This window comes from Callorhinchus milii, unplaced genomic scaffold, assembly GCF_018977255.1.
Source record: "Callorhinchus milii isolate IMCB2004 unplaced genomic scaffold, IMCB_Cmil_1.0 Scaffold5, whole genome shotgun sequence".
Lineage (NCBI taxonomy): Eukaryota > Metazoa > Chordata > Chondrichthyes > Chimaeriformes > Callorhinchidae > Callorhinchus > Callorhinchus milii.
Genome location: NW_024704746.1, coordinates 66212585 through 66356763, shown reverse-complemented (window position 1 = coordinate 66356763; position 144179 = coordinate 66212585).

Sequence of the window (144179 nt, the reverse complement as noted above, 5' to 3'; positions counted from 1 at the left end):
TTAATATATTAATGATATATTTTCCGTTCCCCTTCCAATTCTCAGCCCCAAGGAGACAAGTATTGGCCTCTCATAGTCACTAGTTGGTGTCCCCAAGGTGACCAACAGAATAGGATGAGTATAAAGGACTCTCAGAGAGACTATTGAATGAACCTTTCTATCTTGCCTGTGTGTTGAGTGCTCTCATCACCTTTAGATGGAGTGTCACGGTGTTTGCCTGGCTCAGTCGGTAAGTGGTGGGTTCAATCCCCAAGTCAGATCTTTGAGACTGACGTCCTTCAGACGAGCCTTTAAACCGTCCGCCTGTTCAGGTTAACGTCAAAGATCCTGTGGCGCAATTCGAAAAGAGAAGAGCGTTTCACCCAGCGCCCCGGCCAGCAATCTCCCAGGTAAAATCGATCACTTATGTAACGGCCGTTTGCAGGACGTTGCTGTGTTCGAATTGACCGTGAACCCAACAAAAAGATAAATAAATGCCGTGCCACTGCAAATCCCGTGAAGTGCTTCGAGACATCCTCCCGACGTGACAAGGCGCTGAATCAAATCGATACGATTATAATTAGACACTCGATGCCGGCTTAAACCAGTGATGCACCTGGCAGAGCAGATAGGGTTCTGTGCAGCGTTTCAAAGCTCCCGAGCTGCCCATTGTGAACCGTCCAGGGTTAATGGTGTCAGCCGGTGAAACACGGAAACAAGGTAATGAATGGAGCAGCTGTCCTATTGACTGTCGCTGGTCAGTGGCAGAGGTGGGAGATAGAAGCACAACAGAGCCCCCTCAAAAGAGAAGCCGACTTCATTGAGGTGGCACTTGACCATTCCCTGAACCTGATGTTCAGGACGGATTCCATTACCCCACTGAATGGTATTGCTCGATCCCGGATCGTGGAAAGGTTCACAGCGTCTGAAAACAGGCGGCTTTTAGTCCATGACCTTCCATTGATGTCTCGTTTCTCTCCTCCTTCCTTTCCGCCCACGCACCCCTCACCCCAGCACCACCTACACCGCCCCCGCCCCCCCCCACCCCCGACCCCACCCGCCTCCCCTTTCCCCCTCGCCGAACGCATTACACAATCGCCACCTATAAAGTAACTCGCTTTCAGGAAAGGGAGATGTCTGTCGGAAGGTACATGTCATCGATCGGTTTCACACAGGCCGTTCACTAGACCGCAACACGTTCACGCAAGCAGCCTGCTCCACGCGGGGGGCTGGAGGTGGGGGGGGTCATGTCATGATCGGATACTGATCATAACAATCCTTGCATTTGATAAAGCGCCCTCAAGCTCAACAATAAACATAATAATCATTGCATTTGATATAGCGCCTTAACACGGCGTTGAGACTTCCCAAAGCGCTTCACAGGATAAACTGTAAAGTACAGTGACTGTGTGTTTTGTGGAGAATATAATAGCCTGGAGTGAGATACTTACACCATACGAGGCTAGCGTTGCACGTTAATGAGCACCTCGTAGATTAACAGCTGCAAAGCAGTGAACAGTCTGTGAAGAGCTTAGAAAAGCCAGTGATGACCCTTATTATGTTCTCCTGTTTGGTGAGCATTTGGGGGTTTGTGATACAATTAACGGGGATGGACTTTATACCATAGAGACAAAGCAGTTACAAGAGGATGGCATATTTTTCAGTGTAATAATATTTCCGCAGCATAAGACGTCGGATGGCTACGAGTTGCTATTTAAATGGTCAAGGTTTAATAGCAAAAAAGAGAGTGTTGAGATGCATTCGCGGTCTGCTTTCCCCAGGGTGAAGGGCATATTTATGTTCTGTAGTAGCATTTTCCCACGTTTTTTGCAAGCTTCCCTGTGTTCGTCCAGCTGAGACTAACCCTACGCATTAGGACTTTGGCCTGGCTCGGTCACACTCACCTGTTCTGTTCTGTTCTGTTCCTTTCACAAGGTCACAGATAAAGTAGACCCATCAACCCATTTGATCTCATATTTCTCCAACGTTCATCCCACCATTACAGCATCAAGCTGTTTCCTCAATGAGCCCTTCCTAACCACCCCATTCCAGTCACCAATCACCCTCCGTGTAAAGAAATACCCCCAAATTACCCTCCGCAACCCCGATCTTCTGTGTATGCTCCTGTCCAGGTGCATCAGAGCATATTGTTTTGGGTTTCCCTGTTCGATCTCTAGCTGTGAGATGGCTCTTTTCAAGCCTGAGGAACTTTGGCTTAGCTCCTGCCCCACTCCCAACGTTCACACACACACACACAGAGAGAGAGAGAATTTCTGAAGCCAACCCTAACCCAGCAGATGTGGTGACCCGAGGAATTCTTCCCACAGCCCTGAGGGAACGAGTGCGTCACAGGTAAGGGCACCAGAGAGATGCAACGCGAATCGAATCCCCCCTTCGCCGGCGGACGCCGACTTTTGCGAGCGGCGTTTCGATAAAAAGAATAGTAACTCGATGAGAGTCCAGACACCGGAGCGCTGGTCTATGCATGACTGTGTAGGCGGAAAAGACAACACAAAGGCAGTTTTTTTTAATGGCGAACGGATACGTTTCAACGGCTAAAATGTAAACGAATACACTCGTCCCTTAATGGCTGCTCATTTCTTCACTCCTGGCTTTCTGCCCTGGTTCACTGTGTCTCTCCCCCCACCTCTTCCCTCTCCCCCGCCTCCCTCTCCTCCCCCCCCCCACCTCCTGTTCCTCCCCCGTCGCTGCTTTATTTACAGCAAACAAAGAGATTTGTCCCAGCCAGCGAACAAAGGCAACACGGCAAGTCAAACTAAGTGCCCTTCCAGCAAAAAATATTTTTTTTTCCTCCAGTCAGCTCGTCTGTGGGAGAACATCTGATCTCTCTTTGGCTGCCTGCGAGAAATCTGTGATTCTAATAATAATGATAATCCTTGCATTCGATACAGCGCCTCATCGCGTCTTCGAGACGTCTCGAAGCGCTTCACAGAACACAGTGTGAAGTAAATCGACTGCGTATTTTGCGGGCGAAACGCGGCAGCCAATTGCGCACGGCAGCGTCCCCACAAACAGCCGTGGATTGAGTGACTGAATTCTTATTTTTTTTTAGGGATTCTTATCCCCGGAAAAGCGATCCGCCAATCGACTGACAACTGACTAACGATTCTCTCACGGCTGTTTGTGGGAAATTGGCTGTTTGCACTTGCCGACAAAATACACAGTCACTACACTTTTCAGCTAATGGAGTGCCCCGCCACTGTTAAGCGCCCACGAGATACTGCCCCGTGTGAAGGCCGCTGCATAAATGCAAATTGTTGTTGACGTGCTTTGGGGGGGGGAACGTCCTCCTGACGTGAAAGGCGCTGTATCAAATGCAAGGCTTGTGATAATAATAATAATTATTAATATTACTACTATTATTGCAGGCTGCACGTTATTTTTAGTGTCTCCGAAGAGCAATTGCAGTGTTGTAAATCTTGTTTGCAAAAGCGGTTTCTCAAGCCCCCTTTAATTCCGCGCCAAGCTTTCCCACGGGATCTCTGACTCCGGCACCAAATCATTCCAGTGTTTTTGTTTTTTGTGATGGTGTGGGCCATTGCCTTGGCTTGGCATTTTCCCATCCAGGGCTCAGCACACAATGGGGCTGGGATGCTGTCCAATTTCTGCGTCTACATTACTGTCACCTCATTAGCACGAACAGGCCCCGGTGACAAAGGGAACAGAGGATGGGAAGCCTGTGTCCCAGCAATGCTCTTCGTTGACCACGTTAAGGTCAGAGGCACGAGTGCAGGTTAGCCAAATGCAGGAACTCAGAGGGATTTTAGGAGGAGCTCAAATCAAATCGTGATAATCCTTGCCTTTGATATAGCACCCTATCGTGTCGTTGAGACGTCTCAAACTTGGGCCAAACATGGCAGCGATTTGCGCACAGCAGTGATCCACAAACAGTTGCGGATTGAGTGACCGAATTTTATTCTTCTTCCTTTTTTTTGAAGGGATTATTACCCCCGGAAAAGCGATCCGCCAATCGATTACCAACCAGGTTCCTACTTACTGTTGTAAACAGAGGCGTGCGGAGTGAGGAAATTTGCCCAAGGTTTTGCCCTGCCCGGGAATCAAACCCAGGTCCTCCTTTTGCTTGTGAGGCGAGCGCTTTAACCACTACACGATAGGACTTAACCCAAAATAATCACAATAATATTACGACTAATAATCCTTGCATTTGACACAGCGCCTTTCACGTAGGAAGGATGTCTCAAAGCACGTAGCAGGATACACTATCAAGTGGATGGACTGTGTATTTGGAGGCAAATGTGGCAGCCAATTTGCACACAGCAATGTTCCACGAACAGCCATGTAACAATGATAATAATAATAATAATAATAATCCTTGATCCAAACATTTTATATAGCGCCTTATCATATCCAAAAGCATTTCACAGGATATATTGTAATTAACTGTACATTTGTGGGTGAAACGCGACAGCGAATTGCGCACAGGAATTGAGCGACCAGTTTTATTTGGTGGGATTGTTGGCCAGGACACCAGGAGGGAAACCCGCTCCTCTTTTTTTGGTTCGTGTCAGAGATCTTTAACGACCACCTGAACAGGAACAGAGGGGACCGACATCTCCGACATCTCCAACTCCATCCGAAGGCCGACATCTCCAACAACGCAACACTCCCCCAGAGCTGCTCTGGGGCGTCAGCCCAGATGGGGTTGTTGTAGGGCTTGAATCTACAGTCTTCTGACTCAAAGGCTACCGTACACTTATTATCGTTCATACTCTATGACTAGTGACCTGACGTGAAAGGAGCTGTACCACACGCAAGATTTATAATAAGAATAATTATTAATATTACTATTATCCCCGGCTGCACGTTATTCTTGGTGTCTCCAAAGAGCAATTACAGTGTTATAAATCTAGGCGATTTCCTTATTTTCCACAAAAGTCTTGGTTTCTCAAGCCCCGCTGTTTAGTTACCCCCCAGGCTTTCCCACAGGATCTCTGACTCCGGCACCAAATCATTCCGGTGTATAAATTTATACTTTTTATTGATGCGGATTGTCGATTGCCAACAGGACCGCGAAAAATGTTCCCAAACGGAAGAACCGTTTGCTGGATAGTATTGCCGTTCACCGGAAAATCCAAAATGATACTGATGGTCACGCCTGGACATCGGTGGAGCGCAGAGACTACGTGTGTGTGTACGTGTGTCTGTTTTACGTTGGTTAGTGATAAATGCGGAGTTCTGTAGCTCAGTGGTCAGAGCCCTCGCCTCGCAAGCGAGAGGACCTGGGTTCGATTCCCGGCAGGGAGAGACATTGGACAAGTTTCCTTCCTCCACACGCCTCTCTAAGTAGGAACCCGGTTGTTATTCGATTGGCGGATCGCTGTTCCGGGTGTAATAAATCCTTCAAAAAAATAAATGATAATTCGGTCACTCAATCCACGACCGTTTGTGGGGACGCTGCCGTGCGCAATTAGCTGCCGCGTTTCGCCCACAAAATACACAGTAAATTCACTTTCACTTGACAGTACATCCTGTGAAGCGCTTTGAGACGTCTCGAAGACATGATAAGGCGCTGTATCAAACGCAAGGATCGTTATTATCACGTACAAGCAAAGTGGTAGAATCTCCTTCTAAATGCTCGTGGTACGTTTTGGACATCGCCTTTCGAAGCTCGAAACGAGCGACACTTTCTCAGGAATATATCACAAGTCCTTCTGTCACGCAGCCAGAAACAACAGAGCCGGGAGTCTGCACATCCATTGAGCTGGAAATCAGCCTGATGTTAAAGAGCCATATCTGCATTAAAGATAAATTGGTCATTCACTTCAATGGCTGTTTGTGAGTCTTTACTCTGCGCAAATTGGCTGCCACGGTTGTCTGCCAAACACACATTTACTTCAAATGATGGCAATTTCCTATGAACAGCGCAATGTTCCAGGCACTGTATTAAATGCAAAGATGATTATTTTTATCATTGTTATTGATTGAGGCACTGCCTTTCTGATCAGACGTTAAACCGAGGACCGGTCCGCCTGCTCAGGGGGAGACCTTAAAGATCCCGAGGAATTATTCGAAGAGAGAAGGGAGTTTCTCTCTCGCTCACTCTCTCTCTCTCTCTCTCTCTCTCTCTCTCTCTCTGTCCGCAGAGCGCTTTCTCATCTGCAAAATATGCAGCTGCAAAACTTCGCAGTGAAGTCGCTTTGAGGCGTCCTCCCCATGTGAAAGGCAGTGTATCAAATGTAAGATGATTATTATTATTATTTATAATAATCCTTGCGTTTGCCTAGCAGTAAGAAGGAACCCGGATCGCTTTTCCGGGGGTAATAATTCCTTCCACAAATAAATAAATAAGTCGGCCACTTCAATCCACGACTGTTTGTGGGACTCTGCTGCTTCGCCCGCAAACTGTACAGTCAATTCACTTCACGATATGTCCCATGAAGCGCTTTGAGAGGTCTCAAAGGCGCTTTATCAAATGCAAGGGATAGTTATTATTTATTATTATTATTATGATCATCTCCTCATCGGTCCCTTCAAATGCCCCTTTCCCCCACCCCCATCATCTCTCTTTTTCCCTCTCCCCCACCCCCTCTGTGTCTCATAGCAATGACCCTCAGTTGCTCTCATTTCCTGTAGCCGCTCTAGTTCAACCCTAATGGACCTCTGACTGACTTTCCAAAGTAAACACCATTCAGCCCAATAATTCTTCCAAAAACATTTTGTCGGCGTCAGTCACCTCGGCCTCTGCATCGCCGCTCTGCTGTTGGCCGCAGCTCTCCGCGGTCGCTCCTGAAATGTTTCCACCTCGAAAAAAAAAGAACGGGATTAAATAAGAATAATCCCTGTGTTTGATGCAGAGCCTTTCCACGTCCTCGAGACGTCTCAGAGCGCTTCACAGGATCTGCATTCAAAGCAGATTGGCTGCGTGTTTCGTGGGCGAAACGCGGCAGCCAATTTATTGCGCAAGTAAGTAGGAACCCGGTTGTTGGTTGATTCGCGGATCGCTTTCCGGGGATAATAATCCCTTAAGAAAATCATAATTCGGTCACTCAATCCACAACTGTTTGTAGGGACGCTGCTGTGCGCAATTGGCTGCCGCGTTTCGCCCACAAAATGCACAGCCAATCCACTTTACATCTTAGCGACATGATGAGGCGCTGTATGAAATGCCAGGATTACGATCATTATTATACAAAGGGGATTTTGATGTAACGTCTGGTCCGAAGGACGGTGCGATTTGTAAATCTCGTGTAAAATTCCGTGCGGGTGTCGGGTGACTTGCGGAGGGGAAAAAAAAAAACTTTTAACAAGCGGTTGGAAGCCGAGAGATCAGCTTTCCCCCATTGCGTTCCAGGCGAGAGGTAATGACAGGTAAATGTAACATTTTACCTCGGGGCACACAGGAGGCATCTATTGTCAAAGCAATGGGACGCTTCTGAAGTTGACACTGAACCGATTTCGCAACAGGTCTATTTCAGACGGGGTGGGGTTAGGGGAGCGGGTTCAATGTTACTCAGTCATCGGAACCCGTCAAGAAAGCGCTGAAATAGTGCTGCTGAATTGTGCAAAGTTCGTTCAAGGCCTCTGTCTCAAAATATGAGCGTGTTTTGGGACATCTATTTGATATAGCGCCTTATCACGTTGTCGAGACGTCTCAAAGAGCCTCACGCGGTATACTATCGAGTGGTTTGGACGTGTTTTCTGTGGGCAAGTTATAAGAAATGTGCTGTAAATATATAAACGGAGATGTGTATACGGTGTTTTTTTGTTGGGTCATTGCTGCGCGCAAATTGGTTGCGGCGTTCGCTCACACGTGCACAGTCACTACACCTTACAGTGAAATCCAGTGAAGCACTTCGAGACAGCCTCCTGCCGTAAAAGACACCGTGTCAAATCGAAGGATTATTATTAGTGATAATAATTTGGAAGCTGTGTTTTTTTTTGTCTTCCGGTTTCCAGATGAAGACTGCGGATGGAAGAATTTTCCCCAGTTGGTAAGTTTCCCGAGCGGAAAAAAAACACAAAGATAAAAGTCCCGCAGGCGAAGAGCGGGCGGAATTTGAGGCCTCCTGTCCCCTCGCGGTGACAGGCCCTGTCAGGACAAACTCACGCTGTTCGCTGAATATAGCCCGGAGCCGAAATTTTTTCAGTACCACGTAAAATAACAGTTTTAAAGGAACTTTACTACGGGGCACTCGACCGCTTGTTATTTTTTGCTTTGCTCCTGTAAAGAGGAAATCTTTATTTCCGTCCCCGAGTCTCGGGGTTCGACAGCCCCTTAAAGGCAGGTTTTTTAAATAGTTTCGCGAGTCCTTTTGCATGAGTTTCTTTCAACTTCGCTCTCTATCGGTTTCGTCAGATAATCCTTGCATTCGATATAGAGCCTTATCACGTCTTCGCGATGTCTCTACGCGCTTCACGGGGGGATATATATGTAAAGTGCAGCGGCTCTGTTTTGTTGGGCGAAACGTGGCGCTGCTAGTTTCTGCGCAGCAATGTCCCACCAACAGCCATGGACCAATTTTATCTGGGGCATTGTCGGCCAGGACACCGGGAGGGAGAAAACCCCTTTTCTTTTTGGAACAGCGCCACAGGCTGATCTTTAACGTCCACCTGAACAGGCAGATGGGACCGTGGTTTAACGTCTCATCCAAAGGACGGCACCTCCGACAACGTAACATTTCCCCCCAGCGCTGAGTTGGAGGGTCAGCTTAGACCATGTGATTCCAATTCCCGGCGTGGGGGCTTGAACCCACAACCTTTTGACTCGGAAGCGAGAGAGAGAGAGAGAGAGAGAGAGAGAGAGGGCAAGCGAGCGAGCGAGCGAGAGAGAGCTACCAAACTAAGCCAAGATCAGCCTATGTATTGGCTGTCACTCCAATGGTTCTGCACACTGAGAGGGTAGGGAGAGTACCACTTAATATCTCTCCATCGGAAAGAATAAATCCCCCATCTCCCTGCGGAGAGGAGAAAGGGAGGGAGGGACGGAGGGAGGGAGGGGAGGGAAAGGAGGGAAGGGAGGGAGGGAGTAAGTGGAGATGCCAATAGCCCTTTCCGAAGCCGTCCAAACAAACAGGGCACATTACGGTGTACCTACTTGTAAAAATAGCTGTTTACATAACCTCTGAACCATTTGGAGCATTAATCTGCCTCTTAATTGAAGTCTGTCTGCAGTGTAGGATGTGACAGCACCTCCCAGTCTGACCTGCGCCCACTCCCTCCACCTCTGAACGGCGAGTTGATAAATGCCCCCATTCCTCCAGTTGATAAAGTCCTTAAGTCCCCACTTACTGCCCTCCCTTATTTGGTTCCTTCCTGCTCACGCCTACAGTTCCCGTCTCTGTTTTTATTACGTTCTCCTCTTTGATTTCTTTTCAGGAGGGAATCGCTTGGACTCATTGCTGCTTCACTTTCTTGGCAGCCAATTGGTAGCTCAGCGGTTAGAGCCCTCGCCTCGCCTCGCAAGCGAGAGGACCCGGGTTCGATTCCCGGGCAAGGGACGAAACCTTTTCTTTACTCCACGCGCACACCTCCGTTGTTCCAGCAGCAAATAGGGACCCAGTAGTTAGTCGATTGGCGGATCGCTTTCTGGGGCTAATAAAAACGTGGTCGCTCAGTCCTCGACTGTTCGTGGGGACGTTGGTGCACACAACCGTTGCGTTACAAAAACACACAGGACACGACAGCAACGGAACTGGAAGCGTGCCCGAACCTAGCAGTCGGGTAATAAATTCGATGCAATATTCGTAAAGATAATTTTTTTCCGTCTAATTAAAATGACAGGGGGTGGGGGGGGGGGGGCGGGCATCTCACAAGACGGACAAGCGGAGTAGGAAGACTTACTGCTCCGAAGGTTCATTTTTAATCACTCGCAGGACCTGAAAGGTAATATTCAAGTCATTCAAGCCGCCCCATCCGTGGCAAGGCAGTGTGGGTTTCATTTAATGACAACCCTGTTGCAAAATGAATAATATTTGTTCAGGCATCTTGGCTCCACCGCTTTGAATGGCAACTTGGCTGAGTTCAGAGAGAGACGGAGAAGAAATAGAGAGAGAAAGAGACAGATGGAAGAGGGAAAGAGAGTGGGAGAGAGAGAGGGGGGGGGCGAGTGAGAAATAGGAGGGAGCGAAGAGTGAGAGAGGGGGAAGAGAGAGATAAGGGGAAATGGGAGAGGGAGAGGGGAGAGAGATGGGAAGGAGAGGGGAGAGAAGGAGAGAGAAAGGAGAGGGGGGGGGGAGAGAGGGGAGAGAGAGAGATGGGAGAGAGTGAGAGAAGGGTGGGGTGGAGAGGAGAGAAGGAGAGAGAGAGGCACAGAGAGGAGGGAGACAGAAAGCGGAGGGAGATGGCGGAGAGAGGGGGGAGGGAAAGCGAGGAGAAATAGAGAGAGAAAGGGGCAAGAGAGAGGGGGGGGGGGGGTTAGAGAGGGAGGAGGAGAGAGGGAGAGAGAGAGAGCGAGAAGTCAACGAAAACTCAAATGACTCCCATCTTCCAAACAAAATGCCCGGACACATGAGGACATTTAAAGCACGGGGTGGTCTCAGCATCACAGCCTAAACTCCGGGCCACGAGGGGATGGAAGAGAGCGGGAAGGAAGCAAGAGTAATTGATAGCGTCACCCCCACCCCCGTCCTCCCAAAGACTCATTAGTGCCAGAAGAGAGACAGAGCTGGCAACAAATGATCAAGCCTTGTCCCCAGCTGATGGCTTAAGAAAACAGTGGTCATCCTATTGGGAGCTATTTTAAAAGGAGCCCCGGAATCGAAAGGCAATCGGCCACAAAAGACACAGTCACTCCACTCTACAGTCTATCCTGTGAAGCGCTTCGAGGCGTCTTGAAGACGTGGAAAGGCGCGATATCAAATTGCAAGGATGATTATTATTATTATTATCAGTGGGGTTTTATATTTGCACAGGGTATTAAAGGACTTCTTCTCTCATGTCGCCCCCCGGGTGCTGCAATGAGCTCCAACTGCACGTAAGGGCCCCGGGTTCTGACCTTCAAACAAAGAGACGCGAAGAGTATTTTTCGAAGGCAAAAAAGTTTCAATTCTGGGATTTCTTTTTCCCCTTTCTCCCTCCCCTTCCCCCTCGTCCCCTCTTCCTCCCACGCAAGATCTTTTTCCTTCTCCTCCAGCTCCCGAGGAAAGTCGTCAGCTCCTTCTCCCCTCAAAGCGCGACGGAAGTTTTTCTGGGTTCAGAGCTTCTCGTGACGAACGTGAGCTCACGCAGTCGAGGCTGACGCCCCGGTGCGGTGCGGGGGGGAGAGCGGCGTGGCCGGAGGTGCCGTCCTTCGGATGATCCGTCAAACTATCATGTGCGCCAGTTCAGCTGGACGTTAAAGGCCTCCTGCTTGTCCCTCGTCCCCTCCGCTCCACCACTGGCGGCCGGGCTTCCAGCCACCATGTCCAGAAGCTTTGGAACGCTCTCCCTCAATCCCTCCGCCTTGCTCTCTCTTTCCCCTCTTTGACCGAATACCTTCCCGTTCGACCGTGCTTACGGTCCCCCTCACCCCTTCCTCTCCCCGGCTCGGCATCGGGCTCCGTCACCGTTAAGCACTCCGAGACTGTGTAGGGGTTTCTCTCCCGGGGGCCTGGCCCCTGGCCAACACTCCCCTCCGCAGAAAATCCATCACTGACTTTGTGGCCGTTTGCGGGGACATGGCTGTGGCACAATATGGCCGCTTACAAACACACAGTCACTACACTTTACAGTAAAACCCGTGAAATGCTCTATGACGCTCCTCACGACGCGAAAGGCACTGCATCAAACACGATAGCATCACTATCGTTCATCGCTGTCCATCGCGATTGAATAATGATAATGATCATTGCATTTGATACAGCGCCTTCGAGACGTCTCAAAGCGCTTCACAGGATAGACTGTAAAGTGAAGTAAGTGACTGTGTATTTTGCAGGCGAAACGCGGAAGCCGATTGCGCACAGCAGCGTCCCCGCAAAGACCCGCGGGTTGAGCGACCAAATTATTTATTTACTTAGATACTTTTGGCCAAATCATCTCCCTTTCCCCTCCCTCTTATCCCCTGGAAAGCGATCCACCGAATGACTAACAACCGGGTCGCCCCCCCCCCCCACCCCCCACACTACCGCGAGGCAAACAGAGGCGTCTGCATGGAGCGAGGAAACCGGCCCAACGTTTCGCCCCCCCCCCCCCGCCCCGCGAGGCGAGCGGTTCGACGGGCTCCGGAAATGATCCCGAGTTACCCCGAACAGATATAAGTTCGCGGAATCGGTCAACAATTGAAGAAAAATGCAGACGACAGTCTAACAGGAGGGAGGAAACACAGACAGGATGGGGAGAAATGGAAAGGGTGGGGTGGGGGGGGTGGGGGAATTATCCCGGCAAAGCCGTCAGTTGTAATCGTGCCTTCATTCCGATTAGGAACACAATTTTTTCAAACCTGTTTTTTTTTCTCTCTCTCTCTCTCTCTCTCTCTCTCTCTCTCTCTCTCTCTCTCTCTCTCTGTCGCAGAAACCTCATCTGTTCCAGTGAAGCAGATAATTAGTCTTTGGAATAAAGCGGGTGCCAGAATAATTAATACGTCAAAAACTCAAGTAACTTTTTTTTTTCTAATTATTTATATTTAATCTCCGTCCTAATAACTGTTATAGTCTGCCGAGCATGATTGAGTCTCGGTCGTAGATTAAAGCGCTGCATTATTCCCGGAGTATGGGACCGTGTAGAATATTAACAAACCGTACCCTCGGAAAAAAAAAAGATTGAGGATGGCATTCATTCTTTTTTTTTTCTTGAGAGATAGAAACGCTAAATTGGAATTTCTTTCCTCGCTTGTTTGCTTGGAATGCAAACACGGAGATCGCCCACACGTTTCGGGGAAGGGTTTGGGGGTGGGGGGGGGGGGGGGGGGGAAGGGAATGGAATGGACACTTGTGAGCGGAATACTCTTCAGCTCTTTACTACTACTACTACTAATAATTATAATAATAAATATTAATGATGATCCTCGTGTTCGATAATGTTAATAACGATCATAATAATCCTCGCATTTGATCCGCCGCCTTATCGCGTCTTCGAGATGTCTCGAAGCGCTTCACGGAATAGACTGTAAATCTACAAGTGTAATCGTGTTGTTCTGATGGTTGTTGTGAAGTGAATTGACTGTGTATTTTGGGGGCGAAACGCGGCAGCCGATTGCGCACAGCGGCGTCCCCGCAAACAGCCGTGGGTTGCGACCAATTTATTATTAGTATTATTATTATTATTATTTGGGTTTTCACGTCGTTGGCACGTCTCAAAGCGCTTTCACAGGATATACCGTGAAGTGGAGTGACTGGGTTTGGGGGGTATTTTGAATTGACTGTGTATTTTGGGGGCGAAACGTGGCAGCCAATTTGCGCACAGCCACGTCCCTGCGAACAGCCGCGAAGAGAATGAGCGGCTTTATCCGTTTGGCCAGAACTGAGGTTGAAACTCCCTTCGAGTGTCAGCTCAGATGATACGAGTTCCAAGTCCCGAGTTGGCTCTTGAACCAACGACCCTCTGACTTCTACTCCACATGAGTGTCCTCCCACTCCTTACTCCCTCCCACGCACACCCTCCTATTCCCCTCTCCCTCGTGTGAAAGTCGAGCTCCCTCTGGAATATATCCGGACGGAATTTGTGACACCGTGTACTGTCCTAACTGTTCTCAACCCGAGGTTCAAGGACAGATACAATGCCTGCGATCAGCTTTCGTCCGGCTTTTGTTACAGCCCTTTTGGAAAATAAAATAAAACAAAATAAAATCTATTAAAAAAAACCGTTTGCCCCCTCTTTGAAGTTCGCGTAATTCCTTCATCCTGTTTGCTTTCCTAACCCCCACCAAGAGGCTTCAGGAATTTTTTTCCGTCTCTCACTCTCTCTCTCTCTCTCTTTGAATTAAAATAAAAAAATTGTGACATCAAAAGATGACGTCAGCACTGCGATGTGCACGCAGACGTCGGAAGCTTTTGAGGGTTCGCGCCAGGCAATTATAGCAGTAATATACATATAATAGTCCTTGCATTTGATAGAGCGCGCAGTGGTTAGAGCAAATTGGTAATAAGTAATCGTCCTTGCGTTTGACACTCCGCCTTATCACGTCGTCGAGACGTCTCAAAGTGCTTTGCAGGACTTTTACTAAGCAGAGCAGTGACCCCCCCCCTCCCACAGATTTAGTGAGGAAACCCAGCCGCTGATTTACACACAGCAACGGCCATCCAGCGAGTGACTGATTTTATTTTATTTCGGGGGTTTGTTGGCCAGGAGGTTGGGGTGAAATTAGCTTCTATTTTTCGAATAGGGACGCGGACCGGATCTTTAACGTCCCTCTGAGAAAATGGGGACGCAGACGGGAGTTTGGTTCAAACATCTTGTCGGGGAGGAACTGAAAATCGCTGTGTCTAATGGGGCGGGAGTAAAAGCGCGACCGTTTCTTACATTCGAAAGGGGCGACGTTCAGCTCACCCCTTCGTAATAAAGATTAACGTTTGATTACATTTGACACGGCGCCTTATCGTGGCTTCGAGGCGTCTCAAAGCGCTTCACAGGATCTACTGTAGAGTGAATTGACTGCGTATTTTGTGGGCGAAACACAGCAGCCAATTGCGCACAGCAGCAGCGTCCCCACAAACAGTGGTGGACTGAGTGACCGAATTATTATTTTTATTTATTGATTGATTTATTGGAAGGGATTATTACCCCCCCCCCCCCACCAGAAAACGATCCGCCAATCGACTTAATGACCCGGCTCCCTGGTAAGGAAACTTGCCCGGGAATCGAACCCAGGTCCTCTCGTCTGCGAGGCGAGCCCTCTAAACCTATACCCTACAGGGCTCCGCGTTTTTTTTTTAGCGCAAGATAGAGAGGTGTTTGAAACGTGGGGCGGGGGGGGGTGGGGGAGGGAGGGAGGGAGGGAGGGGAGAATAACGAATTTTTAAAAACAACATTGGTAAAGGATCTCTTCGGATTCTTTCGAAGCCAAAACAAAATTCCGCTGTTTTCGGAGGGCGAAACAAGAGAGGCAAAGAAAAGAACGAAACAGAACGAGAGGAAACAAAAGGTTCGGCGAAGTGCAATTACTTAATAAGTACGTTTAACCCAACGAATGCTCATGAGAATACAAATATCGTTTTGCACCGAATGATTGTTCTGCAACGGGGCGATGGGATGATTCGGTGCATATTTGCTGCCATCTAATGGCTAACCCACACTCCTGCTCGTTTCGGCCCCAAGAAAACCTCCCCTCGGTCGCGTTATCTGATCATCCTCCTTTTGCGCGTTCCACTTCGAAGCAGACAATCGGCCATTGTTGCGTCCTCGCCCGGACCGGCAGTAAACCTGCGCTTGATTTACGACCGACGCTTGCGGCCTGCAGCTCGACCCAAGCAACGAGCCACTCGCAGACATCGCAGACGGCAGTAACCCTCGCATTGGCTGTGGTGCCTTATCGCGTCGTGGGAACGGCTCACAGCTAAAAGCTTCTCAGGATTTACTGTGAAGTGCAGTGACTGTGCATTTTGTACTTTTAATGGGATGCGCTCGCTCTCTCTCTCTCTCTCTCTCTCTCTCTCCCTGGAGGGATGCGTTCTGCTTACCTAATTCCGGAAAGTATTAGGCGCAGGTGAGCAAGAGCCCACGGTTTGCGGGACGTTGCGCACAGCAGCGTCCTACAAACAGCCGGAAAGTGAATGAGCAATTTTATTCGGGGGAGTGTCGGCAAAGACAGAGGGAGAGAGTGTCCGGGTTCTTTGACATCCACCTGCGGCACTGGGCTGGAGTGTCATCTTAGACTGTACGAGTTCCACGTCCCAACAAGCAGCTTACAGTGGTGCTGAAGGTGTATGTGAGGGCTTTTTATCGGAGTCCCGTGGCTCAGTGGTTAGGGCACTCGCCTCGCAAGCGGGCGGGTTCGATTCCCGGGCAGGGAGAAATGTTGGGCAGGTTTCCTTGCTCCACACACACGCACACACACACGCACGCACGCACGCACGCACACGCGCCTCTGTTTATCCAGCAGTTAGTAGGAACCCGGTCGTTAGTCGATTGGCGAATCGCTTTCCGCGGGAAATAACGGCTGAAAGAAAAACGCGTCACTCGATCCACGACTGTTTATGGGACGCAAGCGGCAACCTTAGTCAGGTTTCACCCACAAGACGTACACTTTAAAGTACATTCTGCGAAGTGAATCGTCTCACCGGCGCGATAAGGTGCTCCGTCAGACGAAAGGATTATTATTATTTATTACTTTATGGCTGGCTTGAGCGCGCTGGGTCCTCCGGCACATTGTGGCGGTGAAGGGTTTATCCAGGGGTTTTTTTTTTTTGTTTGTTTGGTTTGGTTTTGTGTTTTAAAAGTGCGCGATCCTAGAAGCAGTCATTTTCCCAGAGAGACTGATCCTGGTACCAAGACAAATTGCTCTTTGAAATCCTGGCAGCCAAAGCTTAAAAGCTTTGCTGGCACGTTCAGGATTAGGATTTCTGCACTGTAGAAAGGGATATCAAAAGTGCCCTGACACGTAGCTTTGACAAAGAGAGAGACGGAGAGAGAGAGAGAGAGAGAGAGAGAGAAAGAGAGAGAGAGAGAGAGAGAAAGAAACGAGAGAGAAAGAAAGAAAGAGAGAGAGAGAGAGCGAGAGGACATGTTGGCTTTGGAGCAATCGATCTGAGCAACTTGTCTGGAGCTTTTTTTGGAGGATTGTCTCATGATGTGAATCATGTCCGTCCTCTCCCCCACCCCACCCCACCCCCTCAATCCCCGCATCTCCGCCTCTGTTCGCCACCCCACCCCCCCCCACCACCCCGCAATCCGTGACGCCTGTGCCCCAGACGTAGCTGGCACACGCCTGAGCAGCCATCACGCTACGCATCAAGGCGTCACGTCACGCCAAGAGCAGCCGATCCGGGTGTTACGGCTTTGTTTGTCACACGAGACAGAGGGGGTGAGATTCCTCCACAATGATAACGTGCATTGGTCAAGCGAGCGGACCCGGGTTCGATCCCCGGGGCAGGGCGAAACCTTAGGCGAGTTTCCTTACTCCACACGCGCACTCACACGCACACTCACACACACACGCACACACACGCACGCGCACACACGTGTGCACACACACACGCACACACGCGCCTCTGTTTAGCCAGCCGTAAGTAGGAACACACGGTTGTTAGTCGATTGGCGGATCGCTCTGCGGAGGGTAATAATTCCTTAAAAAATAATAATTAAAAATAATTTGATCGCACGGCTATCTGTGGGGCGCTGCTGTGTGCAATTGGCTGCCGCGGTATCATGTGTAATGAACATTATTATCATTCGATGCTACCCCGTGACGTCAAAACATCCCGAAGCGCTTCACAGGGAACTGGTGGCAGCGACTGTGCGTTTTGTACGCGGACCCGACAGGCAAATTGCGCACAGCGACGTCCCACAAACAGCCGCGGAGCGAGCGACCCGTTTAACGTCCACCTGAACAGACAGACCTTGGTTTAACATCTGATCGTACTTCGAGCTCAAAGCCCGTAAAATAATAATAATGATAATCCTTGCATTTGAAGCATATGTGTGTGTGTGTGTGGGAGGGGATGTTGATGTAAAGGCGAGGTGGCTAGTGACCGAGCCAGGCTGACTAACAAAAGAAACAAAGCCACTGGATCAAGAAGGACCTGACGGGAATTAAAAATGATATCTAAAAAAAAACCTTGAAATTAGTCACCGTTTTTTTTTATGGCATTTGTACGGAATCGGTTGCAGATGTTGACAGTCCCTCTTTAAAAGCGCGGGCAGGGTGGTCTGTCCTGTGTCTCACGCGGTGACTCAATGGGGAGATGACTTCAATGGCAAAGTCTGACTGCCAAACACGCTCAACTTTTCCCCAGTGATCGCCCTTTGACTTCTTTCAGTCAGGAACCAGGGGGAGGAAGGGAAGAGACATCAATTTTGGCAGAAAAGCAAGCAACACACAAGCAATCCAACCTCCGCAACCTCCGACCCCCACCCCCCACCCACCCCAAAAAAAAATCTCCGACACACATAGCAAAACCCCACCCAACTCCCTCCAGTAAATGTTTGTAGACCGACACTGAAAAGTGCCCGTTTTCTCAGACATTATAATAATAATAATCCTCGCATTTGACACAGCGCCTTATCACGTTGTCGGGACGTCTCAAAGCGCTTTCACGGGATACATTGTCAAGCGAATTGACTGTATTTTTCGTGGGCGAAACGCGGCAGCCGATTGCGCACAGCAGCGTCCCCGCGGATTGAGTGACCCAAATTATTAACTATTATTGTTTTTTTTTAAGGGATTGTTATTCGTGGAAAAGGGATCCCCCAATCGACTAACAACCGGGAAGCGGATGGAGCGTCACATCCAAACCCTGCATTTATTTAATTGGAACAAATTAAACACAGACGCTGGCTATTAATCCGGGTATTGAGGCGTGCAGTCTGTTCAGTGCTAACCCCTTAGGGTTTAACGTGTGATTGCAAGGTCACAGGCATTGTGATTCGAACCTGAAGGCTCGCAGTCCTCTGATCGCCTTCCCCCATCGATTAACTGAGACGAGTTTACTGTGTGTGGACTGTGCAAGAGTCCCTTCCGAGCAAGGTAACCTACTACGGTCGTTCGAACGCTCACGTGTCTATAGCTTTGGAACCCTCTTCCCCCCCCCAATTCCCTCCGCCTTGCCTTCCTCCTTCCACCGTCTCTTCAACCGTGCTTATGGTCACCTCCTCCGCACACCCCACCACCCCCACCCCCGGCTTGGCCTCAGGTTCCACCACCGTGAAGGGCTTCAAGGTGTTTCCCTGTGTGAAGGAAGCTCTACAAACGCACGTCGTCGTTGTAGGACACTCAAAGGAGATCCGTGACTTGGTGGCAGATTTGACTCCAAATCAGACCTTATTAACAATAATATTCCTTACATTTGATACAGTGCCTTTCACGTCAGGCAAATGTCTCAAAGCAATTCACAGGACAGACTGTAGTGTGTAGTGACTGTGTAATTTGTGGATTCAAGTCCCCAACGTCAGGGATTTGAGCTCCCATAGTCTAAGCTGACAGTCCAATGCAGTGCTGGGAGTGGAGAGATCCCACGACACTATTCGAAATCCACCTCAAACAAAATCGATCATTCACGGCTGTTTGTGGGACATCATTGCGCTCCAAAAATACACAGTCGCTACACTCTACAGTTAAACCCTGTGAAGCTCTTTGAGACGTCTCGACGAGGTGATAAGCCGCTGTATCAAATGCGAGGAGTGTTATTATTCTATGACATCTGTGTCCAGTCTTTTCTCTTTGCCTTTGTAACGGCAATAAGGAAACTGTAGTCCTCTTCCTTCTTACCCCCACCATGCCTCCTTCTCCCCCACCAGTACACAGTCACTCCACTTTACGGTACATTCTGCGAAGCCCTTTGAGACGTCTCAACGACTTGATCAGGCGCTATATCAAGTGCAAGGATTATTATTATGGATTTATTGGTTGGGATCGCTTTCCTGGTTCGTAAGGCGAGAGGGGAGAAGGGAGGGGGAAGGGATGGAGATGATGGGAGGGTGGCGGTGTGGGTGGGGGGGGGGGGGGTTGGTGGAATATCTTTAGCCGCGTGCATTTGACCTTGTGGGTCACTTGTCAGATTCAAGATGGAGCTTTGAACACACAGCATTATCCTGCGGTCTCCCTTATCTCGCCATTTTTTGTGCTTCAAATCTTCGGGCATTCCTTTAAATTATTCATTCGCTGCTCTCTGCCGAGTTACACATCTCCATCAGGCCCGGAGTTTTTTTTTTTGAGTGAAGGAGGTTTCCTAGGGAACCTTATCAGAGATCGCAGATTTCGGCTGGGCAAATGCAATAAAGGAGGAAATTGGTTGCATTAGCATGAGAGGAGTCAGTCTGGTGCCGTGTGTATCACCCAGGAGTATATTGGCTGGGTTTATCAGTCGTGTCTGAGCATCACCTGTTATTTATATAAAAAAAATCCATCTATTCCTCAACCCCCCCCCCCCATCCCTCTCCACCAACCTCCCCTCCCGCCCGCACCACCCTTTTCCCCCCACCTCCACCTCCACCCTCGTCTCTTTTGTCGCGGCTCGCTCAAAGTGGAGCAACTGAAAGTGATGATCCCCTCCACCCCCACCCCACCCACCCACCGCCGCCCCCCAAAAAAACCCCAGGAAGATTCGAAAAAAAATGAATAAGGATCGGGGTCACTCGATCCGCGACCGTCTGCGGGGACGCTGCTGTGCGCGATCGGCTGCCGCGTTTCGCCCACGAAACGCGCAGTCGATTCACTTTACGGTGTGTCCCGTGAAGCACTTTGAGGCGCAAGGATTATTATTATTATTATTATAATAATTCAGCCTCAACCCCTCCTCCACCCCACGCTCGCTGTGTGACAATTGCCCCCTATGAACCCTTCATTTTCTCTCTCTCTCGTTTGCTGCACCCTCACCTCTCTCCCCCCCCCCCCACCCCACCACCCCCCACATTATACATTATAATCCTAACATGAATCCTTGCACCCTCCACGTCAAAATATTTTGCAAGTGACTGTTGGGAAGTGTAGTGACTGTCAAGCCCACAAAACGAACGATTAATTTTATCTGTTTTATTTTATCCGTTATTTTATCTTCTCATCTTTCGTTCGAACGGTGTCCCGGGATCTTTACGCTGCTGCCAATTTTGAACCTATAGCGTTTGAACGAGCGTCAGCCTGGCTCGGGTGGGTAGCGCGCTCGCCTGGGAAGTCCGAAGGTTGTGGGTTCAAGCCCCACGTCAGGGACTTTGAACTCATTATATAGTCTTCAGGCGACCACTACAATGCACTCCTTCCTGCAGTGGTTGGAGATACTGTCCATCAGTGAGACGTTAAAGCAAAGACCTATCTACCTGTTCAGATAGACGTTAAAAATCCTGGGGCTTTGTTTAAAAAGAGAATGGAGTTTCTCTCTCTCTCTCTCTCTCTCTCTCTTTCACGCTCTCTCTCTCTCTCTCTCTCCCGGTGTCCTGGCCAGCAATGCCCCTGAGTGCTTCCTTGAAAGGAAATGTCTGATAAGCAGCACATGGGAAACTGCGAGGAGGTTTAATCAAATGGTGATATCAAGCGGGGGGTCCCGGGATGCTATGGCTCAGTAAAGGGGACCTCGACGAGCTGGGAGGCAAGTGGCGGGCGGGGGAAGGAGAGGGGGGAGATTGGGGATTGAGCGACGCCCGTGTGTGGGAAGCGCAAAGTGTTTCCTTGATCATCCGCCTTCAGTCGCATTTGCCGTCGACAAGCCTCCCACGCACGAGCTTCGAATATCCATCTCCCGTCCCTCTCCTCTCCCCGAACCGGCTCGCGGGCGGCCCCTTTTGGGGGTGATTGGGGGACGCCCGAACGTTGTGACTCAGGTTGTCGCGAGGTTCCCATTGTGTTCGAACCACTGCCCTGACTGTCTCTCTCTCTCTCTCATCTCTCTCACATCTTTCTTTCTCTCTCTCTCTCTCTCTCTCTCTCTGTGTATGTGTGCGCGAGCGCACGTGTGTGTGTGCCTGCGCGTGTGTATGTATGTGTGTGTGTGTGCGCGTGCGTGCGTGCGAGTGTGTGCTTGTAGTGCAATGCTGGCGTTCCGTTGTGCAAACCGACGGGCGTGAGCCGTGTGCGAGCTCGTTGCGTGTCGTGTGGCCCACGCGCAAAACTACGTGCAGGCCATGTGTAAAGGCGCGCGCACGTTCCTGATCATGTGCCGCAGCCTTAAGGGACCGAGTTGAGCAGTTAAGGAACGAGTTTAGCTCACCCACAGTCTTTAGCCTGTGAGACAACAACAACAACAACAAGAAGATTCCATTTATGGAGCGCCTTTCACGTCGGGAGGACGTCCCGAGCGCTGAACCATTTTGTCTTAAAACTTAGCCGAACGCGGCAGTCATTTCACGCACAGCAAAGTTCCCGGTGGTTGAGGCAGAATCCATATTAACTTTAAAAAAAGGAACTGGATAGATATCTAAACAGGAGTAAACTACAGGGGTGTTGCGGGGGGAGTGGGGGGGGGGGGGGGTTGGGGGGACCGGCGGGTAAATGGGACTGAAAGGATTGCTCTTGATGGAGACACGATGGGCCGAAGGCCTTCTCCTGCGCTGTAAGTTTCTACGGTTCTAAGTCCTTGGCCTGGGACTTGAACCCACAACCATCTGCGTGAGAGGCAAGAGTGTTGCCGAGTGACTCATGCCAAGTTAGTAATAATAACAATAATAATCCTTGCGTTTGAAATGGCTCCTTATCACTCCGTCGAGACGTCTCAAAGCGCTTCACAAAAAGGAAAACATCGAGTTCGAGACCCTGTTCCCTTTGAAATCTCTGAAGGTCTTGGGACAAATCGCCTGTGAAATCAGCTTTCCGCGAGTAATCTCTATTATTTTAAATAATAATTTAGGACATCAATGTTTTCACCCACGATACTGATACGGGTTTCCTCGCTCACTGGTTTGGATTCTCTGCTCCGGAGAAATAAGTTCCACCGAGACTTGGGCTCTCAGCGACGTCATGTTCCGTGCTACGAGAAGACGCTTTCAGAGAGCTCGGACTGTGGGCTTTTCTGCCCCGTGCAAGAGAGTAGGTGTGGGAAGCACAGTCGATGGTTGGCTTTCGACTGATTGCCTTCCAGGGAGAGCAAGATCGAACTTGCGATAGACGGCAGCTCGGATACGTCCGTGGTGCTTTCGTCTGTGAGTCAGAAGGTTGTGGGTTCACGGCGCAGGTTGGGCCATGAGTTCACCTGGTCCTGGGTTGACTATGCTCTTTAGGGCAGTGCTGTTTGACACGAGCGCCTTATCGCGTCTTCGAGACGGCTCAGAGCGCTTCGCGGAATATACCGTCAAGCGCGTTGACTGCATATTTCTTGGGCCGGACGCGGCTGCCAATTGCGCACAGCGGTCGTGGGTCGAAGTGACCGATATTTTTTTTTCTTTGAAGGAATTATAAGTCGTCACTGCTGTTGCTGTTGTTGTTGTTGCAGTCACTGAAGTTCACTAAAAACTCAGCAAATATTTTTAAACGCTTTATCCTGATAAGGAGCCATATTGAACCCAAGGATTATTATTTTCCCCCCCACCGCCCCCACCACCCCCCCCCCCCACCCCACCCCCCAAAATACGATGGGTTATTCACTTCAAGGCTGTTAGTCGGAGTTTGCTGTGCGCAAATTAGCCTCTGCATTGGACTACACAAGCCTGGAAATACACAGTCAGTGAGTCAGTCAGTCAGCTTGACAGCAGTTCCCTGAGAGGCACTTTGGAGCCGTTGTGACGTGATATGAAACGCGAGGGCTATAATTATCATTATTGTTATTATTAGTATTATTAGAAAAGAGTAGGCCGTCTGCTATGACTAAGGCCGTGGGTTGAAAGTGACGTGACATTCCTTCGGTGTGGCCGAAACGGTTCCAATAACAATCGGGCCAACGGGAAGCAGTTAGAAAGAGTCGTCCCTTCCAACTTGGAGACGTTTCAGGCTGACAGAACCATCCTTCAACTCCCGACTGCTCCGCTCCGAAACGAATAGCTCCCCAGTGGCCCCCGGGGTTCGAATTTCCCCCTGAGACGACACTTTCTGACTCGACCACCCGCACGCTTGGATCGTGTGCCAAAGCTTCCCCGCAGTGAACTCCCACCTCTGCTCGACGCCTTTTTTTGTGGGAACGTTAGAGGTTTGGATAAACAGTGGGAATGGGAAACGGAACGGGGGTTGCTGCTAACAGGAGCTGGGAGTCGGTGGGCGGAGGGAGGGGAGGGGGGGTTGGGGGAGCGGAGGGTTGGGAGGGGCGTAACGAGGAGAGAAAGGCATGTCAATTTATAACCCAAGAGGGACTTTTATATCCAAACTCGGCCCATCATTCATTCACGAGTAGGGGAAGCAAAACATAGATTAACCTGGATTTCGCCCACAAAACACGCAGTCAATTCACTTCGCAGTATATCCTGAGAAGCGTTTTGAGAGGTCTCGACGACGTGATAAAGCCCTGTATCGAACGCGAGGATTATTATTACTATCATTATTATGAAATCGCTGACAATCTAATAATTCTTGCGTTTCAGGCAGTGCCTTGTCACGTCGTCGAGATGCCTCCAAGAGCTCCGCAGCAAAATAGTTATTCCCGGATAATCATCTGCAGGTATTCTTGTGGTAAAACCGAGCAACATGGCACAGAGCGAGAGAGGGAGGGAGAGAGAGAGAGAGAGAGAGAGAGAGGGGGTGGAACCCAGTGAGAGAAGACTCCCCTATTTATTGGTACCATAAGTGACTGGCAATTGGGCTCCGAGTGTTTGGTACTACCTGAAAAGGGCTCCAGCATCTCTACAGAACCAGTGGAGTCCTGTAGCTCAGTGGTTAGGGCCATCGCCTCGCAAGCGAGAGGCCCGGGTTCGATTCCCGGGCCGGGCGAAATGTTGGGCAAGTTTCCTTACTCCACGCACACACACACACACACTCGCGTGTCTCTGTTTATCCAGCAGTAAGTAGGAACCCGGTTGTTAATCGATTGGATAATCGCTTGTCCGGGGGGAATAATTCCTTCCAACAAAAAATAATAATAGTAATAAATCGGTCACTCAATCCACAACCGTTTCGCCCGCAAACTATACGGTCAATTCACTTTACAACATATTCTGTGATGCGCTTTGAGACGTCTCGAAGACGTGATCAGGCTCTCTACCAAATGCGAGGATTATTATTATTATTATTATTATTATTCCTCTCTCCCCCCCACCCTCCCACCCCCCCCCCCCCACAACACGCACACCCCTCCTTGGTTGACGCCGAGTTTTTTTTGGGGGGTGGGGTTGGAAAAAACGTAAAGCAAAAGCGAACGAGGAGCCGAGAGAGAAAAAAAGAGAAAGCGTGACAACAATAAAGGTGGTTTAATGTTCCCGCTTCCAAAGTTCTACCTGTCCCTAGACATGCGTGGGGTGTCTGTGACGTGTGAGCGAGAAAGACTGTGCAAACAGTGCAATCAAGGTCTGAGATCGGAGCCTCGGAGACGCCAGATTACTGATAGGCGGGAGAGCTATGCTTTAATTTCCAGCCACCGCACCTTTCTAACCGACTAGAATTGGCTCTTAAAATATGCCTTCATCTTTTCGATCAGCTCCTGTCTGTCTGATGATGATATCACCCGCCTCTGTCTCCCTCTCTTTGACTGGGAGTTTAGCCGTTGTGTGTGTGTGTGTGCGTGCGTGCGTGCGGGTTTTTTTTTTGTCTCTTGCCTCGCGGTTGGAACGCCGAGAGGAGAGAAATGGGGGAATGGGGGGGGGAAGCGGGAGGCAATCAATCGAAGGCCCGGTCGAAGAGGGAGGTCTTAAGGTAGGACTTAAAGATAGATAACGAGAGAGGGGGAAGGCAGAGGGATTGAGGCGAGGAGTTCATGAGGTTAGGGCCGTACTGGCCAGGGATGGTGAAACACCATCTTGATTGGAAGAGTCTCCTTCCCCCCCCCAACCAGCCCTACCCCCCCCAACTACTCCTGTGGCATCGCCTAGCGCTCTACATAATGGGGTCTTCCCAACCGGTTGTCCTCCCCATTACACCATCAATTCTTTTCCACCATCGCCATCAGCCGTGCTTCCCGTTCGCCCATTCCAGTCGTTCATAATAATAGTAATAATACTAATAATCCTTGCATTTGATGCAGCGCCTCATCACGTCGTTGACACGTCTCGAAGGGCTTCACAAAATATATTGGTATACATATATATAATCAACTGAATTGTGTATTTTGTGGGCGAAACTTGCATCATCCTCTGTGTAAAGAAATACTTTCCTTGAGTCTGGCCTGAAATTGCCCTTTGCAGTCTTGAACCCGTGCCCTCTTGGTCCCTGCCTCCTTGGTGTTTCTGCGAGGATCACTCCGGATTTAGTCTCTCAATAGTCCCACACGCCTGTTTACCCAGCGGTAAGCAGGGACCCGGTTGCCAGTCGATTGGCGGATGGCTTTTCCGAGGGTAATATTTCCTTCAGAAAACAATAATAATAAGAATAATTTGGTCACTCGACCCACGACCGTTTGTGGGACTCTGCTGGCATATTATTATTATATTATTATTATATTATTATTATTATGATTATTATCAAGGGCAGGAGCAGGGACGGTTGTGACAACTGGTGTTCCTGAGCACATACAATCTAAGTGGATGTGTGAGAGTCTTTACACTATCTCTTCCATAGCATCCTCCTACGAGAGAGGAATACTTTGTCACCCTGAAGGCTCCTTTTATGTATCAGCTGCACAGCAATTCTTTTTTCGCCGCGGAGTCCGTATATCTCGGAGCAGGTTGATGATAAATTGTCTTATTGCCTCCATTCTTTGCTCCCGACACATCATTATTTTATTCTGTTTTGATTTATTCCTTCCTCCCCTTTATCTCCAACGCCATCTCTCTCTCTCTCTCTCTCTCTCTCCGCGGCGCACAGTGGAAAGAGAGGGAGAGATCCTTTGAGATATTAATTGGGGGGGGGAGGTGGGGAAGGGGGGAATAGGTTTTCGCCCCCAATTGGCTCGTTGGCTTGTGTCATCGTCTCATTTAATTTCATTTAATTGTTGTTTCGTTTTTTTCCACTGCACTCGTAACCTCTGGAACTCACTGCCTCAATCCCTCCGCCTCGCCTCCGCCTTGTCTATCTTTAAATCCCACCTGAAGACCTACCCCTTTGACATTCCGATGATCACCCCTCCTCTCCCCTTTCCCCTTTTCTCTCGGGGTCCAACTCCAACCCCAGCTCCGAGATGCTATCCTGCTCTCTAAATCCAAGCTGTTGTTGTACGTATGTTTTATGTACAATAGATTTACAACACACACAACATATTTCACAGAGCCTTCGCCTCACCGCCCCCCAACCCCAACCCCACCTCTCCTCCGTGGCTTCTTTCAGGGTCCGTCTCAAGACCCTCCTCTTCGATCGCACCTTCGGTCAGTCCCTTACCCCTACCCACCCTGTCCTCCACCCCTCCTGATCCCAATCCCCAGCTCGGGTCCAAATCCTTGACTGTCCAGCTCTTTGAGACGTCCTCCCGACGTGAAAGGCGCTAGACAAGTGTAATTTGTTCTTGTTGTTTCCTTCTCTTACTCCCTGCGTGTAGTACTTCGTATTTATCTGTATTTAGCTTCATTTGCCAATCACCAATTGATCTGAAGCCTTTGCCAGGAGTGCGTAAGACTGATGATCTGCCACTAGATTTCTCTGTCTAGCACACCTGCCAAACCGCTCAGACCCACTCAACCACAGGGGGAAAAATCAGTTAGAATCTTTGCAGCAACTTTAATGGAAGGAAATACAGATGTGACGGAGAGACTGTTTTATTTGACTCTGGGTCTAACCTTCACACCGGCAGGAAGACCACAGAGGACGTTGTGTAGTGGGTGTATATATCCGGCGTAAGAAAACCTCAGTCACTACACAGTCGAGCACAGTCCCGGAGAAGCGCTTTCGGATGACCTCCCAGTGCGAGAGACGCTGTACCAAATGGTGTCAGCCCGACTCAGTTGCTAGCAGTCCGCGCTTTGAGCCAGAAAGTTGCGGGTTCAAGCCCCCATACCTTAGGCAAGTTTTCTTACTCCACACGCCTGCGTTTACCTGGCAGTAAGTGGGAACCCGGTTGTTTTTTTTCCGGGTGGAATAATCCCTTTTAAAAAAAAACCCCAGCAATTTGGTCACTCAATTCACAACTGTTTGTGGGACATTGCTGTGCGCAATTGGCTGTCGCGTTTTGCCCACAAAATACACACTTGGCAGCGAATCCTGTGAAGCGCTTTGAGATGTCTAATAGGCGCTGTATCAGATGCAAGGCTTATTATTATTATTGTTGTTATTATTATATTATTATTATTATTATTCACCTGAACAGGTTACGGACAAACAGCACATTGGATTTAACGTCTCAACCGAAGGACGTGACCTCCAGCAGTGCAACGCTCTCCGCTTGCCAATCAGACTAGACTATGAGCTCAAAAAGTCCCATCGCGGCGGGAGGAGGGGTGGGGGGGGGGTGGGGCTTGAACCCACAACCTTCTGACTGAGGGGCACGTACTCATCGGAACCAGTGGAGCAAGCGACAGACATCACCCAGGTCACCGGCACTGGCTGCTAATTGACATGGTTGACATTGACATTATTCCCCGTTCCTCCCGTTCAATTGAATAGAAAGCGATTGCGGGCACTCAATCTGAGGCACGGTTTGTTTATTTATTTGCGGTTTGAGTTAAAAGGATCCTGGAGTGGCGTGGCCGTGTAATGGAAAAGTTGGACGTCGCTGTGCAAGATTAGGCGATCGTAAATGTCAGTGCTTGTCCCCCTCTCTTGCCAACTTCCAGGACTGTTTGCTGGCAGGGTGCAACTATTTGGTTCTCAACACCATCAAGCTCCGTTCGAGCTTGGAAATGTCGTTGCGGTTATCGGGGGGGGAAAGGAGGGAGGAGGTGGAGGGAGGTAGGGAGGGAGGGGGTGAAGGGTCGTCATCAAGGCCCCCCCCCCCTCCACCCCCCGTTCCCAACACAACGGACGGGTCGTAACAAGGATCGTGCGTTAACACGCTGAGAAATGGTTCGGGTTCAAATAATAATAATAATCCTAAACGTTTGATACGGGACCTTTCACGTCAGGAGAACGTGTCAAAGCGCTCTACAAAGGATTTAGTGTAAAGTGGGGTGTGTCGTGGGGGGGGGGGCGGGCGGGGGGGATGTGAGAGCGTGGTGGGGGGGTGAACGCAGCAGCTAATTGCGCGCTCAAATATCATCAACGACATCAAAGTGTGTTTATTAAGTGCCTTTCACGTTGGGAGGACATCCCAAGGCATTGGATAGCGAGGGGTTTACAGCCAAGCTGGGGGTTGGAGTCAACAAGGGGGGGGAGGGCAAGAGGGGTGGTACTGGAAGAAAGATCCCACAAACGGCTACGAAACGAGTGAACAGTCTTATCTGGGGGGATGGTCGGCCAGGACACCGGGTGAGAGAAACTCTCTTCACCTTTCAAATAGCTTCACGGGATCATTATCGTCCACTTGAGTGGCAGACGGGACCTCGGTTTAACATCTCATCTGAAGGATGGCACCTCCGACAAAGCGAAGAACTCTACGCGTTCAGAGTCCTGATAATACTAATCCTTGCATTGCGTCTTCGAGACGTCAGAAAAGCGCTTCACAGAATATCCTGAACAGTGGACTAACTGTAAATCTTGTGGGCGAAACGCGGCAGCCAATTGCGCACAGCGGCGTCCCCCACAAACAGCCGTGGATTGAAGTGACCGAGTTATTATTGTTATTTTTTTTTGAAGGAATCATTAAAGCCATCCGCCAATCGACTAACAACCGGGGTTCCTACTTACTGGGTAAACAGAGGCACGTGTGTGTGTGTGTGTGTGTGTGTGTGTGGCGTAAGGAAACTTGTCCAACGTTTCGCCCCCCCCTGCCGGGGACCCGAACCCGGGTCTCTCGCTTAGCGAGGCGAGCGCTCTACAGAAGACACCGTAAAGTGAATCGACCGTATCTTTTGCGGGCGAAAGGCGGCGGACAATTTCACCCGGCTCATGCGGGGGCTTCACCCCACGCCCTTCGGACCCTCCTCGGCGCAACCCACTGATCCAGGCCGACACGCAAAAGAGTCGAGTGGTGAAGCCGATGGAAACAATACGAGTGTATCTCTCGATATGAGTGGAATCAGCAGGCCAGAACATGCAACAAATACACACTGACAAGTTTATCAGCCAGTAGGTAATTCCCTGCCAGGAATAGTCACTTTGCTGTCAAATATTGCCGAGTGCCTTTGGTGTCAGCCATCAGATACAGCTTTATTGCTCTCTCTTTCTCTCTCTCTCTCTCTCTCTCTCTCTCGCGCGCTCTCTCTCTGTCTCTCACTCTCTCCGCCCGAGGTCAGACTGTCTTAGCCTCTCCACCTCAAAGCTCCCAGACAAAGACAGCAGTAAAACAATCCCTTTTAGTGTAAAAATTCCCGCGCCATTGCACGACCGTCAGCCCTTCCCGATAAGAGAAAACTGGACGCTGTCAATCTTCACCGACGCGCCCTCTGCTCGCCTCCGCCCCCCTCGATTTCGCCCATCTGAATCCGCCGCTGTTCGTGGGGACGCTGCTGCGCGCAATCGGCCGCCCCGTTTCGCCCGCAAAATGACGCCTCGAAGACGTGATGAGGCGTGCTGTCAAACGCAAGGATTGTTATTATTTCTTTTTTTGCCCATCTATCTTTCTGGGGCGGGCGGAGGGGGTTGGGGTGGGGTGGGGTAGGGTGGGGCGGGAGAAGGAGGTAAGTGGGGTCACCTGCGAGATAGGTCGGCAGGACTCCAGGGCACTGCTGATGACAGGCTTCAGAGGAACAGACTTGGGAGCAGAGATTCTTCCCGTGCACTTTACTGTTATGCAAGGATTATTATTATTATTATTATTATAACCCCGTTAAGTCCGGAAGGGTAGGGTGGACAAGCAGCAGGAAGCTTACCAGATAATGCTCTGTCTGAATGGCAAGCGGTGTGCTTTTAGTTGGTTAGGCTCCCAACAGTTACCCCGACGCACACTCTGGGATCCCCAGGACTTGGCTCTTGCACCCAAATACTCTCTGAAATAAGGTGCATTCTGTTCCCTAAAGAAGGAAAATTCCTGCGTGTGGGCGACGGACACTTGCGGGACAAACGCACGTGTTATTATTATTATTATTATTAATTATTATCGTTATTCTGTTTCTATGGCGTTTCAGGGAATCCAGAATTCGGTCGATGCTTGAGAACGGAGTTAGGTTCTTCAGACCTCTTTTAAGAAATGATGGCAGGTCACTTCAAAGTCAAGACTAAATTTAACAGGCTACCAAATCCTCGAATCTCTGAAGTGCTGCTGGTGGGGCACGTGGGGTGGGGGGGGCGGGCGGTTGGGTGACATGGGTGGCATTTGGGCAATCCCTTTGCCACTCGTGCTTCCGGCAAACTGAGAAATGCATCGCAACAGGTGCTGCCTTTAATCATAAAACACAATAATAATAATCCTTGCATTTGATACAGCGCCTTATCGCGTCTCGACACGTCTCAAAGCGCTTCACAGGATATACCGCGAAGCGGAGTGACCGCGTAGTTTGCGGGTGAAACGCGGCAGCCGGTAGCGCGCAGCCACGATTTTCCCAAACCAAGATTCCCACCTTCCCCAAGGTTTCCAAGGTCTGCCACCCGCATCCTCACCGGCCCGAAGCTCCCCACTCCCATCGCCCCGGTCCTCGCCAAGCCCCGCTGGCTCCTTGAAAGCCCGGGCGCTGGCGGCGGAGCTGAGGGAACGAGGGACAAGCGGGAGGCCGGAGCCAGCCGAGGAGAGGCAGAGGGTAGTGAGGTCAGGAGAGAGGAGGTCAGAAAGGGAGGGAGATGCCAAGGAGTGAAGGGATTTGTAGACGAGTGGAAGGATCTTGAAAAGGACCCGTTCTGTGACAGGGAGCCAGTGGAGGCTGGTGAGGACTGGGGTGATGGGGGGTATGGGGTTTAGTGTGTGACAGGGAGCCAGTGGTGACTGGTGAGGACTGGGGTGATGGGGGGTATGGGGTTTAGTGTGTGACAGGGAGCCAGAGGTGACTGGTGAGGACTGGGGTGATGGGGGTATGGGGTTTAGTGTGTGACAGGGAGCCAGTGGTGACTGGTGAGGACTGGGGTGATGGGGGTATGGGGTTTAGTGTGTGAGAGAGAGCCAGCGGAGCCTGGCGAGTACTCGGGGTGATGGGGGGACAGAGTTTAGTGCGGGTGAGTATACTGGCAGCGGAGTTCCGTACCAGTCGTAGTTGGTGGGGAGCGAAGCTGGGGAGACCGGCGAGGCGGGCGTTGGGGTAGCGAGAAGAGGCCAAGGAACGTAACACGCGTGTTAAGCGGCCTATCTTGATCGATATCACACTTCGAATCATTTATAGTCCGCTATCTACCCCGGGCCTCGTAATATATCTTAATCACAACGGGAGCCATTGTTTGGGTTTGTCGGCAGACAATGGGTTCAAAGGCAGGCAAACGAAAGATTAAAAGAAAAACGCCGGTTCACACTGACCTCGATCTTTGCGGGACGCCAACAGAAAGATCAAGTCTAACCCTTATGTTAATGGAGCCTTTTTTTTTTGTTCTGTTTTAAGTTGGAGAGAGAGCGAGAGGGAGAGAGAGAGAGAGAGAGAGAGAGAGAGAGAGAGAGAAATACGTACATAAACCACTCACAAAGTGCCGTAAATCCAATATTTGAGTCGTCGAGGAGTTTTATGGCCGTGTGACCAGAGATACGGGCTGGACAAGAGGAATTCCATTCTTTTTCGGTGCTTTTCTGTGACCCGATCTGTCATCTCGACTGAGGAACTCAGGCTGAGGCCACTTAGGTGCCACGTGGCGCTCGGAAACCAAGGCTACCTCAAATCCCGCTGAGAGCCGTAGAGAAATCCAAGGGCGCAGAAGGAGGTCGTTGGACCCGTCGTGTCCTTCAAGAGCGATCCTTTCAGTCCCTTTCAGTCACAAGGATTATTATTGTAATTATTAAGGATATACATGTCTAAGTTACGTTCCCCCATTCACCCGTGATCCAAACAGTCCTGCCCCGCTCTCCCCCCCTCTCCCCCCCTCCATTTATTCAAGGCACGTCTCAAAATGTACCTCTTTTCCCTCCGCAACAGCCCTGTAGGTCCCAACCCCTCGCTCAGCTGCCCAGATAGCACTGTAAAACACTTTGAAATGTCCTGCCGACGTCAAAGGTGCTGTGTCAAACGTATATTCTGTTGTACTGTATTAAGGAACCCAATATGCTGCATTAATAATTATCCTTCCACTTAATAATAATAATGATGATAGTAATAATAATAATAATAACCCTCACAGTTAATATAATGCCTTGTCATACCACCGAGACACCTCGAAGCGTTTCGGGGAGGTTTACCGAAATGCGTAGCGACTGTGTGCTGCGCAGCAACACTGTGTGTACCCTCGGTATAACCCGTTAACGTTTTATCTGCTGAGCCTCGCTCGTCGAAAAGACCAGCAAGAGCTCAGGTCGTGTCTAGAATAAAGCTGAGCGTGCGTATTCACTTTAACAAGTTGCCCATTAAATTGCATCGCTTGCATAATTAATTGCACAGCGCTCTCGCTTGTCGCCGAGTTAGAAGGGTGTGGATTCAAGCCCGATAGTAATAATAGGAATAATAATCCCTGCATCTGCTACAGCACCTTATCACGTCTTCGAGACCTCTCAAAGCGCTTCACGGGATACGCTGTAAAGTGAATTGACTGTGCATTTTGTGGGCGAAACGCGGCAGCCAATTGCGCACAGCGGCGTCCGCAAAAACGGTTGGAATGACCACTGTTGTTTTCTTTTTACATATAGAAGTGGAGGGAATGGGCCGCCATTCCCCTCCACCTCTCCTCTCGATAAAATCAGTCGTTCGTTTCACAGCTGTTGGCTGGGCAGCGCCGTGTGCAAATTTACACTGAGTCCTGTGGCTCGGAGGTTAGAGCCCTCGCCTCGCAAGCGAGAGATCGGGGTTCGATTCCCGGGCGGCGCGAAATGTTGGATGAGTTTCCTTACTCCCCACACACCACACACACACATGCCTCTGGTTACCTTGGAACCCGGTTGCTAGTCGTTTGGTGGATGGCTTTTCCGGCGATGATAATCCCTAAAAAAAATAATAAATCGGTCACTTCAATCCACGACTGTTTGTGGGGACGCTGCTGTGCGCTGCCGTGTTTCGCCCACAAATATATACAGGCAATTCATTTTGCAGTGTGTTCTGAGAAGGGCTTCGAGACGTCTCAAAGATGTGATAAGATGTGAGACATCACGAGGAGGTGAATGGGGGAAAGTAACTCAGACGTTTATAACCTCGATAATCACAATAATAATTCTTGCGAAATGGGACTGAAAAGATTGCTCTCGAGGGCCACGATGTGGGGGGGAGGGGTCGAACGGTATCAAGCGCGAGGATTATTATTTTATTTTCATTTGCAAGTCAGAACAGCGGACTGCGTGAAGTGCTTTGAGACATCCTCCTGGTTCGAAAGGCGCGAGCAACATGAAACGCGCACACGAGGGTTTATTGCCGTCGCGCTTTCGTTCGAGGGAGCGAGGGCGCGCACGTGAACTTTTAAAAACGTTCCTTATTGCCAGGAGACAGTTTGCGGGCCCACGGTTAAACCGCTGCCCTTTTCACACAAAGGTGCGGAGTGGGGAGGGAGGAGGGGCGGGGGAGCAATGTGGGGGAGGTGGTGGGGGGGAGAAGAGAGGTGGTGGGTGGTGGCGGCGGGTGGGGTGGGGGGGGGTGGGGGGGGGGTTCTTGTGCGGAGAGAGAGCTTTGTAATGCATTTCATTTTCAAAAGGCAATCTCAGATGTGAAACACATATATAACCGGGGTCTCTTATCAAGCTCTAACATCTGGTGCAGAAGCAGATGATGAAATAGGCGAGCGCCGAGATGAAGACAGGTTTTCTTAATGCATGGGGCTATTGTGCAAACAAACAATTGTCTGATAGGGTCTGCGCTTGTCACTGTTATTCAGCGTGATGATATATCATTCTGCATTAGCTGCCTGAGCGCTGAATTTCATCTGCAGAGTGAACCATGACAACACGCTTTCTTCCGTTGCATTGTTCGAGGCGAGCATTTTACATTAAAGGGGACGGCGCAGATCTGGCTGGCAGATAGCCGTGCAAAGATTCTCTGTATCCCCGGAACAAAGCGGGGGTGGTGGTGGTGGGGGGGGGCGGGGGGGGGGGGAATCGCCAGCTTCTTTCATAAAAGGATATTGTAAAAAGCTCACTGTATAATAAACTCCCCCCCTTCCCCCCCCCCCACCCCTTACCACCACCCCCCACCACCGCCACCTCCCGCCGCCGCTGCCCGCTAATTGTCACAACGCTAATGAGAATATTTCATTTAAAGGGATTTTTTTTTTTTTTGCTCAGCGCGAGCATTCGAGTGTCTCGCTTAGCGATTTAAAGGGTCTGTTCTCGCCCGCTTTTACACTGCCCCGCTCAGCGTTGAAATCAGCCGGAGGATGATGGATGTTGGAACGGGGATTATAAGATTGCAAGACCGTACTGTCCGCTACTCTGAGATGAGGACCTAAGATGTGAAAGCACAGAAGCCTAGGTTGTTCATAGCTCAGAAAGCAAGCCGTTATGCTCCCCCCATTAATTATCCAAACCACTGGGAGCAATGATAACAATAATAATAATAATAATCCTTGCATTTGATATAGCGCCTTATCACCTCAGTGTGACGTCTCATAGTGCTTCACCCCATATACTGCGAAGTGGATTCGCTGCGCGTTTTGTGGGTGAAAAGTTTGCGCACAGCAGCCATGGAGTGAAGCACCGATTTTATTTGGGCAGGAGAGGGACTTGAACTCACACGATCCAAGCCGACACTCCAACACAACACTGGGAGGGGGGCGGGGGGTGTGTGGAGCACTGGACAGTCAGAGGTGCCGTCCTTCGGTTGAGACGTCGAGTCCGACTGTTCAGGTGGTTGTTAAAGATCCCGCGGCGCGATTCGAAAAACGAAGGGGGTTTCAACAAAATCCCCCCATCCCCCCAAAAAATCGGTCATTCATTTCATGGCTGTTTTTTGCGGGACATTTTTTGTGTACAAATAACAACGGCAACAACAACTTGGGTTTATACAGCGCCCGACACGTAGGGTAGCGACCCAGAGCACGAATTGGCTCCCGCGTTCCGCCCACAAATACACAGTCACTCCACTTCACGTTGTATCCTGTGAAGGACTTTGTATATTATTTTCTATGAAGAGCTTTGGGACGTCCTCCCGACTTGAAAGGCATTATATTTTCTATGAAGAGCTTTGGGACGTCCTCCCGACCTTGAAAGGCATTATATATAGCAAATGCAAGGATTATTATTATTATTTAATATTATTATTAGTTAGAAAAGTGGGAAAAGCTTGAAGGGCGTCTGTAAATACCCATTAATTAACTTGACAGCTGACGTTCGCATCGGTGCATGTGAAACACGTGGCAAATATGATACAGAAACTTCTTCCAAACGTCTCAAAGCGCTTCACAGAATATACTGTGAAGTGTAGTGACTGTATATTCGCCCTGTCTGGGAATCGAACCCAGGTCTCTCGCTTGCGAGGTTGAGGGCTCTAACCCCTGAGCTGCAGGACTCCACAAATCCGCTAACACTCACGATCTGATACCCTGGTTGCAATAGACGAATGCGGTATTAAAACTGAGTGAGTGTATTTGCCTGGGAATTGATGGCCTTTAGCTTGAGATGTCCAGGGTAGCGATACATCTCCCAAGGCTATAAATGCGGTCACCCGTCTGGGAAAAATGGATTGCGGAGCGGTGGTGAGGGGAGAGATTACCTTTCCAGAGCAGAAAGGTTTGTTCGGGAGTCGGAGAACCGGAAAAGGATTTGCGAGTCTATCAACCAGTGTCTCTGAAACGGTCAACGGCATCCGGTAACAGCTAAAACAGACCTCTTTTCTCAGCGTAACCTTGCGGAGCTATCTAGGGGACGCTGGCACTCATCGAGGCCAATGCCACTTGAGACTGTCTCGCTAAACATGAGCCGGTTCAACTCAGTGCCATTTACTCTTGTCCCTCGCCTTTTATGCCGGACTTGAAAGCATCTCAAAGCGGGATGCGCTGCGAGATGGAATCGTTGTGTGTGTGTGTGTGTTTTGTGGGTGAACTCGGCAGCCAATGTTTCACACAGCCAGCGATTTCGCGCGAACAGCCGTGATGTGAACCTTTGATTTTATTCAGGGAGGTTGTTGTTGTTGCTGTTGGTGTTGTCGTTGTCGTCGTCGTCCAGGACACCGGGAAGAAACTCCCCTCGCCTTTTTTGAATCCTGCTGCAAGGATCTTTAACGTCCACCCGGATTTTTTATGGCACTTTCAATGGAATCTTTTTCTCGCTACTGAAAATACGGAATATTGATGATAATAATAATAATAATAATAATAATAATGACAATAATCCTTGCACTTGATGTAGCTTGTACCTTAGCAAGCCATCGGGACTTCTCAGAGCGCTTCATAGGATTTTGCTGGGAATTATAGTGACTGTATATTTTGTAGGCAAACCCGGCAGCCAATTTGTACACAGCGATGCCCCTGCAAACAGCCGCAAAGAGAATGATCAAATTATCTGGGGGATTGCTGGCCAGGACACCGGGAGAAACTAGTTTCTCTGTTTGACTAGCACCGTGGGATCCGCCTGAACAGGCCTCGGTTTTTAATGTCTCTCCTGAAGGATGGCACCACCCTCACCCCCCCCCCCCACCAACGCTGCATGGGACACGCAAACGGCGAGAGAGTTATAAGAAGGGGTGCCGTTGCTCCAACCACAACCTCGGATCCTACACCATCTCGGGGCTTAACCCAGAGACCAGCTGTGAAGCCTCACCAGCTAAGGCAACTGGCACTGTTTAGCATCTATAAGGGACATCCTGTTTGCTATAAACATCCTGGTCCTTTCAGTTCCAACTAAAGTGCTGCCAAGAAGCGTTAAAAAGCATTGCCTTGGCATCCCAACAACCAATAAAGCCTTGAAACGAGGAGAGATTCCCCGACTTGACATCGATCCATCATTAAAATAAGCTTTTACCTGCAGTGACCACTCTTGAGTTCTTAATAAATAATAATAATAATAATAATCACTCTTGCGTTCAATATAGAACCTGCACACTTCGTTGAGACATTTCCTACCTGGGAACCTAGGACCTATCATAATAAAATAATAATAATAATCCTTGCATTTGATGCAGGGCCTTATCACGTCACTGAGACATCACAAAGCTCTTCGCAGAATATATTGTAAAGTGAATGGATTGTGTATTTTGTGGACGAAACATACAGTGTTGACTTACTTTACAACGCAGTGCAATTTATATTCATGTCGGGAGGACGTCTCAAAGTGCTTGGAGGTATTGAACGGGAAAGAAGACCAAAAGCACGGTCAAAGAGGTAGGACCTTGAGCCAAGTGAGGGAGGGAGCGGGTCGGAGGGATTCCGGGATGGAGTTCCACAGAGCAGGAATCCTGTGAAGGTTTAAGCTGGCGCAGAATTGGAGGAGAGTTGGTACCTAGGATATCAGGAGGAACTTCCTTCTCTTTCCCTTCACAAGCTGGGACTCGATGGGCCAGATAGCCTCCTTTCTATGATTTCTCCCGAACTCACAACGACAGAGGTTGTCCGTTAACCACAGAGTGCTCAGCCTGGCTCAGCGCTCGCACTCCTGCCTCGGAGTCAGAAGGTCGTGGGTTCAAGCCCTCACCTCGGAACTTGAATTCGCTTAAGTCCAGGCTGACCTTCCAATGTAGTGCTGGCGGGGGGGGGGGGGATGTGTTGCAAACTGGCTGTGCTGTGATCACCCACAAATGCACAGTCACTCCACTTAAATCTCCGGGGTGGGGGAGGAGCGTTACGTTACACGCTTCTGCCAATCACGAAGCAGGTAACCCAAGCACTGCATCTTGCAACAGCGATGCAAGGAACGACATCAACGACTTGCATTTAATGCAAGGGTTGTTACTATCATTATTTATTATTATTGATATTATTATTATTATTAACGGCATTGAATTGAATTCGGTTCTAATTTTCTTTTGTGATTAAAGAATGGAATTTCAAAGGAAAACGGCTTCCAAATTGAGACGATAATATCCCACGGTCAGGTGGGTGAGATGCTTCGAGATGCCTTACCGACGTGAAAGGCGCTATAGAAATGTAAATCATGTGGCTTTGTATTGCACGTGAAAGAAACTATATTTAAGTGCGAGGCAGGTGCTGTTAAAAGCTATTACGGATTCCGCCTCAGCCCCTCATAGATGCTTTGATTTAATTTTCGACGTGGCCGAGACCGGCGAGGTGAGGTCAGGTAAGATCAGGTGAACGTTAGGCTGTGACTCAGTGCCGTTCCCGGAACTTCTCTCGCGAGATACCGTAACCTGGGCCGTTTGCACCTCCGCGCACACGTACATTGAAGCGCCCTCCACACAGGATAAGGTCACGGAGGGCTTCACGAGGAATGGGGTTCAGGGGGACGAGCGAGGTGGAAGAACGGTCCAACGCAGCTTTGTGGTCCTCTTGTTTTATTTTGTTAAGTACTCCTGACTTACGTTCCACTAGTGTTTGCGGGGGACGTGGCTGGGGGCAACTGGCTGCTGCGTTTCGCCCTCAAAATATACAGTCAAATCACTTGACGGTATATTTCCGTGAAGCGCTTTGAGATGTTCTCAACAGCGCGATAAGGCGCTGTGTCAGACGGATGAATTAAAGCGCTTGACCCTGCTGGCTGGGTACCCGAGCTGAGGGTGGGGAGCTGAGGAGGGTGGTGGTGGGGGCGGTGGGGAGGTGGTGGTGGCGGTGGAAATATGACCGAAAGCGCGGTCGAAGAGACAGGTCTCGAAGTGAGTTTCGCCCGGTCCGTCGGGTATAAGGAGGCCATTCGATACAGCGCCTGATCACGCCTTCGAGACGTCTCAAAGCGCTTCACAGAATTTGCTGTAGAGCGAATTGACTGTGTTTTTTGTGGCCGAAAAGGAGCGAAAGGAATGTTCCCTGTTGATGAAAGTTCATAAATAATGGAAATGGCCTGCAGTGTAACCTGATGGTAATATGACTAATCTAGCAGTCAGGAGGTCTAGCCATAACAACCTTAGCGGAAAGACTGGATGAACAAGAAATTTGGCCCCAAAGCTGTGCTGTACAGTCAGTCGAGCGATGGAGGTTAAGAGACTGAGCCCCGAGTGTTTGGAAATGTCATTGGAGAGAACAGAGAGAGAAAAGACAGGCTGCGAAATCCTTTAGGCATTTATTTTTCCTGCCTTATGTCAAGAGACGTTCTCATAATCAGGAATACAAGTTAATAACAGCGCCTCATCGCCTCGTCGAGACGTCTCAATGCGCTTCGCAGGATATACTGCGACGTGAATTGACTGCGTATTTTCTGGCTGCCAAACGCGGCAGCCGATTGCGCACAGCAGCAATGATAATAATAATAATAATAATACTCGTATATGATGCTGCGAGTCTGGCTCAGTTGGTAGCCTTCTCGCCTCCGAGTCAGAAGGTCGTAGTTCCAAGCCCCGTGTTAACCCCTAACCCTGAACCCTAACCCTCCAGAAACTGAAGCTGACAATCCCTCAGCTGAAAGGCGTCACTCACTTCAAGGCCGTGGGATATTGCTGTGTGCAAATCCACTGCTGCGTTGGTCCAGAAAATACAGTTACTTTATAGAAAGTCCCGTGAAGAGCTTTGAGAGGTTTCGACGCTGCGAAAGGCCACTCCACCAAACCCAAACATCTTTGTTGTTACCATTGCTATTGAATGCCCTACGCTGTGAGTTCTTCTGTTCTTTCGATTCGCCAACAGACCACAGAGTTAAATAATAATAATAATAATAATCCTCGCATTCGATATAGCGCCTTCTCATGTCACCGAGACGTCTCAAAAAGCTTCACAGAATGTACGGTAAAGCGAATTGACTGCGTATTCTGTGGGCGAAACGCGGCAGCCGATTGCGGACGGCAGCGTCTCCACAAACAGTCGTGCTTTTCATTTTTATTAATACTTCTGTTAGCTCTGCTCTCCTGCGACGAGATATCCACTCAGTATTAAAGGTTTAGCCATAAATGGACCAATATTGCCCCTCAGTGGTTAGAGCAACTTACAGGGTCTCTCACATTTGCAGTAAGACACTTTAGGGATAATAATCCTTGTATAACAATATGACATTGAAATGTGTTTCACAGAAGTTTTTTTTTCCGTAGAGTAACCGCGCACGCACGCGCACACGCACGCACACGCGGACAGAGCAACACAAGACGTAAATGATCTATTTAGCGGTTTGGCGAGGACACCGAGAGAGAAACTCCTTCTCTTTTCCAACAGCGCCGCGAGATCTTTTAACGTCCACCCAAACATGGGGATGGGACCTTGTTTACAACGACTCATTCCAAGGAAGGCACCTCTGACAATGCAACGCCCGCACCTCGCACCCCCCACCCCCACACACCCACACGCGCAGTGTTTTGCATTATCCAACATGAAGGGCCCGATACAAGTGTAAGTTGTCGTGTACCGTATTGTCTTTCCATCACAACATCACGCTGTTTCTTGAGTCAAGCAGAGGGAAACTTGCCAGACAGAGCTCTCGATGATAAACTAACGTGTGCGTGTGCGTGTTTTTTTTTAAGCTGGTTAGACTCCAGCAGTTACCCCCAACGCACACTCTGGGCTTCCCCCCGAGCCTTAGCTCTGCGCCTAATACTCTCCGGAATTGGGTAAAGCAGGATGTGTCCCTTTGGTGGGGGGGGGGTGAGAGAGAGAGTGTGCACTGCCTTCCAGACATGAGGACGTTTCCTTTGTAGGCGCACAGGTGTGTGGGACTCTCCTTGCGCGAGTCGGATGCTCTTAAGATGGATTTTAAGGTGGTTCAGACGCTCGGTTGACCAAAAAAAAACTCATCCGTGCTGATCTTGTAGACATTCAGCAGCAAATGGTGACACCCGGTGGACATCTGGTGCGAAGAAATAGGACGTGAATGGCAATCTCAAGCCATTGAGAGTTCCGAAGCCGGTAAAGCCGATAACGTTCGGTGTGTGGCGAGAGCCAAGGCATGGGAAGCCACAGAGTGTGCGTCGGAGGTAACTACTGGAGCTTGACCGGCCAGGAGGGAACGTGAGGGTTAGGAAGAAGAAGGTCGTCTGTGAACTGCAGCCCCAAAACCACCAACTGAGACGTAAGTAAAACAAAGCGAATTAGAAAACGAGGCTTTATTAACGCAAACACGATGGGCTGATTGGCTTCTTGCTGTGCGCAACATTTCTATCCCCATTATATACTTTACTGCTTAACAGCTGTGTGTTGGGCTTTGCTGCACAAGTGCGTCCACAAAAGCCGTCCCGTTGATTGGCAGTAACTGATGTCAAGCCCTTGGAGCTTCAATCGGAATAATAATCCTTGCATCTGACATAGCTCCTTCCTTGCCGGGAAGGTCGTCTCAAATCCCGCTTTACCGCGAGGCGCAGTGACTGCGCATTTTGCAGGCGAGACGTGGCAGCCGATTTGCGCGCGGCGAGGTCCCGCAAACAGCCGCAAAGTGACTGAGCAATTTTATTTCGGGAGAGAGAAACTTCCTGAGCTCGGTTTCAACGTCTCACGAAGGAAGGACGGCACCTTCGACAGTGCAGCGCTGTATTGAAGGGAGAGTGGAGCTTTGCCACGATGGACGCAGTGGGGCGCAGCGGGCGGCTATGGCTCTTGGAGCCAGGGTACGGTGGCTACGGCTGAGGTGAGCAAAGGGGAGGTGGGCCGTGGACCAGCGCTGTCAGCACCAGGGAGAGCTCACGTTGGGAGAGGAACGGGTCCGGTTTGTGACGTGGGGCGAGTTCTGTGCAGAGGGAGCGAGTCGACTCTCGAGGGAATGTACCTGGGGGGTCACTCTTCGCTGTCGTTCTCCTATCGTGAAAAGCCGTCACGATAACCGGCAGCGCCTACTGTCGAGCTCTTTGAGATCTAATCCCTCGTCGGAAGTGTAGTGACTGTGTATTTTGCAGGCGAACGTGACAGCAATGTCCCACAAACAGCCACAAAGTGACTGGCCAATTTTATTTGGGCCGGGGGGTGGGTGGGGGGATTGGGAGAAACTCCCTTCTCTTTTCCAATGTGCCGTGGGGATCTTTAACGTCCACCTGAACAGGCGGACAGTGGGGGGGGGACGCGGAGTGAGGTTTAACGTCTCGTACCCAAAGGACGGCACCTCCGACAGTGCAGTGCTGGAGTGGAGTGTCAACCTGGACTGTGAGTTCGAAGTCCTGACCGATGTGGGTCTTGAACCATCATAGGAACAGGAGGAGGCCATTCAGCCCCTCGAGCAGCCTGTTCCGCCATTCCATAAGATCGCGACCGATCTGTGCCTCAATGCCAACCACCTCAGTCTTGATCACGTGAATGGGTCCAGCCATCACCCGCAGCCTTTTTGGGTGGGGAGGGAGGGAGGGAGGGAGGGAGGGAGAGAGTTCCAGATTCCCGTTACCCTTTGGGTGAAAAAAAAATTCTGTGTCTTCTTTGAAAGGTGTTCTCCATTTGGAACCTTTTCCATTTCGTCGATGAACCCGCCTCATCGCAGCGTCCCATCGTACCCAGCAGGGGGCAGTCCAGGCCCAGAAAAAGGCGGCACATTTTGTGGCAGTGGGTTTGCCTCTCGCGTATTATCTTTAAGGACACGAGAGTGGAACGAGGATATACAGTGTCCTGATCACCCCAACGTAAGGTGTGGGGGTGTGGGCGCTGCCCAGAACCTCGGTCAATCCCCCCTTGTTGGAGGGACGAGCAAAGACTAGATCATTTAATTAAGAAAAGAAGCGTTATTTTTGGTCAGCCTGACACATGAACTAATAAAAAATAATCCTTGCCTTTGATACAGCGCCTCATCACGCTTTCCAGACGTCTCAAAGCGCTCCACAGACTACGCTGTGAAGGTGAACTGACTGAGTGTTGGTGGGCGAGACGTGGGCAGCCAATCGTTTGACCTGTTTGAAGCATCTTCAAGAACGTCAGAGTGGAGCGAGGACATACAGGTAACTGCTGGAGACTAACCATCGGTGAGTATCTGTCTGACAGTACACTTAACAGCGAATCCTGTGAAGCGCTTTGAGATATCCTCTCGAGACCAAAGGTATCGTTTGCCCGTTGAACGCGTCCTGCACAGTGACTACTACTACGCCTTACCGTATATCCTGCGAAGTGCTTCGAGGCTTCTCGACAACACGATCAGGCGCTATATCAAACGCAAGGACTATTAGTAATAATTTTTTTTATTATTAGCTCTCCCCCCCCACCCCCCCCCCTCCGGTGGCCAGGCCGGCAGTGTCAAACCCTTTGAGACGTACACCCGACGTGAAAGGCGCTGCACAAGTATAAATGACAGTTGTTTTGTATAACACTCGCATTCGATACAGCACCTTTTGTCTCAAGCGGATATCTCAAAGCGCTTCACAGGATTCGCTGTTAAGTGTTACTGTAAGACAGCTACTTACTGAATGAATAGCAGGGATGGTTGCATTTGAAAAGCGCCAATAGATTTTCTTGAACGCAGGTGCTAATTACCTCCTTGACTGAAACGTACAAGAATGCTCTTTGATGATTTCCTCGGGCGTAAAATAAAAAGCATTTTTACAGCGTGTGCTGACAAGATAATCACGCATTCAACATTTCGCTTTTAAACAGCAGCAAGATTGAATGACTCATTTGTCCTCCCAGTGTGTTTTTTTTTTTCTCGCTCTCTCTGGCGGGCGGGCAAGATTGGACGCAACTACAGGGGCTGGTTCAAGACCTCGGACGTCCGTTTGCACCCCTGCGGCACGGGCCTGGGGCTTAACGTCACAGAGTTGGTGTCCTCAAGGCCTCGCCACCTCCCCTTCCTTAGCACCTGATCACGTCTTCGAGAAGTCTCAAAGCGCTTCACAGAATACGCCCTGAAGTGGATTGACCGTACAGAGACGTGTGGAGTAAGGAAACTTGCCTAAGGTTTCGGCCGACTGGGAATCGAACCCGGGTCCTCTCGCTTGGGAGGCGAGTGCTCTAAACACTGAGCTTGCCCGCCGCTTGTCCAGCTCGGACCACCCTAGTCCGTAGAGCTTTGGCTTGCGGGGTTAGCTGAGGGGGGAAGGATTCCCTCCACCCCCCCAGTGACTGGTCGTCCCTTCCAGGTCCTGCCGATGAGCCAGGACGGGCTGTGCTGCCGTCAGCAGTGAGCGCCCTGGAATGCCGCGGACCCTCCTGGCTCAGGAACCGGGGACCAGAGACCGTCACAGAGGGCTGGCTCGACCCCCCCATTCCACATTAAACGCGAGGATTATCACATTTCTGCAACTGTGCAAATAGGGATGCGTTCTAGGAACATTTAGTGTGTCTTTCAGCGGCAGCACTTTGCTGGGCGCAGAGTGGGGCTGCGCTGGCAGCTTGAGTTTAATGCTGATGAATGTAAAGTGATGCACACTGGAGCAGGAAACATTAAATGTCAGACTGATGAAGCAACCTGTCAAGCGCGATCAGCGTAGGTTGCAAGGTTACGTCGATGCTTCGCCGTGCAATAAAGTAAAATGCAATTTATACATGCGCCTTTCATGTCGGGGGAAACGTCTTAAAGAGCTTCGCAAAGCCGGCTGTGTAACCGAGCTGGGGTGGGGTAAAAGGTAATCAAGAGAGCCATCAAAGAGATAAATCTTGGGGGGAGGGGGAGGGGAGTTGGAGTTGGAGGGACTCTGGGATGGAGTTCTGGAATATCATTAGCTTTTTTTCGCGGCTCCTTACGACTAACCTTAGGGACGGTTTGAATCGCAGCCTTCCATTACGTCTCAAAGAAGCATTTGTTTACGGATGTGCTCCCGGACACAAAACAATTATTAGTTCGGTACTCGGGAGATAGAGGGTGGCCTCCCACATAATTGAGCTGTTTTTTGCCTGCGATCGCGTTAATTCTTAGAACCCTTGAATTGTCGGGCACGGAAATTCCACCTGAGATTGTTAGTCCCTCTGCTCCACCGTCGGAGGTCGGGCTTTCAGCCGCTACGCCCCGAAACCATCGAACTCTCTCCCCTCAATCCCTCCGTCTTGCCCCCCCCCTTCTCTCCCCCCCTTTTCGAGCCTCGCCTGACCACCTTCCTTTTCGACCGTGCTCACGTTCATCATCCCCTTCCTCGTTTTTTTTCTGCCGTTTCTCACCTCCGAGTCAAGAGTTTGTGGGTTCACGCCTCAGGGCATGGAACTCATAGTCTAAGCTGACGCTCCTGTGCAGTTCTGGGTGGGGGGCGTGGGTGTGGGTGTGGGTGTGGGGGCGTGCGTTACGTTGTCAGAGGTACTGTCCTTTGGAAGACATTTAAACCCGGATCCCGTTTGCCTTTTCAGGAAAACTGAATCAAATAATAATCATTTGGTCACTTCAATCCACGAGTGTTTGTGGGGGACGTTGCTGTGCGCGATCGGCTGCCGCGCTTCACCCACGAAATATACGGTCAATCCACTTCAGGGCGTATTCTGCGAAGCTCTTTGAGACGTCTCGAGGACGTGATAAGACGCCATATCAAACGCAAGGATTATTATTATTATTATAAAGTTCCCGTGGTGCTATTCAAAGAGAGGAGTTTCTCCCAGTCTCCGGCTAACGATCCCCCAGAAAATAATTGGTCACTCACTCACTCCACGGCTGTTTCCACTGGTTGAGAAATCCGCAACCAGGGAACACAATTATAAGGTAGCGACTGGGTGGGGGGGATCTAAAAGAGAATTTAGGAGGAACTACTTCACGCAGAGGGTCGTGAGAGTGTGGAACTCGCTGCCTGAAGTAGTGGTGGAATCAGATAGTGAGGATTCACGTTTTCAAGACTGAAGTGGACAGATGTTTGTGAGGTCAGGGTATCAAGGGGTACGGGGCAAAGGCGGGTATTTGACCGGCCGTGATCCTAATAGAATGGCGGCACAGGCTCGAGGGGCTGAATGGCCGCCCGCTGTTCCTATCCAGATGCACTTAGGAGGAAGCTTGACCTTCGCATGAGGGAGGGAGTAAGGAGTGGGTGAAAACTCGTGTGGAGTATAAACACTCCACACGCGCTGGTTGACCTATTTCCGTGCTGCACATTCCTTTGTAAGCCTTCCTAAACTCTCTGGAACCAGGTGAATTTCTAAACAACCCAACGAAGGAATGCCATTTTGCCTTCTGAAGAAAAGAGAGGAAAATTCTGTGAATCAATCACCTCGTTTATAACTTTGGTTTTCCCCTGTAACTCCGCGTTTCCAAGGAGACAGCGGCACTTCGTTCAAAATCCCTCGCTTTTATTTGCCTGCAGAATGATTCTGGTTAAAAAGGGCCCTCGACTCAACTGCATCCCACGGCACCGCTCGAAAAGAAAAGGGAGTTTCTTTCCCAGACAGAATTGGTCGTTCGCTTCGTGGCTGTTTGTGGCACGTTTGCTCTGTAAAAAAACACTACACACCGAGTCCACGTTGCGGCCTTTTCTGCGAAGCGCTCTGAGGTCTCCTCCCAGCGCTGTACCGAATGCAAGGATTATTATGATGGATCCCATTCAAAATAACACCTTGTGGCTGAATCCGCTTGCAAAGCTCCCGAGGTCACACACCCTCTTCCGCCTATACGCCTCCCCTATTGAGGGCTGTAGCTCAGCGTTTAGAGCGCTCGCCTCGCAAGCGAGAGGACCTGGGTTCGATTCCCGGGGCAAGGATGGAAGGGAGGATGGTTGGTGTCTGGGCGAAGGTGTCTTTCTTTTGGAGACGCCCTCAAAGCCTCACCACCACCACCACCCCTTCCCCGGTTTGGGCAAATGTGTGAAAATTCAATGTGAAACGCAAGTCAGTGAGTCTCACCCAAAGCTCCGCAGGAACACTGCTTTGCCCGTCGCACGCCCACCACATTGGCAAGCGAGCAAGCCCAGCTGGCACGAGATAAGAGGTGCTTTGCGCTAAGTCCCCCCCTGCTCTCGCTTCGTCTAAACCGCCTGAAGCAAGCTAAGGAGCGGATCTTACAGCGCCTGACTTTAAATTAACATCTCCTGTCATGTATTTCTCCCCCTCCTCCCTCGCCCTTCCATGCTATCCCCCTTCCCACCACCCCCACACCCCCCCACCGTCCCCTCCCCCCCACCCCACCCCCACCTTCCTGTGCTTTCATGGCATCAATGGATGGAAGTGCTCGTATAAAGACTTTTATCTGTGCTCAACAGCACAATGCTTTGCAGACGACCCCTTAGCGTGGATCAAAGTGTTTTACAAGAAGCTTGAGCTGCTGTTTGCCGTGTACTGAGGAGCGGGGGAGGAATGTAGCTGTTATTCTATCGTTCGTGTTGTCAGTCTCCTTAGTCTGAATCGCAATATAATCCTTACATTTGTTACAACGCCTTATCGTGTCATCGAGATGCCTCAAAGCGCTTCACAGGAATACACTGCCAAATACACTGTGGGCGAACGCAGCAGCCAATTTGCAGTGTCTCACAAACAGCGGTGGATTGAGTAACTCATTTTATTTGGGGGATTGTCGGGCAGGACACCGAGAGCGTGAGAAGCTCCCTTTTTTTTTGTGAGTAATGCGGGGGATCCTTAACGTCCGCTCAGACAGACGCAGAAGGGATCTCAGTTAAACATCTCATCCACTGACTGCGGAACTTTTCCCCCAGCACTGGCGTCGGTATGTCAGCACTGGGCTATGTGGGTCCCAAGTCCCGAAGTGGGCCTGATCCCACAACCAACATAAGAACATAGGAATATGCCGGAGAAAGTAGTCCATCCAGCGCGCCTTCCACCATCCTGGCAGTCGCTTGACATGTCGCGTCCCCAAACTGTGCACTGAAATCCCCCAGATGTTATTTTCTAGCAGAAATCGATCTAATTTTTCTTGGAACAAATGAAACCATCTGACTTAAAGGCGAGAGTGCTACCGACTGAGCCCAGACTGACGCACGCTTAGACCAATAGTGAAACTACGCCATAAATCAGGGGAGCACAATGGCAAAGCGTACACATCGACTGTTCTCGTTCTCCCCAAGAACATCTTAAGCCGGTTGAATTCTGCCCTCATTTTGCACCGGACGCGAGCAATTCATCACAGTGCTCTGAATCAATAAACCCAGAACGTTTCTGAGGTTTGACCGTAACAATAAATAGCCTCAATACAGGCTTACGGATCTTTTTTTTTGGGTGGTGGGGGGGGGGGGGGGGCTGTTACGTCTCTATTTCGGTAAACAAAATAATGATTCTTTTTTTAAAAAAATGGAGGAGCCATTGTTTCAAAGCGAGAGACAGAGAAAAGAAACCGGAGTCTTTCAGAGGGAAACTTTACATTTAAAGACGAGTGTTTATTCAAGAGGAAGACTGAGAATACCACACAGTGGAAATCAATTTTTGCGAGACTCTACTTAATTGAGTTTAGCGGCGAACTCAAAAGATTATTATTATTTGTAGCAATAATATTTCCTGCGGTTGATAGAGTGTCTTTCGTGGTCGGAGGATGCCTCAAGCTCTCCAATTTCAGTGACCGTGTGCAAAGCCCGACTGGACCTCGTTTTAATAATAATAATTGGATTTATACAACGCCCTTCACGTGGGATAGTGTTTCGGGGCGCTTCACAGTGGCGGGGTTGAATAATGATAATAATAATCCTTGCGTTTGATATAGGGCCTTATTACTGTATAGAGGGAGCGAGCAGAACAGTGGGGAGTGGGGTACAAGCAGCTCAGAGAGATAGGGAAGTGCTAGGGTACCTAACGACAGAAACAGGGCGACCAGCAAGTACGGTTACGGCCAGGACAATAATAATAATAACAATAATAAATAATAGCAATAATAATCCTTGCATTTGACGCAGCGCCTTATCACGTCTTCGAGACGTCTCAAAGCGCTTCACGGTAAAGTAAATCGACTGTGTAGTTTGAGGGCAAAACTGATTAACGAAACAGCTCGATTTGGTAGCTGGCAGGACAGGTGTTCTGCAAGAAGGAGATCAACGAGGCCAAAGGGGCTTCTTCATCCAAACCAACCTCGAGCCACCCTGTAGTACTGTATCTCTTGCTCTCTTGAAGTGCTTTAATCAATGCTGTACCCATGGCCTTTTGAGACAGATGCTTTCTGACCTACTATATTTTGCGTACTCTATAAGAGAGAGAAGGGGATGCATTGCCTTGAGTGCTTTGGTTTTCTACAGGAGAACACGTGAACCGCTAAAATGCCTGTATCACACGAGCACGTAGCAGTGAATCTACCATCACCATGCCAACACATAAGAAAAATAATAGACTTGAGGTGCACTGTGTTTCCTCGCCAACGGAGGATGGGACTTACTTCGAATTTTGGGCCGAGACTCGTGTATAAGAATCGTAGAATGTTACAGCACAGAAGGAGGCCATTCGGCCCACCGTGACTGTGCCAGCTCTTTGGAAGAGCTGCCCAATCAGTCTCAGTCTTTCCCCAGAACCATCTTCCAGTCAGGTCAGCCGACACTGAGACCAGCCTCTCGCCCCAAAATCCCAACCCCCTCCCCGCCACCCCACCACCACCGACAAAATCAGTGGCTCACTTGGTGGCTGTTTATGGGATGTGCCCAAATTGGCTGCCGGGTTTGCCTATAAAATGCCCAGTGACGAGGTGATAAGACGTTGTGTCAAGGGTTTGCTCACCGTCGTTTCCCCCCCCCCCTCCCCCTCCCCCTCCCCGCTCCCACATCAACCACCCGGTTCTGGTGGACGTTAAGGGAAAAGAGAGGCGAGCTCTCTGTTGTCCTGACGTGAGATCTCAAGAGGCGTTTGGTTAAAGATAGCCCTTGGGCCCATTTGCGATAGGCAGTGATAACAATCCTTGTGTGCGTATGATTCAGCGGCTTATCAAGTCAAGGCACCTCAAAGCGCTTCACAGCATTCACTGCTCAGCGTGGGCGCGTCTCAAAAACCCTCCTCTTTGTCCGTGCCTTCGACCATCCTCCCGCCCTACCCTCTCTGCCCTCCGCCCCTCATGATCCAAACCCCCCCACCCCCACCCCGCCCGCCCCCCCACCCCCCACCTCCAGGGGCGTCATTTCCTAAAAGAAAACTTCCTCCATCCGCAAAATACTGCAGATGCTGGAAATCCGACGTAAAAACAGAAGTGGCCGAGAACACGCAGCGGGTCAGGCAGCATCTATGGAGAGAGGAAAATGACTTAACCCCTCAGGCGGTTTGACCTTCCGTCAGATACCTTTTTCCTTAAAAAAAATTCTAATCTGTTTTTAATCCAACCTGCGTTTGACGGAATCGACGCTTCCTGCTTCAACCGTCTCCCTCGGGAACAGGTTTACGATGCGCTCACTAAGATAGTGTTGCCGTACGAATTTAACCCCTCTTTTACTCACGCAAACGCACGCACACACACACACACACACACACCGCCATCACCGCAACACCAACAACAAATTACATTTGGATAGCGCCTTTCACATCAGGAGATCACGCGCACACGCGCGCACACACACACACACGTGCACACACACACACTCTCTCTCTCTCTTTCTCTCCCTGTCACCAGGTGCTGTTGCTCACACAGTCCCCCTTCACTCCAGCACCTCTCCCACACACAGTCCTTTCCCGTAAAATCCGTTCCCGCAGCTACCCACGCTCCACTCCCACCCACCAACCCACGCACGGTGATTGCTGACGACTAGATTAGAGGCACTTGTCAGTTATCCATTTACACACGGACCCGCCTGGGCTCCAAGCGCAGCCCTTCAGTACAACTCCCATAAAATCCATTTCATTCCACTGAAAGGATTCGGTGCAAAAAAAAAATAAGAGGCAGAGAGAGAGAGAGAGAGAGAGAGCAAAAAAAAATGGTTGGCCTTCGTTGTATAATTTAGCACGTCTGTCAAACCGAGATTGGCGAGCAGTGTGTCGGCAAAGATCCCAGGCCTCAAAATCAACACTTTCTTAAGGAAAGAGACTGACGGATTTGATCAATTTGAGATTAATACAAATCTTTGCATTAGACTGAGCCTTCAAACCCCCTTCAACGATATAACTGTTATATGGTACAGTGCCTTTAACATCAGGAGGATGTCTCAAAGTGCTTCACATGATATACTGCAAACTGCAGATATTTCACCCACAACAGACAACAGTCCGTTCACTTGGCAGTATATCCTGTGAAGCGTTTTGAGATGTCTCGAACGACGGGATAAGGCGCGACATCAAATGCGAGGATTATTAGCGTTGACGTGTTTTGGAGGCAAATTTGCGCACAGCAACGTTCCACAGTGTCTTAGCCCCGAGATTGTTCTGTTCTGCTTTTTTGGGGGGTCAGCCCAAAACACACGGGGAAACACATCACCGTGCTTAAGAGGAAGGGGGGGGGGAAAAAAAATCTAAAAGGTTATTTTGTTCTGTGATCTCTGAGCGTGACAGCTTAAAAAAAAAATGAGAGCCAGGCATCTCTTCAAAGAGATCTGACATTTTTCAGATGGTGTTTCTAACCCAGAAAGTGTTGACATTCCAACTCCAACCTATAATCTTCTTCACTTGAGCGTAAGAGCAGATGTCAGGAAGATAATAAGCTCGTGGGACTCTGTGGCTTCAGCAAAAGGAACAGAGGAAATGCAATTTTACTCTGTGTTTGCCTTTCAATCCCTTACAAGGTTGGTCTGCGAATATATAATAATAATAATAATAATCCTTGCATTTGATACAGCGCCTTACCACGTCTTCGAGACGTCTCAAAGCGCTTCACTGTAAAGTTTATTGGCTGTGTATTTTGTGGACGAAATGCGGCAGCCGATTCCGCAAGTCAGCATCCCACAAGCATTCGTGGATTGAGTGACTGTGTTAATATTATTTTTTTTTGAAGGGATTATTACCCCCGGAAAGCAATCTGCCAATTGACCAACAACTGGGTTCCTCTCACTGCAGGTAAACAAAGGCGTGTGGAGTAAGGAAACTTGCCTAAGGTTTGCCCGGCCCGGGAATCGAACCCGGGTCCTCTCGCTTGCGAGGCGAGTGCTCTAACCACTGAGTTACAGGACTCCGCATATATAAACCCGGTTTCGTACAGCACATTATCGTCGCTGTTAAGCGCTAATAATGTTAAATTATCGAGGATTAATGTACTGTCCTCAGGATTGCGGCATTATTACTCTCGAGCCGTGATTTTTATACGGGGGTCACCGTTAAGACATTAAATCCGGTTTAGCTGATGCCTCGCTCGCCTCTGTCGCTGGAGACCAGTCGTTGACGGTGTGCAACCATTTGATTGACGGGCGTTCGGGAAAATACGACAACACGGACTGCTGGAATGAACGGTGCCCGTTCGGACCCTCCGGTCTCCTCCAACCCCTCGCTCCCCTCCGCTCCGCCAAACCGAGTTTCGCTGCGCATCAGCCTGGCTCATTCGTTGGCACTTTCCCCTTTACGGTCAGCCGGGTGCCTGACACTTGCGGAAACCCATCTCCGCACAATTTTAATGTGAAGTGTAGTGGCCGTGCATTTTCGCAGCTGAACGCAGCAGCCAATATGGGCATAATCATGTCCCCACAAACACGCATGCAGCGAACAACCATTCTACTTCCAAAGAACAGTGGAATCCTATAGCGTAGCTTCGCAAGCGAGAAGACGCTGGAGCAATAATCCCTTAAAAAATAATGATAATTTTGGTCGCTCAATCCACGACTGTCTGTGGGGACGCTGCTGTGCTCAATTGGCTGCCGCATTTCGCCTTTCGCCATCAAAATACACAGTCGATTCACTTTACGGTATATTCTGTGAAGCGCTTTGAGACGTCTCGATGACGTGATGAGGCGCCGTGTCAAATAATAATAATAATAATTCGATATAGCGCCTTATCGCATCTTCGATTTCGTCTCAAAGCTCTACGCTGCAGGATTATTATTATTATTATTATGATTTAGCGTTGTCAATTAATCAACGAATCAATTAACAGCCGGAAGAATTTTGCACTTCCATGTCGGGAGGAAGTCTCAAAGCGCTTTGCGCAGCGCTGCTTTGAGAGTCGACCGGGAGAGCCTGAACTTCAAACTGCTTTATGAAGCCTCTGTCTCACTGGAGTGTTATACTTGAATTAGATTCATAAGTACGATGGCGCAATGAGGCTCTTTGCTGCCAGAGCTTGTAATATCGGTGATCTGATGGATAGCTTTCCCGGCTCTCACGGATTGAAGCTCCCGACACCCTTAAGCTTTGCGTTGCAGAAGTGGGAATTAGGTCTGGGAAGCAAGTCTATTAACCAGAAGATCTGAGAAGATCTCAACGTGTCAAGAGGCTGCTTTGAATGAGAGCCTTGGTGTCGAGCTAAGAATATGCCTCGCTGACACGGAATTAACAGGAGTAGCTCGACCTCGGAGTCGGATGTTTGCGGGTTTGAGCCCCCCCCCCCCACCCTCGGGACCTGGGGCCCTTTACAGTCTAAGCCGACGCTCCTGAGCAATGCCGGGGATTGAGTGACCAATCTTAAAAAAAATTGAGCGGGACAGTTCAACAAAGAGTTTCCCCGATGTCCTGCCCGACAATCCCCCGGATAACCTATTGAGCGTTCACTGCACGTCTGTTTGACGTGGAAATTGACCACACGCCCATCAAGTCAAGCTTGACCTACTGCTTGTCCAACCCAGGACTTTGGGCTTGCGGGGTTTAACGAGGGGGAGGGGGGGAGCTGGGGGCTGGGTGGGAGGAGTTCCTGCGTCCAGATTAAAGGGGACGTCGCAGTGCCTGACATCAATAGTGTTTGGAAAACGAGAAAGAACACGATGCTCAAAATATGTTTGGCAGAAAAAAAAAACATTTGCATAGTGAGTGTGTGGAGTTCACATCATCACTGATGTACAGACAGGTGCCAACTCTCTGTGTCGCCTCTCACGCAGAAATGTACTTTCAATCTGCTCGAAGGTGTAGTCTTGCAGAAACGAAAATCCCATTAGAAACTGCTATGATGTGAACCCTTATTCATTCAGAGCACAGTCATCATTCACACCAGAGGTAAGTCAGAGTTCCATTTAACAGTGTCAACTTACGCTTCGAGTCCTGGAGAGGAGTGCTGAGAGCGCTCGCCTCGCAAGCGAGAGGACCTGGGATTCGATTCCCAATCAGAAGGGGTAAGAATCCGGTTGTTGGAGGCAAGTGAGGCATCAGCTAAAGGATGATTTAATGGCTTAACGGTGACTCCTGTATTAAAATCATGGCTCCGTCGAGAGTTATTTAATAATGCCACAACCCTGAGAACAGTACATTAACCCTCAATAACTTAACATATTGGGCAATTAACAATGACAAACATGCTGCAGCCTAACCTGTTGGAAGCCAGGTCTATGTATGTGGGAGTCCTGTAGCTCACTGGTTAGAGCCCTCGCCTCGCAAGCGAGAGGACCCAGGTTCGATTCCTGGACGGGACGAAACCTTAGGCAAGTTTCCTTACTCCACACACACGACTGCTTACCCAACGGCAAGTAGGAGCTCGGTTGTTAGTCGATTGGCGGATCGCTTTTCCGAGGGGAATTATCCCTTCAAAAAAAAAACAATAATAATTTGGTCGCTCAATCCGCGACTGTTTGTGGGACACTGCTGCACGCAATTGGCTGCCGCATTTGGTCCACAGTCAATTTAGTTTACAGTGTATTCTGTGAAGCGCTTTGAGACGTCTCGAAGATGTGATAAGTATCAAATGCAAGGATTATTATTATAATTATTTGGCTTGTAGCCCTAGCACGTCGCAAACTGCGTGGGGATGTGTTTGTTAATGATGGCTATCTTTAATTGTACAGTCAACCTTGCCTTCGACAACCTCTCAGGGGACCAGGCCAAACTGACCTTAACATAGGGGTGGCCTAAGCGAATTCCAAGTTCCGACGTGGAGCTTGAACCCGCAACCTTCTGGCTCCGAGGTGAGAGTGCCACCCACTGAGCCAGGCTGACTGACACACACACACACGCACCCACCCACCCCCACACACGCACGCACATCATAAAGCAGGGATAAGCGATACCATATCATTGGTGGTATGTGTTCCAGGTGAATGAGACATGCCAGTTACGGAAGTTGTCCTTGACAATCTTACACGATGGCTTACAAAGGCACGAGCCAAGGAACAGCTCTCTGATGTGCAGTCGCCCTGCTCCTTTCCGGCTCGCAGGACAAGCGGCTACAGTTTGGAAGGTGGGGACGACATTAAACCCAGGATTGATTGAGGTCAGAGCACGAGTTATTATTGTGCGGTTGAGCTGTAGATTGCAGGTTGTCCAGAAGCAACAATTGCTGTTATCCTCTAAAACAAATCGACCATCTTAGAATCACCCGAGAGGTTTGTACGACCAAATCCCATTCTGTAATAATAAAAATAACAACACCAATAATCCCTTTTGATACAGCGCCTCATCACGTCGTCACAACGTCTCAAAGTGCTTTGCGAGATTCACTGTAAAGTCTGGTGCAAAGGACGTGCAGGTGTCAAGCGTTGAAGGGAATTTCTCTCTTCGCCTGGTGTCCTGGCCAATAATCCCCCAAATAAAATGGGTCGCTCACTCTGTGGCTGTTTGTGGGACCTTGCTGTGCGCAAACTACTGCTGCGTTTCGGCTTTTTGAAGGAGGGGAAACAGGAGACGAGGAAGAGGGACTCCGGGATGGAGTTTCAACGGCTAATAATAAGAATCCTCGCATTTGATCCGGCGCCTTATCACATCGTCGGGATGTCTCAAAGTGCTTCACGGGATGCAGCTGTGAAGTGCAGCGACTGCGTATCCTGTAGATGAACACGGCACCCAATTTGCACGCAGCAATGTCCCCAATATTCTGTCCGCTTTACAGTAAGTCCTGTGAAACACTTGGAGATAAGAGGCCTTGGCTTTAACGGCACCTCCAGTATCACCTCCACTAGACTGCATGAGTTCAAAGTCCCAACGTTAGGGCTTCAACCCTCAACCTTCTGTCTCCGAGGCCAGAGTGCCAGCTACTCAGCTAAATTGCCTGCATTGCATTCAGCCAACAGAACAGAAAAGAACAGAACAACGGCATCAATCTCCTTACGTGACATCTGAAACGTACAAAGAAGCATATAGATAACAATCACTCAAAACCGGCATCGTGTGGGTGTGATGACGGTTTTTATTTGCCTCTTATCTTCTGTCAGTAATGAAGAGGCTACTTACAGTGATTGTCCCGAGCACAATACGTACAATGGGTTTAATAGCAATAATAAGGGGGGAAATTGGAGCATTGCATAACCCATTCCTTGTGCTAAAGATTGCAAGGACCATGTTATGAAGCAGGAAAAAATTCCTCCTCCACCGAGTTTGAGCAAACTTAAGCAAACCAATCACAATATTCTACAAATGCACGAGGCCATCTTAACGTCGGGAGGACGTCCCAAGGCTCTTGACAGTCCCGGCTTGTTACCCGAAACTGGGGGCGGTGGGAGGAGGGAGTGGTGAAGATGACCGAAGGCACGGTCAATGAAGAAGTCTTGAGATGGACCTCGAAAGAGGTGAGTGAGAGGGAGCTGGTCGGAAGGATTCAGGGACGGAGTTTCACGGGGTAATTTGTATTGTATTGTGCCTCGTATTTATATTCTATTCCATCTAAGCGCAGAACTGTTAATGTAACATTTTTCAAGAAGTCCAGTACGTGTCAACTTCTCGAATAATTGTGCGAGTTTCCTTCAACAACTTTAAAGTTGAAACCGAATTAAACCAGTCGACAAACTCCGCACGTTCTGATACGTTCCACAAATAGGAGCCGGCGGGTTGGTGGGGAAGTGGTGGTGGAGGGGTGGGGTGGGGTGGGGTGGGCGACTGTTGTCTTTCTGTTAGGGCACTGTGTTCTCAAGTGCTCTGGTCAGACCGCTCCTAAAATACTGCATACAGTTCTGGTCGCTGGGTCATATGAGGACTGCCCAGGTTCTAGCGGTAACGCAGAGAGGAGATCCCTATTGTTAGAGGAGTGAGCCGTGAGCGATAATTAGATAAGCTCTTCAGTCTCGAGAGAAGATGTCTCAGCGAGGACGTCATTAGAGGTGGACAACATTTTAAATGGAATTGAACAAGTAAACTTTCAACCGCACTGAGGAAGCAAGCAGAACAAGAGGACGTAGGTTTAGATTTTGCAAGTGTTTCTTTAACGAGAAGGTAATTAATGAAGGCAAAATAGGTTGGCAAGGAAGGTGGTTGAGGCCGGGGACACTGGGACCCATTTAAAAAGTAGCTCGATGCTGTGAGGTGGGTGTTCTGGAGAGATGAGTTCAGCTGGGCCAAGGAGCATCCTTCTTCCTTTTAATAATAATAATAATCCTTGCATTTGATAGAGCACCTTATTGTGTCTTCGAGACGTGTCAAAGCGCTTCGCAGAATATACTGCACTGTAAAGTGGAATGGCTGTATGTTTTGCGGGCAGTCAATTCTGCACAGCAATGTCCGACAAACATCCACGGAATGAGTGACCAAATTATTATCATTTCTCTTTTTGTGGAAGGGATAATTACCCCCGGAAAGGCGATCCGCCAATCGACCTACTTGCTGCTGGGTAAACAGAGGCGCGTGTGGAGTAAGGAAACTTTGCCCTGTCTGGGAATCGAACCTGGATCCTCTCGCTTGCGAGGCGAGCGCTCTAACCCCTACTCTATGGGACTCCACAAGTAGGAGATAACTCGCACACCTTTTTGGCTGGATGGGCAGCTGCGAGGCAGAGCGTGATTGACAAAACTAATCCACTAGAATTTAAAGGTTGTCTTAAGCCTCTCCTTGAATAGAGAAGCTCTTTATGAATCTTTTTTTTAATATAAGCAGGGGATTTAATTTTGCAGCGAAGTTGGCAGTAGCAAAATTGCAAATATATATTAAAGTTCTTCTTCCACTGCGACTCGCCTTCATGTTCCCGTGCAAGGGAAGTGCGACAAAACTGAATTTGAATGTCAGCTTTTAATGTGGAGACTCTGGAGCTTTTATTTTTCAAATCATAAAAAAGAAAACCTCCGCGTTTCCATATTTCATTAAGAAATAATTTAAGAAGCGTTATGATCTTCGATAAATAATAGCAATAATAATTCTTACATTTGGTACACCGGCATTCACGTTGGAAGGATGCCTCAAAGCGCCTCGCAGCACTTTACTCGACGGAGTGTATGTTTGTAGGCGAATGCGGCAGCCAATTTGCGCACAGCGACGTCCCCGCAAACGGCCATAGAGTGAACGACCGATTTTATCTGTTGGCCAGGACACCAGGAGAAACCGTCTTCTCGAACAGCACCTCAGGATCTTTAATGTCCACCTGAACAGGCAGAAGGGACCTCGGTTTGATGGCTCATCCAAAGGACGGCACCTCCGACAATGCAGCACCCCCCTCTCCCCCACCCACCCCCACCCAGCACTGTGCTGGAGCATCAGCTGAGACTGGGTGAGTTCAAAGTCCCACCCTTTGGCCATATTAGACTCACAACAACAACTTGCACTTATACAGCACCCTTCACTTTGGACAACTTCTCAAAGTGCTTCACAGTGGAGGGGTTGGACATCGAATTGGGAGGAAATAGGTAGGTTTTAGGGTTGCCTTGATGGTAGAGATAGAAGGGGTGAGGCAGAGGGATAGAGGCAGAGAGTTCCAGAGGTTGGGGCTAAAGTGACTGAAGGCTCGGTCACCGATGGAGGTGTGGTGGTGGGTCATTGGGTGTGGGCAAGAGATGTCTTAGCTGAGCGGAGTGGACAGAGGAAAGGAAATCAGTGAGATAGAGCCCTGCCTCTTGGAGTCCTGTAGCATAGTGATTAGAGCACTCGCCTTGCAAGCAAGAGGACCTGGGTTTGATTCCTGGCCAGGGATAATAATAATAATCCCTTAAAAAAAATAGTCACTCAATCCACGGCTGTTTGCGGGGACCCTGCTGTGCGCAATTGGCCTCGGCGTTTCGCCCACAAAATATACAGTCAATTCACTTTACAGCATATTCTGTGAAGCGCTTTGAGACGTCTCGAAGGCGTGACAAGGCGCTGGATCAAACGCAAGGATTATTGTTATATTATTATAGGCATCGCGGATCTCATTTGTATTTCGCTTGTTCGGCAATCGCTTATTCTGTCAGTTTCCGAGCAAAAGTGGGACAGGGAGTAGCACATAATGAACTGGGTTGAAAATGTCAGGCAGCTTTATTTAGCGAATGCAGCCAGACATGGTTCTGCATTGACCTGTTGACTGGTGCGAACAGAATGCAGAGGAAGTAATAAGACAGAGTGTGTGGCCGGGTGGGGGGGGTGGAAATCACACGTTACAACCCAAGTACCGTCTCAATCAACACGAGTCTTTAAAACAATTTAGGGTCCATAATAATCTGAATACTCCTTGCGTTTTATACAGCACGTTTCGCAATAGGAAGATGTCTCAAAGCGTTTCACTTCAATTATAACAATCTTTGCGTTTGATGCAGCGCTTCACAGGATATCCCGTCAAGTGGATTGACTGCCTGTTTTGGGGGCGAAATGCGGCAGCCAATTGCGCACAGCAATGTCCCCCAAACGGCCATGGAATGAGTGGCCAATTTTATTTGGGGCTTGAACCCACAACCTTCTGGCTGAGAGCCGAGAGCGCTACCGCTGAGCCAGGCCGACATCCAGGAGCAACTCCCTTCTTTTTTCGAATGGCGCTATGGGTTCCCCGCCGTTCACCCGAACCACCACAGATGGGGCCTTAGTTTAACATCTCATCCAAAGGACGGCACCTTCGACAGTGCAGCGATCCCCCAGCATCGCGCTGGAGCTTCAAGCAGAGATTGTGAATTCAAAGTAGCACCGTAGTGCAGTGGTTAGAGCGCAAGGGAGAGGACCCGGGTTCGTATCCCGGCAGGGCGAAATGTTGGGCAAGTTTCCTTACTCCACACGCCTCGGTTTATTTAGCGATAAGTAGGAACCCAGTTGTTAGTCAACTGGCAGATCGCTTTCCACGGATAATAACCCCTCCAAAAAAAATGCGGTCATTCAACCCCCAACTGTTTGTGAGACACTGATGTGTGCAACTCTCAATCCACAGGACTGATGTATTACAGAATTATTTTATCCTCAGCTCCCAATACTTTGAACATCAACCCATATCCTGGTTCCAGCATCTGGAGTATTTGCCTTTGTTTTTTTTCCCCTCCGCAGAACTTTTCTGGTTTGGTTCGCTTCCATATTCATTTTTTCTGCTTTAAACTCGTTCCATTTCATTATTTTTCTTTAAATCTCAAAACCTATTGCGTTTTTTTCTGGTGCCTTTTTTTTTTCTTATCTTTGATTTTCTTTGCAACTTTCCGTTCCGTTCTGACAACTTTCTCCGTTTTTTTTTAAAAAAACAAACAAAAGACTTTGAGCTTACGTTCTTTACTCGAAATAGACCGAGACTGACACACAGGACACCAGGAGAGAGTAACGGCCTTTTCTCCGGATCCTCCACTGCTAAGCGCTCTGAGGCACTACCCTGCGTGGAGGGCACTATATAAATGCAAGTTGTTGTCGTTGTTGCCTTTTCAAATAGTGCCAACGTTTGGGCTTCCTCAACCCTTAATACTCTGAACTCAAAACCTTAGGACTCTCCTTGACTTTGCTGTCACTTTGGTTCAAATTTGCGGCTCTCCGTCCCCTTTTGATAGGTTTTTTTCATTTCATCCCTTGGCACTTGCGAGAGCGAGAGTCTTTTTCAACTCTTTATATCTTTTTCTACTGTGGCATCCAATTTTTCCTGTTCATCAATTCATCTTTTTTCTCTGTTCAATCTCGTAGTCAGTTCTAGTCCACGTTCTAGATTTGTAGTCTCTCTCGTTTGCCCTCTCTCTCTCATTTCCTCTCTCTTTCGCTTTCTTTCTTATTCTTTTTCTCTCTCTTTCACTTTCTTTCTTATGCTTTATCTCTCTGTTTTCTCTCTCTTTTTTTTTCTCTTTCTCTCTCTCACAGCTTCCACTACTTCAAACCATAAATCCATAACCTGTGTCCCGCTTTTCTAGGGTCCCTTTTCTACGTCCAGTTTCTATTTTATTGGCTCTTCCTGCATTAGCTATTTGCTTCCTAAAGGCATATCGTACAGACATATGGGGCTTGAATCCATAACCTTTGCTTTGAGACCATGTGCAAATTAGCTGCTACATTTGCCTGTATAAAAAAAAACACAGTCACTGGACTTTACATTAACACACTATGAAAGGTACTGTGTCAAATGTACGGTTTATTATTATATATCACAAGTCCAGCGAATCTGACAGGTGCATTTTTTGGCAGATAAATAGACCAAATCAATTGGCATTTGGGAAAGTAATTAACACACAGAGAGAGAGAGAGAGAGAGCGAGCGATGATGTGTTACACACCTGAGTGAGATTGTCAGTTTAATGCCAATTAAAGCAGAATGACTTCCACGTTTTGTGCTACAAACATGTGTTGATGATGAACTAGATTAAGGCTGTCTCCCCCTTTGTACTTCGCTCAGCCCCTGCACAGCAAGGAGTCTTAAATCGCATCATCTGAGTTTTTTTTTTATCCGATTCCCAGAGGTGATCGCACAAGGTTCGAGCCTTATTGCTGCCCTCAATCCTTCAAGACCGAATTAACTCAGGTAATGATCATGTTTTGTGAGGTTATTTGTCTTTATGGCCTATGACTTGGATCAGCCTCTGTGATAATTCACTTCATGTCCTCTGTTAGGAAGCCTAATGCAACCCAATCCTCTGCTCCTGCAGATTGCTTCCTCAAGCGTAAATGTGTTTGACCCCTTTGCCCACGCTTTGCGTCACCTTTGCCCGTCTCAAGCCCTTCCTCTTCAACCGTGCTTCGGTCTTCTTCCCTCCTCCACCACCTCTCTCTGATTCGATCCCAACCCGCAGCTTGGATGCAAACCCCTCACTATCCGGCGTCTTGGGAAGTCCTCCCGATGTGAAAGGCGCTATATAAATGCAACTTGTTGTTGTTGTTGCTGTTATTTTTTCCTTCCCCGCTCTCTTCCCCCCCACCCCACCACCCTTGCTCCCACCCCCAGCTCAGGGGTCCAGCCAACGGTGGCAAGTGCTTTGAGACATCCTCTGGATATAAAAGCCACTTGTAAATGTATTGTAAGTTGTACTGTATTGTAAGCTCTTTTTTAAGAACTGCAGAAAACGGGCTTTGGATTTAAGGCTGAGTTCAACAATTTACAATAAAAAAAATTACATTCCTGCAATTTGATGTAGGGAATTTGATTGAGTCAACGGGGAGAGCTTATTTCCACTGATTGGTGAGTCAGTAACTCAAGGGCATCAATTTAAGATGGTTAGTTAGCAAGCGGCGGCGGGGCGGAGATTAGGGAAAAACAATTCACGCTCGAAGCAGTTAGGATTGAGAGTGTTGGTTGAGGCAAAATCTGTATTAGCTTTCGAAAGGGAAGGAGATGGATATCTAAACGGGAGTAAATAACTTGGGTGGGTGGGTGGGTGTGGAAAGGGCGGTGTAAAAATGGGACTGAAAGGATCGCTCTTTTAAAAAGAGCCAGCGCGGACACGATGGGCCGAATGGCCTTCTCCCGTGCTGTAAATTCCCAGGTTGCTAATGGGGACGGGTTCCGAAGCACGTGACTTGAACGACTTCCGTGGCACGCGGTGCACGGATTTAAGATCGTTAAGCAAACGGGCAAATGGGGGCGGTCAGGAGGAATGTATCGCGCGCTCGGAGCGGTCAGGGGTACGGAATGCCCTGCTGGGAGACGCGGTCAAGTCGATGAATCATTCGGTCACTCAATCCACCACTGTTTGCGGGGACGCTGCTGTGCGCGATTGGCTGCCGCGTCGCGCCCACAAAATATGCGGTCGATTCGCATCGCATTGCATCCCGTGAAGCGCATTTAGGCGTCTCGAAGACGTGATAAGGCGCTGTATCAAATACAAGGATTATTATTGCTATTATTGCTGCCCGGTGGGGTGGTGGGGGGGGGGGGAAGAGGGACTTTTTTCCTAGATCTGCGGAAAGCGTACGAGAGTTGAGGCAACTGTGAATAATGAAGCCGAGTGACACGAAAATTGACTAGCAACACACTCGCTGCGAGTGTTTAAGGATTGTGTTTGCAGTTGCTATTGCTACCAGTTGCCGCTCTCCTTGACACGACGTCACCCCCATCATCTCGTTTTCAAAAGCCCAGCAGTGAGAAGTACCGAGACTACGCGACAGCTAATGTCTAATGATCTGCTGTCACTTTCAATGGGGCGAAAGTCACCGCTTTTAATGCAGGCTTTGCTTTCCCCCCCCCCCCCCCCCCAAAAAAAAAACGGCGCAGCTAGCTGCCTGAGTGGAAAAGAAACCCGACAGATTTGACGCAAGCCCGTTCGTTCGTGTATGTATGTACACACGCACGCGCACGTACACACACGTACGCACACACACGCGCACGTACGCACACACACACACGCGCACACACACACACACGTACGCACACACACACACGTACGCACACGCACACACACACGCGCGCGTACAGGGAAGGAGTCCTGTCGGGTAGCGGTTCGAGCGCTCGCCTCGCAAGCGAAAGGACCCGGCTTCGATTTCTCCCCCATCCCCCGGACACAGCGTTTTCTCCATCTCCAGAGCGTTTTGGTTCATTACGCTCGGCAAAAGCTCATGTGGGGTCGAGGGGGAAGTATCAAACTGAGCGTGGTGTACGTGTGGTTTCAGGGCACGAACCGGTTTGACGAGCGCTGGTCTGTGAGTGATTGAGGCGGGGAGGGGCAAGGTGGCGGGGAGGGTGTGTGGCAGCGAAGGAGGCAGTGAGCGAGCGAGCGAGCGGCGTGCGTGCAAGGGAGGGAAGGAGGGAGAAGTGAGCGATGGAATGAGTGAGTGAGTGCGAGTGTCGGAGGGAGGGAATAATTCAGGGAGAGAGAGAGAGAGAGAGAGAGAGAAGGAGCACCAGCCTGGAATGTGAGCTCAAAGCCCCGCCATGAATAAAGCACGGCAGAGAAAGCGTTAAAGGCTGGGCATTATCATTCAGTTGCATTCCGCAATCTGCTTAAGCTCTTGTGCTGTACGGTGCCATTTGAATCTCTCCCGCATCGCAGTACTGTCTCGTAATCGTCTCTTAGCAACTCTACACTGACAATTCCATTGCTTTTAATTAACGCTGATCCTCTCCATCAAACAACCCTCCCTCCACCCACCGCCCGCCCCCCCCCCCACCCAACCCAAACCAACCCCCACCTCCTGCTTCCTCCGCACCCCTGTACAGAATAAAAACACATTACGCTAAAAGGCTTGAGTTCCATGATGCGTGCAGATGATTGCTACCGCCCACCTTATTGTCCCCCCCCCCCACCCCACCCCTAACACTGACACTGTAATCGAGAGGGCTTTAATGGGTGCTTGAAATCCAAAGTAGCTCCAATTATTTCTGCTGGCATTTTAATTAAATTCACGCGTTGATTGCCCGCGCACTGAAACGATCTCCTCGCTACACCGGAATGAGAGCCCGCTAAACCGTCCAAATCCTCGGCGCACAAATCACGCGCAAATCGCACGCCAGCGCTACACTCTGCGGTAAAAGCCCGTGAAGTCCTTTGGGACGTCATCCCGGCGTGAGAGGCGCTGTAGCGAATGTACGACGCAAGAAGCTCCATTCTCTTTTCGAATGGCATCCACCTGAACAGGCAGACGGGGCCTCGGAACAGGAACAACACCAACAAAATTTGCGTAGCGCCTTTCACGTTGGGAGGGACGTCCCAAGGCGCTGGAGTGAGTGAGTGTTGAAGGGTCTCGAAGGAGGCGAGGCAGAGGGACTGCGGGCCGGAGTTCCCGAGGGTCGGGGCGGCCAATGGTGGTGCAGGCGAGGCAGGGAACGTGAAGCAGGCTGGAGGCCGCTGAGCAGAGGAGGCAGTGGGCATGTTGTTAGGGGGTTAGGAGGTTGCAGAGGTAGGGTGGAGGGCTTTTAACCCAAAGGCCGGCACCTCCGACAATGCAGGCACTTCTCCCACACCCCCACCCTACCCAACCCCCCAATCGGAAGTGCATTGGAGCGTCAGCTTAGACTATGCGTTTCCAAGACCCGACTTGGGGGCTTGAACCCACAGACGCTGACTCCGAGGCGAGAGTGTGGCACTCTCCATGGGTTTGGGCACTCTTAAGCACGGTGATGAGTTTCCACGTGTGCCAGACACCCGGCCGACCAAAGCAACGACAGTAATAATGATTATAATAACCCTTGCATTTGATACAACCCCTCATCACGTCATTGAGACGTCTCAGAGCGCTTCACAGAATACACTGTACAGCGAAACCGACCGTGGACTTTGCGGGCGAAATATCTTGCGGGCGAGTTGGCAAATTCCCGCGGCTCTGGCAAATTCTGCAAGCGAGCACCCGTGCTCAGGCAAGGGTAGAGTCTCTCTGGTTGCCTAAAAGCCCACTCGATGGGTATTTCCAGCCTATATTTTTCCAGGCAAACTGTTCTCTGTCTGATTGGAAGGATGAGCGATGGCGTTCAATGCGATTCCATGACCTCTTTTTGGTTGACTCGCTTCTCAAAGCAAATGGCATTCGTTTTATTTCAACCTGGAATTAAACTCTGTCTCTTGGAAACCACTTGGACCTTGGAAAGCCTCTGGTGTTAACACTGTCACTGCGATGTGTTGAGTGTGTTTCACAGCTGTTAGACGTAAGCCTGGCTCAGTCGGTAGCTCTCTCTCTTTCTCTCGCCACTGAGTCAGAAGGTTGTGGGTTCAAGCCCCCACTTCGGGACTTGGAATCGCATAGTCTAAGCTGACCCTCCGATGCACCGCTGGGGCGGTGGGAATGGGTTGCATTGTCGAAGTTGACGTCCTTCGGATGAGACGTTAAATCGAGATCCCATCTGACCAAATAGAATCGGTCGCAAACTCCATGCCCCGTGGCAAGTTTGTGGGGCCCTGCTGTGCGCAACTGGCTACCGTTTCCTCCGCAAAATACACAGTCACTCCACTTTACAGTGTAACCAGTGAAGCGCTTTGAGATGTCCTAACGACGTGTAAGGCGTTATATCAAAAATGCAAGGATTATTATTAGTGACCGGGCGGAAAGCGGTCAAAGAGGAAGATCTTCAGACGGGACTTGAAGGAGGCAAGAGGTGGGGGGGGGGGGGTGAGGTGCTAGGATTGCGGCATAGAGTTCCAGAGTGTGGGGGCAGAGATGTTGAATGCTAAAATAATAATAAATAAATACGTAATAATAATCATCCTTACAATTGATACAGTGCCCACAAAATACACTGTCAATCCACTTTACAAGCGCTTTGAGACTTCTCACCGACGTGATAAGGCGCTATATCGTATGCAAGTGTTAGTAGTAGTAGAAGTTTCCTGGGAACCTGTTCCAGTTGTTAATTATCCTCCGGGTAAAGGGGAAAAAAAATGTCTGGTGTGTGTCCTGAAATTGCCCCCTTTGTGACTCTAAAACCGTGTCCTCTTGTTCTACTGCGTCGCTCTGTGCATTGCTCTGTGTTTACGTTTTTGGAGCCCATTGAATCCTGAGTCATCTGATTGATTCTGGGGTTGAGGAGGTGTTAGTTACGCATTTGAGAGATCCGAGCCAAGGCGAGAGTTAAAGTCGTGTCTCGTTGCTTTCTCAGTAGAGTATTAGCTGATGACTGTAAAAAGGAATCGCAAAGCCCCATCGAAACCGGGGTGGGTAAAAATAAATAAATAAGCCCCGCAGAGATTGCATTAAACTCGAATCAAGATAATGCAAATGTAATGCATTCTCTCAGGGTTTGCACTTACACATGCACAAATTCCAATCGTGCCCCAGGCCCTATTCCATTACCGGTTCAATGTATACACTGAGAGCTCTTCACTGGAAGAGTCAATCTGTTTTGTTGGTGTGTTGAAAGCACATCAGGCCAGCCTGGCTCATCGTCAGGACACAGAGAGACTGACTAGTCGTTGGAGACAGGGAATCCTCCCGACTCAGCTCCTGTTAACCTTACAAGCCAAAGTAGGGTGGTCCTAGCTGGACAAGCTGCGGGAAAGTTTGCCCTGCAAGTATAAGCTGGTTAACCTCCAGCAGTTACCCCCAACGCACTCTCTGGGGTGCCCCCCCCCCCCACACCACCATCCCCAAGACTTGTCTCTGACCAACCTACGCTAATGAATTAGGTAAGCAGGTTGGACCTGTCCTGAAGTATTTCGTAAGCATTTTCTATGAATCGGTGACTACAGCCTCGGTATAAAACCAGGGCTTAAAACACACCATCATCATTTGCCTTTGAATGATTTGCATTCGATAGAAACCAAAGAGTCGTTTACAGCACAGAAAATGACCATCCGGCCCATCGTGCTGGCTCCTGCAAGAGAAATCCTTTCAAGTCCTATTTTACCTGCCCTTTCCCCTTTGACCAGGGGTGTCTGACACATGTGGAGTCTCCGAACCAAGTTGAGAATTCCCTGCATCCCACCTACACGTGGAATGGAACGCGCACTCTCTCCCTGGAGCTTACCTAATTCCGGAAAGTATTAGGCGCAGGTTGGCGGCAAGAGCCCAGGCTTGGGAGGTGGGGTTGTGGGGGTGGGGGTGGGGTGGGGGGAGTCCAGAGGGTGCATTGGGGTACCTGCTGGAGTCTAACCAGCTAAAACGGCACATAGCTTGCCATTGACATCCCTGTTTGACAAGCTTTCCGGCTGCTTGTCCAGCTCGGACCAACCTACCCGTTGTGGAATTGGCTTGTAGGGTCAAAAGGACCTGAAGTGAAGAAGTATTGAACCACAGGAAGAGTACACTCAAGCTCTGGCTCATTCTGACGACACGCTGAGTGCAAAAAAAAACCATTCTACGACTCTTAATAATTCAGCCCCAAGGACGGATTTTCAATAGATTTGACATTAAAGTGACGAAAGCAAATGGAGGAATGCGAGGTCAAACACAGCAGAGGCTCTGTGTGTATATATAGTGAACATCCACTTTAGCTCAAATTGGTAGCACTCTTGCCTCTGAATCAGAATGTTGCTGGTTCAAAGCCCTGAAGGACGCAAGTCCAGGCTGACCATCCGCTGCAGGGTTTGGGAGGTCACTACATTGGCAGAGAGGCATTAAATAAGAGCGCCCATCTATCCTGTTCCTTAGGTAGACATTAAAGATCCCATGATTTAATCCACCAGGAGAAGAGAGTTTTTCCCCCAGTGTCCTGGCCACTCTTTTTGCTCTATCTCCCCCTTTTGCTCTCTCTCTCTCTCTCTCTCTCTCGCACCCTCTCACTTGCTTTCTCTCCTGTGCTCTTTCTCTCTCTGGGGTCTCTCATTTGCTCTCTCCATCTTGCTTTCTCTCTTCCTTTCTCTTTTTCTTGCAACCTCACTCTATCTCTCTCTCTCTCTTGCTTTCTTTCTCTCTCTTGTGCTCTTTCTCTCTCGTTTGATCTCTATCTTGCTCTCTCCCTCTGTGCCTGTCTCTCTTTTCCCTACTCTCCCTCTCTTTCTCTCTCTCTCTCGCTCTCTCTCTCTCTTTTCACACTGTTTTCATTATCTCAGAGCTCCCGGGTCTCCAATTATTCCATCTGATCGAAGACTGGCTGTACCGAAACCAGCCCAGCGCCTTCAGTGAAGGTACCAAAGCAATGCTTCATATCAGTGACAGATACAGAGCAAGAGATCCTCCAGCAAGTGAAATCCAATGGGGCCACAGTGCGGAGAGGCAGAACCGAGAGAGCTTAATCACTCGTCTCTTCCTAGTCGCCTTCTTACATATATTATTCACAGGCTCCCATTAAATTGGTTCCTGAACGCGAGTGTATTAAATCACCCCTTTTCGGCACACAAAAAAATGTTGCATCTCTTAAAGGGGAAGGGGGCGAGGGAGGGGGAAGGGGGCGAGGGAGGGGGAAGGGGGCGAGGGAGGGGAAGGGGGCGAGGGAGGGGGAAGGGGGCGAGGGAGGGGGAAGGGGGCGAGGGAGGGGGAAGGGGGCGAGGGTGGGGAAGGGGGCGAGGGTGGGAGAAGGGGGCGAGGGAGGGGGGGGAAGGGGCGAGGGAGGGGGGGAAGGGGGCGAGGGAAGGGGCGAGGGGGGGAAGGGGGGAGGGAGGGGAGAGGGGGGGGGGAAGGGGGCGAGGGAGGGAGAGGGGGAGGGGAGGGGAGGGGGGAAGGGGGCGAGGGAGGGAGAGAGGGGGCGAGGGTGGGCGATGTTTTTATTTTTTGTTTCTCCCACCCCCCAAAAAAATATAACCGACTCAGCTGAAATGAGTCGGCGAGGGATTTGGAATAGAACTTGCAAAGGTGTTGACTGGAGACGTGCGAGTGGAGCTCGATCAAGACCGTGTTTGTGGGCCGCGCGTAGCGGGTGTCGTGTGCGGTGGGGGAGTGGGAGCGGTGGGGTGAGGGGGCACTCGAGGGACAGGGGGATTGGACGGGGCCCAATCTAGTACACAGCTTGATCGAGAAAGGCAATGTTTCTCCATTGTAACCTACTTATAATGAGCCGGGTGAAGAGCCAAGGGATCGTAGCTCCACAGCTGAACCATTGCAGCCATTAAACTGATGGATGGCAGTGTATTCGGGAGCTGTGCGGATAATAAAGTTATTACCGAAATTGGTGTGTCTTGCGGAGGACACAGAGAGAGAGAGAGAGAGAGAGTGGGGGGGGTGGGGGGGAGTGAACTATTCAGTTCACCTGTCTCTGCTTCGAGAGAAAGATGATTTTTTTTTCCGCAACAGTGGAACCAGCTGGAAGAATAACCTTTTTTTTTGGAGCGGTGGGGTGGGAAGGACAGTTTAATAACAATAATAAACTGATCCTAATTGACGCAGCCAGCGTGGCGGGGGTTTGGAAGGTGGGGGGGGGGATTATTGGCCAGGACAACTGTGTGATGGGCGTTATATATATATATATATATATAAATTGAAGTGTGTGGAGGCGCTCTCGCCACTGAGTCGGAATGTATGGGTTCAAACCCCACTTCGAGACTTGGAAACGCATAGTCTTAGCTGAAATGCAAGGATTATTATTATTATTATTCTTCGAAAAGAGGAGGGGATTTTCTCTCTCCTGGTGCCCTGGCCAACATATTCCCCCAAATAAAATTGGTCGTTCACTCCATGGCTGTTTGTGGGACACTGCCCTCCATGGTCTTGCTCCCCTCCCCACCACCTCTGCGACCTTCTAACCCCCTACCATCCTGTTCGCTCCCTCCACTCAGCGGGCTCCAGCCTGCTTCACGTCCCCCGCCTCGCTCGCCCCAGTATTGTCGAGCGGGACTTCTGCCACTCTGCCCCCACTCTCTGGAACTCCATCCCGCAGTCCCTCCTCCTCGCCCCCTCCCTTGCCACCACCTTCAAGACCCTCCTTTTCGACCGCGCTTGCGATTTCGGCGCCGGGGCAAAGACACGGGATCCGGAATCCAGATCAGGATTGTGTCCGAACTTTGCGGGGGTCACTCCCTTTCCGCCCGGAGGGCCCCTCCGTTTCCGCTTTCACGCCTTTGCGCGTAGTTTTATTCTGCCAGTTATGCAACGAGTGGGTTTCAGCTCTTTCGCGAGCGCGGGTGTTGACGAAGGAGATCTCTGGCGTGGGCGGCTCTGCTCCCTTTCTCTTCTGTGGGTCTTATTAACCTTTCTAACAGAGCCCGCCCCCTCCTACACCTACACGCACGCACACACACACACACACACACACTCGCGCGCATACATACGCACGCACACCTACACACACCACCTCCCATCGAGGTAGAGATGAAGGGCTCCACGCCTGTGAAGTGCTTTGACAGCCACAGTGAAGAGCTGACCTCTCTCACTCGGCTTTCAACAGCATCGCAAGCTGGTAACGGTAACGCCATTTCACTTGCAAATTACCCATCGCTGTGAATGAAAAGTGCGGGGGGGGGGCGGGGGGGGGGGGGTGGCATACGTGCGTTTCCTGCGGTTTACGCCTTAGCCGACGAACCTGCGCCTTCTTGAGATGAAGCGTTAGCGCAATTAGCGCTTAGGAATTTCTGCCTGTCGTTTTTAGTGCCGCTATTCTTTAGCCCTGCGTGGAATTTAGCCTCTCGCCTCTCCTGGACTGCAAATTCCAGTTCGCACCCCACCACCCCTGTTTTGCCTCGTAATGGTTGCTTTGGCTCTCGGCTCTGTACGTTGCTTTCGTTCGACCTAAGGAGTGCCGCAGAGCAGCGGTTAGAGCGTTCGCCTCGCAAGCGAGAGGACCCGGGGATTCGATTCCCGGGGCAGGGCGAAACCTTTGGCGAGTTTCTTTACTCCACACTACTCTGTTTGCCCAGCAGCAAGTAGGAACCCGGTGGTTAGTCGATTGACGGGTCGCTTTCCAGGGAGCAATAGTAATAATAATAATTAATAATAATAATAATAAATTGGTATTTTTGTGATTTCGCGCCCTATCGCGTCTTCGAGACGTCTCAAAGCGCTTCACAGAATATAGTTTAAAGTGAATCGATTGTGTATGTTGTGGTCGAAAAACGGCAGCCAATTGCGCACAGCGGCGTCCCACGGACAACCGTGTGGATTGAGTGACCGCGCCCGGGCGCGTAGCCGAGCGGGAGCGGGAACAAAGTAAAGGTCACAGACGAAGCTAAGCCGCGGCCACAACAGCAAAATTTTTTTTTTTTTTTAAAAAAGCACCTTTCGCGTCTGTTTACGCTTTATAAATTCTATACAAATAAAAAGCTCGGATGCGCTCCACTGATCTCACAGCTTTCCGTGTGGTTAAGCCCATTTACTGTTCAAATAGATTTCCAATACACTGCTGCGAGAGATGCATCAAAGTTCCATCCCACAGTTTTACTGCATGTCACCAGGTCGTCAATATAATGTCACACGTCAATTTGTTACGTCATAAGAATATATATTGTCGCTCGAAAGTAATTCAGTTGCCTCTTTCTGTTTATTATTATTATAATAATAGTCCTGGCAATTTGATGTCTCGGAGTCTCGTAGTGTAGTGGTTCGAGCACTTGCCTCGCGAGCAAGAGGACCCTGGTCTGATTCCCGGGTCGGGTGAAACCTTAGCCAAGTATCCTTACCCCACTCGCCTCTGTTTACCTTGGAGTAAGTAGGATCCCGTGAAGCGCTTTGAGACGACGCGATGAAGCTCGATGTCAAATACAAGGATTATTATTATTTATTGTTATTCTTATTAGCTTCCAGATGGATTGACGGGGTCAACACCCCCCCTACTCCCCCCACCCGTGGCTGTGTGGGGAGCTTTACTGTGATGTGTTGTTTGCTGCCATTGCCTGTGTTTTTCTTTTTTTTTAAAAAAGGCGGTCACTTCACTTGACAGCAATTATGGGCTTCGCACCATGAGACAATTCAGTGCGATAAGTCCTTGTAGAAAGTGCTTTGATTCCCTGTGACGTGTATTAATTTAATCACCAGTTGTTGTAGCATCTACAAAGGCCAGGATGTCACAATCCGAAGTGCGGACCTTAAAACCTTTGTTTGCTCCTCTCTATCGCAACAGATAAATTATGGAAATGGATTCCGTTAACCCTTAGCACTGCCAGGAATCTTGTGTAATTACTGCTAAATTAGATTGCGATTCAACATTTTCAGTCAAAACAATTTCCACAGTCATTGTCTTGTTGTGAATAGCGTGAAAATTGCTGCGGGTTATTTTGAACCAACTTGGCAGGCTAGTTTTAATTAGGAGCCTTGACTGGATTAAAGCTGAGCTCTTACACTAACTCACCCAACGCACCCACCCACGCACCCACCCACCCACCCACTCCCACACAACCAACGTGGCACCCTCTGCCTTTCCCACTGTGTTTTCTGTGCGGAGCTGAGCTTGTATGGTTTGCCTGACAAAGCCGAGGGAGTGGAGTGAGCGAGCGCAGAGAAACATTTAGAGCACCTCACCTCCGACCTGTGCGCTGCAGAGATCTAATTAAACAATTTCCTTTCTGTTTGTTCAACGGGAGACATCGGTTGTTTCGCTGACAATATTGGGAGCGTTCTCAGAATCACAGGTCACTGGGGCCTCGGGAACACCAGTGCTTTACAGCGAACATGTTATTTGAGCACAGTAACGAGATCCGCACCATTAAACATTGTCTCGCGTTGAGATTCCTTACGGGGGGGGGGCGGGGGTTTGGAGCAATACGCCTCATTGTACGGTAGTTGTCCTGTCTTGCCTATTTTCACTAGAGAGGAGCAATGTCTAATGAATACATGCTAACCCATTAAATGTAGTGGTTAGAGCACTTACCCACACAAGCGAGAGAACCCAGGTTCGACCTTAGGTAAGTTTCCTTACATCACAGACCTCTGCTTACACAGCAGTAAGTAGGAACCCAGCTGCTCGTCGATTGGTGGATCGCTTTTCCGGGGGTGATAATCCCTCCAAAGAAAACTAATAATTTGATCACTCAATCCACGACTGTTTGTGGGTCGCTGTTGTGCGCAATCGGTTGCTGCGTTTCGCCCACAAAACATACAATCCATTCGCTTTACTGTAAACTCAGTGAAGCGCTTTGAGACGTCTCGACGATGTGATCAGGTGCTCTATCAAATGCAAGTATTATTATTTTGTGAAGCGCTTTGAGACGTCCTTATTATTATCCTGAACTTGACCAGTGTGGTGCTGTTGAGACCACTTTGTTCTAAAACGTCCATCGTGCCCTAAATGTTTGATAGACACTTCCTTTCTTCCCTAATTTGGAAGCCAATTTCCGAATTAAGACTGAATTTAGGATTTTTCTCTATACAGTTAATTTTCGAGACGCAACGAACGACCTTTCGGTTTTAAAACCAGTTGGAGTTTCAAGTCTTTTATTTCCCATTTTCAATTATTCGCCTTTTCAAAGGCTGTTCAAGGCTCTGTTTAAGTCAACACTCCTCGTCCCAAGAACAATCTGTCCTTTTAATAAGGATCTTAAATGTGTGCCCACAGCAACTCATCCAGCCCTAATTAATTTGATTAATTAATCCTCGCATTTGATAAAGCACCTTTCACGTCGGGAGGACGTCTCAAAGAACTTCACAGGATTTTACAGTGAAGTGTAGTGATTGTGGATTTTCTATCCAATTTGGAGTCCTGTGGCTTAGAGGTTGGAGCACTCGCCTCACAAGTGAGACGACCTGAGTTTGATTCCAGGGCGAAACATTGGGCAAGTTTCCTCACTCCACACGCCTCTGTTTTCCAGCAGTAAGTAGGAATCCGGTGGTTAGTCGATTGGACGATCGCTTTTCCGGGGCTAATAATAGCTTCCAAATTAAAAAAATAATAAAATGGTAATAATTTGGTCACTCAATCCATGACTGTTTGTGGCGACGCTGCTGTGTGCAATTGGCTGCCGTGTTTCGCCCGCATAATATACAGTCAATTCACTTTACAGTGTATCCCGTGAAGCGCTTTGAGACGTCTCGACGACGTGATAAGGCGCCGTATCAAATGCGACGGTTATTGTTGTCGTAATTTGCTCACAAAAAAGCGAATGACTAATTTTACAACGATAATAATCCTTGTATTTGGCATAGCGCCTTATCGCGTTGAAGAGACGTCTCAAAACGCTTCACAGGAATTTACTGTGAAATGGAGTGACTGTGCGCTGATGGGCGAATCCGTCAGCTGGATTACCCACAGCAATGGGGGGGGGGGGGGGATTGTCCGCCAGGGACACGGGGGGTGGGGTGGGGGGGGGAGAGAGAAACTCCCTTCTCTTTTCCAATAGTGCTGCGGGATCTTTAGCGTGAACAGGCAGACGAGACCTTGGTTTAATGGCTCCTTTGAAGGATGACAACCTCCGACAATACAGCTAACCCCCCCCCCCCCCCCCAGCCATATTTTCCCCATGAATTGTAAAACGCCAGCCTATGAGGGGTTGGTAAGGCTTTTGTTTCCAAGTCAGAAAATTGTGGGTTCAAGCCCCACATCGTGACTCTGGAACTCACAGACTAGACTGAGTGATATTCTCGTGCAGTGCTATTTTGGGGGGAGGTGTGTGTGTGGTGGAGGGGGGAGAGAAAATGCTGCGTTGAGACGTTAAACTAAGGTCACGCTAAACCCACAGCCACTGCGCTTTACAGTAATTCCTGTGAAGCACTCTGAAGCGACGTGACAAGGTCGCTACATCAAGTGCACGGATCATTATTCTCGTTAATAACCTTTGCAACTTTTTTTTCTCTCTCTCATTGCAATGTGGGGCTTCACCGCAGCACAAAGGAGTGAATGCCTTATCATGGTACAACCGGTAAACAATCCACACGTTTGAAGCATATTACCTTAAAGCTGTGTAAATATGCATTTTGATTATGTAAAGATGTGTGCGTTCACAATTATGCAAATATGAGCATATTAAAAATGAGATTTAGCGGCAAGCTTGGTTAAAGTATAGCCTCCGGGTCAATTGCCTGTTAAGTTTCACTGCAATAAACCCTTATTTTTTCCTTAGGCTAATGCTCCTTAATGTTATGAACACCGAAATGTAATACAAAAGGAAGTCTTGTATAACTGTGTGCGCACTGTGCTGCGAGCTCTTGAGCCCTGTAAAGAAATGTCCAAGGGAATCTTATGGGGTCAGGTAAAATTCTAAGTATGATTGAGGAAGTAAACACAGAACCATAATAATAATAATAATCATCATCATCATCACCCTTGCATTTGATGTAGCACCTCATCACGTCGTTGAGCCATCTCAAAGCGCTTCACAGAATGTACGCTGTAAAGTGGACTGACTGTGTATTTTGTGGGCGAAACGCGGCAGCCAGTCGCGCACGGCAGCGTCCCCGCAAACAGCCGCGGGTTGAGCGATCGACTTTTTTGAATGGATTCAAAAGCGATCCGCCAATTGACTAAGAAATGGGTTCCTACTCACTGCTGGGTAAGCAGAGGCGTGTGTGTGTGTGGAGTAAGGAAACTTGCCTACGATTGCGCCCCTGCCCCGGGAATTGAACCCGGCTCCTCTCGCTCTAACCACTGAGCTACAGGACTTCACCATTATCGTCACGAAGAAAGAAACCAGCACAAGCTGAGGGTTTGGTTGTTGCTCTGTTTGCCGTTTGACTGATGGTTAAAGACAAACCTGCTCACAGTTGTCAGCATTACCAGCGATTTCTAGCCTGTAAACAGCCCTGACCCTTGGCAGGTTTCACTGAATGTCGGGGGACTTAAGTGCTGTCAGTTTCCCGGAATATGAAATGGTCAAGAAGGGATCCGTTCCGATTAAATTCATTTTAATCTAATTTTAAATTCAAATCGAAGAACCCTTCCCTCTGCCAAAATGTTGAAAAAACAATAATATTATTATTAAAGTGAATAGTGAATAATAATAATCCTTGCATTTGACGTAGCCCCTAATCGTGTCGTGGAGACGTCTCAAAGCGCTTTCACGGAATATACTGTGAAGTGAATTGACTGAATATTTTGTGGGAGAAACACAGCAGCCAATTGCGCACAGCGGTGCCCACCATTGGCGGCTGAGCTTTCAGCCACTCGGCCCCCAACACTCTGGAGCGCTCTTCCTCTATCCCTCTGCCTTGCCCTCTTCTTCCCCATCTTCAGGTCGCGCCTCAAGGTCCTTCCTCTTTGACCGTGCCTACGGTCACCGCCGTGCCGTGCGCAGGAAGTGACTATCTGGAAACGCTGACCGTTTCAGAGCGGTCTCAGAGCGCTCCACGATGGCGGAGTCTGACAACAGAGCCGTGGCTGGCCTCGCCATCCGAGCAACGCTGACTTGGAACGTCGGAGACAGATGTTAATAGGATGAGATCTCCCCCCACCCCCCCATTCCATCCCTCGTCAGTGGAAAGAATGCACGAATACTGTTTTTTGCCCCCCCCCCCCCCCATCCTGGAGGGAGCCATCAAGGTTTCCAGCTGCCAGTTGCTGTACGAAAAGATTCCCGTTGGGAAGGTTGGAGTTGGAGAGGGAAGCAGTGAGTTGGCTCAGTCCATCTGCGCGACTCTGTCTCTGCTTCAGCCAAACCCAGCACGAACCTCGCTGGCAACTATCTAGGAAAGGAAACTGAGAGAGGCGGGACAGGACAAGGGAGGGAGGGAGAGGGGGTGGTGTGGAGTGTGGGGGAGGGAGGGAAGGGAACAAAGCAGGACATCAGGACGTAGTCTTAATATTTTCTTGGCTGTTCTGTGCCATAGTAGGGTTTGGAGCTCAAGCTGCGTCTCTGCTCAACGTCAGGTTAATCAGAAGCAGCAATCCTGCAAAAAAGATACGTCCAGGAAACAATTTGATTGCCTTCCCCTCTCATCTGTTTTTTTTCCCCCCACATCCATCGACTCCCTACCCCTTACCCTCTCCCCTCCTCTTCGTCAGAAATAGCCTTCAAGTTCGCTCAATCGACCAGTCCCCACCCCAATCTTTTGCTTGTCTGTGCCTGTAGGTTTGATTTTAAGAGTGATTAACGACCTTTGTGGTTAATCTTTCCTCTCCACCGTTTGTTTATAAAGCAGCTTGTTGCTGTGATGGGAGATGGATATTCTGGAAGGTTGAAACCAATAGGGACCTTCAGCTCTAGGCTGACACTCCAGTACCGTGTTGGGGAGAGCATTTCACTGTTGGAGGTGCCGTCTTTCGGATGAATTATATCTCAGAGATGGAGAACCCATCTCGTGAAAACCCAGATCTGCCTAAATAAAGGAAACAAAGCATGTACTGGAACGTGAAGAATCATAGAAATATACAGAATGGAAGGAGGCCATTCGGCCCATCTTAACCTTCTCTGCTCCAATCCCGGCTTCTCTCGCCTCTCCTGATAACTGAAGCCCCTCATTCCTGGTACTATCCTGGTCAATCTCCTGTCCACCCTCTCCAATGCCTTGACATCCTTCCTAAAGTGTGGGGCCCAGAACAGAACACCGTCTCTCGCTGAGGCCTAACCAGTGTTTTATAAAGGTTCATCATAACTTCCTGACTTTAGTATTCTATGCCCCTATTTATAAAGCCTAGTATCCCGTATTTTTTTTTAACAGCTTTATAAACCTGTTCTGCCACCTTCAAAGAAGTTCTTCCTAAACTCCCTATGAAATCTATCACTATTTACACCCTCTTGTTTTGGACTCAGCCAACAAGTGGAAACATCCCATCAACATCCACCTTATTGAATCCTTTCATAACCTTAAACACCTGTTAGGTCCTCAATCAGATTGACTGTCCTCAATCATCTCTTCTGGACAGAAAAGCCACAACAGCGACTTCTAATAATAATAATAATCTTTGCATTTGATACAGCGCCTTATCATGTCGTTGAGAGAACTTGCATTTACCTCGCACCCTTCACGTAGGTAACACATACACATATACTGTATTTGGCAACTCGGTGTCTTTCTTCCACTGTTAAAGTTAACAGATGTTTACTCCTCACTCTGGAGGGAACAAAATGAATTCTCTGGGGTGCGAGCGAGTGTGTGTGTGTGTGTGTGTGTAATTGCTTTCCAGTTGATGGTGATTCCGAGTTTGTCACAGCGCTGTTCATGCTTGAGGTTGAGGAGCGATATGATTGCGGTCTTCAAGATTCTTTCAGAGGCGTTCCCGGAAGCTTTCTCGTGCGAAGGGAGCTACATAAATGCAAGTTGTTGTTTTCTAAAGAGGCTGGATAACGCAAACTGGGTTTATCTCGGATTGTAGAACCAGAGGACACAGCCTGTGATTGAGAAAAGGGGATAAATTCAGGACAAATCTGAGCGAACACAGTGAGCGAGTAGTAAACGTACGGGCACGGGCTCCCTAGGGAGACGGTGGAAGCAGTAAGTGTTGATTCTTTCAAGAATAAATGGGATCGATTCCTGTTAGGAAATAATATCTGGGGTTCACTGGATATAGATTAGGGCACGACATGGCAAGTGTAACTGTGATTTTGTTGTTACGTTCTGCCCGTCTATTCTCCGCGCCGATTTACGATCGGATCAGACACTTGAGTGCCTTTGCCGTGAAGCGATTTGGAACTTGTTATTCACAGGTCGATTTGCAACGCCAATTTGTGTGGCTGCCAATAGTGGAAGAAGCCTGGTGGACACAGTGTCTCAAAATAGCTTCAGAACAGCCACTTTCAATCAGCTTCTGCCCCCTCCAATTCCATGGGACCTTGCCACAGGAGCGGGTCTGTGACAAATCCGAGGGACAGATTAACAATCTGCATCTTATTGTCTTCCGCGTGTTGTCAGGATGTGTTTCCCACGCCGAATACTGACTCGATTCCACACTGCGTGGGACTTTTCCTTCCGCGGAAATGATAGCAATCCTCGCATTTAGTGAGCAAGATCTCTCCCTGTATCTAAACCAAACCGAGATTCCCACCTCCATGTGGAAATCCCAGAGATAGATCGATGGAATGGAATTCCCACAATCTTTTTCTCTCTCTCCCTGGAGGGATGCATCCTGCTTACCTAATTCCGGAGAGTATGAGGCGCAGGTTGGCAAGAGCCAAGGCCTGGGGACCCCCCAAAACCCCCGGTTCTATTCGGAAAGTGAATGGAGTTTCTCCCCAGAGTTCCCGGTCGATAATCTCCCAGGATAAAATCGATCGTCGAATTCGCAGCTGTTTGCGGGAATGTTGCTGTGTGCAAAGGGGCCTGCAAAAAACAGTCACTACACTTTACTGTATATCCTGTGAAGCGATTAGAGATGTAGCTCGAGTTGAAAGACTCTACATCAAATCATTCTAATAAGAAGAATTGTTCATGATAAGGCGCCATATCAAATGTCAGGATTGTTATCAAGTCATCGAGATGGCTCAAAGCGCTTCACAGAATATATTGTAAAGTGGAGTGACTGTGTAATTGTAGGTGAAATGCGGAAGCCAAATATTATTATTAATATGAGCTCAGCCTCTTCAGAAGTGGAAAGGAAAGAGAAAAGAAGAACCTGCGTGAGCAATAAAGAAATCTCAGAGGCTCGAGGGTCAATCGGCCTCTCTCTATTTGGTGGCTTCGTGCGACTAAGAAGGGAACGAAGGGAGGAGAACACTTTTTGATTTGAGGTAAAATCCCCTGCCTCCACACGGAGATTGCCGCTGATGTGCATAAAATATCTCTCGGCGACATCGACCCATTACTAGAGCGCTGGGTACCATTCTACGCAGAGTGACTGTAACGCACTCTGCCCGCAACCAGCTTAATGAGAGTTGCACATCAAGGAGCCAGCGAAGCTTTCATTCTCTCTCGCTCGCGCTCTCTGAAGATCCGGATAGAGTCAACAAAAAAAAGAGAGAACGCTGGAGCCAGAGAGTTTTTTTTTTTCCTTTTTTGAAACTGTTGAGGTTTCCAAGAGAACTACAGAGACAGAGGAAAGAAGGACACGGGGTGAGCTGTGGGGGTCACAAGCAGCAGCGGTGAGATTATAATTGGAAACACCTTTCCTTTGTGAAAACGCAAAGGGTTCCAAGTGCATTAAGGTGATCTGAGGAATGGAGAACATCAAGCGACAGCAGTTTATTTCTGCTTCTGCTATTACCAGAAGCTCGCACTGTATTGCTTTGCTGAAGCCCTCGCCTCACAAGCTAGAGGAACCCGGGTTCAATACCCGGGGCAGGGTGAAACCTCAGGCAAGTTTCCTTATTCCACGTGCCCTCTGCTTACTTAGCAGTAAGCGGGAAACCCGGTTGTTAGTTGACTGACGGATCGCTTCCTGGGGTTAATAATCCCAAGCAGTGAATAGCCAGTTTTATCTGGGAGATTGTTGGCCACGAGGTCGGGAGAAACTCCCTTCTCTTTTCGAATAGTGCGATGGGATTTTGAATGTCCACCCGGATAGTCAGACGGGACCTCGGTTTAACATCTCATCTAAAGGACGGCACCTCTGACAACATAGCTCTCCTCCCATCATTGCACTGGAGCATCAGCCCAGACCATGAGCTCAAACTTGCTCGAACCCACAAACTTGCGACCGGGTGAATTAATTGACGCTTTATCTAATTGCACTTCTCAAAATTCATTCAATCGTCTGCAAAGCGATGGGATGAGAAGCAGAAAAGGCTCTCGACGCGCAGTGACTGGCAATGGTTCAAAAAAGAATTTCCTTACGCAGCACCTAGAAAAACCATGGCTTCGATGGCCTGGTTTACAAAGGCGAGTTTTGGATTCAACTTGAAATGGGAATAAAGTTTCAGTCCAGAACGGTCCCGTTTGGGGAATCCTTAAGGAAAAAAACAAAAAATCTCTTCTAAACGGAAAGAAATGATCACCGTCGACATAAAGCTTACACAACAGTTGGCTCTGACAGTGGGTCTATTTTAGGGTTTCTGAGTGTTTATATATATATATATTAAAAAAAGGCTTTGTGTCTTACAGAAATATTATTTCAGATGTAGGTCTCGATATCTGTATCTATTGGCCACACTATTCTGAGATGCTCAAACTGGTCCAGGTGTCAAACTGGCTCAGTCCGTAGCACTCTTGTGTTTAAAGGCTATGTATTCCGGTTTCCACGTTCGGAGGTGTGCTGTTGGAGGTGTCGTCCTTTGGATGAGGCGATAACTGAGTTCGGCTCCACCTGTTCAGGTGGGTGTTAAATATCCCGCGGCCCTATTTGAAAAGAGAAGGGAGTTTCTCTCTCTCTCTCTCTCTCTCTCCCGGTGTCCTGGCCAACAACCCCTCAGATAAAATCGGTCATTCGCTTCACAGCTGTTTGTGGTCGCATTGCTGTGTGCAAATTGGCTGCCGGGTTTGCTTACAAGTGCATAGCTTTGAGGCAATTGTAGGTGATGATAATTCTTGTCTCAAAGCGCTTCACAGTAAAATCGCTCTACTGTAAAAGCGCTTTACTGTAAAATGGATTGACTGTATATTTAGGGGTTAGATGCTATATTTACTTATAATCCTTGCATTTGATGCGGCACCGTCACAGGATTTACTGTAATAGGCAGTGGTTATGTATTTTGTAGACGGAAACGGCAGCCGAATTGTGCACAGAAACTCCCTTCTCTTTTCAAATGGCCCCCGGGATCTTGAACGTCCACCTGAACGTTCAGACGGAGCCGTGGTTTAACATCTCATCCGAAGGACGGCACCTCCGGCAATGCAACATCTCCCATTTGCATTTCGCCTGTGTGGCTTCCACGGGCTCTGCCTGCCTCCCCTTAGCTTATGCGTAGGAAAATATTCATAAACTCAAAGACTTTATTAGGCGTAGGGTTTGTGCTTGTAAATCAGGCACCGCTAATTGGCTTTATCGAATCTGAACGTATGTGCCCTTTGTGTAATTGAATGTAAAATCGTAAGACAATTTGCAGTTCATTATGAAGATTGTAAAAGATGTTGATTTAAAGCGTCTTTTTATTTCTGGATTCAGCGGATTGAGATGCGAGCTTTTCCTCCTCTTTATGAATGCCGTTAACTATCTTTGTTTCTGAATCAAGGACGGCGCTTTTGAGGGGGAGGAGGTTATATATATAATAATAACAACAATAATCTTTGCATTTGATGTAGCGCCTTATCACGTCGGTGAGAAATCTCAAAGCGCTTCACAGGATATACTGCAATGCGAATTGAATGTAAATTTTTGGGATCAAAAACTGTTGAGAGCAGTGTCCCACAATTTGAGTCACCAAATTATTCTTTTTGGAGGAATTATTTGCCTTGGAAAACGATCTGCCAATCGTCTAACAACCAAGAATGAGCAGAGGGTATATAATCCAGGGATCTGGAACTCATTTAGTGCCGATGCAATGCTGGAGGTATGAATAACCTGTATTGTTAGGTGCTGTCCAGAGGGTATGGGATGAGCGATCTTGAGATTATTTTCTGGATTGCCTTTGGTTTTCAGAAGTCAACTAAGGCTAGATTCAGGACAACACTGGCATCGTGTAGCTCGCGAAGACGTGATAAGGCGCTGCATTAAATGCAGGAATTATTATTATTATTATTATTATTTCTGCTTTTCAGATACTTGTTTAATTTCTATTTAAAAGCTATTTAATGTAGAGTCCCCCTCAAACACATACTCAGATGGGACATTCCACATCTTAACAACTCTCTGTGTAATTATTAAAAAAATAACATCTTGGAGCACTGGAAAAAAATTCCCTCCCAACCTTCCCCCGTTGTTGTTTTAGTGATTGCATTCAATCTGCGCACCAACCCGTGGGAATAATTTCTCCCTCTTCAAATCTTCCCGGCATTTTAAAAGCGTCAAATCTGTTCAGCCACATTAACGGGGTTAGGGATTCTTTCCACTCAACTCCTTGTCCACTCAGCAAGCCAAAGCCCTAATGGGGAGCGTGGTCCTAGCTGGACAAGCAGTGGGAAGCTTGCCAGACAGTGCTTTCAATGGCCAACTATGTGGTTGGTTTTTAACTGATCAAACTCCAGCATCTTACCCCAACGCACACCCTAAGGTCCCCAAGCCTTGGCTCTTAACAACCATTGCCTAATACCTTCTGGAACTGAGGGAAGGGGTGGGGGCGGGGGAGAGAGAGAGTGAGTGTGCACATTCGATTCCAGACCCAGAGATATGTCTATGTGTAAGAAGTTGTGGAGCTTTCAACCTATGTGGAGTATGGATAAGCAGAAGCTGACGGGGCACTGGGAGTAAGGAATCCTCCCACTCGGCTCCTGTTAACCCTGCAAGCCAAAACCCTAGTGCGTAGGGTGGTCCTAGCTGGACAAGCGGCAAGAAAGCTTGCCTGACGTTTAACTCTCTGCACGTAGAAAGCTCTCCGCTCAAAGCTGTTGACGCACGATACACTCTAAAAGGAGAGCTGGTAAATATTTGATGCGGTCTATCATGGTATAGAGTTGGAGAAAACCATTTGAAGCATTGTGTAATGCTCTATAATTCATGGTGTGTGAATGCACTCCAGTGCTCCACGTGGAAACAAAAACTCCAAATGACATTTACGCAGCGCCTTTCGCGTCAGGAGGACATCCCAAGGCGCAGGACAGTCAGGGATTTGGACCCGAGCTTGGGTGGGGGGGAGGTGTTGGAGTCAGGAGGAGGGATGGAGGTCGGGGGGAGGGTAGGGGTAGGAGGGCGACCGAAGGCGCGGTCGAAGAGGAGTGTCTTGAGATGGACCTTGAAGGAGGCAAGGGAGGGGGGGTGCGAGGCGGAAGGACTGAGGGATGGAGTTCCAAAGGGTGGGGGCAGAGAGGCTGAAGGTCCGACTGCCGATGCCGGGCTGGGGACAGTGGAGGAGGCCAGAGCCTGCCGCGGGGAGGGAGCGGACAGGTCTATATGGAATGGTGAGATAGAGGAGAGGTGTGTGGTGTCATTTGTGATGCATGTTGTGGTCATTTTAAGCATAAATTGCAATGCTCAGTCCCAATGATAGCTAACACTGCGTCGCGGCTAAGCTCTCCAGGTAATGAGGACACCAGGCGGCAGCACACCTGTGTGTAAGTGCTCACGAGGTGGGAGCACACCTGTTCAGGTAAATAAATGGTCACCGCTCCCTGGACGGTTGTGTGTGTGTGTGTTTTTTTTCAGCCGAGCACTGTTTTTTTTAAAAAGAAATGTAAGGGTAAAATTTGCGGTATTCCTTTAAAAGCATTCCTTAGCCTATTGGAGGAACGAGTTAACGGACAGCCCGGGGACTCGAGAGGACAGCTGGCCCAACCCGATCGCCGAACGTATCACGTCGGAGCCTGCTCAGCTCCGAGGAGACTCAGCCCCAAAGGGGGAAATGCAAGTCGTTGATTATTGTTGTCGTTTGGCGGTGGTTTTGCCAGAATTCCACTGATTGTGGCAACAGAGAGAGAGACGGAGCTGCGGAATGGGACACGCCTCGAGAATTTCACCAATTGCCGTGAGCTTAGAGTCGAGTGAGGTCCCAATGGGGAAGGTTGATAATAACACTGCCTTTCTGTTCCATTCGGTTTAATTAATTCATCTGAAGTTGACCCAGTTTTCAGCACGCTCCGAAGTGGTGGGGTGGTAGGAATGTGGGACAGAGGGAGGGAAGGGTCTGCCTTACCCTGATCGTCAAGAAGGACTATCTTTTCGCTGTGTCTTTACGAGAGGAAATCCTTTCGGACGGGGGCTCGGGGAAAGATCGCTAATTTTAGCGGTCTGCTCCCTCTCTCTTTTTTTTTTTAAACTTCCTTCCATCGCACGAGACGTTAAACTGAGTTACTGTCTGTGCCTGTTCAGGTGGACGGTAAAGATCCTGCAGCGCTAGTTGAAAGTTTCTTCCGCAATTCATTCAAGCTTCAGTGTCGTATTTTAACTTGTGCGCAATTGTCTGCCGTCTTTGGCCCACAGAACACACAGTCAATTGACCTTATAGTATATCCTGCGAAGCGCTTTGGGACGTCTCAACGACTTGATAAGGTGCTATATGAAATGCAAGGATTATTATTATTATTAACTGAAAACACCCAGCCCCGTTGGGGGAGCATTTCCCGCTACACTGTTCCATACCCTCCTCTGCTTAACCCCACTGACATACGCCAGTGATCTTTATTCTCATCACTTGTCGCAGTTCCGTGCTGTTGGCTAGAGCGCGGGAATAGCAGGCGGAAGGCTGCAATTTAATATAAATGGGATATTTCCTTAAGCTTTGATATTTGCTCAAGTGCACTGGATCCCGCTCTTGAATTGCATAACGACGAGAGCCCTTTGAAATCTGGGTACAAATTGGCCGAGATGTTCTGATAGATGTACTAATTTATAGTTTCACCTCGTCGTAATATCAAAGGCCTGCGTCAGGTCTGGCCGCTCGAGGTGTTGGGAACAGGCGTCAGCAGCCTGTTCTGCCCATTGGCATTATGTTGAATTACAGCGGTCGAAAATGTGGTGCAATAGAGAGCAATCAATCCGCACTAATTGGGAGCAGCCATATTGGGGATATGAAACAAGAATGGATAACAGCTCTGTGCGTGTGTGTGTGTGTGTGTGTGTGAGTGCGCCTCAGTCTGTGTGTGTGTGCGCCTCCGTCTGTGTGTGTGTGTGCGCCTCAGTCTGTGTGTGTGTGTGTGCGCCTCAGTCTGTGTGTGTGGGTGTGTGTGTGCCTCAGTCTGTGTGTGTGTGTGTGTGTGTGCGCCTCAGTCTGTGTGTGTGTGCGCCTCAGTCTGTGTGTGTGTGTGCGCCTCAGTCTGTGTGTGTGTGTGTGTGTGTGCGCCTCAGTCTGTGTGTGTGTGCGCCTCAGTCTGTGTGTGTGTGTGTGTGTGTGTGCCTCAGTCTGTGTGTGTGTGTGTGCGCCTCAGTCTGTGTGTGTGTGTGTGTTTCTCTCTCCACTCTTACCAGGCTCTGCTCCCCCGGGCAGGGCAAAATGTTCGGCAAATTTCCTTACTCCTCGCACCTCTGGTCACCTAGCTATAAGTAGGAACTCGGATGTTAGTCAATTGGCTGATCGATTTCCCGGGATAATAACCCCTCTTCTTAAAAAAAAATTAACTTGGCCACTCCACGACCGTTTGTGGGGACGCTGCTGTGCGCAATTGGCTGCCGCGTTTTACCCACAACATATACAGTCAATTCAGTTTACAGTATATTCTGCGAAGCGCTTTGAGAAGGTCTTAACATGATAAGGGGCCATATCAAATGCAAGTATGATTATCATATCCCCTCCGCTCCGCCATTGGAGGCCGTTTTATCAGCCACTGTACCTCAAATCTCTGGAAACTCCTTGCCTCAAATCCTCTATCTTGCCCCCTCTTCGCCCATCTTCAAATCGCATGTCAAGACTTTCCTCTTCGACCAGGTCTCCCCTCTCTTTCCAGCTCGGCATCAAATCACATCACTAATTAAGCACTGTAAGATGCTGTCTGGGTGAAGGATGCTATTCGGCACTCAACGCTATTAAGCACGCTAAAGTGCAAGTTGTTGTCGTCCCCTCGACGCGGAAGGCGCTATGTAAATGTAACTCGGAAATATAACTTGTGTGTGTGTGTGTGTGTCGTGCGTTCTCTAATCCTCTGTCTCTCTAACTCTGTGTATGTGTGTGTGTGTGTTAATTGTACTATCCTTTATCAGCGGCACAGCCTCTGACGGTGGAGCCCAGTGTTCTGGAAGGTAATCTGTGTGCATTGCGGTGACAGAGCATTAAGCGTTGCGCTGGAATTTGGAGAGTTAACCGGCAACATCCCGGGAGACCCATTAGAGTGGAGCCTCGTGTCGGTTACATTGCAAGCTCAAAGTTGTCTGTGCGCGAGACCACACACACGTTCGTCCTGCATATCTCCACCAGCTCAGTGGGCGTAATCACGCAACGAGATCCTGCGATCGTACACCTTTATTTTTGGTCAGCCGGGTGTCTGACACGTGCGGAAACCCGTCACCGTTGCTTAAGAGACTCCAAACCGAGCTGAGAATTCCCTGCATCCCAACTACACCTGGAAATCCCAGAGATAGATTGTCGGAATGGAATTCTCTCTCTCTCGCTCTCTCCCTGATTCCGGAGAGTAATAGGCGCAGGTTGGCAAGAACCAAGGCTTGGGTGGGTGGGTGGGGGGGGGAGCCCAGAGTGGGCGTTGGGGGTAACTTCTGGAGTCTAACCAGCTAAAACCGCACAGATTCCCATTGGCAAGCTTTCCCGCTGCTTGTCCAGCTAGGACCACCCTACCCATTGGAGAATTGGCTTGCGGAGTTAATTAACAGGAGCTGAGTGTGGGGGGATTCCCTGTCCCCACCCCACCCCCACCCCCCCCAGTGACTGATCATTACACTCTGCAGCGATGTGGCGCATGAGTAAAGCCAAAACCACAGATTGTACGTCTCTCGGAGAAAGCGACGGTTAACAGAGGAGCAGGGATTAAGTGGTGAGATCCATGACGTTTCTTACGATAACCATCACAAGGGCGCAATGTGCAATGTTGCAGATTTCACCCAAGTGATAATTATCGAGGGAAAGTGGGCTGGGAATGCTTACAGCCATCAACCCTTTCTCCCCCGGCTCAGCGTCGAACCGCTTGAAGGGCGCTGTATAAAATGCGAGTTGTTGTTGCCGTTGAAACATCGTAAATTTCACCTTGTTATTCCATCTCACTGCTCTCGTAACTGTTGTCCATGTGTACGAGGCTTAGTTAATCTAGACTGTGAAGGGTGTCACAGATGAACCTGACCTTCCTCACAAATACACACACACCGTACACACTCAATCAGTGGCGAGCTCTATAGAGGGAACAGAAACAGAAATTCTTAGAAGGCTGGGACCAGCAAACTCAGCACGGCGTTCTAAGGTTTCCCTTTGGTTCAGTTCCAAGAAAAATAAACTAAAAGTAATCAATGCACCATCATTCCCAGCTCTCTGACTACGTAATCATCAAACGAGAACTCGGGTCCATTAGACATCAGTCATATCTAAGCTCACTAACATTTTTATTGAGTCGTACATTAAACAGAATTGCCCAAATCTGGCATGTACAAGTTCAGTATTACCTCCGTGTCTATATTCTGTCCCTCTGGGCACAGAACCGCGGTGTTTAGTGGAGGTTTTTAAACCGAGTAATATACCTTGAAGCTCTATTTCCCTTCTCACTACCACAGCGTACTTCACGTGGGGCCCTGTTATTCCAGTTACCTGCCTCACTGATTAATGTCCTTTCTATTTTTGTTTTACAACAAAAAAAAATTTAGTCGCTCAGTCCACGACTGTTTGTGGGGACGGACGCGGCTGTGTGCAATTGGCTGCCGCGCTTCGACCACAAAATACGCAGTCAAGTCGCTTTACGGCGTATCCCGTGAAGCGCTTTGAGACGTCTCGAAGACGCGATAAGGCGCTGTATCAAATGCAAGGGTTATTATTATTATTTTGTGAACCTTGGCAATGAATCACAGGCGAGCCTGCCGCCCTATGCTCACCTGGCTGACCCACTCACTCGCGCACAAGGTAGAGGAACTAGTAACCACGGGCTGTGTTTTCTCTCCCTAACACGGGAAGACTGTAGCTCGCTAACTCAGCAAGGACTGGGATTCGAACCAGATAGTTCCTGGCATGTAAACTACATTTTATCCGTTACACCACTGGGAGGGCTGTCCTTTTGTTACCTGCTTCTTTTTTTTCCCCCGGCCCAAACTCTCAGACTCCTTCATGTTAATTTGTTTTTTTTTTACTTCAATTGTGCTTCGATGAGTAGGAAACATGACGTTACAAACCTTGAATAAAACCCTTAAAATGTTTCCTAATTGTTACTGACCTTCACAGCGCGCTGAAGTTTTTGCCTATAATAGTTATTTATTATTGAGACAAATCTAGTTCGGGGACTGCGTAAAAGAAGCAGCTGTTTCCTCTCCTGTTAAATGGAAAACCAGTTGATTCTTTTTTCACATTGCCAGTTACAATGGAAACGGAGGAGGCCATTCAGCCCCTCGAGCCCGTTCCGCCGTTCGATTAGATCCGCGGCTGATCTGACCTTCAACTCCAATTACATAGGGGCACGGTGAACAGCGCTGATGATTTTACACTGGTCTTAAAAGATCGTTACTCGAGTAAGTCTGTTAGTATATATCACGGCTGTTTGTGGGGTCTTTCCTCGTGTGAAGTGGCTGATCCAAAGTCATCACGCTGCTCGACCTCTGTAACTCACTTCAGTCGTGCTTGGCTTCGATGTAGCGCCGTTCAAGTCGGGTGTACCGTCTCCGAGCGCTTCGCAGGATTTACTCTCAAGTGCGGTGACTGCGTATTGTGCGCTCCCAACGCGGCAACCGATTTATTCGCAGGAAAGACCCCGGGGACAGCCTTGTAACACTACTAATCCTCGCGTTTAATGCAAGCGCCTCATCACGGCGTTGAACGTCGAAAGAAGAAAGCGAGCGCTTCAAAATGCGTCCCCCCCAAAAAAAACGTTCTCTTCGACCCCTTCCGGGAGCAAAAGAAATTCAAATTGTGCTGTGATTTTTCCAAGCCGCTGGTCGAGAAACTTTATAAGCTGGTGCGGGTTTCACAGTTCACTCACTGTAAGTGATCGGTAAAAACATCCCGTTAAAAAAAAATTATACCGTAACCGTCTCTATTTTTTTGGGGGGGGAGGGGGTGGCGCAGTCGATATAATCACGCCGTTTTGTGCGGAATACACCGGAAAGGTCAAAATGTGTATTTTTGTCGAACATTGATTTAGACTTCTGAAGCGTAGCTCTTTCACAGCGGATGTGTGTTATCTGCAAGGCTGAGTGTTATAAATTGGATAATTGGGGGAGCATTTTATGCTGGGGTCAAAATGCCGAATTTAAACGCTTTTTATTTTTTTCCTTTTCCGTGTCACGCTTCGGGGAAATGTCTCTCCTTTTCGAGACCACCTTTTTAGATCGATGTAGGCTTCTGGTGTGTTGGAGTTTGGTTTAATTAGCGCCCGGGGTTGAACGTCCCTAACCCATCCGCTCAAATGGAAAGGTTGTCAAATGAATAATCCTCGCGTCCGATCCGGCCGGCCAGGCAGGTGTCTCCGAGCGCTTGCCCAGAACTTTACTGCGAAGTGCGGTGACTGTGTATTTCGTAGGCAGAACGTTTCAGCCGCACTTGCCCCTGGCAATGGGAGTTTAATGATGATTAAGAAAAACAAAATCCTTGCGTCTGGTGCAGCGCCTTGTCACGTCGTTGAGACGTCTCAAGCGCTTCACAGGATATATTGTAAAGTGAATTGACTGTGTACTTTGTGGGCGAAACGCGGCAGCCGGTTGTATACAGTCGCGTCCCCACAAACAGTCGTGGGTTGAGCGACCTTATTATTATGGGACGTGATGAAGAGGCATTCAGAGAGAGAGAGAGAGAGAGAGGGAGAGAGAGAGAGGGAGGGAAAGTCAAAGAGAGATAGAAAAAGAGAAAGTTTTTGATTTGAGGGACTGAGAGACAGATAGAAAGTCAGGGAGACTCAAAGAGAGAAAGAGAGGGAAATACACTGCCTGCAAAATATAGGGTATATTCTGTGAAGCGCTTTGAGACGTCTCCAAGGCGTGATGTGGCGCTGCATCAAATGCAAGGAGTATTATTATTATTTATTGGGGGGGGTGGGGGCTTGAACCCACAGCCTTCTGACTCCGAGGCGAGAGAGCAATTGATTGATTCAGACCGACAGCTGACGTGTATCTCACCAACACGATGTTTTTGGCGACGGTTTCTTTCCGTTTCCATTTCGTGGCCAAACTCGCGACTGACGAAACCGCCTCCGGTCCTTCTTCTGAATTTCTCTTCCAGATCTTTTCAACGTTCTCAGAATTAAAATGCGGAAAACATCCCAAATTTCCCCCCAATTTTTTTATATTTCTCTGGTTCACTGTGTGTGTGTGTCTGTCTGTCTCTCTCTCTCTCTCTCTTTCGCTCTCTCTTTCCTGTGCAGTCCGCATCAACTCTCTGCCTCGTACGCGGTTTATTTTCAATGACAGAATAATCCAGTCTTTGTTCACCCCTTTCACACTTTGTCAATTCAAGGACAGTTGGCTCGGCAATTGCCGATGGCTTTTGCTTTACTCTACGCTCCCTTCCCCCACCCTGCCTTCCTCTCCGGGTCGTTCGTCGATTGGCTTTTCCGGGGGTAATAATTCCCTCCAAAAAAAAGAAATGAATAAAAAGTAATAATAATTTGGTCACTCCATCCCCGGCTGTTTGTGGGGTAACTGCTCTGCGCAAATTGGTTGCTGCATTTTTACCCACAAATACGCAGTCAATTCGCTTTGTAGTATGTATTCTGTGAAGCGCTTTTGCGACATCTCAGTGACGTGATAAGGCGTAGCATCGACTGCAAGGTTTATTAATGTTGTTATTAAGAGACATGCGCACTGTGGTGATTGTGTACTGTGTGAGCGAACGCAGAAGCCGATTTGCACACAGCAACGTCCCCACAAACAGCGAATGGAGTAAGCGAACGATTTTTATTTGGGGGACTGTAGGCCAGGATTGTTGGGATGAACTCCTTTCGTTTTCGAATAGCACCACGGGATCCTTAACATCCACCTGAGCAGGCAGACGGGACCTTGGTTTAACGTCTCATCTGAAGGACGGCATCTCCTACGAAGCAGGCTCCCACCCCACCACACCCCCATTCGAGTGTCGGCCTGGACCATGCGAGCACAGAGGTCTCGACTTGAACCCCACAAGGCTTGCACTCGGGGACGAGAGAGAGCTACCGCCTGAGCCAGACTGACACAGGGCGAGGTGAATAAGCAATGTGGAATGGATGTGCTTATGGCTCAGTCTTGTGGAAGGCTTCCAACGGAGCCTTGGGTAAGTGGGTCGGTCTGTGTCTTCCTTTGAAGAACATCTGTCAGTAATGTTCTTTTGATAATTGACATAATTGCTAAATATGTGACCCTCGAGCTACAAACTGGGTCGGAATCCTGGCTTCAGGTATAGGATGGCTCCACGGATAGTTAGTGGAAATCGCGTTACAGCAAAGAGAGGTCAGAGAGTTCAGTTGGCCTTGAGAAGACCCGATCGTCACTCATAAGAACGGAAGAATTTGCCAGGTGAAAGAAGACCAGGGTCCATCCGTTTCCACTTCCGCCATCTGTGGAGTCCTGTAGCCGTAGTGTGGTTGGAGCAGTTCGGCTCGCAGGCGAGAGGACCCGGGTTCGATTCCCGGGTGGGGCGAAACCTCGAGCAAGTTTCCTTCCTCCACGAGCCTCAGTTTGCCCAGCAGTAAGTAGGAACCCGGTTAGTTAGTCGATTGGCGGACCACTTTCCGGGGCTAATAATCCCTCCAAAAAAAAAAGATGTTGTCGCTCAATGTGGTCACTGCTGTGTGCAATTTCATCAACTTAACAGAATTCTTTTGTGTCTCAGGATCTCAGTCCACAGTGACTCGGAGTCTTTCATCTGTGAGATTTTTTTTTCATTGAGATGCTTTCGCCATCTGTAACCGTGAGATGTATTGTCTTCCCTGGGAGTTGTGAAAATTATTGTTTTTTCCCTCAGCGTGGAGCGTTTTAATTGGGTTTTGTAAACGTTTGCACGATAACAGGTCTCGTCCCTAACGGGGGGGGGGGGGGGGTTGTCTCCCAGCTGGACGGCCAAGACGTCAAAAGGTTGGGGTTTTAAGAAAAGCTGTATATAAATAGTAATAATAATAATAATAATCCTTGCATTTGAGATAGGACCTTATCACGTCGTTGAGACGGCTCAAAGCGCTTCACAGGATATACTGTAAAGCAGATTGACTGTGTATTTCGTGGGCGAAACGCGGCAGCTAATTGCGCACAGCAGTTGTCCCCACAAACAGTGGTGGGTTGACTGACCAAATTCTTTTTTTTTTTTAAATTATTACCACCGGAAAAGCGATCCACCGATCGCCTAACAACCGGGTTCTTACTTACTGTTGGATTAAACCGAGGCGTGCGTTTCGCCGTCTCTGGGAATCGAACCCGGGTCCTCTCTCGCTTGCGAGCCGAGCGCTCTAACCACCATGCTACCGGGACTCCGTTCCGACGCTAAAACTCCTCTCCCGGTTGTAAATTTGCCGTCGTGCTTCACGCGCGCAAAGTTTTCCCGCAGGGGATCGTCTGGAAACTCCAGGCGCGATTGTGGTGGAGGTGGGGGGGGGGGGGGGGGTGTTGAAACGATTTGCTTTTAGATGTTTGTTTGTCTCAATTTGCGGTGTAAGTTCTGCACTGGGAGTGCAGAGGGAGCTATTGGCATGTGTTCTGCGCAGCCTGAATGGGCCAAGGGACAAAGTAAGTAAGCAAGCAAGCGAGGAAAGGAAGTGGGGAGGTAAAGTAGGCTTTCGCTGTGGACAGGAATGTCACTGGTTTGCAGCGAAGAGTGATTCCCCCCCATCGTTGCGGTCCAGTAGAGGGGTCGTCGCTTCAGGGTTGGTGATAATAGTTATGGGTCGACGGACTTACAGCCACTGACCAGAAGGGGGGAAAATGAAAGCAGTGCTGTGGTGGGGGGGGGGCGGTGCGGGAGGTGGGGGGTTGGGAATAGGGGGACATTGCTTAACTGATGGGAGAGGCTTCTGCTGTGTCAAAATCAGTCACGCTAATTTGTGTCAGAGGGCTGAACGGCTGTGGATTATTGTTGTACAACGTCGGTTCCTCTCAAAGCAGCTGGAGTGTGTTAGGAGGCATACTGTAGAGATTACGCCTCTGATGGTTTTGAATCGCAGCCAAAGTAGGCTGGTTAGTAAGATAACCGGCTGCACATTAATAGCTTGAGTTGCAACACGTCTCTCTCTCTCTCTCTCTCTCTCGCTCTCTCAAGTCAAATCAAGCTTGCCTCCGCATTTCAGCCTGGTATCAGCCTTAAGACCGTCGTTGCCTTTAAAATTTAGCGTCCCAGTAGCGTGGCGGTTAGTGCGCTCGCCTCGCGAGCAAGAGGACCCCCCCGGGTTCGATTCCCGGGCGGGGCAATGCCTTAGACGAGTTTCCTTACTCCGCGCGCCTCTATTTACCCAGGAGTAAGTCGGAACCCGGTTGTTAATCGATTGGCGGATCGCTTTCCGGGGGTAATAATTCCTCCCCCGATCCCCCCCCCCGCCATCCCCCCAAAAAATCCGCAACTGCTATGTGCAATTGGCTGCCACGTTTCGCCCACAAAATGCAGAGTCAATTCACTTTACAGTGTGTGCACTCTGCGAAGCGTTTTCAGACGTCTCAACAACGTGATAAGGTGCTGTATGAAATGGAAGGATTAGTGGTGGTAGTAAATCTAATGCAAGGATTATGATACGAAGATAGAAACAGCACGGAGTCAGTCAACCCATCAAACCCCCTCCGGTATTTTGTCGGATCAACTCTGTTTCTCTGTGTCTCTCACCACCTTTACTACTGCTCATCTATCTCTGTCCGCCTCACTCTATCTTTCCCTGCCTGTCTCCATCTATCACCTCAATCAATTCCACATTGTGTCGCAGTCCGTCCTACATTCTCGCAGCCCTTTTGTGTGCAGAAATGTTTCCTGGATTCGCTTTAAACCGAGTTGGCTCCAATGTTTGATCATCGCCTCAAACCCCGACCACCACCACACACCCCCACCAACCCCTCCGCTCTACCCCACCATCAGCGGAAGAGCAATCAGCCGTTCTCCTCCCTCTCCCTGTATGGATATCCTGGATTCCCACTCGCTCGTCCGCTTATTATTATTACACTTAAATGAACTGAAGTGGAGCTCGGAGTGAGAGTAAATTATGAACAATGCGCCAGCCATATTGGTTGCTCAATGTCAAAAGCAATTGTAACATCTACTATTCGTCCGCGGTGCTAATTATTGCCCGAGTATAAATTCTTAAAAGGTGCGTTCCTTTCTTCTTAACTTGCTGCTGGACCAGCTGGTGCGATTTTTTTTTTTTGGGTGTCAGCATGTACTTATTTTGGCCGGTTGGGTGTCTTGACGCCCGTAGGAACCCGGCACTGTACTTAAGGTCCTCTAAACTGATCGACTGAGAGTTTTACCCGCAGTGGGGAGCCTGTTTGGGTCCGATAGCTCGGAGGCTGTGTTATAGGCCAAGTACGGCAAAAATGGCCACTGCTGTCACTTCCTGCGTGTCACGCCTGTACGCAGGAAACGACGATTATATCACTTCCTGCGTGCGGTGCACGTGCAGGAGGCACAGCCGGCATCATTTCCTGTGGACGGTGCCAATGCAGGAAGCCTCGCTGACGGCACTTCCCGCGTGCTGCGCGCTGGGCGGGAAACGCCATCGATGTCACCGGCCTGGGACCAGCTGGAATTTCGGAGCTCCAACCTCCCGTCTTGTGTTCCCTTCCTGCGCTCGGTGCTTTTTATACGCTGTAACCGCAGCCGCCCTGATCGTTCCAACCATCCGACTGTCAGATCACGGAAGCTTTTCTGTTCTGTTTTTTTTATTCAAAAAGAATGTGAGGAGGTCTCGCTTCCGATGGTCCTTTGAAAGATCAATGAAGTGTGACAGCTCCTCAGCTTGAAAATAGCACCGTCTCACAAGGCAGAAGTTTGCTCGGAGCCTGCACCATCTCCCTCCGACTCGCCCTTTCATCCAGCGGCTCGGAATAGCCTCAGGAGAAAAAGTTTCACGCTTCACGGCTTCTCCGGCAGCCGAGCAGGTTGAAGGCACTCACCGAAACCGTGGCTGTGCGGGCGGGAAGTTTGAAGGTTCGAACGCTGCTTTGTACCGAGTGAGCTGATCTCAGTACATTCATTGGGGCATTACAACGGGGCCCGAGTTTGGATCGGAGTCGGGGCTACTGCAATCTAGTGATCAAACAATTTAACGATCAAACCGACCTGCAGACATGGGGTGGGGGGGTGTTATCTACACTGGGACTTTTAGCTCACGATCTAAGATGACTCTCCAGTGATGTTCTGGGGGGGGGGGAGTGATGCATTTTTGTTTCATCAGCCGGGTGTCTGACGCGTGCGGAAGCCCATCACCGAGCCGGGAATTCCATGCATCCCGGCTACACGTGGAAAAGATAGACAGATTGTTGGAAGGGAATGGGCTCTCTCTCTCTGTCTCTCTCTGCCTGGAGGGATGCATTCTGCCTGACCAAATTCCAGAAGGTATTAGGCACAGGTTGGGGGAGCTCTGGGGGGAGCCCAGAGGGTGCGTTGGGGTGGGGGGTAACTGCTGGAGTCTAACCAGCTAAAACCACACATCTTGTCATCGATGGCGCTGTCTGGCAAGCTTTCCCGGTGCTTGTCCAGCTCGGACCACCCTACCCATTGGGGCTTTGGCTTGTAGGGTTAATAGGAGCCGAGTGGGAGGATTCCCTTCTCCCAGTGGCTCCCACGTAGGTCGGACTTGGAACGGGCAGACCGGTTACCAGGTCGAGACGTCTCAAAGAGCTTTCACAGTACGGTGTAGTGACTGAGTGCTTTCCCGGCGCATTGGTGAGCTGGGTGAAGGCGGTAATTTGAGATCTCTGTAACAAACCGCAACAACGGGGAGAGCGGTTCCTAAAGCCGGAATGAAGCCCGCTTTGCGTGTCGAAGCACTGCCGTTCAACGCGGGTATTCTGGACACATATTCTGGATGATTTGGAGTCATCAGCAAACGGCTTTTTGATGCAGCGGAAATCTGTGGATTGAGGAATGCAGTGGCATTGCCGTGAGGAAGCTTTCAAAGATTTCTTTTCCCACGGCTTTAATGAAGTGCATTAAGCGATTTGATCGTCTGCTACTTGCAGCTAGTTTTTTTTTCTCTCTCTCTCTCTCTCTCTCTCTCTCTCGCTCTCCCTCTTTCCCCCTTTTGTTGTGGTTTTGATCCCAAGCCTCCAATTAATGCGGAGCTTAAGAAAACCGAGCACAATTACTGAAATTTAATTAGTGTTTTGTCCACCAGCACGTTATTCGCAGACGTTCAACGGGCAGGTTTGCTTTCTTCTTTTTTTTTGGTTGGAGGGTAGGTTTCTCTTTCGCATAAGAGACACCGATCTGTTGTTAATCGCTCCATCCTCTGAGTCAGAAGGTTGCGAGTTCAAAACCACCCACCCCCACGTTGGGACTTGTAATCACTTAGTCTAAGATGATGTTCCAGTGCAGCGCTGGTGGGGGGGTTATTGCTATGTCAGAGGCACTGTCTTTCAGATGAGACCTTAAACTGAGCTCCTGATCAGGTTTAATGTTCAGGCATACGTTAAAGATCCCACAGCGGTATTCGAAGAGAGAATATTTTGTGGGCGAAACGCGGCAGCCAACTGCGCACGGCAAACACTTGTGGATTGAACGACTGAATTTTTAAAGAAAAAAATGTTTTGATAATGACAGCAATCCTCGCATTTGATTTTTTTTTAATAATAAGAGTAATCTTTGCTATTCGATCCACGCCTCGTCACGTCGTTGAGACGTCCCAAAGCGCTTCGCGGCCTCTACTGCAAATCGGCTGTGTTTTTTTTTTTGTGGATGAAATCACTTCTCTTGCCAAACGAAAAGGAGGAGGACTCGACAGCGACGTCCCGTGAAGCGCGTTACAGACACCGACCCGATGTCTGGGGAGAACGTCGATTTGATGTCAGCAAAAATGCTCTTAAACGAGTCCCCAACAAAAAGTTGTTGTTTTTTTTTTGAATCGCAAACTTGGTGTACGGTTATTAAAACAACTGGATCAGGGAACGGTTAGAGAGGGAATATTTGATTGGAGACGAGTAGCATTTCCCCTGTGGTCTAATTTAAGTGATATACTCCGGCTGCTGAATTATTTTAACAGCGTTGAGAAGAGGTTCCATCGACTGTGACATTTCCAGGGGTGATCAGTAACAGATCCGCAACAAAGCCGCATTATAATTCCGTGGGAGCTATCTGCGCTGCCTAACTCACCAACCTGCCGGAGCACTTGCAATGTATGCAAATGCCGTGCAAATACATAAGGCTTTTATGAGCTTGCAAGCAGGATATGTGCGGGGGTGAGTCTTTGGAACCGAATTCCTAAAACAAAACAAAAAAAAAATTCTGTAAATCTTGCAGTAATTGGTTCCTAACTTAGTTCGGCTGCACTTTTTTCCCGCTGCGGTAAGATGATGATCATAATCATAATAATTAATACTAATCTTTGCATTCGACACGGCGCCTTGGGACCTCGTTAAGACGTCTCACAGCGCTTCACAGGGTACGCTGCAACGTGAATCGACTGTACAGTTGGCGGGCGAAACGCGGCAGCCAGTTGCGCACAGCGGCGTCCCCACAAACCGTCGTGGATTGAGTCACCATTTTTGCAGGGGTTATTACCCCCCCGCCCCGGAAAGCCATCCGCCATTCGACTAACAGCCGGGTTCCTATTTACTGCTGGGTAAACAGAGACCTGTGGAGTAAGGAAATTTGCCTAAGGCTTCGGTGTGCCCGGGAATCGAACCCAGGTCCTCTCGCTTGCGAGGTGAGCGCTCTAACCACTGAGCTACATGAAAGCACAAAGCACAGCGTGAGCGTTCTTACCTTCGCCAACAAAAGGTATACTGTGTACAAGCTACGCAAGACTCCACCGCTGGTTCCAGTGAAAGGAACCACACAATGTGCTTGAAAGCAAGTTATTGTACTTTGGTGTAAGATACAACCTCCGCGCTCTTAAGCAATTTTCCTTTGAAATTATGGCTGAGTTCTTGCGCTGTGCAAATTACAATTAAATGCAAATCGAGCTTAATACTGCAACTCCAGATAAAGTGGCAGCTTTTATTGTGTGTTATGGCTCCCTGGAGATGGCTGGGTAAAGGTTATGGGCGATTTCGGATGCATTCAGTCAGCGTTGAATAAGGGCAAGGCATCAGTCATGGCTTTTTTAAATATCTGGGCCTTGAGTGTCTAATGCTCAGTTATCCTGCTGGAAGGGACATGTTATTCTTTTACAGCAGTGAAGCCATTAAGTGCGTGAATTGTGCAATGCATTTTTCTGTCTTTCAATTCTCCTCGTCTGTGGTTGAGGAGGTGGGGGTGGGCCGAGGGTTTTATTAAAGAGGTGGTTGTACGGTTAGACACACTCCGCTCTCCCCCCCCCCCCCCCGTCAAGACTCTTCTTCAAAGCAGTGATAACAGCGACAACTTGCAGTTAATATCCACACACGACGGATTTAATAAGATGCACTTCATCCACTTCACCGCATATTCTGCAAAGCGCTTTGAGACGTCTCAATGACGTGAAAGGCGCTATAGCAAGTGTAAGGACTATTATTGTTATTTATAAAGTGCCATTCATGGGGCTTGATTCGGGCGAGGCGGGGGAACCTGAAGCAGGACGGAGCCCGCTGAGCGGAGGGAGCGGGCAGGTTGGTAGGGGGTTAGTTAGGAGGTCACGGAGGTGGTGGGGAGGGGTGGGGGAGCAATTTCGAAAATCCTCACGTGAGTCCTGGAGCCCACAACCATCAGATTCAAAGGCGAGTTCAGATAACAATGCTAGCTGTCAAAAAGAGTCCCAAAGGCACTTCAAATGTGACTCACGTCAAGTGGAGTGACTGTGTATTCGCAGGCAAACACGCCGGCCAATTTGCACGCAGCGGGATACCGCAAACAACCTGATATGATGGAGTCCTGTAGAGCACATTCGCCTCGCAAGCGAGAGGGTCCGAGTTCAATCTAATTGGTCACTCAATCCACGGCTGTTTGTGGGACACCTCTGTGCGCGATCGACTGCTGCATTTCACCCACAAAATATACACCGAGTCCACTTCACCGTATATTCTGCGAAGGACTTTGAGACGTCTCAAGACGGGATCAGGTGCTATATGAAATGCAAGGATTATTATTATTACTATTACCACTATCTCACTGGCCCCAAAGCTTCCTGACTCTGAGAACCCATTAGAAATCGCTGGTCGAGTCCAAGACCCAGGCTTTGGGAGCGAGCCAGAAGGGAACTGACTGGGAAATACTTAGAGATTGTAAAAAAAAATTGCACCTACCTTGTTAAAACTTGGGCGGCTGCTAACCAAAAGCAGCTGGGCCTGAACTCGATTTGAAAATACTTTTCATTGACCACTCAAGCCATGTCTCGTGTGCCGAATAGCAGATGTTTCTGTAGAGCCCTGCAGCTCAGTGGTTGGAGCACGCACCTCGCAAGCGAGATGACCTGGGTTCGATTCCCCCGGGCAGGGCGAAACCTTCAGCAAGTTTCCTTGCTCCGCACGCCTCTGTTTCCCCAGCCTGAAGTCGGAACCCGGGTTGTTGGTGGTTGGGAGGAGCGTTTTTCTGGGGTAATAAATGAAAATGAATGAAACATTAACAATTTGGTGACTCGACCCATGATGTCCTTGTCACGTCGTTGAGACGTCTCAAAGCGCTTCACAGAAGATTACTGTAAAGTGAATTGATTGTAGATTTCGTGGATGTTGAAGAGATTGTTAGCCCCAGAAAGCGATCCGACAATTGACTAACGACCGGGTTCCTACTTACTGCAGAGGTGCGCGTGGAGTAAGGAAACTTGCCTGAGGTTTCGCTCCTGCCCGGGAATCGAACCCAGGTCCTCTCGCTTGCGAGGTGAGTTGAGTGCTCTAACCGCTGAGCTACAGCACTCTAGTCACCATTTAGCTGGCGTTCCCACAACGCTGGATTTCAAGGATGAATAATAAAATGTCTGATGTTAGCTTGATAGCCAGGAGGTTCTGCTTGATGGCTTTTGTGGGTCAGGGTGAAATGTTCCTGTTTTCTTATTCTTTGAGGTTTTACCCTACAGTTGTTTGCCTCCCTCGGGGAATTAATTAAATCAGACGCAGCCCGCGATAGTGCAAATTAGCCACGCTCTGCTGGAAGGTGCTGAGTGCATGGGCTGAATGTCTTTCTCCTGATGCGTGCCGAAATAAAGGAATCCTTGCCTTCGATGCAGTTCCTCCAAACACCCAAACGACTCAAAGCCCCTCTGGAACTCCATCCCGCCATCCCTTCGCCTCGCTCCCCTCCCGTGCCTCCTCAAAGGCCCCTTCTCAAGCCCCTTCCTCTTTGACAGCGCCTTCGGTCACCCTCCTAACCCCCTACCGTCCCTGCCCTCAAAGTCCTGATGCGGGGGGGTTCGAACCCACTCTACGTAAGAGGGTTAGGTGCATTAGCCTCTCAATCCACGACTGCGCAATTGGCTGCCGCGTTTCGCCCGCAAAATGCGTAGTCAATTTGCAGTATATTCTGCGAAGCGCTTTGAAACGTCTCGAAGGCCAAATGAGCGCACAGTCGCGCTGCACTTCGCCCGGTAAAATCGCGTGCGGTTCTCCGGGACGTGATGTAGGCGCAGTGTTATGAGACGGGAGGATTTTTAATGTGTCATTACGTTGGGCGCACCTCGTTAAGGTACGGTCGATGGAAGCCCGGGGAATCTGTTGCCATGGCGACCTCCATTTCCTAACTAACGTAGGTCGCTCGCTGTGTGTTGGAGGAATGACGTTTTGTGATCATCCGGCTTCCATTTCGCAAGTCGTTGCTTCCGCCCCCCCCCCCCCACCACCCACCCCCGCCCGCCTCATCCCTTTCCCCGCCCTCCCCCACGTTGACTGGAGTTCCACCTGTTTCAGACCATTCCTCAGACGTTCCCGCCCGCACTCTCTACTCCAGGGATTCCGGTTAAATAATAATCATAATAATAATAATAATCCGCGCGTTTCACATCGCAACCCATCACGTCTTCGAGACGTCTCGAAGCGCCTCACAGAATATGCTGCGAAGTGAATTGACCGTATATTTTGCTCAAATTTGCTCAGTGTTTTGCCGGGCGGGGAATCGAACCCAGGTCTCTTGCTTGCGAGGCGAGCGTTCTGAACGCTGAGCTGCAGGACCCCACGATCTGGGCACGGATCAAGGGAGAGAGGGAGGTGACAGTAGGCGCGGTCAAAGAGTTCGGGCTTAAGTCGGGATTTAAAGAGGATTTCTTACGCTGAATCTCGAACCCCCACCAGCTTTCGGTTTGTATAAACCGTATTTGCTTTCTTTGAATAAACAGAAGATAATAGATAATGACAAATGTGAGACTGAGCTGCGCTTAATGAGTGAGAAAAATTAATAAGTGCCGATATCAAATGCTACCATCTGTTCCGCGTGCGACGTTCTTAAGGAGATTTGATGGGGGCACTTTTGGCTTTATATCGAATTAACTTTTAATCAACGCCGAAACTCTTCCGCATGATACTGTTGCCGTTTTTAGAGAGCCCCGAGGCACGTGGGTTAGCGCGTTCGCCTCGCAAGCGAGAGGACCCGGGTTCGATTCCCAGGCGAGGCGAAATCTTAGGCAAGTTTCTTCACTCCGCACGCGCACGCCTCCGTTTCCCTGGCAGCAAGTGGGAACCTGGTTGTTTGTCGATCGACGGATCGCTTCCCAGGATAATAATCCTTCCAAAAAAATGATAACAGTTTGATCACTCGAATCCACGACTGTGGGGACGTTGCTGTGCGTAATTGACTGCCGGGTTTCGCCCACAAAATAAACTATCAATTCACTTTACAGTAAATCCTGTGAATCGCCTTATCAAATGCAAGGATTATTATTATATTCTTATGACTTATAGTATCATAACCATTGAGGGCCCCACTTTATACAAGGAAGAGCGTAAATCCTGTTGAAGAACATGCGCTCAATGTGATTTGGACGGCTGGATTCTGAAAGGAAACCCCTTTGTAACCCAACTGTACCTTTCCTCCTCTACCCTCAACTCCACGACCACCGATGTCCTGACAGCAATGCCTGTCTGACATCGAGTCCTGGACGAGAGACAACTTTCTTCAGCTCAACGTGCGTAAAACTGAGGCCCTCCTGATTGGTTCGCGTCAGCGCCTCCGCACCTCAGGCGCTGACACCATCAGCATCCAAGGCTGCACTCTCCACCTCTCAAAGCCATCAGGAACCTCGGGGTTCTGTCCTTTCTTCCCCACATCCGCACCACAACTGGCACCGCCTTCCACCACCTCCGGAACATCGCCAGATTACGGCACTACCTCACCCCTCACGCGGCTGAAACTCTGGTCCACGCCTTTATCACCTCAAGGGTGGACTACGGGAACTCTCTCCTCGCGGCCTTCCCGCCACCTCCCTCCACACTGCAGGTCATTCAGAATTCTGCAGCTCGTGTACTGTCCCGCACCAGACACCGCGACCACATCACTCCCACCCTCGCCCTCGCCCTCCTCCACTGGCTCCCCATCCCCCAGAGGATCCAATTCAAGATCCACATCCACAGCTACAAGGCCATTCGCGGCCTCGCTCCCTCCTACCTCTCCGACCTACTATCCCCCTACCTGCCCGTACCCTCCGTTCCTCTGGCTCCGGTTTGCTCCACACCCCCCGCCCCAACCGCCCTACCATCGGTGGTCGGGCCTTCAGCCTCTCAGCCCCGAGGCTCTGGAACTCTATTCCCCAGTGCCTTCGCCGCTTCCTCCCTTTCCTCCTTCAAGGCCGGTCTCAAGACCTTTCTCTTTGCCCGTACCTTCAGCTCCCCTCTCGACTCTCTACCTCCTCCTCGCTCCCTTCCTTCCCTCCCCTCACCCTGACCATTTCCCCCCAATGCTCGGTTCCCGACCCAACTGCACAGTGCCTTGGGACGTCCTCCCGACGTGAAAGGCGCTCTATAAATGCAATCTTGTTATTGTTGGTGTTTGAACAGAACGAACAAATAGATCTTCCAGGAAGTTTGTTTGCCTCTGTTAGACTGATGGCCTTGTGTCTTCACGGCTCCCATTCCCCTGCAGCTTTTAAGCTCCCAGAGACTTGAAAATGCAGCCTTAAATTGTTAATTCACCACGCAGATGGTGGTTTAATTTGATTATGACTATAATTGTACGGGGATTATTTATTATGGCAAATTAAGAAGGCACGGAAAATAATTATGAGCGGCATCTTTTCATTATGTTTCATTATCTTAAATCCCGATGACGATATGTGGAGCGCTTAAATTCGGGGCCGAGGCTCCAAGTCTGCTGCTTAGGGTGTGAAGAGTTCTGTGTGGTTGGAGACAACAACAACAACTTGCATTTACATAGCGGCCTTCACACAGGGCAGCGACTCACAAATGGGTCACTTGATTCGTTGCTGTTCGTGGAGATAAATTGGCTGCAGCGATCGCCTACAAAAACAGGCGGTCACTACACTTCATAGTGTATCCTATGATGATGATGATGATAATAATAATAATCCTTACGTTTGATATGGCGCCTTATCACACCTTCCAGCCGTCTCAAAACGCTTCACAGAATGCACTGTAAAGTGAATTGACGGTATATTTTGTGGGTGAACCGCGGCAGTCGATTGCGCACAGCGGGGTCCCCACAAACGGCCGTGGATCGAGCGACCAATTTTTTTTTTTAAGGGATTATTACTCCCCCCCAGGAAAAGCGATCTGCCAATCGACTAACAACCGCGTGTGTGTGTGTGTGTGTGTGTGGAGTTAGGAAACCTGCCTAAGGTTCCTCCCCGCCCGGGGAGTCGAACCCGGGTCCTCTCGCTTGCGAGGCGAGAGCTCTAACCACTGAGCTCACAGGAATATCCAGCGAGACATCCCCTCCACGACGTGACAAGACAAGACGATGGATCGAATTCAAAGGTAATTCATCAAACGCTGCGTTGTGATCGCACGGCGATGGAATAATGTGACGCGATTGGCTTCTGTCAGACAAGTGTCGAACGGCGAGAACTTTGCCTCGATACCGATGCAGGGTCACCTTCGGGGGAAGAAAAAAGTTGAGGTTAAAGACTCCCTGTTGCTGTAATTCAAAGAGGCCTCTTTCTGCAGGGGTAGCGCTGATCTCTGCAATATGCTGTCGGCTGTCACTCACAGTTCAGGAAGCTTAGAGGTTGATATGTGTGCGTGTGTACGTGTTACAGCTCTACGTTGAATACCGTACATAAAAGTTCTCTAAGAACATAAGAATTTGCTGGATGAAAGAAGACCGAGGCCCATCCAGTTCGCTTTCCAACCATCCCGGCAGTCGCTCGCAACGTGTCGCGTCCCAAACCGTATCCTGTATCCACCCCCCCCCCCCCCCCGCCCCACCCGAGGTATAATTTCCGACCAGAAATCACTCTAATTTGCTCTTGAAAGAATCCATACTTTCCGCTTCCTGTTCCGTACATTTATTTACCCCTCGCTCACCGAATTAGTGTTTCCACAGATTCGTTTGGAATTTACCCCCATCACCCCCCCCAACCACCCCTTTCAATCGTTTCATAGGATTTTAATTGTGAAGCGCGCTAATTACGCGGCTGAATGAACTCCTTTCTGGGTAGAAAGCACGTTTTAAAAAAAAAAAGTATGTTAAAATTACTGAAGGATTTTTACCCGGTGATCATAGAGTTGCACACGTAGAGAGCATTGCAGGATTCCTGTAGCTCGGTCGTTAGAGCGCTTGTCTCACAAAGCGAGAGGACCTGGGTTCGCTACCCGGGCAGGGCAAATCGTTGGGCACGTTTCCTCACTCCACGCACGCGCCTCTGTTTGCTTTGCAGCAATAATAATGATAATAATCCTTGCATTTGATATAGCGTTTTTCACGTCGGGAGGACGTCCCAAAGCGCTTCACAGAACACACTGTAAAAGTGAATTGACTGTATATTTGCGGTATATTGACTGTATATTTATCAATTGATTTATTTGTTTGATGATATATTTATTTATTGGAAGGGATTGCTGCCCCATTAAGCCAATTCTTAGCATCATTTGTATTAAGTGATTAAATGCAAGGATTGTTTGTTGTTTAATTACAGCTCTTTTCAAACATCTTGGGACTTTGCAAGGCCATCGCAGGGAACGCTCGCTGCTTCTTTGATCTTATGACTGATGGCTTTTTACTGGGTGAATAGGTGTCAGTGCCACGGAGATGAAAATAAGTCTCACAAGCCCCCCCCCACCCCGAGGACAGATGAACTCTGTGTACCACTGGGGGAAATAATTGGATTTTTGCCTATTAGCGACTTGCCAAAGACACAGCAATTAGTGGGCGACTCTTTTGGCAAGCTGGCAGGCTGAGAGAGAGAAAGCGAGAGAGAGAGAAAGAGAGAGAGAGGGATAGGGAGGGATAGAGAGGGAAAGAGACAGAAAGAGGGGAAAGAGGCAGAGAGAGCGAGAATGAAAGGTCTCGCATGTTTTACAGTGTCTCGTAACTGTTAAGTGCTCCAAGATCTCGTGTGAAGGGCTCTGTATAAATTCGCTTATTGTCATTGAACCGTCTCCTAACGCTTCACAAATAAATACCATTCAGCGGAGTGACTGTATATTTGTAAGACAAACACAACAAACAGCCACGCAGGGAATGATCAAGTAATCCGGACTAGGAAACGGGAGAGACGCCTTTCTTCCTTTGTAATAGTTTTCGTGCTATCTTTGCAATCCGAGTGAACAGGCAGATAGAATCTCGGTGTTAACATCTCACCCAAAAAAAAGGCTGCACCTCCCAGTAATGTGTGCGTTCCCGTAAATTCTGAGCCAGGGCGGCTTTGCCTCTGTATTTTTCCTTTGAGTAGCCTTACGCTGCGTTCAGGTGTCAGCCTGGCTCAGCGCAAACCTCAAACCTGATTCAGAAGGTCGCGGGATCAAGCCCCGCGTCGGGACTTTGAACTCGCACACAGTCCGTGGCGTCACTCCTGTGCCGGTGGGGGAGCAATGCATTGTCAGAGGTGCCGTCCTTCGGCTGAGATGTTAAACCGAGTTCCCTTCTGTGACTGTTCAGGGGGACGTTAAAGATCCTGTGGTGCGATAAACGAAGGGAGTTTTTCTCTCTCCCGGCGTCCTGGCCAACAACACCCACCCCCCCCCCCAAGATATAATTGGCCGCTTGCTTGTTTGTGGCACTTTTAACGCACAAATTGGCTGTCACGTAATCCCCCGAACCTATCTAGTCACTACACTTGACAGGAGTTACCTGTGAAGTTAGTTGAGAAGTTTTAACATTGTTGGCGCTGTATCAAAGGCGAGGATTATCACTTATTTATGTCATTTCTGACAGCGAGCAATTACTGGGGAGATGATGGGCCAGGGGTGCACTGGGCACCTTTATTCAAGCGCAGTTGAAGTCTCTACCGTCAGGATGACAGCACTGTTTTCAGATCTGCTGCAAACTGAATTTAATTGGGGGGGGATTCTTGGCCAGGAGCAGAGCCACGGGATCTTTAACGTCCACCCTAACAGGCAGACCGGACCGTGGTTTAATTGAAGGACCGATATGCCTCCAATAATGCTTCCCCCCCCACCCCACCGCCCCCCATCGCAGCACTGGGGTGTCAATGAGCTGGACAGCGCGAGCGGAAAGTTCCGATAAGGGGCTTGAACCCGCAGCCTTTTGACTCTCTTCAATAAGGAGAAGAACGAAAGTAATCCTTGGCGTTTGATACAGCGCCTCATCACGTCTTCGAGACGTCTCAGTAGCGCTTCGCGCAATATACTGTCAAGTGGTTGACTGTATATTTTGTGGGCGAAACACGGCAGCCCGATTGCGCACAGCGGCGTCCCACAAACAGCCGTGGACTGAGTGACCAGATTATCATTAGTATTTATTTGTTTCTTTTTGAAGGGATTATTAAACCCCAGAAAAGCAATCCCCGCCAATCGATTCACAATCCTACCTGCTGCTGGGTGAACAGAGGCGTGCGGGGTAAGGAGACTTGCCTTAAGGTTTCGCTCTGCCCGGGAATCGAACCCGGGTCCTCTCGCTTGCGAGGCGATCGCTCTAAGCAACACTCCGCAGGGCTCCACGTTTTTGAGGCGAGAGTGAAGCCGAGTGAGTCAGGCTGATGTCTTCCAAACACGGGAAAGGCATTGACTCTGTTATTAAGTCCTGGGCAAGCTATTACACCCCAATATTAGTGAAGTGCGTGCCCATGTGGTTTCGTTTACATGTCCCAAGTTAAGCCACAGTGGTATTGTTCGAGTAAATTAAGTGAGTGAGATTTTAAGGTTGAGTGCGCTCCATAGGTAGGGAAGGAGAGTATTTTTTTTTACACACACAAACTCCGGGCTCTGCAATTACTTTACTCGGTTAAAATGTTTTGAAGTCTAAATAGGAACAGCTTGTCACACACCGCGGGTCGAGGAGGGAAACCTATATTTAGTTTGGAGTAAAATGCTCTAATGGTGCGCAGCAGATTTATGACAGTTCACATCAAGATCACGCAAACAATCCCATTACCATGACCGATAAAGCAAACCAGAAGTAAATGCACTGCGATTCCAAATTAGTTTATTTTAGTGCAACTCGAAAGGGCAGTCAATTATTTTTCTGTCAGGGGGAGGAGGTCGGAGGGTGGGGGAAAGAGGTGAGCGACCGGGAGTGGGCGGCGGCGGGGGGTGGAGGTTTTTTTTTTGGTGGGGGGGGTTGTGTGGGTGGCTGCGAGAGGTGGTGGGGGGGGAATTAAAAAATTTGCTGAGTACAGAGTTGTGTGATTTCACCTCCTCTGTGCCTGTGAGATGGTTTCGCTGTAAACCGCGCATTCCATTCCAATGATCCACCCCGGGAGTTTCCATGTGTAGACAGGAGGCGGGGAACTCTCAGCTTGGTTTGGATGCTCTTACGCACGCCGACAGGTTTTCCACACGTGTCAGGCGCCCGGTTGACCACCCTCCCCCCCCCCCCCACCCCCACCACCGCCCCCAAAACGTCAGAATTTACCCTAAAGCAGAGTGACTGTGGGTTCGCACAACAGCAGTGTCCCACAGACAGCCATGAAATGAGTTGTCGTCGTTGTCACTGAGCAATTTTAATCCGGGGGGAGACTGCTGGCAAGGGACACGGGGAGAGAAAAGCTCCTTGAATGGGCAAGACGGGGCCTCGGTTTGACGGCTTATCCCGAGGACGGCGCCTCCAACAACGCAGCGTGGCATCCCACCCCCCCCCCACCCACACACCCCCCAGCATCGCACTGGAGTGTCAACTTAGACCACATGAGTTCCAATTCCCAACGTGAGGGGAAGGGCTTGAGAGCACAGCCTCCCGACTTGAAGTGCTACCAACCTAGTCAGGCTCGCAGGCAATCGTGGAATAAGTCTCGACTTTCATAAAATCGCATCTCTGGTTAACGTCAAAACCACAGGAGCTAATTCCGCTCTCCCCTCTCCCCGCTCTTGTTATTTTCTTTCCGCTTTCTGTGCTAACCAGAGAGAGAGAGAGAGAGACATAGATAGAGAAGCAGCTTGTTTCAATTCATCTCTGCTCGAGCATCAAGTTGTGGCTAAAAATGGTATAATGTGTAGGTGGGTGTTGATTAATGGAGCTGGAAAACACTTCATGTGGGATTTTATGCTAATTGGCCTTTGTACCCTCGACCAAGTCAGTTTGAACATCCTAAATTAGTAGCTGCTTCAAGCATCTTGAGAGGTGAGAATGTCTTCACAAATTAACTGGATGGATTGGAGAAAATTGCCGAGGAAATTGAGAGACCTTTTGGCGTCTTACGTTTTCCCATTTGATTTTGTTTTAATATTTATTTTATTCGTCTCTGGCTTTGCCCTTCTTCAAAGGGACTGTTCTGACCAATGTGTGTGTTTGTATCGAAACAATTTTTTTTTCCCTCTCCCCCTTCTTCTTTCTCTTCTCTCTTCTCTCTCTCTGTCTTTCTCTCTCTGACTCTCTCTGTCTGTCTCTCTCTCTCTCCCCCACCCCCCCCCAACCCCCTTCCAAAGCACTTAGCACTCTCGACGCTACCCTGGGTGAGGGGGGGCATCACATAAAAATGCAAGTTGTTGTTGTTGTAGGGCACACGCCCATTTGTCTACAGAAAAGAAACAGTCACTACGCTCCACGGCAACATCTTGCGAAGCACTTTGAGACTCCTCGATGGCGTGGCATAATAATACAAGGATTATTATTACTACTTTCGGTTAACGCGCCTCGCGACGGGATGTTGGAATTGAGTCCAGCCTCTGTGGTGGTCTCGGTAGTCCAGTTCCTGACCCAGGTGGGCGCTGCTGGCAGGACTCGGAGGGACAGACCAGCTCTTGTTAATCCTGCGAGACAAAAACCTTATTGGGGAGGGTGGACAAGCAGCAGGAAGCTACGTGGTTTTACCTGGTTAGTCGTTTCGCCCGCACAATATCCAGTCAGTTCACTTTATAGCCTGTAATAATCCTTGCGTTTGGTACAGCGCCTTATCACGTCTTCGAGTCATCTCCAAGCGCTCCACACAATATGCTGTAAAGTGAAATGACTGCGGTTTGTGGACGAAACACAAATAGAGGCAAATAGACATCTCTAACGTGTATCAGGAGGAGGAAGGGACGTTAGAGATCCCGTGGAGCTATCCGAAAAGTGAAGGGAGGTTCCCTCCTGGTGTCCTGGCCGACAATTCCCTCCCCCCCACCCTCCCCCCCCCCCCCCCATCCAAATAAAATAAGTTGCTCATTTCATGGCTGTTTGTAAGGATCATATTATTAATAGTTACCTGTCAGAGTGGGGGCGAGAGGGAGGGAGGGAGGGTTTGTGGGCTTCTCACAATCCCCCCTCACAGCTCCTTTTGCACGACTAAAAAAAAAAAATGATTAATTTCCACTTTTCACAGGCTCCTTCCGACCTTGTCTGGGCTTTTGTGTACCAAACGCGTAACTATCACCCTTCCGCTATGTAATCATCTGTTGCAATGAGCGTATTGATTGCCTCTTTGTAATTACCCAGCTCGTTAGATGTTCTTAATCCACACAACTTCCCGGCAGCTCGCGTTGCGTTCCCATCCAGAGGTGCCGCACTCGACCGACGCCGTCTTTAAAATTATTTTCTTCTTCGCGAGTGAGAGGCCCCGGGTTCGATTCCCCCCCCCCCCCCCCCCCCCCCCGAGCGGGGCAAAACCCTGGGCAAGTTTCCTTACCCCACACGCCTCTGTTAACCCAGCCGTAAGCAGGATGTCAGTCGATCGGCGGGGGTAATAATCCTTTCAACAAAAAAGATGACATTTGGTCACTCGATCCACGACTGTTTGTGGGACGTCGCTGTGCGCAATCAGCTGCCCCGTTTCTCCCGCAGAACATACAGTCGCTCCACTTTACATTTCGTCCTGTGAAGCGCTTTGAGACGTCTCGGAAGACGTCATAAGGCGCTGCATCAAATGCAAGGATTATTATTATTATTACAATAAATTATGAATTGAGCTCAGATCCCTCAAAGGAACCTTTAGCTTTAGTTTTAATGCTCCTTCTTATTAAGGTGCCTTGAGATCTTTTATCTCAGCTGACCCTCGGCTGCCTGCTGCACTGAAAGGTGCTTGTCTCTGGATTTATTTAATATGATCTGTAAAATCTTGTGTCTGATTGGATCTGAATCCTTCAGATTATGAACGGGCTGACGCGCCTGAGATATCTGCTGTGGCAGTCTCTCTCTCTCTCTCGCTCTCTCTTAGTAGTCCTGCTCCTGAGCCAGGCGGGTCTGCGGTATTCCAGGGCGTTGCTGATGACAGGAATGCTCCCCCTCAGCTCCTGTTAACCCTGCAAGCCAAGGCCCTAACAGGAAGGGTGGTCCTAGCTGGACAAGCAGCTGGACAAGTTTACCAGACTGCTCTCAGTTGCAAATTGTGTGGTTCCAGTGATTAAAGAACCCAAGAATTTGCTGGCGAAGGAAGACCGAGGTCAGCCCAGTTCTCCTTCCACCATCCTGGCAGGCGCTTGACACGTCTTGTCCCCAACGACAGTATTTACTGGATTCAGAGATATCGTTTCCTAACAGAAATCTCGTTAATTCGTTCTTGAAAGAATCAACGCTTTCCGCTTCCACTGTCTGTCTCCCCAGACTGATCACTGCTCTCTCTCACTGAAGATGGTTGTTAAATTTTCCATTCGAGTTTCCGAGACTGAGTTGGGTAGGATTTTGTCTATCGGGGGGTGTCAAGGACACAATGGGGGCAGAGGTACAGTGGAAGTCTGTGAAAGAGCACTGCACTTACCGCGCAGGGTGCAGAACAAACTGGGGGAAGAGTGGATCCTGCCTTGTTAGGTTTGTAAAAGGTGGGGGGGGGAGGAGGGTGGGGGGGGTTGGAAACGATCAGACATCCGTTGTGTTCACCTTGTGCCTCTGCGATGCTACCTCACAGGCATGTAGCTCGCTCAAGCAGTCATTAGTCACGAAGCTTTCCGTGACGGTAAGCAATTCCGCAGGGGGCACAGTTTGCGGTATGAAAGGCAACGGTTCAGAGTGCCTCTCCTCCAGATGAGATCTCCAGCTCTTTTGTGTGACCGCCTACACTAATCTGTCAGTCGGTTTAATAATAATAATAATAATAATGATCCTTGCATTTGACACAGCGCCTTATCACGTCTTCGTGACGTCTCAAAGCGCTTCACCGGATACTCTGTAGAGCAAATTGACTGCACGTTTCGTGGGCGAAACGCGGCAGCCGATTGCGCACAGCAGCGTCCCCACAAACAGTGGTGGATTGGAGCGGCCAATTTATTATTATTATTATTTTGAAGGGATTATTACCTCCGGAAAAGCGGTCCGCTGGTCGACTAACAGCCGGGTTCTTACTTACTGCCGCGTAAACAGAGGCTTGAGTGCGGAGTAAGGAAACTTGCCCAACGTTTCGTCCCGTCCGGGAATCTTTCAGCGAGCGAGGGTTACGGGTTAAGACCCGTTAATCGCTACCTGGAAACTGCGGGCAGGAGCGACGCGTTTTTCCGTGGAGATGGAAGAAAGCTGAACCCAAACAAGTTACACATCGGATGGTGTTTGCCTGGCGCAGTCGGTAACACTCTAACCTTCTGGGTAAACGTGGCATCCTACTGACACAATACATAATCAATAAAAACAACAACAACTTACATTTAGAGCAACAACAACAACTTGCCTCTCGCTCACGCGGGTTAACGAGCCAGAGAGGCTTGATGGTGGGGGAGCGAGACTCCACCGTAGGCACGGTCGAAGAGGAAGGTCTTCAGGTGCGACCTGAAGAGAGGGAAGGAAAGGGGGCAAGGCGGAGGGATAGGGGAAGAGTGTTCCAGAGGTGGGGGGGGGGGGGAAGCGCACAGTTGGGGCAGGGAGGGGGTGGAGAGGGGCGGGGGGAGTTCAAGCGCTCCAGGTCTCTAAGCTCACGAAGGGCGCTATATAAATGCAAGTTGTTGTTGTTGGAGTTGGAGGTGGGCGTAGGGACAGGGAGATGGGGAAGATGGGGTGAGGAGAGAGGAGAGAGGGGAGGGAAGGAGAACGACTGAGGAAGCCTATCCCGCAAAGCGCAAGTTAAATATTATTCGAGCCTCCGGGAGACAACGTCTGCATTCAAACGCGTATCGATCGGGACGTGATTGACAGCCGGGAAGTCGTTTCTCCGGCTGCCTGGGGCTGCAGTCCCGCTGGGAGTCAGCCTGGCGCTGGTTTTAAATCAGGAATCCCCCCAACACACACCCGCGCCACCCACCCACCAGCTCCCACCGCACGAGCTGCGCACAAACAACATGCGAGGTGGAAGGAGCAGACAGGGACAAAGCCTAGTGCCTCAGGTCCACCTCCTCCTCCTCCCCCCACCCCGCTTCCCATGTCCCTTTCCCTTCTGCCCCGACCGCTTTGAAACGCTGCCCACCAGAGCAGTGACATTTGTGTCAGCAACGACTGGAGGGCACTCACTCACTCACTCACTCGCTCACTCGCTCTCCTGTTAGCCGAATAACGAGCAGAACCTGCCAGCCAGCTCCGGCCTGCGGGCAGCTCGTTCGCTCGTTCGTTGGATCACTCCTCCAACAACAACAAATTGCATTTATGTGGAGTCCTGTAGCGCAGTGGGTTAGAGCGCTCGCCTCGCAAGCGAGAGGACCCGGGTTCGATTCCCGGACGGGCAAGGCGAAACCTTACGCAAGTTACCCAGCTGTGAGGTAGGAACCTGGCGGATCCCTTTCTCAGTGAACGGTCAAATAAAATAAAAACAATTTTCGGTCTCTCAATCCACGGCTGATCGTGGGAAGGCCGCTGTGCGCAATCGGCTGCCTCGTTTCGCCCGCCAATCGTGCGGCCAATTCGCTTTACGATACGTTCCGCGACGCGCTCTTCGAGATTGACGGTCAAAGAGGAAGGTCTCGAGATGAATCGTGGAGGAGGCGAGGGGAAGGAGAGAGGCAAAGGTGCTCCGGGACGGAGTTCCAGAGGGTCGATCACTTAGAGTCGATTCGGCAACGGATGATATCACCAGCTTTACCCTTGATGTTCCAGATCACTGGCTGGTAAATTATTTCCTACCTCCCCCTCCCCCCATCTGTCCACCTTGCAGGAAGCCCCCAGGCTACTTGTCATTCCTTTCGACTAAGACGATAGAACAACATCAAAACAACGTGTTCGCTTTGCTTTTGAGGATAGATGTGTTATTTGTGTTGAAGCCTACAGCAATCTCCTCTCCTCTGTTGCGGGAAAAAAATGTTTAATGGCGTGAAATACTCCTCCCAGCTGTGAGATCATTTACCCCTCGTGCTCAGCCCAGCACCGGGGACTTTTCCCCTATGGATTCCGAGCGCGAGTGGCCACGAGATCACAAGATCGATTCAAGATGAAGAAGGTTGCTTCACCCCTTCTGATCTCATCCCTCCGAAACGCCCGTCCCATCGTCCTCTGATCACAGCATCACAGCTGCTTTTTAAACGCACCCCAGCATCAACTACACTTCCTGGCAACCCGTGGAGTCCCGGAGCTCAGCGGTTTAGAGCTCTCGCCTCGCAAGCGAGAGGACCCGGGTTCGATTCCCGGGGCGGGGGCGAAACCTTAGGCGAGTTTCCTTACTCCACACACACACACACGCCTCTGTTCGCCCAGCGGTAAGTAGGAACCCGGTTGTTAGTCGATTGGCGGATGGCTTTCCTGGGATAATAATCCCTCCCCCCAAAAAAAATGTGGTCACTCAATCGGCAAGTGTTTGCGGGACACTGCCGTGTGCAATCAGCTGCCGTGCTTCACCTGTAAAGTACACAGTCGATTCACTTTACCGTACAACGATGATGATGATAATCCTTGCATTTGATACAGCGCCTTATCACGTCGTCGAGACATCTCAAAGCGCTTCATAGGATATACCGTATGACCGTATAAGTGAATTGACTATATTGTGTATATCCTGTGAAGCACAATAAGGCACTATCAAATGCAAGGATTGTTATTATTATTATTATTGTTATTATTGAAAGGCGCTGCATCAGATGCAAGGATTTATCGATTGCCCGCAGGCAGAAGAGCCCAAATCCAGCTGTAAGCAGCTGTCGTGGGTTGCGCTAAAGATGGTGATATTTTGGAGGGCATTTATTAAATTACCGAGCGCTGGAGAGAAGACAGCAAGACACTCGCTGTCGTATCCCTGCGCCGTTTCTTTTTCGCTGAGATTATATTAAAAAAAAAAAAAATTCTCCGGGCTCAGTAATTGAAAGTTGCACTGTTGGTGTCTGGCTGTTGTGAGCTCATGCAATTAGGTGCTTACAGCCTGTCATGTTGATGTTCACAGGCCAATGGGTAAAGTTTGCAGCCTCTACGCTGCAACCCGCAGCCTCTAATTCTCTTGACATCTTTGGGTTATTTATAGAATATTGGTTCTTGGATCTCCTCGTACTTTGGCCTGTGGGAAATAAAGCAGTCACTCTCTCTCCCTCTCTTTTCCTCTCTCTATCTCTCTCTCTCTCTCTCTCTCCCAACATGTTCTCTTCCTGTTGTCTCCCCCTCCTTCCCTCCCTCCCTCCCTCCCTATCCTCCCACCACACCCCCTTCTCGTCCACTCCCACCCGGGACAGTGCTGCGAGCACCAATATTGATTGCACGGTTTATTATTATTATTAGAGTAAAAACGCCTTATGGTAAAAACGGCTCATCGCGTGGTTGAGGTAGCTCCAACCGCGTCAGAGAATAACAGCAACGACAACTACAACAACAACTTGCACTTATAGAGCGCTCTCCACGGCCGGACGGCGCCTCAGAGCGCTTCACAGTTTCGGATCCCGCGGGAATACTGCCTATTGTAAAGAGGATCGCGTATTTTTGCGGGCGGAACGCGGCAGCCAACCTCGCGCTCCGCAGCGTCCCCACAAACAGTCGTGGATTGAGTGGAATCGAACTCGGCCCAGGAATCGAACCCGGGGTCCGCTCGCTTGCGAGGCGAGCGCTCTAACCACTGCGCCACAGGACCCCCGGTCCAATAATATGCAGCTTTGTTAAAACCATCCCACGGTGACATTTTAAACCACAGCTCTTTCGACGTCTGGTTTCAAATGCTCAGTGCGGAAAAAAAAAAAGAAACATCATGCAGATTGAGCCTTCCGATCCAATCGTAATTATGTTTTGTTCTACCGACTCCACTCACGCGGCAGAGAGAGATTAGTTTGGAAAGGTCTCCAGTGTAAATTGTATCTCTGGTTCCTTTCGTTCCCCCCCCCCCCCCCTCCCACCACCCCCAATCATATTTGACATTTCCATCACTTTCCATCTTGTTCACGATCTTGCCCCGATTCGGAGAGCTGTGACTGAACTCTGTTTCAAGTGGACCCAGCTCCTTGGCCAGTCTGTTCTCTTTAAGCGAAGGAGGGAACGTGCCCAGCTCGGTCGGATGTTACCCGCTGGGAGAGCGGCACACGCCTTGAGTCCTTGTAGAGCGCTCCCCTTTCGCGAGCGAGAGGAACCTGGGTTCGATTCTCCCGGACAGGGTCAAACGTTAGGCAAGTTACTTACTCCACTCCACACCCTTCTGTTTACCAAGCGGTAAGTAGGAACCCGGATCGTTAGTCGATTGGCGGCGGTTGGCTTTTCCCGGGGAAAGTGGGGGGTAATAAATCCTTCAAAAAATAATAATAATAATAATATTATGGTCACTCAAACCACGACTGTGTGTGGGGAGGCTGCTGTGCGCAATTGGCTGCCGCGTTTCGCCCGCAAAATATACAGTCAATCCACTTTACGGTGGTATTCTGTAATAATCCCTGGAGATGAGGTGCTGTTGACTGAGGTGGACAAATCGTTCAGGAAGAATTTTTCTCTGTCGAAATCCCATTAAGAATTATCACCCGTTAGGTTGACTCTGGGGTTTATTGATGTGCAAGGCGGCATTATTGACTGAGCAGACACATCGTCTCGCACATAACTTAGCCTTGAAAAAAACATGACATACTATCTTGGCCTCCAGTTGTTCCTGTCCGACACTGGACTAACGTTCCTTAGATGTCACATTCCTTGAGGTGTCGGAGAGCCTGGCTTGCTTGGTAGCGTTCTCGCCTCTGAGTCAGGAAGTTTGTGGGTTTTGTCAGGACTTGGAAGACTCATACCGTCTTGGTTGATGGTCCAACACGGCCGACGGAGCCTCCGCTGCGTTCCGAAGAACCTGATTAAATAATAATGATAACCCTCGCGGCTGATACAGCTCCTTATCACGTCTTCGAGACGTCACAAGAGCCCCTCGCAGGACATTCCGCGCAGCGCGTTGACTGTGTGTTTCGGTGAGCGAAACTAAACCCAGGTCCCAGTCTCGCTGTTCAGGTGAATGTTAAAGATTCCACGTGCTTCAAACGCGATGGGCCAAATGCCCCCGTTTTCAGCGCTTGTAGGATTCTCCGATTCTCCGACTCTGTTCTAAAAGAGAAAACGATTCTGTTTAGAGAGTTTGGTGACACGATTCGAAAAGTGAAGGGAGTTTCTCTCTCTCTCTCTCTCTTTCTGTCTCTCTCGCGCGCTCTCTCTCGCTCTCTCTCTCTCTCTCCCTCCTGGTGTTCTGGCCAACAAACCCCCGGATAAAATTTGTCGTTCACTTCATGGTGGTTTGCGGGACATTGCTGTGCGCAAATAGGCTGCCGCGTTCACTCACCAAATGCGTCCGCTTTACAGCGAAGCCTGTGAAGCGATTTGAGGTGCCCTCCCGATGTGAAAGATGCCGTATTAAACATAAATATTATTAATATCGCTGTTATCAAACAGCTTTTCAATCAGAATGCGAGAGAGCTCCCCGTCGTGTCATCTAACGTGTCCTAAATTGTTTTCTTCCTTTTTGTTTTTATGATTCTGATTCTGATTATGATCGGGAAGGAAAGTGGGAAACGAAAGCACAGAACACAGTGTATTAAAAAAAAGTTTTATTGAAGTAAACAATTCATTAGGGAAAAAAAATTTCCCCAGAGTTTAAAACTTGGGATATCAACAAGAGCTTCGAAACATAGAGTAGATGGTGGGGGAGGTGTGTTGGTTGAAAGCATCGCTCTGGTTTCCGAGGTGACTTTAAACGGTTGATAACATCCGTCATGTGTTTGTCGATGTTCTTGGACTTGTCAAATGTCAAAGCAGACAGATGAAGACTGACGTAATGGAGTGCGATGACTCCCTCTCTCCATCATGAGGTCAATGGTTACATCCCTCGTCAGAGTAACTGATGATAATAACCCTTGCATTCGATACAGCGCCTTATCACGTTGTTGAGATGTCTCAAAGCGCTCCACAGGATGCACTGTAAAGCGGATTGGCGTTACTTATTTTTGTGGGCGCCAATTGCACACACCCAGCAGTGTCCCCTAAACCGTCGTGGATCGAGCGACCAAATTATTGTTGCTGTTGGTATTTTTCTAGAGGAATTATTACCCCCGGAAAGCGATCTGCCAATCGGCTAACAACCGGGTTCCTACTTACTGCCGGGTAAGCAGAGGAGCGTTGGAGTAAGGAAACTGGAGTGAGGTTTTGCCACCCCCCCACCCCCCCCCCACCCCGCCCCGTCCCGGGAATCGAACCCGGGTCCCCTCGCGTGCATTCAGCTGCCGCTTTTCGACTATAGAGTCAATGTGTGTTCCGTGAAGCCCTCGGAGACGTCTCGACGACGTGAGAAGGCGCTGTATCGAACGCAAGGATTATGATCATCATTATCAATTACACGTTTGGAGAACACAACCTCGCGGAGAGGAAGAACCACACACGCCACCCGACCCCCTCCTCCGTCCCCGTCCCCCCCCCCGTTCCCCCCCTACCCCACTCCCCTCTCCCGTCTGCACAAACCAGCGAGTGTTTGGCTCGAGTCTCTTCCTCTCCAGCTTCAGCGAGCTCCCTGGCGGCTTTGAGCGCTGGCTTCAATCAACCGTCACAGGCGTGGTTGCAAGTCACACATTTTTTTTTAGATACACGTCCTTTAAAAAAAGAGAGAAATCTGGGGATCTCGGACAGACGGGGGCATGTGAATCCTCGCTTTATTAAGTGACAGCTTTTCCCCTCTAATTAACGTAAGCTTTGACACGCCTTGGAGTGCGAAAGCTTAGGCTACAGCTGGAGGCTCGCTGTGTTGGTCTGTGTGTGCGTGTGTGTGCGTGTGTGTAATGATTTTACTCGCTGTACAGAGTTGAAGAGTATCAGTCCTGGGACAGATCGGGACCTCAAGGGGGAAAGGAAGAGGAGCACTTGATTGGAAGCCAAAACACACTGACAGGCTCCAGCCTCCCCAAGGCTGCTGGTTGCTCACGTTCACTGAGCTGTGCGTGAGCTTCTTCAGCTGTGAGTTTCACACCCGAGAGAAAGAGAGAGAGAGAGAGAGAGACAGGAGGAAGATTTGCTTAAAAGGGAGAGAGATGAATAATAATAATAATAATAATAATAATAACAACAACAACTCCTTTGTGAAGTTCCTGCACTGGGATGAGCTCAAAATCCCGACCTGGGACTTCAACCCACAAGCCGCCGTGTCAAATGCAAGGGTTTATTCTCATTATCGTATATTATAACCTTCTGTTTCAGAGGCGAGAGTGGTAGCGACTGACGGGTAAACTTGACTCGAGAAGAAAGCCTACTTGGAGAGATAGAGCGCGAGAGAGAGCAGGAGAAAGCAGGGATGTAGACTGAATATAATGAGGGTTTTTATACATAGGGACATTAAATATAAATGCAAATATGTGATGCTACATTCACGCAGGGTGACCAAAAAGGTTGTGATAACTGTGTTGTTATCTAAAAAAATATATAATCATCATTTCCTCAAGACTCGTTAGGCATTGTCTTGGTATCGAGACTGTTTGGTCACTCTTGTACAACGCATAGTTCAGGCAGGAGATGGAACATTGCTTACAATTCTGGGCACCCATCACAGAAAGGCTGTACAGAATAAGTCAATACGGTGCGGTAGCGGAGATCATAGTTATAGATTTGGGTCTGTTTCCGCTGGAACAGAGAAGGTTAAGAGGTGGGCAGAGGGTAGAGATGGATGGGGCAGTCCCTGCTCAGGTGGATGTTAAAGATCCCATGGCACTATTGGAAAAGAGAAAGGAGTTTCTCTCTCTCAGTGTCCTGTCCGACAATCCCTCCCCCGATAAAATGTTTGACATGTTTCGCCCACGAAATAACACAGTCACCCCCACTTTACAGTGTTGTCCTGTGAAGCGCTTCGAAGCGTCTCGACGCCGTGATAAGGCGCTGGATCAAATGCAAGGATTATTGTAATTATGATTATTTTATTTGAGATGATCTCCTCGCTCCCTGTCCCCGCTTGTCACATCGCTTTCCACGCACACAAGCCACGAGTGCAATCAATGGCTGCCGCGACACAGTCTTGTAAGCGAAGAGACATTGAAACACACATTTCAGGCTTCTAATACTTATACAAACTTCGTTCCCGTAGCCTTGCTCCCCATGTTTTCTCTCCTGAAGTCCTATTCCCGTCCCTAATCTATCCGCACCGTGGCGCCCGCTCTCTGGAACTCCGTTCCCCATGTTCCTCCGACTCGCTCCCCTTCGTTTGAGGTTTACCTTGAAACGTACCCCTTTTGACTGGGCTTTTCCCTGTGCTCAACCCCCTTCCCCCCACCCCCCCTCCCCCAGCTTCTACTGCTATCCCGATGTGTAAGTGACAATGGCACTGTATTGTAAATCCGTGCTTTCCTCTTATCGTTATTCATCTTGTTATTTATAATAATATTCCTTGCATTTGATATAGCTCCATATCCCGTCGTCAAGTCGACTCAAAGGGCGTTTGCTTTTTCCACGTCTCGAACACAAAACACCCAGTCACCCCACTACGCAGTATATCCCGTGAAGCGCTTTGAAACGTCTCAGCGACGCGTTAAGGCGCTGTATCAAATGCAAGGACTACTATTATTATTATATTATTATCGATTTCCACGGGCGGCTGACATACATACGTGGAACTCTCGGCCTGTTTTGGACACCAGCAAGCGACGGGTTTCAGCGTGTGTGCGTTAGACGCGTCGCACATCCGAGATAATATATCAGAGGCAAAGTTAAATAGAAATATTACTTTCAGGCAACCCGCGATATCGGCCAAAAATAGAATATTGTACTCAGGTTATGAGTTTGCTTTTTCCAAATGAATATTTGAAGAATGTGTTTATCTTGCTGGTAATTCAGGAGGATTCCGATGGACGCAATATCACAGAGCAAATATTGGCTCCGGGATCAGAGAATATGACATCTACAGCAGACCTTTGAAAATATTACCAGAGTAAAGACATCTTCAGCAGAATAAATGTCACATTCAAATGTCCTCCTCTCTCCAGTCCCTGCGTAATCTTTCACACTGAAGCTGTTGCAGAAATAAAGCCTCCTGCAAACTCTCTTTACAGTAATTGACGTCTAAGCGTGTGTGTGCGTGTGTGTGTGTGCGTGTGTGTGTAAAAAAAAACTCCTTTAATTAACTTTTAATGCTCTCTCCCCAATCCCGTGTCTTCTCCCCACACCCGGACTCTGTTCTCACCAAAACCGTTTCTTCGAGTCGCGGCTGTTCGCGCCGTGTCGCCCTCTGATCGGCCACAAATAATAATAATCCTTGCATTTGATATGCTGCCATTTCTCACGTCTTCCAGACGTCTCTGAGCGCTTCACGAGACACACTGTAAATTGAATCGGCTGTGCATTTTGTGGGCGAAACGCGGGAGCCGATTGCGCACAGCAGCGTCCCCACAAACAGTCGTGGATTGAGGGACCAATTTTTTTTTAAGAGATTATTACACCAAGAAAATCGATCCGCCGATCGCCTAACAACCCCTTCCTGCTTACTGCTAGGTCAACAGAGGCGTGTGCGCGGAGTAAGGAAACTCGCCCAAGCTTTCGCCCATCTCGGTCCACTCAATCCAACCTGAGAGGCGCGGCGTCAAAGGTAAGGATTATGATTACAATTATAACTGGAAGCAAAGCCAACTCGCATTCCGTAGGTGGAGTGACATGGAGCGAGGAGGCTAATGCGAATGTCTGTCTCTCTCTCTCGCTCTCTCTCTCTCTCTGCATTGCACCGTTTTGCCCGGGGAAGAACTAGATATTGGTTAAAACACTTAACTTGTGCGCAGAAGTCGTCATTGGAAGGCTGTAGACTTTCGATGGTAATGAAATGTTGTGTTCGGGAGCGTTAACTGGGTCCATTGGACCATTCGTTTAAATGAGGCTGTTTAGCAAATAGATGATGATGATGATGATAACACTAATCTTGGCATTCACGTCGACAAGACCTCTCACCGTAAGGTGGATTGACTGCGCATTTTTGTGGGCGATCTGACAATTCGTGCCCTATGCGCTCACACTGGCAGTGAGTGACAGTGAATCGGGCTCTCAATTGGTATCACAACTTGCCAATGCTCAGCCCGGAGTACCCCGTAGCTCAGTGGTCAGGGAGCTCGCCTCGCAAGCGAGAGGACCTGGGTTTGATTCCCGGGCGGGGCGAACCCTTAGGCAAAGTTCCTTACTCCACGCGTCACCAGCAGTAAGTAGGAACCCGGTTGTCAGTCGAATGGCAGGTCACTTTTTCCCGGGGTGACAATACCTCGCCCCCCAAAAAATGTCGTCATTCAATCCACGACGGATTGTGGGGACGCTGGTGTGAGCAATTGGCTGCTGTTTTTCACCCACAAAATACACAGTCAATTCACTTTACACTATATCCCGTGAAGCGCTTTGAGACGTCTCAATGACGTGATAAGGGGCTGTATCAAACGCAAGGATTGCTATTATTATTATTTATTGTGGAGCCCCTGCCAAACAGCCCAATTTAAATGAATATATCAATTGCAAGGAGTATTATTATTATTATTACCAGCTCAAATATCGTCCAGTTGAATGACAGTTGAACACGTGGATTGAGCGAGTTGATTGGAAGCAATGCACGGGTGAGGTCAATGCTCTAAGGCAGAAGGTTGAGCGTTGAAAGCCTCAGGTCAAAGACTTGAACACCTGGTCTGGCCTGACATTCCACTGTAGGGCTTTTGGGGAGTGGGGAGCACTGCAATTTCCGAGGTGCAGTCTCTCAGGATCATCATCAAACTGAGGTCCTGCTGTATGCCTGTCCAGGTGGACGTCTAAATATCCTACGGCACTTTTCAGAGAGAGAAGGAGGTTTCTCTCTCCCGGAGTCCTGACCCCCCCAACCCCCCCCCCAAAATAATCCCCGTCAGATAAAATTGGTCACTCGTTTCACGGCTGTTTGTGGGATGATGCTGTGCGCAAATTGGCTGCCCTCGTTTGCCAGCAAAGCACACAGTCACTGTACGTCACAGCAAAATCCTGTGAAGCTCTTTGAGACTGCTCGACAACATGATAAGGTGTTGTATCCAGTGCAAATATTATTAATTCCTTCACATCATAATACGATTGCTGTGTTTGGCACAGTGCCTTATCACGGCCTAAATGTCTGAATGTAATTATTATTAATGAATCAACGATAATTATTATTAATGCTAATATTAATGTTAATATTGTTATTAACGGTCTTCAGTTTTACTGCAAAGCGTAGCGACTGTGTGCTTTGCAGGCATTAGATCCTGGTAACAGACAATTTGTGCGCTGCAACATCCCACAAACAGCCCTGGAAATGAACCACCAAATTTTTTGTTTTCACAGTCTGTTCTTTATCTCTCGTCTTTGTTTAAAGAGGCCTTGAGGGAAGTACTCCGACTTTCAAGTGGAGAGAGAATTCACTGAGTTTCTTTCCGCCTTTCTGAAGAGTTCCTCAACATCATTATTCCCCAGTCTTATACAATCATCATTCCAGAGCGTCGCATGTAAAGCGAAGGGTATCTGATGGGAAACCATTGGGTATGAGCTTTGTTTGCTTTGTATCCGAGACCTTTGACAGTCCTGTTCAGACAATCCTTGTTGAGATAAGAAAATCAGAGAGAATGATTGCGTTTAATCTTCTTCGTTGATCACAACACTCCACAAGGCTCCGGCTAGACTGGTGCTTTCAGGCATTTCACTCCTATGGTTTGCAAAGCAGTGCGTGTCTTTTCAGAACCATGGAATCCAGTAGCATTTTGTTTGGAGGGCGCGCCTTGCAAGCGAGAGGACCCGGGTTCGATTCCTGGGCGGGAGTGAAACCTTAAGCAAGTTTCAATCCTGCGTTTGCCTAGCAGTGAGTAGGAACCTGGTTGTTAGTCGATTGCCGGATCGCTTTCCGGGTGTAATAATGTCTCCGAAATTTTTTTATTTGGTCGCTCAATCCACGACTATTTGTGGGGACGCTGCTGTGCGCAATTGGCTGCCGCGTTTTGCCCACAAAATATACAGTCAGTTTACTTTACTGTGTATTCTTTGAAGCGCTTTGAGGCGTCTCAACAACGTGACAAGGCGTTATGTCAAATGCAAGGATTATTATTAGTAGTATCTTCACTGTGTGGGACAGTGAAGCCCTGTGAAGCGCTTTGAGACGTCTCGACGACGTGATGAGGCCGTGAGGAGGATTATGCTTATTCTCCCGAAACATTCTTTTGTTTGGGTTTAAAATGCAGAGCGAAGCCCAGAAATCGCCAGCTCTCCTTTGGAAAGTAGTGTGACAGACTGTAGGTATCAGCTCCTTTACTCCTCAAATATTGTCAGTCTCCCAATTATCTCGCCAGGCTGCAGTCACAGCAAATATTCTGCCAGCACGTTCTATCCTCACTTCCCGAAGACGAGAAGGGATTCTCTGCGGAGAAATCAAACCTCGGGAAGCTGTTCCGGTCTTTGGTTTTATCTCACGGGGTGACTATCGTAGGGATTGACTGGGCATTGCAACCCTGTTATAATATGCTTCATTCAAGCGCGCCTAATAATAATAATAATTATATTTATAATAACAATAATCATCCTTGCATTTGATCGCAAAGCGCTTCACAGAACATACTGCACAGTGAATTGACTGTACGTTTTGTGGACGAAACGCGGCAGCCAATTGCGCGCAGCAGCGTCCCCGCGAACAGTCGCGGATTGAGCGACCAATTTATTAACTGCTGTCTCGAAGACGTGATAGGGCGCTGTATCAAGTGCAAGGATTAATATTATTATTATTTGTTTGTTGCCTTAATAGTATGAATTATTAACCCAACAAACAAATAATAATTATAATAATTGTTTGTTGGGTTAATAATAATAATAATAATTATTAAATATATTATTATTTTAAAATTCTATTCCCGACACTTGAATTTCCACGTGTGGGTGACACGCATGGAACTCTCAATGTGCTTTGGATGCTCCCAAGCACTGGGATGGGTTTCCACGTGTGTCAAGACGCCAAAAATACAGCCTTAAATCTATGGCCTTCAGTGTCTGATTGGTGTAGATGGGAACGGAGGCGAATCTGGGATCGATAGTGTTTGCTGTTTCTCGGAGCTGTGATGGATTGATGTCTCGGCGAACAAGACTTTGTGCCTCATCTGCGTATCCAAGCTGTCAGGCTCCCTAATTGATAGCGGTTCCAATGAAACATTTAATCGCTTGTCGAAGGCCAAATTTTGCCTGTGTCGTTTTGTTGCCTCTCATCTTATGCTGGTGACGTCCGAGAGGGCGACCTGAAAGAGGTGCCTAACGCTACGGTAATGACAATAGTAATCATCTTAATAAACCTTGCATTTGATACAGCGCCTTGTCACCCCGTCGAGACACCTCAAAGCGTTTCACGGAATGTACTGTCATGTGAATTGACCGTATATTTAATGGGCGAAACGCGGCAGCCGATTGCGCGCCCGTCAGCGTCCTGCACGCAGCCGTGGATTGAGTGGCCAAATTCTTCTTCTTCTTCTTTTATCATTGGGTAAACAGAGGCGTGTGGAGTGAGGAAGCTTGCCTCATACCTGGTCCTCATATTTGCGAGGTCAGCGGTCTAATCACGTCTTGTAATGACTCTTACATTTGATACAGTGACCTTTAAGTGTAGTGACTGGGTGTTTTGTAGGTATTAACCCAGGCTGCTCTCCCTCTCTGCCTCCTTCACTCCCTCTCCCACCCCCCCACCCCCCCCCCCACTCTCTCTCTCTCTCTCTCTCTCTTCGCTCTTCCCTCTCGCAAGCTCATATCAGCTTGACAAGGAAGTGAGAAGCAGTGACTGTGATGTGTCACCCGTAGAGTATCTCTGTCATCGCTCCTGCATTATAGATGCCACCACGGAGTATGGAGCAGGGATCTGCCTGACAAGCAGCCACTGTCCACAACTAGTCCCCCACGACCTTATCCTTATCCCTTTTTAGTCTGAGGACAACACCCCCACCCTCCCATCACCACCCCCCCCACCTCTCGCGCTAATTAATGAATTAGCTGGCTCGTTTCTGGCTGAGGAACGAGATCCGGGGAACAGGTTAAGTCACGGGAACCTCCAGCTCCGTCGATAAGCAGGCGGGGGCAGGAAGGCGAGTGACCCACTGGGGATTAAATTGAACGCCGCAGGATTAAGACTACCACCGCCCTCGCTCTTTCTCCACCACCACGCCCCCCACCCCCCCCTCACCCAAACCCCCTCCAAACACCCTCACCCCGCGCATCAGCACCCGAAGGCTCCCAGCGCTAATCCCCCGCTTATCTCAAATTAGCTCAGTCGGTAGCGCTTCTTGCCTTTGAGTCAGAAGGTTGTGGGTTCGAGCCCCCATGTTGGGACTTTAAGGTCACACGCTCCAGGCTGCCGCTCCAATTGATACGGTGAAGGGCACTGTATCAATCAGGAGGATTATTCCTGCTCATAATAACGATCCTTACATTTGTGTCGCACCTCCTCGGGTGGTGGAACCATTGCCATCTCTCACGGGAGATAACGTACAGCGCTGTGTGGGAAAACAGGGTTCTGATCCGTTCAGTTCTTAGCTACGTGAGAGACTGTCAGAGAGAGCGAGAGAGAGAGAGAGAGAGAGTGGGAGAGAGTGGGAGAGAGTGGGAGATGGCTGACACTCTAACATTGATGATATTGTATTTTGTTGTGTAAGAAGTCACAGCTCCTGATCTTAAAAGGACAGGAATAACAGTCACACACTATTCTGAGTTTGGGGGCAAATCTTGACTCAAAGCAATGATCTAAGTTGCACGAAGATTACCTCCACACAAAGGTTATAATGAGTGTCGTTCTCTCAACCCTGACAGTCATTCTTGTGACACACACGCACACACGCACAGACTCTCTGAAGGGCCTTTTGCTATCGATGTGTTGGCACATTCCTTAGAATAGACCACCGAACGCATTTTGCGAGCTCCCCTATTTGCTTCCCTTGTTATTTGGAAACCCAATGGAAGTGTTGCAGACTATAGAAGGGTTGGACAAGTTGGATGCAAGTATAGAGAAGGCGTAAATATAAACCAACCGGTGATAGATCTGATTGGGAGTTTAGGAGGGACCTCTTCACACAGAGGGTGGTGAGAACGTGGAACTCGCTGCTGGAAGCTGTGGTTCAAGCAGAAAATATCGTTTTTTTTTTGAAGAGGGAATTTGATGCACACACAGGAGGGATAAGGGATTAGAGGAGTGTAGGAGAGGGGAATAGAGGGGTGTGGGAGAGGAATAGAGGGGTGTGGGAGAGGGGAATAGAGGGGTGTGGGAGAGGGGAATAGACGGGTGTGGGAGAGGGGAATAGACGGGTGTGGGAGAGGGGAATAAAGGGGTACTTGCACTTATACCTATTCAAAATATAAGTTATGTCAAGCGTGCATAGAATATAAACTCTTGAACAGGTCTTGTGTAGATGTGCGATTAGGCAATTATATTATTTATACAAATCAGACTTATGCAAGCTTAACTACATTACTATTATGACTATCATTATTATTAAATTATTATCCTGTGAAGCACTTTGATGCGACCTCCTCACAGGTTGAGCTCCATACCAAATCCGAGCATTATTATTATTATTATTATTATAATTAATATTTACTGCACTTTTTNCTAGTGGGAAACGTGAGTAACTTGGACCCCAGGTATATGCCCCAGAGATTTTCAAAAGAGGAACAGAGAGAGCGAGCAAGCATATGTGTAATTAGGTTTCTGCCTTGGGCTTATATCGGTGAGCTGCGTCATGATAAACATTTGCTTTGACAGCTGCGATCAGTGTCTGTGTGTGCGCGTGTGTGTTTGTGTCCGCGTGTGTGTCTGTGTGTCTGTGTCCACGTGTGTGCGTGTGTGCAGCCTCTGTCACATGCCATCGCCTTTTTCTCTTTGTGAAATCTCGCTTCCCGATCAGACGGCTGCTTGCAACAGATCCAATCTTCTATCAATCCTTTTTCTCCACGTCTTTCTCTCTCTCGCTCTCTCTCTCTCTCTCCCTCTCACTCCCTCCTTTCTTCATGGTACGTCAAACGTGGTTCAGTCGGTAGCGCTCTCCAAGCCGCAAGGTTGTGGGTTCAGGCCCCACGTAGTCTAAGCTCCAACGCAGCGCTGGTGGTGTGTTGAGTTGTCAGAGGTGCCGTCTTTTGGATGAGACGTTAAACCGAGGTCTGAACTGTCTGTTCAGGTGGATGTTGAAGATCATACGGCACTATTCGAAAAGGAAAGGGAGCTTCACTCTCTATAAATGCAGTCACTACACTTTACAGCAAATCCTGTGTCATTCTCCCAATGTGAAAGGTGCTATACCAAATGAAAGAATTACTAATAATAATAATAATTTGTATTATTATTATTACTACGAGAATAACCTGAGCAGTTGATTAACTGTTAACCTGAATTGCAGAACTAATTGCCCAATAACGGATAATCATCAATTTCAAACGGGCGCAGTTCTTCGGATTAAGACTAGATGGAATTTCTGGCCTACTGGTTTGCTTTTATTTTCAAGCTAACTATGTGTTGGCTCCCGGTAATTATCTGCCTGGAGCACTCTGGTACAATGTGCTGGATCGATTCCCAGGGATTAAATGGGTAAATACATCAATAGACACATAATTATCCTCGGACTCTCATTATACTTCAGTTCATTAAACTACGCTGAAGTCAACACTCAACTATTGTGGTGTGACCTGCCCTGTGAGGTTCTTACAACTCCGCTGACACTGTTCGCTGATCGATTCACTCTGCTCCCAGCTCAAGGTTGTAGGTTCAAGCCCCATGTTAAGGCTTGGGAATATTATAGTCCAGGCTGTCGCTCCGATGCAATGCTTCGAGCGTGTGGCGTTGTTGGAGGTGCCGTCCCTCAGGTGAGACGTCGAGCCGAGGCTCGGTCTGCGCCTGTTCAGGTGGGTGTTGAAGATTTTCCACGTCACTATTCGTAAAGGAAAGGGATTTTCCCTCTCCCGGTGTCCTGGCCGAGAATCCTCCAAATGAAATTGGGTTCGTTCACTTCAAGGCTGTGTCCTCATTTGGCCTACAAGTGCACAGTCACTACACTTTACAGTAAATCCTGCGAAGTATCTGGGGACGACCTTTTGTCATTCCCCCCGCCCCCCCACCCCGTTTCCTTTCCTACCTCGTTGCGAGCAAATTGGCTGCCGCTTTTGCCCGCAAAATACGCAGTTACTGCACTTCACTGGACGAAATAATATGAAATAATAAGAATCCTCGCGTTTGATACAGCGCCTTCTCACGCCACTGAGACGTCACAAAGCGCTTCACAGGAATATATGGTAAAGCGAGTTCACTGCATATTTTGTGGGCGAAACGCAGCAGACGGTCGCGCACAGCGGCGTCCCCACAAACAGTCGTGGGATTGAGTGACCGAATAATAATCATTATATTGATTTCATTTTGGGGGGAGGGATTATTACCACCGAATAGCAATGCGCCAATCGATTAACAACCCGGTTCCTATAGGTTTGGCCCCGCCAGGGAATCGAACCCGAGTCCTCTCGCTTGCTTGCGAGGCGAGCACTCTAACCAGTACGCCACAGGAATCCGCAAGGGCTAAACCGACAGGCTGAGACCGGGTGGAATTTCGTGGCTGCGTCCCTCGGCGAGATTGATGTGCGAGTGCGGTGACAAGCGACTGAACAGTGACAGCATCGGCAGCAAGTCTGGTCTGAACTCAATTACCGTAGTTCTCTACTTAGTGTAATTACATCTGGTAATGGGAGCACTTTTTTTTTTTTTGCATTGTGTTCTTCATTAGTCCGGCACTGTCAGCTGGGACGTTCGTGCGTGTAGCCAGCGCTAGAAAGTACTCCTTTTTATATTTTCCATCACCCCAAAACCCCCCCTCTCCTCCCTCCCACCTCACATCTCCCCCATGGCGGTTCGATTAGCATCTGTTAATCAATTCCGCCTCTCGTTCCCTCTGCGTACCCCCACAATTGCTGCCTGGCTACACTCCGTGTTGAAACCCAAGTACCCGTTAACACAAATTGCATCTAACAGCGTCCACTTTGGATCAATCCAGGGAGGTTTTTGTTCCGGTGATGAAATTTTCAAGGGGAAATTGTCTTTGATGAGACGAGGAGGGAAAGGGTGGGTTGTTACGTTGGCCTGGCTTCGGAGGTTGTGGGAGATGGGGTCGGAGGCTAAATGGTTTGGCCGAGACGAGAGAGACGAGGGAGAATGATGATACCGAGAAGCTAAACTGAACTGTCATGTCAATGGAAAGATCAGAGCGGAATTGGAATCACACTGAGAGAGAGAATGAGAGAGCGAGAGAGAGAGAGCGAGAGAAATAAGAGTCGAAGGAAAGAGCAAGAGATGAATGGAGAGAGCGCAAGAAAAAAAGAATAGGACAACGAGGGAGAGAGAATGAAAGAGAGAGAGAGAGAGAGAGAGAGGGCAAGAGAAAGAGAGTGCGGGAGAAAGAGTGAGAGAGAATGAGAGAGAGTGTGTGAGAGAAAGAGTGTGAGAAAAAGAGTGAGAGAGAGATAGAGAGAGAGAGAGAGAAAGAATGAAAGAGGGGGACACAGAGAGAAAGGGCGAGAGGGAGAATGAATGGAAATATTCTGCGAAGCGCTTTGAGACGTCTCGAAGACATGATAAGGCGCTGTGTCAAATGCAAGGGACAGTATCCGCGCTTCGAGACGTCCTCCTCCCAACGTGAAAAGCGCCGTATCGAATGCGAGGATTAGTATTATTATTATTATTATTATTATTATGACATGATTTGATTTTATCTTACAGTTAAAACAGTTACAGCCTTAGAGACAGCGCAGAATAGATTTACGGAGACGTTACTGTGGAATCCAAACTATCAAAAAAGATTGGACAGTGTCGTGGCTTTCCTCTACGGAGTTGAGATGATTGAGAGGGGACCCCCCACAGAGGTGTTTAAGGCTATGAAAGGATTCGATAAGGTGGATGTTGATGGGGTGTTTCCACTTGTTGGCTGAGCCCCAAAACAAGAGGCTGTAAATATAAGCTAACGGTTGGTAGATCTTCTAAGGAGTTTAGAAGGAACCTCTTCACACAGAGGGTGGTGAGAACGTGGAACTCGCTGCTGGAAACCGTGATGAAGCGAGAAAGCATTCAATGCACTTAAGAGGCAACTTGATGCACACGGGTGAGGGAAAAAGGAATTGAAAGGAATAGCAGGCGTCGGGGAATGTGTGGGGCGTGGACTGGTTGAGACAAATTGCCTGTTTCCCTGCTGTAATCACTCAATGTAACTCTGTGCGTTAATAGAGGTTCCCATGGGCTTAAAAGGACCCGTGACGCTATTGGAAAAGAGAAGAGACGTTCTCTCTCTCTCTCTCCCCCCGTGTCCAGATAAAATTGGTCACTCGCGCCATGGCTGTTTGTGAGCAAATTGGCTGTCGCGTTCGCCTAAGGATACAGAGCGATTGCACTTTACAGCGTAATCCTGTGAAGCGCTTTGAGGCATCCGACCGATGTGTGTGTCTGTAAGGATTAGGGTTATTATTATTTGTGGCGACGTCTCGAATAGGGCGAGATAAGGCGCCGACTCAAACACAATAAGGATTATTGTTTTTATAATCTTTCTGTGCCGTTACTCGGCGCTGAACTAAACAGCGTTTGCAGGTAAACTGGAGAGGAGTCAGCGACCCCCGGTATCCATCCGTTCACATCTCAGGTCCCGCTGTTTCCTGCTAAAGTGAAGATGGAGGCGGACACAGGGCCTGACAAGGTCATTTGTTCGCTCGCTTGTTAGTTAGTTTCTGCCGCGCTGCCTGTTTGCCAGCGAGGCGTTCGAGGCTGACTTGCTCTGCGAGCGACTTCAACTTGATCCGAGGGAGCGATACACGGGGAGATGCTTAAGATGCGCCTGTAACCTCGCCTGACAGATACTTCTCTCACATCTCTTCAACCCTCTCTGCCTCCCGCCAGCTCAGGTTCGGTACCAATCACTTTTCACCCACAGATAAAGCGCTCTCAACACCCCCACTCCCCTCCTCTCCCCCCCACTTCCTTTCCTCCTCTCCCCCGTACTTTCCCCACTCCTCTCCTCTCCCCACTCCTCTCCCCCCCCACCGCCGCCGCCCTCCACTTCTCTCCCAAACCCCCTCCCCCCTCCGCCTCCCCACGAGTTATTAATCGCTGTGTTTGGTTTTAATTAATTGGGTTTCAAACCTTGAACGTCTACGCAGCAAACTCACAACCCTCTGAGTTCACATCGCGCTTGCGTTTCTTCTTAATTCCATGGGTTTCGCGGCTGGTCTGGGTGTATCGGCCTGCGTATAAGGTCTGTGTGCATTGGCCTGTGTATAAGATCTGTGTGTAGCAGCTCGTGCGTGATATCTGCATCCGTCAGACCGGGTGTAAGATCTGTATCTGGACACTAGGTAATGGAAACGGAAGGGTGCAAAGTCTTAACTGTCTAGTGCCTTGGAGAAGCGTATTGAATGACGGCACCTCTGACACTGCAACCCAACCCCCCCCCCCCCTCCCCAGGGCTGCGCTGGAGCGTGAGTTTGGACTGCGTGAGTTCAAGACCCCGACATGGCTGTGAAATGTTCCACTGACGAGTAGAGTAGAACTAACGGGAACTAGTGAGTGCCAGAGAGTAGAGCATTTAGCAGGAGGCTGGGTGTGGTGGTGGGGTGGGGGGTAAGAATAGAGCGTGGGGGTGGGAGGAAAGGAGAGGGAGAGATCATGGACTTAGTGAAGGTAAATTGAATCGCCGTTCTGTGTACATGGGCCTGAAATAAAACCAATTGAAGCCTCCAATTCCATTCCCCAGGTACCTGTCACCGTGTATTTATTTACCGTGCGTTACCCTTTCCCTCCTGGCCTTGTAAATTGGTTCTGTCGCAGCCGCAAAATGAGACACAGCGGTGGCTTTGACACCGGAAATCTGCTGGATAATCCGACCGCAAGCTCCTGGGATCTCACGCAGCAACGGCGCTCTCTTTTTTTTTCTTCTTCGCGAAGAGCGGGGAGATATTTCGCACGGCGACTGGTCGCGTCTTCGGAACGTTCTCGAAACGCCTGACGGAATGTACAATAAAGCGAATTGAAGGGATTCTCACCCCCGGAAAAGCCATCCGCCAATCCACCCGCAGCCAGGGTGGGCTTTAGCGTTGATTAATCTGCCGTGACCGTTAAATAATAATGATAATAATAATAATAATAATAAAAAATCCTTGCCAAAAAAGAGGGAGAAAACTCCTTCCTCTTTTCCAATGTAACTCCTCGAGGTTCTTATGGGCCCGCCCGAAAGGGCACGGGCAGACGGGCACCCGGGTTGATCGACCCATCCGAAGGACGGCACCTCCGACAATGCACTGCTCCCTCCCCCCCACCCACCGAGTCAGTCTTCCCTTCCCCGCAACCACCGCTCTGGTTCCCTTTCCGCCTTTCGCTTGAGAGGATATTACCGGGAAGCGTAGTGACCGCGTGTTTTTTGTGGGCGAAACGCGGCAGCCGATTGCGCACAGCGGCGTCGCCGCCGCAAACAGCCGTGGTTTGAGCCATTGTTATTCACTTCTCGAAGGGATTAATTACCTCCCGAATGCCATTCCCCCAGTCGACTAACAACCGGGTTCCTACTGACTGCTGAGGTAAACGGAGGTGTGCGCGGAGTAAGGAAACTCGCCCAACTTTTCGTCCCGCCCGGGAAGCGAACGCAGTTTGCCAGGCGAGCGCTCTAACCACTGTGTATTCCACGAAGCGCCTTTGAGACGTCGCGAAGACGTGATAAGGCGCTGTGTCAAATGCAAGGGACAGTATTATTATTATTATTATTATTATTTTTCATCGTCTTACACAGCTGGCAGCCCAGACTAGCCTCATCCAGCCTCCGTCTCTCCACGCACAGCAATAATTCCCGTCAGTGTAACACAAGCCACCGTGTTCCTAAGGAGACAAGTTCACCTCAGGCTCTCCATTTACTCAGCGCGGCGTGAATTGATTGTATCGGGAGCGGTGAAACACTTGACTCTTTCAGAGGCAATAGCTCAGATATTCCTCACCGCAGGAGTGCAGAGGCCTCTTTTTTTTTGCCAGATATACGGTAAAGTGCAGCGACTGCGCATTTTTGGGGGGCTAAACGCGGCAGCCAATTGCCGCAGCAACGTCCCGCAAACAGCCACGGAGTGAGTGAGCGACCGGTTTTATTTGCGGGAGTGTGGGGGGGGGGGGGGGGTGGAGATTGTCGACCAGGACACCGAGAGAGAGAGAGAAATTCCCTTCTCTTTTCCAATAGCGCCGCGGGCATATAATAATAATAATAATAATACTACTAATAATAATAATCCTTGCATTTAATATAGCACCTTATCATGTTGTTGAGACGCCTCAAAGAGCTTCGCCGGATCTGCTGCAAAGTGCGGTGACTGTGTTTTGTGGCCAGAGTTGAGGCAGAGAGGACAATACTTGCCGCTCGCGCCTTCACTCATGAACCGAGTGGGTTTTCCGACCGTGAATTGATCAGTTTAATTAACGCAACCGCAGGTTGCATTTTTCACCCTGACGGTCACTGCAATACAAGAGGTTCCCACCAGGGCTGAGCAAGCGAGAAGAGAGAGAGAGAGAGAGAGAGAGCGACAGAGCTGGAGAAATGCCTTTACAATGAGGTTATTACACAACGGTACAGCCAAAGGCTTATCTTCGCATTGCACAATCCCTACATTAAACCTGGCCGCACACTCGACATTACATGTGCAGATAATTATTTCTATTTATCAAGGCCGTGTGGCTGGCACCCTTTTAAACTGTGTTCTGTGCTCTGATGCTCTCTGCCCTCGGGGCACCGGCTGGGAATCCACGCTACGCCAGACTGGATTGGAATACCCAGCGAAGTTGGGCAAGTTTCCTCACTCCACACACACACACGCACGCACACGCACACACGCACCAGCGCTCCGTTTACTCAGCAGGAAGTAGGAACCAGTTTCATTAGTCGATTGGCAGATCGCTTTTTCGGGGATAATAATCCCTTCGTCGATAAATCAATCAATCAATCAATCAATATAATAGTTCAGTCAGTCAATCCAAGACTGTTTGCTCAAAGCAATGTGTATTAGCACATTCGAGTTTCGTTCGCTCCAGGTGTCAATCTTGGCTTTTTTTTTTGTCGCTTCAAATGAATCACTCCCCCACCCCCCTTTGCTCTCTGGACACGTGACTTGGTGGCCGCCCCGTCTCCCAGAGGAGCTGCTCGTTTCAAAGACTTTAATCGGTGGCGGCGCGGAGCAAAGCTGAGACAAGGCACCTCCTCTTCTCTCTCTCCTCTTTCGGGTTGGAAGCAATGGCAATTCTCGCATTGGGACGTCCGAACGGTTCTTCGCGACAGCCGATTTGCGAGCAGCAAGGTCCCACAGAGATCGTTGGCCAGGACCATGGAAGAAACTCCCTTCTCTTTCTCAACAGGGTCTTGAACAGGCTGACGGGAGGTCAGTTCCTCGACCCGATGCGACGCTTCCAGTCAGCCTGGACTGTGCGAGTTCAAAGCCCCCGACACTGGACTTGAACCCACAACCTTTTTGACTCAGTGGTGAGGAGCGCTAGAGACTGAGCCAGGCTGACACCTCGCCACGTATGAGAAATGTTTACACGGACCAGTTAGCTGGAGGCTTTTTAGTGCCTATGAGACCGTGCCTTGGACCCACGCCAACTTATAATAATCATAATAATAATAATAATAATAATCCTCGCATTTGATTCAGCGCCTTATCACGTCTTCGAGACGTCTCAAAGCGCTTCACGGGACACACTGTAAAGTGAATTGACCGTATATTTTGTGGGCGAAACGCAGCAGCCGATTGCGCACAGCAGCGTCCCCGCAAACAGTGGTGGGTTGAAGCCACCAATTTAGAAACGGACTTGGCTCTGCCGTCGAAACACTCCCTCGCGCTGCGACCAAAGCAAACGGAAAAGCAAACACCTCTACATCTTGAGAGAATTACTGAGCGGCTGAATGAAGTAATGCCTCAGGGTTTTGGCACGGCACATCTGTGCCTCTCGGTGTAGCGATTGAACGTGTGTTTTTTTTTCTCTCTCTCTCTCTCCTCCTCCTCCTTCTGCTTCTCCTCTGTGGTTCGGATTCGAACCAGGAACGTTGTAAGAGGTCCCGCAGCTGAGCACTTGCTGCGCAGCGAGGCGAGTGTGCCTTGGGAAGTTGTGCGATAACGGCGGTTGGGGCATTTTTTTCCGCAGCTGCGTTCAAAAGGGAACCTTTCAGTAAAGCGTCCCTCGCTTTCCTTCCAATACAGTCCAATACGATAAAGGACGAGGTTTGCGCGGCGCCTTTCGTGTCGGGAGGACGTCCCGAGGCGCTTCACACGACGTGTTGTTAAGCCGTCGTGCGCAACTGGCTGCCGCCTTTCGCCCGCAAGATACACAGTCACTCCGCTTTACGGTACAGCCCCCGTGAAGCGCTTCGAGACGTCTCGAAGACGTGATGAAGGCCCCCCTATGGAATGCGAGGATGATTATTATTAGTGCTAAAGGAATGCTGGCGGCTGGAATGACATCCGTTCACAAAGAGCCCCGATGTCATCCACCAGCGTGAGTGACAGACAGCCCGTCATGTCCTGAGGTGTAAAAGCGAGGAGAGAGAGGGGGGGAGAGGGTGGCGGAGGAGAGGAGGTTGGTTTCCTTCGAGCTACTGCCATATAATCCAGTGACCCCCTTGGATAGCTTTTGTGCTGAAAATGTCACTTGCCTCGCCAGCCTCTCCTGACAAGTGACAACCTACAATTGCACCTCTCTGTAGAAATACCAGCGCTGCTCTCACAGGATTATTTTCAGGCAGACGAGAGGAACCTAACACTATCCTCTCTCGTTATACCCTCTCAGTCCTTCTCCCGCTCGCTCCCAAATTACATTCTGCTCCACCCGGGACTGAGAGAGCTTTACACATGTCCGCAATCCTATCCTTACAGTCTTTGCACTTCTATGTATTACTGTTATTATTATTATTAACCTGAAATTAGTCAACGTGTTTCATGTCCTGAACGTGAAGCTGGTCCTTACTTCCTGAGCGAGGGGCCAGCGAGATCGTAGGAAGAGGACAATAATCCTTGCGTCTGATACGACGCCTTATCCACGTCGTCGCGACGTCTCAAAGCCCTTCGCAGGATAAACTGCGGAGTGGAGTGACTGTGTGTTTCGTGGGCGGAACACGGCAGCCGGTTTGCGCGCAGCCCTGTCCCACAAACAGCCGTGGGGCGTAAGGGACCAATTTTATTTGGGGGAATGGTTGGCCGGGAGACTGGGAGAGAGGGAGAGAGAGAAAAATTCCCTTCCCTTTTCGAATAGCGCAGCGGGATCTTTAACGTCCACCTGAACAGGACAGACGGGACCTCAGTTTAATGTCTCATCCGAAGGACGGCACCTCCGACAACGCAACACCCCCTGACGTGGGGGCGGGGGGTGGGGGGGGGGGGGCTTGAACCCACAACCTTCTGACTCAGAGACGAGACGAGAGAGAGAGAGAGAGAGAGAGCGCCAGCCCGGCTGACACACGGAATGAAGAGTTCACACTGCTGCTGGGGGTGGAAAAAACAAGCGCGTACGAAGCATTTCAGTCTCACCCTCTCGGCTTTCCCTCTCGAGCACAAAAGCCAACGCAAGCGCCTGCTGATGGGGTTGGAATCCCGTGCGGTGAGAGACACTGCACTCGGAAGGCAACTCCCATTATTGTGTTCCTCAAAGACAACCCGTGGTTTCCCGATGACTGTTCTGTCAGTCGCACAGCGCTCGACATTAACTTGCCCGCTCCGCTGAAGAGTAACAATTACATAGCACTCTGCATGTCAGCCCCAGCTGTTGCTTGCGACAGCTATCCTGGGGAACTTTTTTCCACGACGGGTTGGGGGGTGGGGGGGGGGCGGAGGGGAAAAAAAAAAGAGGATGCAAAACACGCAACACGGAACCCGAATCGTTGTGTTCCGGATCCTTGTGCGATTGCCGTGGCCTCCAGCCGTCCGTCGAGAAGCAAAGGGGTTCTCGGCTCGGAGATTATGGTCTCGAAAGGACTCCGTCTCGTCAGGATGGCTCAGCGGATAGCTTTCGCAGCTACTGAGTCAGACGGTCGCGGGTTCGAGCCCCGCGTCATCACCCTGCGGAATCCACCACGCTTACGGGACCCTTTGCTTAGAGCGTGGTTAGAGCGCCCGCCTCGCGAGCGAGAGGACCCGGGTTCGATTCCCCGGGCAGGGCGAGACCTTAGCTAAGTTTCCTCACTCCGCACGCCTCTGCTTACCCCAGGTGTGAGCGGGAACCCGATTGTTTGTCGATTGGGAGAATCGCTTTCCAGCGGCAATAACCTCTGCACCCCAAAAATAATAATAAAGCGCAGTCCGCGGCTGTTTGCAATTGGCTCCTGGGTTTCACCCACAGAACACAAAGTCACTTCACTTTACCATACATTCTGTGAAGCGCTTTGAGACGTCACAACGACGTGATAAGGTGCTATATCAAATGCAAGGATTATTATTATTAATATTATTATTATTGTATGGCAATATGCTGATGTTCCAGTGCAGTGCTGGGTGTGTGCTACACCGTCAGAGGTGCCGTCCTGCGGGTGAGACATTAAACTGAACCGAATCGTGGTGTCCCGGTGTTCCTAACCAACAGTCCGTCAAATAAAATCGCACCTTCACTTCACGCCGTTTGTGAGACAAAACTTTTAGCCATGTTGGCCAGTTGCTGTGTTGCAGATTGGCTCCTGCGCTCGCCTACAAAACACACAGTCACTTCGTGATACAAAAAAAGTGCTTTGAGGCATCTCGGTGGCATGTTATGGCGCTGCATCAAATTGAAATGATGATGATTATTATTATTATTATTAAAACAGATGGGATTATCTGCAAATGGTCACTTTCCGAAGGCATGATTGCCAGCTTCTGCTACAAGGAACAGACGCAGCTGAGCAAATCTCTCGACGGACTTCACTGAGAGCGCGAACACTTGACTGTGTCCCACTATCCCCAAGATCTTCCACGAGATCTAAATAAACAAGTTGACATCGGTCCTGAGCCAGGCCCCCAGGAGAATCTGGGGCTCCTGAACACATCCTAAGTCTGTTCAGGACTCATTACTGTGCGCAAGTGGCTGCCGCATTTCGCCCACAAAATGCACAGTCAATTATCGCTTCGCAGAATATATTGTGAAGTGGATTGACTGTGTTTTACGGGCGAAATGCGGCAGCCGTGAGTGTCCGACAAGCAGTGGTGGATTGAGTGACCGATTTTTCTTTTGGGGGATTATTACCCCCGAAAAGCTATCCGCCAATCGACTAACAACCGGGTTCCTACTTACTGCCGGCTAAGAGGAGTGTGGCGTAAGGACATGATAAAGCACTATACCAAACGCAAGGATTATTATGATTATTATTATTTATAGTCTCTGGTTCTGGACTTGTAAACAAGTTGAAACAGCTGATCAATATCCACCTGACTGAATCCTTTTGTAACCTTCAATACCTCGGTCAGGTCCTCTCTCATTTGTCTCAAGTCCATAGAGAAAAGCCACAAACCTGTCCAATCTTTTTTGACAGCAGTTTTCTCTCACTCCCTGGTGACATCCTTGTCAATCTATACTGGTCCGTCTCTAACGCTGTAATGTCTTGGCTGTAATGTGGTGATTAGATCTGTACGGGATTTTGTTCACAAAGTCCTGTTACCCTCGTGTTGTTTTTTAGGAAAAAAAAAGGGGTAACAGGGCTTTGTGAACACCCTGTACTTTACTGCAAATGAGACTGTGGTGTGCGTCTGTATCTCTGTCTCTCTCTCTCTCTCTCTCTGTCTCTCATTACCATTTTGTCTGCAATTAGCAGAGCTATTTAATCTTGGCCTCGACCGAACAGTGTGCAAGGTTGTCGCGAAGTATAATTCCAAGTGCAGAATCTTAAGCTCTTCGAAGGGGCATCGACACAGGCGTGTGGGATTGACACAGGCGTGTGGGATTGACACAGGCGTTGTGGGATTGACACAGGCGTGTGGGATTGACACAGGCGTGTGGCATTCATTGCGCTGCCATGCGTAACGGATCACTGGGCGATTTTGAGCTTCGGATCGATCACTGACAGCAAACGATTCCCGACAGAGCGGATCTGTCCAGGAGATCCCTGGGCTGATGGTCTGTCTCGCTCACAAGTCATGTGCTTCCTCATTGGGGATGAATATATAACAAGGGAGAAGGTGGGTGGGGGGTTGGTGGGAGGAGGCTCTACAGGTGTCAACCTGGCTCAGTGCCTCGTGAGTCAGAAGGTTCGTGGGGACGTTCCCCACTGTGCAGGGCACTCCACATCTCAACCGCTCCCGTCAACAAAACCTTCTGAGCTCTTCTCGGAGCTACGAGGCAGCAATAAAGCAAGGCAGCTGTGTAGAATTGTACGATCGTAGAATCTTACAGCGCAGAAGGAGGCCATTCAGCCCATCGTGCCCTGCGCCTTGCAAATATTGCTGAACCAATTGAGTTTCGACCCACGGATATCATTCTCAAGGGTATGCAGGGGTCTGGTCAGACCCACACCTTGAACGCGGTTCTGATCTCCGTCACGTAAGGGGGTGTGGCAATGGAATGCGCTCTCTCTCTCTCTCTCTCTCTCTCCCCCTCCCTGGAGGGACATATCCTGCTTACCTAATTCTGGAGAGTATTAGGCGTGATTTAAATGCAAGTTTGATTGCTTCCCACGCAATCAAGTGCTCCGTTGCTATCGCTGTTTTATTATTCTCTACCTCGTGTGTGTGTGTGTGTGTGGGGGGGGGGGGGGGGATATGCTTCCCCATTTCAGCTGTGTGTTTTTGAGCGAGCTGACTGCAATCATTAATCCTGGCTGACTTGAACAGACTTTCAGTAATGGGTAATTACAGGGTGCTAAGTGGTTGTAGGGGCAGCGGAGGGGAAATCAGGAGGTGGACAGCTCATTATACCTTGAAGCTAATTTAATTCGAAAAGAGTTGTATTGACACTGTGTAGAGCATGAACACCCAGAATCCAAAAACCTTGGCAACGCGATTTCACGTCGGCTTAAAACCTGTCTTCAAACTGAGACCCTTCAGGAACAGTGTAGTCAGAAGGTTTGCGGGTTCAAGCCGTGGGTCCAGCGCTTTGAACTCTCAGTTCGGGGTAGGAGAGTAGGTAGGGGTGGTGAGGGGAAAGACCGCAGAGGAAGAGAGACGTTATTAAGGGAGGGTGAGGACGGTCCCGTCGTCTTGTGGCTAGCCCCCTCGCCTCGCAAGCGAGAGGACCTGGGCAGGGCGAAACTTTAGGTAAGCTTCCTTACTCCACACAATTTCTCTGTTTACCTGGCAGTAAATAGGAACCCGATTGTTAGTCGATTAGATCGCTTTCCGGGGTTTATAATCACCCCCCACCAACACAAAAAATCCCCCACCGCCCCCCCCCTCCAACACAAAAAATGTGGTCACTCGATCCACAACTGGTCGTGGGACGCTGCTGTGCCCGATAATCATCATAATAGTAATCCTTGCACTTGATGTAGCGCCTGATCAGGTCTTCGAGACGTCTCAAAGCGCTTCGCAGGATGCACCGTCAAAATGACCGTACATTTTGCGGGCGAAATTGGCTGTCGCGTTTCGTTCGCAAAGCCCGCAGCCGATCCACGTCACAGTGTATTCTGCGAAGCGCATCGGGACGCTACACGAAGTGCGGCGGTCGCTATGTGAATGCGAGTTGTTGCTCTTGTCTCAACGAGGTGGTAACGCTCCACATCAAATCCGAGGATTCTTCGTATTATTATTATTAGAGTGATTTCTTTGGGAAGGCAGGGAGACAGTAGAGCCTGGCCAGGACTGGGGTGATGGGAGCTATTTGGCTCGAGTGTATCATTCTATATAATCCTACATTATGTTCTAACCTGGTGATGTGAAGATTACTCAATATATTCACTGTCAATCTCTTATCCCCCAGCGGAGCTCTCTACTCTAATCCCATTTCCCCTGCTCTTTCCCCCACATATATACTATTTCACTACATCTACTTATCCAATCCCTTGTCAAACACTGCTATCTTAACATAAACATCGTTCTGGTCTTAAGGGGGTCCGTATGGAGCTGTTCTGCCTCTCGGCAAAGGAATGGATGTGGTCAGATGTTATCAGCATAAGTCTGAAAATCTGCTTGTCCCTTCATCAAGTATTTGTATGCCTGTCAATCAAGCCGGTTTATATTTTCTTTCTCGGTCAATATCTTTCAAGCACAGACCACTGGTGCTGATGAGACTTGACTTTGGCTATTCATCCACTTCCCCGGCTCCAGTATCTTGTCTGCGTGCCCGCCTTGCCTGCCAGCCTTGCCCGGTAGCCAGGCTGACTTGCCTGCCTGCTTCTTAAGACATTCTGCTGCTGCCGGTTTGTAACAATTCACATTTTATTGATGGGTTACGGCACTCATGTGTCATGCTCGTTCTGCTTTTCGGAACTCCTTTTAAGTGTGAATTGCATGGCGTTCGCGTTGTCAGCCTGGCTCTCTCTCTCTGTCTCTCTCTCTCTCTCGCTCTCTCGCTCGCCTCTGAGTCAGAAGGTTGTGAATCACACAGTCTAAGCTGATGGTCCAATGCAGCGCTGGGTGGGGGGGGGGGGGGGGTAGGTATCGAGGTGCATCGTCAGAGGTTAAACCGAGGTCCTGGTTGACTGCTCAGGTGGATGTTAAATATCCCGCGGAATTTCTCCTGGTGTCCTGGCCAACAATTACCGGCGTTCCTTGTCAGGGAGGGAGAGAGGGAGAAACTCGAGAAACTTGGGAAAGGAGTTCCAGAGAACTCCAAGTGTCTTGAAGTCCGCTCGCTGATGGTGGGGCAGTTTTTTTTGTGGTAGGGGACATACGGTGGAAGGGAGGCAGACATGGAGTAGGCCAGTGTTGGCCAAGGGAAGGGAACGAGAAGCTACCTCGAAACAGAACCCCCCCCACCACCCCCCAACAAAAAAAAACCCACCGCAGGCTGCCTAAAGACTTTTTAGTCGAATATTAATCCTTCCATTCGATACGGATGTCTCAAAACTCTTCACGGGATCCTTCTCCAAACGGCCGCGAATTGAACAGGCGCAGAGAGCGTGGAGGCGGGGAGGGGGGGGTTAGGGTTTGCCTGTGCGTGCGTGCGTGTGTGTGTGTGTGTATGGGGGGGTGGGGTGGCGGGGAGCGGGGTGTCTGGTGGAGGTGGTGGGAGAGAACCTCAGTCTGACACGTCAACCA